The sequence below is a fragment of the Strix aluco genome, chromosome 7 (genome assembly GCF_031877795.1).
Source record: "Strix aluco isolate bStrAlu1 chromosome 7, bStrAlu1.hap1, whole genome shotgun sequence".
In the NCBI taxonomy this organism is placed as follows: Eukaryota; Metazoa; Chordata; class Aves; order Strigiformes; family Strigidae; genus Strix; species Strix aluco.
Genome location: NC_133937.1, coordinates 28923711 through 29067501, shown reverse-complemented (window position 1 = coordinate 29067501; position 143791 = coordinate 28923711). Strand labels below are relative to the sequence as shown.

The 143791-nt window shown below is 39.1% G+C and overlaps 1 long non-coding RNA gene across 1 annotated transcript; it reads left to right on the top strand.

The window, feature by feature from the left end:
- The first annotated feature begins 75347 nt into the window (after positions 1-75347).
- On the top strand, positions 75348-142204 carry LOC141925663 (uncharacterized). Its single transcript, XR_012623901.1, has 3 exons — positions 75348-75439; positions 79061-79197; positions 141229-142204. It is a non-coding gene; the product is annotated as an uncharacterized LOC141925663 (long non-coding RNA).
- The last annotated feature ends 1587 nt before the right edge of the window (positions 142205-143791 follow it).

The window sequence follows — 143791 nt, the reverse complement described above, 5'->3', positions numbered from 1 at the left end:
TGCCCCAACCTTTTGTTCATAAGCACCAGCTTGAAGATTTGAAATAACCAGTGATAGAAATGAATTGAATAATTGAATGTAACCTGGTTCTGCCTGTCCCCTCTCTCCTTTATCAAAGCTGACTTCTAACAGGGATCCAAAGCTCATGTCCACTATGACCTTCAGTCCACAACTTCCTTCTACAGAATTATTATTTCACATCTCTCTGTCTCTCTCTCCAGAATTTGAGCAAGTGACATTTTTCAGTGATAGCTGTCTACTGATAGAAAATCATGTTTTTTGAGGAAAGACTATGTCAGCAGGAATGCCCAGTTTTTATGGAGAATTTCACTTTAAAAAGAAACTACACACAATCACCGCTATATACTTGAAAAAATCGATTTTTCCACTTTTCCCTGAAAATGAGTGACATACTTCTCCTTGGGATAATGCCATGATGAATCATGGGAATTATGATTAGATTCTATAGATCTCTGTCCTGCTTCACAGACCAGCTTCTAATGCCAGAACACCTTCTAGAAATCCTTCTTTTCACCTAGACAGAGATAAAGACCAAAAAAATAGACATCTATGAAGAAAATAAAGGAAATTAAAGCTTTAAAAGGGCTCAATATTAAAAAAAAAAAAAAAGCCCTCTAGCATGAGGCTTTATCTTAAATAAACAGAAACATAAGATGTATGGATCAGTAGTTAATCCTTCTCAACAGCTTCTATCCAGCATCTTAATTATGGCATAAGGTTGCATTATACATGGGCATACCAAATGACCCCAATCCTCCTCCATGCACAATCTGCCACATTACATTATCTCACTTCCTGTCATACTGCGTGTAAAAGGCCTTGGCCTCCATTTGTGAAATCACCCCTGAGTTGAACATTAGCTGATCAAGCATCTGAGAGGATTTGTTATTTCTCACTATAACGGTGCGGTTCACTGAGCCACGCTACTCACCATTGTCTGGATCAGACCCCAGTGGTAAACAAAGCTGCTGAAGTCAGTGGAAGTTTTCCTATGGCCTCATCAGACACGATCCACTGCGCTGCAATGGGACCGCTGCAGCTGGTTTCAATGCATATAGAATTTGATCTATGGAAATGGAGAAGAAGTGCTGCTTGTAGTAAGCAGGTCTGCAGACTTCTGAACACTGTGCTTACCTCTAAAATCACCAGCTTGGAAATCAGACCCTTAGCAAAGACAGCTGACAGTTAAATCTTTGTCATTTATTTATTCTGGGAATAACTAATCATATTGATCAAAATATTCCCAGGTCTGTTACTCAGTTTACTAGATTAAAGCTCTTCTGATTATATCTGTGTGTTTTCAGAGAGGTTGTAAGATTTAAGCAGAACAAAGATAAAGGCTGAATTCTGGAATGGCTGTCACTGCTATAACATGACACAATAACCCTAAAAAAGATAAAATAATAACATGACTGAAAGAGATAGTTCACTAAGCTATAAACAGTGTTCCATATATCTATTAGCTTTTTTATTATTATTATTTTTTTTCCCAAATAAACTCAGGAATTATATTTATGTAACAGATTTGCCTAATTCCAAGCACATAGATAATGTAAGCATATCTCTGAAAATGCTCTAAAAACCACAAAGGAGATTTGTAAACCATGCAAAAAGACTAAGAAAAAAGTCCAAAATTAAACACTGGCAGTGCAAAATTATAAACTTGTTAGAATGAACATGTTTGTATAGCAATCTGGAGGTCCAAGGCACAGAAAACTTCTAAAAGTTTCACATAAAATCATACTTTTCTCTTAAACTGCTTGATGTTATATATACAAACAAACACACAGTTGGATTATGCATAGGCAAATCCTTTGGCTTCAAAAGTTAGATTTCAGCTGTTGACTCTATGGGATTTCCAGCTCAGAATTTTAATTTACAGATGTGAAAACTTGGGTTAAGTATAGTATTTCAGAACTTCATTGGTATTGAGGAAAAAAAAAAAAGCCACCAACCAAAACATCAAAAGTCTGCATGCTTGTGAATTTTGAGGACTGCTGAATTTGTTAGTGAAACCACGGTGCAAAGGTGTTCCTGTGCCCTACACGGAAACAGAGGTAGTTACTTGATAATCTATAAACCTGATCTAAATGCACTAAGCCCCCAAATATACTATTCCCCTTTTCTAAATCAGGCCACAATATTATCTTTTCGCTACTGTTAATCAGCCTAACAGTCATATTCCCCCAGTAATTATTTATTTACTTTTGCAAATTGTGTGTTCCCTCCTTACACAATCAAAATCTTTAGAGCTGATCCCACTTGCAGTGCTGCAGCAACCAGGGTTTTGGAAAATGAATGAATCACAGAGTAAAGTTGGGAACTACCGTAATTCCTTGACAGCCCTTGGCATTCAAATTTCATCAAGTCTCCAAAAGCTCATTATAACAGAAATTGGACTTGATTGGTTGAGTGGGCAGTCAGACAGAGTCAACATGCATGAGAGAAAGTGAAGAATTTTTAAAACTGATCATCAAGCAGCCCTAGCAATTGGATTTATAAACCAGGGACTTACTGCATAAGAAGAGATCGATGCTGTTGAAGAAGAGCTGCAATTATCTAAATTAATGAAATCAGGAAGCCACACCTGCTCCACATGACTGACTCACTCCTCTGGCTCCAGACCCAGCTTGAAAAGGTGGATTTAGGAATTGATGGATTTAACATGGGATGAGCACGGTAAATTATGTGCATCTAACAAGCTCCTTCAAAGTGTTGTGAGAAGCACAGCATGGGTGAGAGATTGTGGCAGTTAATTACTTCCCTACCTTGGAAGAAGAGAGCCACACATCCCTGGAGTGAGTTCTTGCATTTCAACAAAAGCCTCTTCTACAGAGAGAGAAGTTTTACAAGCATAAGTTGGTTAAAGTACTGGGATGATCAGAGCCACTTCTACCTTTAAAGGCACAGTCAGTCCTTGCAAGGCATTATGGTACAAATTCTCATTCTGCCAACTGGTAAATGTGGTTTTAGAAATATCCAAACCCAAAGCTATAATGGCTGCAACATGCATTTTTCGATAGAGTTGGGTCATATGCAGGGCCACCTCTAGCCATGGGAAGACGTTAAGGCTGATGGAAACAGCCTTTGCTTTGCTGCCTCCTACTCAGCTCTGGAAAGGCAGACAGGCCATCCCTCTAAGGGGAAGATTTAGGGAATGTAGGGGACATGTAGCCAACATGTGTCCTTTAGGGTGTTTACTATCACTGTCTCAGGTCTGCGGATTCTCCCTCTCTTTTCTGGAGCAGTGCAGCAGTGCCTCTGCAGCTGTAGATACCACACTTCTGTGGCCCCTGCTGCACTGCTCTGGTAGGAACAAGTCCTTGGGGTACCACCTCACCTCAGGAGCTAGCAAGAGTTTTGATAACAAGACATACAAGCATGAAGGGTGGTGGCAGTGAGACAGCTTCCCCAGTGATGTTATCCAGTTTCATTCACATATGGCAAACGAGAATGATATTCTCACCATTTCTTAGAAGAATGCAGCTAACACTCAAACTTGAAGTTGAGTGGTGACAAGAAGGCTAAAACAAAAATTAAAAGGCATTGAGACCAGAATATCCAACCTGACATAGAGGGTTGACTTCAGGAACAGAATTTAGGTTTGCTGAGACACATAGTATGTTTACAAGCTTCCTGAGTCTGATTGCAATTCATTTGCAAGAACCTCAAAACCACTAAGGCTCATGGGGGTATGTGATTCCATGTAAACTGGACATAATTTTCTTTTTTAGTCCTCTGATGTCTTATTTGTCAGAGCCAAACAAGATCATTCTGTCTGTAACAAAAGCCACAGCAGAATTACACTGAGAAAGAAATATTGACTTTAAAAGAGCAATGTTTCTTTCTACCCTCAGCGTTTCAGAAAGTTACCAATCTTCAAAAATCAAGTTCACTTGAGAATAAGAGTCATTTAGCAAAAAGATGGAGACAAGTTCAAGTACATGGAAACATACTGACAGCAAGGAAGGATGGTTATTAACATTATGGTAACCCCCAACCAAGCCTGGGCCCTGCACCAATACATAAAATAAAAAATTAAAAAAAAAAATCATTTCTGCTGGTAAAAGCTCAGAAAGAAAAAAAAAAGGAAAAAAGGAAAAGCACAAAACCAATGCGAGATCTTAAAAAAGAAAACCAATTGTGATCAGATTTCCAGAGTGAAGTCTCTAACTCTCTTTCCTTGGTTGGCTTGAGATGATGTAGACAGGTGAAATAGATCCTAAGCAGTCCAGAGTTTCTTAGTGAAGAGAAGCAGAAGTCATCAGTGTTTGGACTATAAAGGAAAGGGCTGTTTCAGATTCCCTGTTCTTTTAGGTGTTGACTGTCACTGTGCCACCTGTGTTTTATCAGGTTAGTGCATACACTAAATTCACATAATTAATTCATATAATCAGCACTGGGGGGGTGGAAATTATTCCTCTAATCATCTAGTAATCATTCAATTGCCAAGTTAAGTTTGTTAATGTACATTGCCTAACTTTTTTTCCTACCATCATTGTCCTTCAGTTTATATAGTTCTTCTTCCTCCCTCATGCTTAATTCTGATACATTTATTCAGAATAATCCTATTTCCTCTCAGCCTTCAATTTGCAGGCTAAACCACCTAAGATCTTTTCATCTTCTCCTGAAAACATGCACTCCATTCTTTGGTAGTATTTCTTTGCCCTTCTCCCCATTTCAGCTTCTTGAACTTAAGTGACAGAATTATAGCATATATTCATGTATCCTTGGACAACAGCTAATTACCTTATACATGCTGGTAACCTCTCCCCAATACACTGCTGGAGTTGCATTTGTCTTTTTTCATGTCAGCTGCACAGCAGCAGGTTCAGGTTCATCCAGAGACTTCCCCCCTTCAAAACCAAGGTATTTCTCCTCTGCTTCCAGAGGATGTGTTCTCCAAGTACAGCAACAACTTATGCATTACTCTGTAACAAATGACTTCACATTATTGGGATTAAACTGCTGGTGGGCCATGTTCTTATCTGAAATGCAGAACGAATCTTGACTCATTTCATTAGCTAAAACGAAGTGACCTCAGATTTCCAGCCATGTAACAGATTCATCTTTAAACAGCCTCCTGGATGAGCTATCTACAGCTACTCTGGAGGCCATTAAAAAGTAGTGTTTATAACATATTGTGTTGTGCATAATGTTCTACAAAGAGAGGGTGCTTTTGCCATGACATATGGTGTGCAATGTAAATGAACTCTGGTGTAACAAATTAAAAAGCTTTTACAGCAACCTCTAAATACTATTTATGGCTCCCAAGTGCTACCTAGGCTGGCCACCAGTCAAATAATTACAGTCTCTACACCAAGTGCCAGAGTGCATTTTGTTGACTAACTGCTTCTACAGCGAGCTATGCAATCTATTTCCATGAGATATACTATCCATAAACTACCATCCATTTTGACAGCAAAATTGCAAAAGCACAATGTGTTACCAGGTGTCATTCAAAGAATGGAGGCTGTAATGAAGTGGCTATTTTAAAAATCTCTCTGATGATCTTTCCTCAACACTTGCAGCTTTTGTTACAGCAGGAGAAACTCATCATGACATAAGGCTTCTCCAAAGCTTGCTGAAGTCTCTCACTGGCACATGAGCACTCTCCTGTCGATGCATGATGGAAATATTGGTGAGTAGGGCTGGGTGAAATACAGCAACTGAAAACATGAAGGGGTCCAGTTCTGTGGGGAGGGAGAACCTGCCAGAAAACACCCAATTTCCTGAAATCTGATTTTATGTTTAAGAGAAAATTCTATTCACTTGCATTAAAAAAACCTTCCAGAAACAAAACCAACCAAACTAACACAAATCATCATCAGCTTTCAATTCTGTTTCTGTGAGTTTACCAAAACAATCTTAAGATGACCTCTTTTCATCATTTAAAGAGATTTATCTGTTAAATCATCTAAAGGTTGGGGTTTTTTTTGTGTTGTTGGGGTTTGTTTTTCAAATCAATGCAATAGGGTATGTGGTAAAATCTCCTTTTTATCCCACCTGAGTACAGCAAAAAGTAGGGTGAGTGATGGTTATTCCACAGCTCAAAGTACTTCATTTATCACAAGAAAATTACTTCTTGTTTTTCTGGCCTATGTATATTGAAATAGTTATACTAGTATTGCTATATATCTCCATGCTGATTCCAAAGTGGAAAGCAAGCAACAGGCATAGCCCCAATTTTTGGGATCATGTCTTGTTTTGAGGCACATCCTAGAATGATGGCTGCATTGCTTTATTACTGGACTATCCCCCTTAAGCTGTGTACAAGCCAGGCTTAAACCTACGCTACAGCTTTTCACTGTCAAAGGTTTACTGTCAAATGAGCTGTACTGGTTTGACAAAATTGCTATGACATTATGACTTCACATTATTAGGCACTGGCAATACATTCATCAATCATGGATACTATATTTAAGCTGGAAAGCACTTGTCCTACTGTCTGGCTTAGAACGGAGTAACAACATTAAATACCTACATGGCAAGTTTGTAGTCTTTTGGTGTACAGAAGTTTTGAAAGCAGTCATTTTCTGGTAAAGACTAGTGAGGGGATGCATGCAGAATTTTAAGCAAGGAAGAAGATGAATGGCAAAGAACAGGGGGTGCTGGACTTTTTCTGCATTCTGTATTTATTAACCATTTTATGACCTTGTGAAAAAGATGGGTTTAGAAACATCTGTACAAAGGACAGTGTTCTGCAATAATGTAGGAAATGCTCTTTCCTCGGGTATACATATGCCTGTCTTCCAGACATTGCAATTCCAGACATCCTTTCTAAAAAAAAAAAAATTAAAAATTATGAAATTATACTATCAAAAAAATCAATGTTTTATAAGGAATAAAGGAGACAGCAGATTTCTGAAATCCCATTTCGGAACCCTAGCTCCAAGGGAATTAAAAAAAAAAAGGCAATAGTTATACCCTGTTATTTGTGACTAGCAGGTTTCTGTCAAAGCAAATTGATGCTCCAGGCCAATATTGAAGTGTACTTGGGGCCGTGTCTATCACTTAGAACAAAATACTGTTTACAAAGGGGAAAGGTTCCCACAAATCACAGTCCAGACACACTAGATTTTGTAAGTGTCTAGACAAATAGGACCATCCCCTTGCCAATGTTAATAAACCTTCACACATTCCAGTAAACACTTGGTAGCTCCATCTCTCAGTCAATCATTTTTAGCTCCCTAATGAGAATGCTTTTAACTGTTGGTATTTGACTGTTAACACCCATTCGCTTAACTTAATGTCGCTCTGCCAAGCACACAGCTTCAGTCTGGCTGTTAGGCATGGTGGAAATCTACATTTTCCATTATCAGTGACTGCATGTATATTTGAAGTACTAAAGGATTTAAAAAGCTTAAGGAGAAAATATTCTTGGTAGCTGACTTGAACAGAAAAATAAAAGCGTTAACCCTGGCAAGCAGAGATTGAGTTGAAAATATAATTAGAAACTAAAATTTCTCAGAACACAAGTTTAACAGAATTAAGTCTACACCACTTCAGATATCAACAACATACTTGCATTTGCAAAGTAACAATAAAAAAAGAGGAGACTTTAACATCAGGCTTTAATTCCTCTAATATGTTGCTAATGACAGTGAATGTGTCTAAATATCAGTGGTCTCATACCTGCAAAGTTACAGTTGTGCATTCAGATAGTTTCATAAAGTAATATTTGTACAATGAATCTATTATATACCTCCTTTCTCTAAAAATGACGTTATGCTTTTAGATATAATTAGATAATAATATTTAAATAGCTTCCCAAATGTTTGTTTGGGTTTAAATATGCTGATTTTTAATCTGATTAAGGAACTATGAACAGTTTTGTTATTCTGACCAGTCTATTAGCCATCTAATTTAGATTCTGAGGGTAATAGATAAAAAACAACTAAGGCTATTTCAGCTCCATAACTGGGATACATCAGCAGATTACCAATTACACTCAGAAGACAAATTACTAGTAGATTTTGTCTTCCTTAAATAAACACCAATTTAAATCAAATAGGTCTGAAAATCACTGCATGCTGAGAAGTAGTTGTACTGCTACCTTTAAGGAAAATTAGCTACGGGCTAAAAGATCTGTGAAGTACCTGAGGACATTCTCTGTTTTCACTGGATTGGGGCACAGCTGCTTCAAGCATAGTACAGGTATACTGAGAGGAGCTGAGAAAATCTGGAGCAGGAGTCCAAAAGCTGCTGCACCGTCACTGGGAATAGGACATTATTTAACATTCACATTCATTTCTGTCAGACCTGGCTAACAAACTTTTCAAAGTCCCTAAAAATTAAGAGCATAACAATAAAATGATAATGTATTAAAATTACGTTTTCCTCAGTATCCAAAAAAATCTGTTTATAGAGTAACTGTTGCCTGTTTAATTGTAGGACTATTTCTATTGTAAATTGCATATTGTTATAGGTTAAATACACAGTTGCTTTGGATTTAACTTTATGATTTAAATGCAATTACATAATAGACTCAGTTATGAGAAACATGGGCTGGGAAGCTGGATTAACATTGTAGTGTAAATGAAACAGCCTTTACTGCTCCTGATATTAACACTGAGCAAACACTTAATTTGCTGACAAGTTTTTACTTGTTCCTTTGGTCATTATCTGAATGGTTTGTGGGCTTTGTCTTCAGTATGGAAAAATGAAGATTTCATGTCACAAAAGCTGCAAATAGCCAGGTAGTGGGAAGACATTAGCACCAGGCTCATCCAATAAATTCAGCCTGCATTGATACCATGCTTTCCACCTTACAGATCACTGTTCATACCTTTTTCTTCACAAAACCCATGTTTCCTTGGGTGCCTCTCCTTCTCTCCTAGTGATTAAAGTCTGGTAGGATTTGGTGGCTACTGGCTTCTAAGTGGACTAGAAATTGCTCTTGGTCCCTGCTGGCAGCATCCTGGTTCAATATTGCCCCCAAGGTGAAGCAGCCACTTCCCCAATACATCTTCCTGCTCCAGCCTAAAATGCTCATGAAGACACAGTCTGAAGGTCGCTGAGCTGATCCCTGTTCCTCCTCTGGAATAGCAGTTCCTACCCCAGTGAGCCTTGTTCTCCAGGATAACAGCCCATTAAACCTCAATCACTGGTTATTTAAGTGAATACCATTGGGCTGTGAATACGAGTAGCTAAAAACACATATAATCAATCACCAGTTCCCCAGTAAGGGATTAATTAAATTAATATCTCCCACTTGTTTCATGACTGCCCATTGACTTTGACAAAATAAAACTGGATGTAGCAAGCTCACTTCAGCTCCCATGTCACATATTCTGGTTTCCTTTATTAAATTAGCTATCTTATTAATTTATCATGAAAATAAAGATCCCTTGAATATAACTGACTGAAACTGCTGGGTTCAGCTAGAAGTAAACATCAGCCATACCTAGCACACTGGCAAAGAAAAAAAAAAATCCAGCAGCAGAACAGCAGCTTGTCAAGTTTTGTTTGTAGTTAAGTGAAACAGGTGTAATAAACGTGAATTTTGACAAAAAGGGATTCTGTGAGAACAAGTATCATTAGTTCTGAAAAATGTTTTACAGTTGTCTATTCTTGCTGGCTACTGTGAGCTAATTTATAACTGTTTGAGTTTTGGTAACCACACCCCTTGTGTAATTTGTAATTGTTTGAGTTTTGGCAACCACACCCCTTGGCTTTTCTAATCTCAATATCCTAGGACAGCTAAATATAGAGATTTTGTGGAAAAACACATTTTGTATTGTTTAGACTTGGTAGGGGGAGGGGCAGGCTGATGTGTCATACCTGGAAATAAATAAGAACAGTCAAAATTTGAAGCAACCTTAACATATATTTCAGGAAAACAATGATTGCAGCAAATATTTGCAATTCAAATCTCAGCAATTTCCTTCTCTTATGAAAAGACCTTCCAGCACTTCGAAGGATTAGTTATATATTAAAAGAGAGACTTTCTCTACTGGGGTAAACTGTCTTTCAAATATTTCTGACTCAAGCATAAATCCATTTACCTTTCACAGGCTGTTTTGTAGTTCTTTTTGTGGTGCTCATTAATTAATAAATTAAAACTGCTGCATTTAAGACAGTCTGTTTTTCACTCAGACTTATCTTCTTTCATTTACTGCACTGAGAATTCACCATCTTAGTAAGAGTAGGTCTGTGCAAAAAGGTACAAAAAGAGTTCTGAAAAAATAATCAGGAAAGCCAAAATGTTTAGGAGAAGTTCATGAAAAGCGCCAGGTAGCCCAAATTATGACAGTTTTGAGATGTTAGTTTGCTTTTGTCTCATACTGGAACAGTTGTCCTTCAAACTCTCATTCAAATGTCTCCATGAGAGTTAATTATGTCAGAAACACCTGTTTTCTTGCTAAAAAGCACAGAAGATTTTTGCAATTGGGAAAATCTCTTAATAGGCAGAAGTGAGCACCAAACCCTCAGCCTCTCAAATCTCATTGACAAAAATGTCTCTCAAAATGATGAATTCACACACACAGAGTTCCAAGATTTGACTCAAGCAGCATGTTCTTGAAATCCAATCACACCTAGCTTTCATGTTTCTGGTTGCTGTTTTCAGTAACAACCTCTCAACCTCAGAGAAAAATAAAAAAGAGACCATGAAATTTTAAAACTCTGAGAAAAATATATGCCCCTTTTGTTTTGATCTCAGACACCTGTATGAACAACATTATATGTGGAAATGTTAAAGATCATTTCTAGCATTTTAAATGTTAAAAAAATCAAGGGAAAAAAAGGAAAATATGAGCAGAACACAGGAAAAGTCCTTTTTAATTCTCATTTCAGTTGAATTTTCATTTTATGCAGAATAAGATCAGCATCCCAATTCTCTCTTTTTAGAGGTGAAGCTGTTTTAACTCATAAAAAAAGATAATTTCTTCCTGATTTCCACTTGGAGAAGGTATCAGTTAGGATCCTGAAGGCTTGCCCTGTTGCAAGATGGCAGCATCTTCTTGTATGGAGAAATTACCTTTTCTTTTTCAAAAGCAAAACTAAACAAGAAAGGGTACATTTGCAACCTAATCTTCCACAAAATGCATGTACTTAGAAACATGCGATAAAAAATTCTGTTAAAAATGAGGAAATAAGTATCCCAAAGGTAAGTAGAAAGATTGGCTGGGGTGCACTGCAGAGGCTTGCAGTGCTACACAGAGCAGTCTCTACTGCTCCGGCATTAAATCAGCAGGAAATTGCTCTCTCTTTCTGCAGCCAAAAAAGGTTTGGAAGTTAACAATGGAAATTGAATATGAATGCAAGACGTAAGGAGGAGAAACGGCATTTATAAGAATGACCCCTGGCTTAGACATGTGTATGTGGCACACCTGCTGCTGACAGCTCACCAACTTACATTTATTTTTCAAATGCCCAGTCTTTTTCTATCTACTTTTCCCCAATGAGCTCAGAAAGAAAGAACCTGGAAAGAATGTCTTTAGAGGACTCATTTTTGTAAGGGAGACCATAGCTGTCTTTCTGGATACAGAGATTCACAAACAAATGGGGGCAACAGCAGAGAAAGACAAAGGTGCAGCCCAGCAGCCACTCTAGGAAAATGTGTTTTCACAAACAGTCTCACTTGCAAATTACCCTCGATAAGGGGAAAGTGGCATGCAAGGATATTTCAAAAAGGTGGGAGGAGGGGCAGGGAATATGTCTATATAAAAAGCATTGCTTGTAGTTTTGATAGATTTGGAACTAGAAGGGAAAATCTACAACAGTACAAGAGAGACGTAACATTTTCAGCTCTCCTTTGACCCAACAATGAATTGCTGGGGATGTAGAGGGAAAAACAGGACAGCAAAGTATCATATCATTTTAATATGGTGTGTGTCAGCCCTCTTGCTCTCTGAGGCAGGGACACTGGTCTGTCAATGGATAACACATCTTCCCAATATGCTGAAACTACTTTGAATATCAGAGTGGGTAAGCAAAGACTGAAGGACATATCTATGCCTTACCTCACCTGAGCAGTCACAAACAAAGCTGCAATAGGATTTTAGTTTTAGAGGCAGCATCCTGGGCAGAGGTGGCGACTAATATCTTAGGAAGCAACATTTTCACACAATTGACTCCTTTTGTATTAATTGATAAACCAGGTTTTGCCAAGGTTGAAAGTTAAGCTCCTCAAAAACCTTTATCCCAAAAGATTAGACTATGGAAAAAAAAAATTAGGAGCAACTCGAACAGGAAACAGGTGTTTGAGTAAAGAGAGAATGACTGACACAATTTTCTGAGCAAAGCTGGACACAGATATTTCCAGAGGAGGTAGGAAGCATTCAGTGGTATTGGTCCCTGCTCATCACCTTCTGACCACTTTCACAGAATCATTCAGGTTGGAAAAGACCCTTGGGATCATCGAGTCCAACCATCAGCCCTACTCTACAAAGTTCTCCCCTACACCATATCCCCCAGCATCTCATCTAAACGACCCTTAAACACACCCAGGGATGGTGACTTCACCACCTCCCTGGGCAGCCTATTCTGCTGTCTGACCATTCTTTTTGTGAAAATTTTTTTTTTCAACAGGTGGGAGGACTGCTTTCACTTTTGAGCAAACCAGTTGAACAGGTGTGCTCAGAGACACGGTACACTGCCTCCCTGTATTTACCCTAAACAGGAGGGAAGCAGTGCAGAGCAAATAAATAAACCAGATGCAGTAGAGAGGAAGAGACAAGATTTTCCTACCCCTGCTACGGTCTCTTTCATTGACACAGAGGTAACAGGTAGGGCAGAGAAGGAAATTAACACCTCTTCCACATCATCTTGAAGACAACTTAAGGCAAAACTACAAAATCTTCTGGAGTGCTTTCTAATATCATGCTTGTTGTCTCTTTCCACTACAAAGAACATAATCGTCAACATTTTGAAAGGATGGGAAGAGTCTTTCCTGTGCTAGAGGACCAAAACAGGAGCAACATTCCCAAGCACCTATCATGTGATCATCTCATTTTATGAGTTCTTTCCCCAAAATATGTACTGTAAAGAAAATGTGAATATTTATACAGCATGTTTTTGTCTCCTATGAATAAAATTTCCAAAAAAAAGGGGCACAGCTTACCTGTTAAATTAACCAGGTAGTCACATTTCAGACCTAAAAAGTCTTGCCAAAATCCTATCTATTGATTTAAGGAATGCTCACTGGTTTCACATTATTATTTTTTCCTAGCTGTAAGTACTGTGGGTCTGTAAACAAAGCAAAGAAAGGTTAATCCAGTTTCTCACAAACTCTCTATCATACATTTGGACAGGCAAGTCAGAATTAGGTACCGCATTATAAACTAGCCATGCATTCAAATCTTCATTACCCCAGCATGGAAAATTTTACTGTTAATAGGGAAAAAAAGCTGTTGAAAAGGACCAGTATGGCTGCCAGAATTGCTTTTGTACCTTTTTAGTGGGTTCTCTACATGTGATTTTTGCTTCAGGCAAATAAGTGGAGCAGGTAGTGAGTGCATAGGGCTTCCCAGGTACCCCAGGCAGTGGGAGAAAGGTATATAGTAGAAACAACAGTTCTTCTTAATGGAACTCGTAAAGAAAGTTGGAACGTGTTCTTTCACTATTTGCTGAATATGAAAAGGTTGTGTTTAATACCTGCTGCCCTTTTCTGAGCAGAGCTATGGACCTCCTCTGAGCTGATAATGACTTTGGTACTCTCATAGCTGCTTCCTTCTCAGTCATTTAAGATAGAAAGTCCCATTTTCAACAATTTCAGAAACAGTGATCTGAGTACAGCAATGAGGAATGACTCAATTAGTCAGACCTGTTGGTGACACATGCAAAACAAATGTATCATATAAAAAAACACCTTAAAGTTCAATGAAAAAAGAAGAAATTACATTATCTTCCTTGGAAATTTGCACTTTATTGAATATATGTATATATCAATTAATGATAATGGGAATTATGTGTACACAAAGTGGAAAAACAGGACAATAAATATTTTACTAATTCATTGGACCTTTTCCAGAACAAATATAATATATATATACACTTCGCAATTAATTTTGTGTGGCAAGACAAGCTATCTATTGCTTTTTCTTTGACTAAAATTGCAGTCTTGTGTTTAAAAAGACAGTAATTAGTCTGCTAACTAGAATATTAGTAAGGTATTAGTAAGGGGCTCTTTTTTTTTCCCTCGCATTTTAACTGCCTGGATAACATCTTCCTACTACATTCCATGGTTAAAACAGAGGTCTAATCACTATAGTGCCTTTTTTAAGAATATGCTAGCTCCTGTAGCAGCATGAACCCAGGAAACACCAAAAAGACAAAACAGAATCTTTCCACCTGATAATCAGTGATATCAAAGTCACACAAATTTCAAGTTTCCTGCTCACTGTGAAATGACAGCAACAGTTCTGAGGAAGGAAAAATAGTCCTTGGTCATAACACAAGAGTTTTCTAGCAGCCACAATCTGACTCAGAATCATAAAGGTCTATGGAGAATTGGTTGGAAGATAAAACAGTATTTTGCAAAAATTTCCCAGCACATTTGTTTGCCTCTAAATCTTTTTTCTTGAAGAGACATCAGCAGGGTTTATTCTCAAAAAAATTATTTGGATGCTAAACAGTTCTGCAAACTGTCACTTTTTTATTTGACTTGGTGATGAACTGAGCTGAAATCCACCATGACTAAAGGGAATGCAAGTCTCTGCAGAGAAGAAAAAAGTGTGGAATGAATTGTCAAACTGATTCCCCAAAGGCATCCAGTCTTGTAATACTGAAATTATTACCTGGTCCTGAAACAGACCTTCTAGCTCATGTACACCTAGCTGTCTCCTAGGTCTGCAGGAGGGGTTACAGCTCTTGCTCTTTCTCTACTTTGTCTCAAGGGGGACCCATTTAGAAGCTAATTATATTCTTGACACCCAAAATCACAGTAGAAGTGAAAAGAATAAACCCCCTTTATTCCATCAGTCAGCAACAGATATGATGACATATCCCCTTTCCTTTAGATTGTCTATGCCATCCATGCAAGCCAAATAAATAAGAACCAGAGGGTGAAGACTACTAGGAACACATGAGAGTGAAACTGTAAGTTAAAAATGCGTCTGGATGGGGACAATTACTGTGTTTGAAAGAGTCCTCCATATGGAAGAAAAACAAAGATCTTTTGCTAAAATAAAAATGGATTTACCCTGTTCATACAGTATTTTTCTGTAACCAAGACTGAATACTCTACAGTGGTTTAGAACAATTCGTTTTACAGTTGAATCCTGCTGTACCTAACTCAGTGCTATTTGCTTCTCAGACACCACACAACATTGATCCTGGGAGAATTTTCTACCTGCAAGGTCATTTCTGAGTGACATACTGAGTCACTTCTGGATGGACTGCAGCCTTTGGCCTATCTGGTTTCCAGCAGTCATTTGGAAAAGCTTTTATCAAGTATTAACCACTGAGTAGAAACTCATTTAATTCCTAGACCTTAGGCAAGAAGTCCTGGTGTGCAGAAACAATGTAAAAGAGCAACAGGTTTCACAAATCCAGAGCAAATTTTGTTTATTCTCTGTGAAAGGGACACCAAGGTAGCAGCAGCTCATCAGAACAGTTTTTTTTCCCCCCAAAGACAGTAAGATGCTGTTTCCTAAGGGCAGCAGCTCTGCATGGCTCCACTGCAGCTGGAGTCAAGCACCAATTATGTTCACCTAGAATTAGTCTCTGTCATACCTAAAGGGATTCCCAGAGAGATAAGTAGCATATACAAGTCTGCAAAGATAATATATGTCAAAGGCATGAAAGATGGCTCAAAGGCAAAATGGAGATCACTGCAAAGATCTGGGAGTTACAAAGTGATTTTTACAATCTGTAGTGAATATCTTAAAAAGCAAGGGAAACAACAACAGGAGAGGGTCCCTGCTCACGGTTCCATGGCACGAGCAAGAAGGTCACACTCAGCAGGATCAAAAGGCAGAAAAATAATCAAGAAATCTTTCCCACCAACAAAAGTGGGGCTAGCTCACTTCAACCCTCTGTTCAGGAAAAAAAAAAAAAAAGAAAAAAAGACAAAAAAAGGCATTCTTTAGGAAAGAGAAGCAAGTAATTCCTGGCATGGTTCCCCACACTGCTCTTTGCATTAGAGCACTTTGAGGAAGACACTTTTATTTGCTCTTCTAAACAAGGCAATGAAAACACATTCTCAGTGTTGGTCAAAAATTCTGGGAGGTGTAAAACATTTCTAAATCATGTGCAATTCTCAGCCTTTGGAAAGTGAATATTATTTTGAAATAAAAAGGCAGTGTTTCGCCGGAAAATCTTCACTTTTTCCTCAGCTTCCTTATGGTTTTTCTTTCTAAGCAGGAAATAGGGAAAAATGAGAGTAAAAATATTTTGAGAAAGTATTTCCATCCCAATCAATCCCACTCCAGTTTGTAAAACACAGAGTATTTTACAAGGGGATAACATCATTATTTTTCCTTAGCCGGTATTCTCCCACCATCACATGCCAGCTTATACTTACATGGGCCAGCTACCACAGAAGATGAGATTGATTTTGATCAGTGCAGTGAGCTTTTGAAGTCAGAATTAAAATTTGGTTTTGCAATGAAGGAGAGAAGTCACTGACAACTCAGTGGAAAAAATACACAGTAGATTTCAATAAGCATAAGGATGACCTTTGGTAAAGGCTCCCAGATGCGTACAAATTTGAGATTATTACAAAGATAAGCACAACAGCTGAAACTCAAACTGAGTCAATGACCCAACAAAAGTTATTTTCCCAGTTAAATGTGACTGGAAATAACTGCTATAGGAAAATCCAGAATAGCTGAGTTTGACAATTAGTTGTCAGGAAAAAAAACATGTATTAAACACACTGCAAGGTTCCAGACAGTTCAAGGGGACCATGCTTTCCTTCAGAGACACCCACTAGTAAAATAGATTCAGGTACCTTCTCTTGGCATGTTTTCTACATGTGAATCTGTCTATAACAACTGACATTGCACCATTGCAGAACACAAAAACTTGTAAGTGGTGACAACTCCCACATTTTTTATCTGTTGGGGATCTACACAACGAATATTTAAGAGAATGCTGTATAAAAAAAGAAAGCAGAAGCTATTCATTATAAAGACAATCCTAATACGATGGGAACATTTAGTTGCTATGCACTGGGGGGAAAAAAAACAAAAACCAAAAAACAAAAAACAAACCCCAACAAAACGCATAGTTACCTTGCAAAAGACTTTGCAACTTTCCTACATTGTTCAGCATAAACTACCAGCAGCCCATATCTGCAAGATTGGGGTGACCAGAGAAATCCTCACTAAGGACTAGTGCACAAGGACAGGAATACGCCATTGCTCTACAGTGTGTTTAAGCATTAGTAAAAAAAGAGTATACCTGGGAAAATGAGTTAAGTGTTGCAGTTTGTAACATACAGCAAACCCTCACAGAGACCTCCATGGTATGAAGGGTGAAACCATGGCAAAATCCAGGCAGCTCCTGGCCGCTCTGGGCCAGCCCATAACTGCAGTGAGCCAGCTCGGCCACCAGCTAATGCAAACACTTGCTTTCGTTCCCACACCCCCTCAACTAGCAGAACTCATGAAAGGTCTTCTGGTGCTCAGCCCTGTCCTGTCATGCTCTCTGACACGAGGAGTTGAAACATGGCCACAGTCACACCACTTGGTATGCACTGGAAAACACACCACCAAAGGCAGCTAAACTGGTATTTCAGGCATGATCAGAAGTCTGTACTTGTCAGTAGGATAAAAATACTGCTGCAAAATAACTTACTCCTACTGTTACTTAAAGTATTGAAGCCTTTATATTCAAAGCAAAAGGCACTGATCTCATAAAAGAGAATTGTTCCCAGAACTTGGTGGGGGTTTATGCTTAACAAACGATATGGAATTCACTGTGTAACAAGTTGTGCATCTACACAGCCTTGCCCAAACCAGGCTGAGGAAGTCTGTCTTTCAAATTTTAGGTACATGCAACCTTAGTGACTTTCTAAGAACTTATTCATGATTTGACTAAAATCTGTCACCTCTGAAGAGTGACCTAAGCATCAGACAATCTTTCATATTGAGGCAGAGCTTATTTTTTAATATGTGGGTTTTTTTAAGGAGACTGTCATGCATTTTCATTCTGCATCTAAATGGAATATCTGAAACCTCTATATTTTCCATGGAGTTCAGTCAGTATTTTTGGTCCACTTCTAAAGCAGTCCTGATCTCCATTCAGTTCCAACATAACATAATTTCATTTCTTGAGTCTTACCTAACCAGAGAAGTGGAACTTATTTACATCAGTAGAAAACATACTCATCTGTCCAACTAAAATACGGAGCATTGTTATGCTTCCAGTAAATAGACAAGGTCCATTTTGCTTCAATATTAAAAGAATGTTCTTTTCACTGGAAGGAAGATGTTGATAATTGGCCCAGCATATTTCCTTCAGGCATCTGTTAAGCTAATTACTGCTTAAGCTTACAGTCCCACATTTTTTTTCCTCTACTTTGTGAGGGATGCTGGAAAAAAAAAGCTGCTAAACAGAACTTCTTGTTTGTTTGTTTGAACATAATGATGGTCATGACAAACTCTTTATTGTTTGATTATTTTCTGGTTGAATTATCCACAGAATTAGGATTGCTAAATTTTAATTTTGCAGCAGTTTATAGTGGAATGGAAATTTTAATTGGCTGCTTGGTGTTTTAAAGCAATAGATTAATCTTTGTGAACCATCCTAACTGGCAGGTTTTAGTGATCCAAGTAATTTACTTACATAATTTATGTCTTTGTGTTTGAAGGAAAAGTCCATATAAATGCCATTATGTGAAATTTCCATGTAGCACAATAATTGCAGGCAAACTTATACCTTCAGAAATTGATCTTCTAGAAGATTTGGGATCACAACAGAATATTTTTTTAAAGTATGTATTTCTTTCCTCATCAATAAAATTGACTTTAACTTAAATCACAGTATTTAAAACATTACAAGCTGACTATTGAACACAACAGGAATTTTTATCTGAAGAAAGAACAACATAAAAACTGAGGTCAGAACTGAGTTTGCTCTGAAGTCTCTTTCTTGTGCCACTGCTGTTTTCTCAGGGGGCAGCCCATCGCACCCTGGTTGCACATCACAGACGCCCACAGCCCCCAGGCTTAGCCTGGTTGAAAGACTAAGCTAATATCAGCAGAGCATTACCAATTCTATGCCACGGGCACTCCAAGTGCGTAACCAACAAAGTTTGCCGTAATTATGAGTTGCCATTGTGGGAATTGTACTCTGCCTCTGTATTTCCCACTACCCCTCCCAAACTCAAAGGCAATGAAAACCTCATGAACTCAAGTGTCAGGAATGCTTAGCTGATTATTTTATTGGCAACATATTGCAACTACCTCTGTTCTCTCTCCTTAGGTTTTTAGTGTAAGAGCTTTCAGAGTGCATTGCTGAGCCCTTGGAAAAAGAGGAGTCATGAGGGATACTTTTCTCCTGATACAGGCAACTGAGAAGTAAGCTACATATGACAAATGCTGATTTGGCTAAACATTAATCCTTTATTACATATATCAACTTCATGTTGTTTATTCAGTCAGTATAAAAATTCACTTACAGCTTTTATTTATTTAACTGCACATTTTATTCTGCTTAGTGAATGGCAATCTGCCTGACCTTACATGTACTCTGCAAATGCAGGCCAGGGAGTGGTCTTGTTAACAGGAAAAAAGAACATCTTTCTCTCTCCACTCCTTGAAAATATATTCAACTAGAGCATCCTCATCACTTGTAGATTTCATTATTACTGGGGAGGATATATTAACTGCTGATACATCTCTGCATCCCACCTAAGGAACCAGTTTTCCAGATCTCATAATCCCAGAATTTTAAAAACTGACAGAATCAAAACATAGATTTCCAAAGCTGAAAAATTTAGTCATAGAGCTCCCATTCATTTAAAGGGCTAATCTATTCCATATACTAAAATCTAAACTTTTTTAATTGCATCCAGTCCTGGAGCTGAAGTGTACAACAAACAACTGATTTCAATTATTTTCTCAGTAATGTTTAGCCTTCCTTTTAAATGAGTATTTCAAAATGTTTTTCATCTTTCAAAACAAAATGCTCAGGAAATTTGTTTTCTTTGCTACACCAAAAAGCAGTATTCATGTGACGATTTTATTTCTGAGTTTTCTGCACTACTTTAAGTCTCAGCTATCATCGAGGTAAGTGATAAACAAAGCCCATGAAAAGAAAAAAAAACAAAAACCACACAACCTTGGCAGGTAGAAGTGAGCAAAGAAACAGTTGTCAAATTATACCAGAGCAGATTTTCAAAATGCCCAGCAGCCATCAGCTTCCAGCATTTACAAATGCAATATCTGGTCACCTATTTCCAGGCCTAACTGGGAGTCACTTGGGGTACTGAGACCTGGATATAAAGATCTCTTTGAAGTTTGGTCTGTACTTCTGCTTAAAAACAGCTATGTTGACTTGCAAAGTCACCATTTGCATATTGTTGAGTATGTGGAATGCCACTCTTTCCAGCTCATCTTGCAGAGTCCTAGGGACAAATCCTATGTGAATTTTAAGACTGCACTTTCTGCCACTGTTTACGAGGCAGGAGGCTGTCACTGCGGTTTATACCGCATCTAATCAATGCTCAGGGAAGAATTAAAGTGGTTATAGTTTGCTATTAAAAAGACATGGGTGGCTAGATAACTTTGATCTTGAAGTCTGCTTAGCCCTGGCAAGGAACGTCATTAAAAGCATCCTGCTTTGGAATTTCAAACTATATATTTTAAAAAGTGACTGCTATCTCCCTCCTCTTCTCCCCTCCTGATCAGAAAAGCAAGAACCAGCACTGTCAAGCACTGGAGATAAAAGAGCATGGTTTCCTAGCAAAGCTTGCAGCTATGGAAGCAAATGTTTGTGGGATAGCTTCATTTAAACAAGTTTCAAACCACTTGTGTAATGCACATGCGCAGCACTGCAGTAGGCAACACTAAATACAGATTGACCCTTCTTCCTTAAAAATACCAAAACCAACTGCTGCACCTTTTCCTACAGGCAGGTGGGAGGGAACTGCTGGAGTAAACACAGTTCATCACAGTCTTACTGACTTCATTTGTGCAATGGCTTTTGGTTCACAGCAGCAGGGTCTGCCCTTATGACAGCACTCATCAGTCAAGTCAGGGAATTATGCATGCAGTCAAGCCAAGGCGGGGCACAGACAGACCAAATCAAGCATTTTCTGTCTGAGCTTCATAGCACTCTTGCATGTTGTCAAGCCTATTCAGCAAGAACTCCTCTGATCTCCCATACCTGAGCAAAATTTGCCTTTTGATCACACAAAACTGACCCAGTTTTCTGAGCGGGCTCAATGAAACGTAGGAGATATTGGGGAGATGGAAGGAGGGAAGGACCAGAGAGGAAAGAAGTGGCTAAAGCCAGAAGGTAATTCCTTGTGACATGCTTTATATTCGGCTTTTCCCATCCTTCCTACTACCTTCAGCTTCTGCAACCAGAATTCAGTTAAGCTTTGCGGAACAGTTATTATTAACTTTCTAGGTTAAGATTTTCAAATACCAAGCACAGCATATGAAACTAGTTGGTGCTTATAAAAGGACACAGTCAAAAACTTGCATTGGTAGAACAAACAGCACTTTAAAGATACATCAGTTCTTTTTGTGGAGGGTAAGTTACCTGGAATAGGCGTACAAGCCAAACCATTCTTTTTAATCCCCAACCCCTAAATTTGCAATTGCATTTTCATATTATATACAGACTCAAGGGGCATCCTGTTTCATATGCAATGTATAAATTATCTGAGGTATGGGCAATTTCCTTTGGTCTCCTTCTACTGCAGTCAGCACAACAAAGTGCAGGTTCAGAGCTACAGCTCTTAACAATACCATGACAAAATAACAGACCATTGAACGCCTTGCTTGAAAGTGTGTTAACACATCCGGTCAGGAATCAGACCAAGTACTCAATTAAGAAAAATTGGTCAGGGCAGCTACATGCAAGAGTGGGTTTCAGCCAGCAGCTCCCAAATTGGACAACATGTGGACTCATCAGCACAGCAGCAGCCATCTGGCCACCTAGTGACTGGCCAGACACTGCCACAGCCCAACAGTTTTTGACACACAGCTCTGCGCATCCCACATCACCATGTCCCTGCTCTGGCAGTAACAGGTAACCCATCCGTGCATAAATAGCAGCTTGCAAATCTACAAAGTAATAAGCAGCTGTGAATATTTTCTTTGACTAATCCTGTGATATGATAGCAGCATTTGCTGATCTGAGCATAACGTGGCAGTACAGATCTACACCCATAAGCAGAACAGAAGGCTGACATGTCAGAGTCACCCAGTAAACATCTGAATAACTAGAGACACATATCATAACTGCATAGATAATTGTTTGGAAACAAACAAACAAACAAACCAGTTGTCTTTGTTTAGTCCATGCTATTTCCTAAACTAAGTGACAATGACAAGCAAATTAAACATCAAAGTAGTAAAGTAGCCACTAATAATACTAAATAAGGTCCAAGTTCAGTCAGGTGCTATAGTCAAGTGCATCGCTACTGGGTGTGCATCTCCTGAAAGAAGTATTAACAAATATCGTGGGCTTTTTCCATTGCAGTGGTATAACTATGTTTCCACAGCATTTTATCACCTCAGTGTTTAGTAGGTTGCTAGCACTTCTGCTCATTCTGAGGGATTTAATCCACAATTGCACTTTAGCCTCCAATGCAGAATTGTACCTATAAGCCAGTACAGGTTGTTATATTCTTTTACTATGAGCTGGGATGGTGTTAAGACCTGTCTAGGGTTTTACCTTTTCACACACCTGGAAATGAGGGACAGGTTTTTCCTGGGACTGAGAAAGCCTGAGTGGGAGAACCAGTAGCAGCATAAAAGAAGCTGACACAGCTCCAGAGGATCAGTCAAAGCAGCAAGCATACTGCATGCAGCAAGAAACATTTAAAAGGCTTTTGAGAAAATAGCTGCAGTTTCAGCTACCACATCAACTGAATGGCCCCCCACACAGCCCTAAAACACATGAAATAAAATACTTTTCTTACAACGTGCCAGGAAAAGAATTGAAACAACTATCAGAATGAGGGTGCATCTTCCTTAGCAATTTATTGTGTAGTGTCAGTGCTTTTCCAGTGCAAAGCTCCTTGGTGTCTACTTTTGAAGTGCTTCAGATTGTGTTTTGCAGATCCCCCAGCTGGACCTTCCCCAGAGAAACCCATGTGGAAGCTACACACCAGCAAACCTACCAGTCAGGCAAAGATCATGAATGCAATATCCCAAATGCCAGTTTGTAAAATCAGACTTTGAAATAAGATTACCAGTCTAGCCCTAAGAGACACAAACAGTCACTACGGATGACAGGTCCTTGAACTGTATTGCTTCGCTTCACAACACCTCTTGTGGTGCTAAACTGTTTGCTATTGCAGATACACCCTAGGGATCTACATATTTCATGGCAATTATCTGATGCTGTAAAAATTACTCCTGATGTCTAGTCTCAGAGCTGTTATGTCCAGTGCATCCCTCCAACATTGGCCCTGCTATTCTAATCCCCTGCGTTAACATTTCTGTTAAACCCTCTACTGTTTCACTGAAGTTTCTGGGAAATGGCTTCTAGCTTTGTCTGTCAAGCAAGACAGTAAAGATTTGCATTCTAAGATGTTAAAAATGCAGTGTAACTGTAGACATGGAGATCTACATTATATACCAGAGCCTTGTTCTTACACCAAGTGAACCCAGCAATCTCTGCATTCAGGTACTGTTACTCAGAAAATGGATCTTAGGGACAAATGTCTGAATCCAAGAGTTTCTCAGGGAAGTCGTGATTTTGCTTCAGATCAGGGCAGATGGAGTGATAAAATACATCTCTCCTCTTCAGTCAGTTTCTTTTATAACCTTGGTTTTTATCCTTAGAATAAAGTCAGAAAATTTTGTGGGGTTTTGTTTTTGCTTCCCCCCCCCCCCCCCCCAGTCTAAAACAAAACCAGATTTCCAAAGGTTAACTGATTCTTTTCTATGGCCTTAAAGAAACTAAAATTTCATTTCCCCATGCACAATAAACTCTGCATGTCATCTCTCAATACCTGTAGCTAAATTTTGAAAGAAAGTGGAATATACAGCAGGTTAAATTTTTAAAGAAACAGATCTTAAGTTTAGAGCTTATATAATAATGGGTTTATCAAATAAATCAGATATTGAAGACAACAGCCAAATCATATACTCTTATTTTAGCAAAAGAAAGTGGATGAGAAAAGAGGAACTAGATCCTTCACAAAGACAATGGAGAAAAACCTGATTTGAGAGAGTTCTGAGAGTCCTGCTCTGTTGCTTACTGGGAGTGGGATTTTGGGACACATCAATCCTTCCCTTCAGTTGTACTTCCAGAAATTCTCTCAGCCCCTCCATTCACACTACAGCTCATTCACCTTTGTTCCTGTCTGAAAATCAATATATTTGCACGTAATTATTGTTCCGTCAGAGTCATCAGATAGTACTGCTAACTCTGAATTCAGTCACATATCCAAAAAGAAAACAGGCCAAGTATTTATATATAACTGCATTTCTGCAGCACCTGTGACTCTTAATTAAAGACTAGACCTCCTTGTACTAGCTGGGACAAACACCAAAAAACAGAGTGGGTTCTTGTCTGCAAGGGTTTTCAATCCAAATGTCAGAGAAGAGAGGGTAGGTGGGAAATACAATGGAAAGTATATGAGCACCACAGAAAGGTCTTTCTTAAGCCACAGAGAACATGTCTGCATAAACATTTTCTGAGCAGCAGGTAGTTTCTGGTAACCAGATTAGATTGCTCCTTTCCAGGACACTAGGAAATGGCTCTTTCCTGCAGAAGACCATTTTTCACCTTTACTGAGGATAGCCACCTAGAATCGTGATAATGGAAAGGTCATATAGATACAGATAGTAATAAACTACTACAGAAATACATTGCTTCAGGGCTAGAAATGACCACCACCACTTACAAATTGGCAGATTTTTACTGTCACATGAGGCTTCCCTTTTCATCTCACACCCTATCATCCTGTTGTACCTCCAAGCTCTGTCCCCATCACAAGGCTAAGCAGGTAGTTAACAAGGGAGGTTTAGATTCAGGACAGCTTGTTAAGACAGAAATTACAGTAGCTTGCATGACAGAATAAAAGAGCATTTTAGAGTTTGTTGATTGTTGCATTTAAAAGGTATTGATCATGGGTTGTGGAACATGAAATCATGCTTCAAGTGCAATGGGTGTAATATCAAGTGCAATTATCCCAAAGAAAATATGAGGGATTGTGTATTAAAGCTATTTTCTTGTAGCCTTTTCTTCTTGTCTTTTAACTCTTCTGCAGCATCAATTGTTATGCTAGGAATACAGTGAACTTTGTTTCTCTGACCCCTCAACGGGAGAGTTTGCTTTTTTCATTTTAACTCTTCCCAATTCTTTTGTAGGCTTGCCTGCTGAAAAGGTTGTTAAAGGTGAATTTACAGGGAGCTTGATCAAATCAGCCTTCTAAAGGAAACATATTGCCTGGCAAATTTTTTCTTATTACAATAATATTAAGTAACCATTTCCACACAGGAAAGAAAGGCTCCCGTTTCAAGCCGAGTTGTGGCAAGCATACCCACATCTTATGCAGTTGACCTGTATGTATAATGTATGTGCATAACTATCTATTTTAAAGAAAGAAAATAGTCCAGTCAACACATCATTGTGCATGAGCTTTTCTTCCTGCTTAGAATACAACACCCCAAAACATATGTTTTAGGTGGAGCAATCACCAGGCACCTGAGCTGGTCCTCAGAGAGAAACATATTGTTTCCTACAATGTATAGAGAGGAAAGTTAAGGTATAAAAGTGTATAAATGAGAAAGTGAAGAACCAAACTCAGCCTTTAGCTATAGGTTAGAGTAAAGCAAATAGAAATAACACTCCATAAGACCGCTTCCTCAATATTTGTTATAGTAAAACCTTTTTTGAGAGGAGAACTATTCTAGATTCTTTGAGCTATGACTGAGGATGTATAAGTGACATCACTATGCATTTCTTTTATAGCCCTAGTTCTTAAGATAACCTATCCATTTTCAAAGATTTAACAGTATTGGTAAGACCAGTCATAAATCTCTGAAGTAAATTGAAACACAAGCTTGTGAAGAACAATGTGATCAAACAGTCCCCTGACATTGCACAAAACCACACATATCCCTTTTCATAACTATTTCTTACCTATTAAATCCACTTGCTTACCCTTACTTATTTCCCCTATTTTAAAACCTCAAATCTCTGACATAATCCCTCTCCCAATCTAGATTTACCAGCAGCTTTCTTATACCTACTTTGCACACATGCACCCTCCTTCCTTCCTTCCTTTCCTCTCTCAGCTGTAGCCAAGTCCAAAAGACCTTAACAAGCAACACCTGAAACTTATTGCCTCCCAGTTCCCATAATGCACTAGAACACAAGGTTAAGGAATTTATATAAGGCTCCTTTATTAAGTGCTTTTCTATTTTTAATGAGAAAGGCATTTTTAAGGAAAGTGTATGTGTTATTTTGGAGTTAAGACTAGAGCAAATTTTGTAGGTTCTTTTGAAGTTCATCATTTCAGACAAGTGAGGTATTACAGGAAATACTGAAGGGAGGGAGCTAAGGGATGGTGGAAAGGAAAAGGACTAGTAGCTATTTAGTTCAGCTGTAAGATGTTGAGAGATGAACAGCTCAGAAAAGCTCAATCTTGATTTTAGGATACCAAGTGATTTCATAAATACATATCAATTTATTTTGAAATCTCCTGTTTTAGGCTAAAATCTACCTACATATTGGTTACTACTAGAAAGGAGTTTTACTTAGTAGCAGGATAATCTATAGCCTTATCCTTAGAGCCTACTGATGCTGCCTATTCTTCTTAAAGGTAGCAGTGTATTGCTGCAAGAATGGTGGTTGATCCAGGTTTCTTGCAGCTTGCTATAAAGTGTTGATACTTGTGGTGAGGTTGCAGCTGTGATTGTTTAAGAATTGGTATTTTATAGCTTAGAAAAAGTCTCTATGTTTAGGGAATTGAAATGTTCATCACTAATTATTTCTACTGGTACTTCTTATTAGGCTTGTTCTCTTCTTGCAGTTTTTTTTTTTTTCACAAAAGGAGCCTCAGGGATCTTTGTCAGGAATATTGCTCCCTGTGGAGGGGTTAAAGACTGGTTCTCAAGCCATAGCAAGTACATTTCTAGTACATGAGGCAAAATGCTTTGTAGAGCCCTTGTATTCTTGTTGGTATCTTGTTGCATCTGGCAGAACTTTGAGAATCTTCAGTCTATTTATTACATAGCTTCAAGAGCGTGAGGGTATGTGCTGAAAGAGAGAGACTGGGTAGTACCCAGTTTGTAAGTACATAGTCATACTCATTTCCTCTGTTTTTGAACTCAAGGGTTTCTGGGGTTTATGTGGTGTGTCTAGGTTTGGCAGATGTCCATGTAATCAGGTTCTCTATTTTCATGACTTCTTCACAGCCCAAATTTCATGTGGGAGGGAAACATAATGAGACAAGTGACAGCAATCTGTATCATACATAGGTCACTTGGCAGTGCTGGATTGCTTATGACCAGGAGGAATAGGAGGGAAGACTGATAAACACAAATCCACAGCCTAGTGTACTTGAGGTAAGCGACTTTGTACGGACAGCAGGATAAACTACACTTGTATCCTGCTTAACAATAATAGTCTAAGCATCCTCAGCAAGCATTCATTGGGATGTAGTGAATTAGCCAGAAGGAATATAAAATACTGTACCTGCCTCCCACACATGGTGTAAGGCTTTTGCAAGATGTTTGAAGGTTCTAGCAGGAAAGGGGCTATTACAAATGTGAAGAGCTGTTATCAATCTAATGTGCTAAAAATATTCATTTCTTTGCTTCCGATAAAGCGTATTGTTAATGAGCTATTTCACAAATGTCTAAATGAATTCAGTGTAAAATGATTTATTGCCATGCCTGCAATAAAGAAAATATACACACGTTCTCAAAGAAACAAACTCTCACTCAAGGAGCACGTTTTGGCAAGGTTCATAAATTCTGCTGTTACTTTAACAATTCTTTTTTTGTTTCTGCCAAAGCAACTTGCCAAAATAAAATAAGACATGGCCTGTATTTTCTTAAAGTATTTTATTTCTGTGTGTATTGACTGTTTGAGGTAAGGTAAGTTCAATTGTCCTGCAGTTTTAATGCAATTAAAATTAATATGAAGGTCTAACATGAAGGAACTTATCTTGAAAGTCTGATATGCTGAGTTGACTACCCAAAATATGGCTATATTTGCCTTATTTTTTTTTAGTTTGTATATTTAAATCTGGAACCAAACCCCTTTAACTGGAAATAAGCATGTAAAATCTGAGCCTCAAAGGCCACATTACTGTCTCCCAAAACATATTGCAAACATGTAGATCTAGGCTTCAGAGGGCCTTACACAAGTGTTTGGTAAGATAAAGCCCTCCTTCATCTAAGTTATTAATTGTAATTTGAAAGAAAATCTTGAAAATAGTTGATGCTGTAGATGACTGCACATGCGTCAATCCACACCTAAAACAAGTCAGCACTGGGAGGGACCATCTGAGTTAACTCAGATTCAACAAACTAGTGATGAAATTATGCTGTTATTTGTTAGTCATAAAATTTTATCAGCTTACCAGTTACAGAATCTATTCAGAGAAAGCAGATTGTCTCTCCTCATGTGTGTAACTTAGAGGCTTTGTATTTTCCACTACTTTTTGCTTATGGAAATTTATGAAACCAGGGAGATATAAAGCTATGGAAAGACTGAGTTGGTAAGTAAAATATAGGGTAAAATCTAGTTTCTTAATTTTACATTATTTGGAACACATTTTGGTTCTGAAAGTATTAGAAAAGTCATTGGATACTGCCTTTAAATTCTTTGATGGGACTTTTGTGGTAAAAAAGCCCTATGTAATTTAGGGTCATAAGTGTGTTTAAAAAAAAAAACAAAACCAAACATTACCTAGATTTTTTTTTTTTGTTTGTAACAGAGCAAAACACTTCTAACACTCAAACTTCAGTTACCCAGATTTGCAGCAGAACTCTAGCTTTCTCAGCTCTGGCTGCCATGTAGGTGCAAGGTTGATACTGAGGTGTGGAATCTGCAGAGTTTATGAGAAGGAAAGAGTTGAAGATGCAGCGATTGTAAAGGATAGATAGCCCACGGCTCTTCTGAGGAAGACTCTGATAGTCTCATATAACATAAATGAGAAGCTCACCAATTTACATTAACTGGTTGATATTTTTACTAGTGCTATATGAGAATAAATGTCAGTTGTCACAGCTGGTATTTTTCCCAACACTTTTCTTCAGCATTAGTGTCAATTTCATTGATCATTTATGCTGAAAAACACACTGGAAATATTTGCATTGTTCTGAGTCTCAGCTGGTAAAAATGGCAGCAGTTCCACTGATGTTAATAGAGATATGATGAGCAAAACTAGCTAGGGACTGAGTTTCTTAATGCTATATCCCACTGCACTGCTGTAGTTTGCTAAACCATGTTTAATGTCCTGCCACAGCCTATTGCAATAACTGTGAATATTGGCCAGTTCCAGAATACTGCAAATGTATTATTTATATCATCAAATGTCTTTTATAAAATACAAAGCAAATTGTACAGACAAGCTCCATTATTTGCTTGTGGCTAGAAGGCAAATGTCTCACTTCCTTTTAACAGAATATAACTTCCAGTGATTTATAGCTTTGCAGATCATTCCTTGTGTGATTGTTGAATTCACTGTCCAACAGGGACTAGAGAAGCTGTGGTTTTTGGCAAGTGCTATTCATCTTCTGTGCTTCAGTCCCCCCTGTTACGTTATTCTGATGTCTATGTACTACAGTAGCAATGATCACTGTAGCTGAACAGGAGGCTGAGATTAGCAGTCCTTCCTCACACGTGGCAAAACATTGGTTTCCAGAGCCTCTGGAAATCTGTAAACCCCATGAACAAAATGCTCAGCCTTCCTGCCTGAGATGTGAGATAACATCATTGTTTCAAGACCTTGGGGACGGAGGTGGACTTTCAGTCTAGCTTCTGTGGTAGTTCTACAACCAGATAGCAGCTTTTTCTTCTTGCAAACAGTTCATCTCTCTTTGGAATAAGCTAGGAATATAAAATCTGAGAGCAGCAGTGGTGGATATCCAAACAGCTTATCAAGGCTATTCTGGGCAGCCTGAAGTACAGTGAGTTGCACTCAGCTTTCCATATTTTGCACATGGAAAATACTAAGAAGCTGTTGGTCCCCTGTGAGGGTGGTAGTAGAAAGGTAAATGTGGAGACATGCCATCAGTAAACAAATATATGAACTTTAGGGAATTGCATTCTCCTTGAATGAACACTGAAATAAGGTTTGAGAAGTTTGGTGTATATATTCAGGGGAATGCTCAAAGACCCTACAGACCTCTATGTATACCTCAAAATTCTTCTTGCTATAAGTTTACATCTGAAAAAATGCTGAAATCAACCCTTGGGATGGACAGTCATTGTTTACAACATAAAGCACAAAGAAATCAAAATACAAACCAGGGTGTTGGGGAGTTGGGGGAGAAGCACAGCACAGAGGAAAATACCAAAATATTTTAAAACAATTTTCTGTGCTTGGCTGGTTGTTCAAAAAAGATTTGCTCCAAATGGTTGCCTTTCTAACATAGCCAAAGATAACATTGGAGTAGTTTAGATCCCACGACATTTGAACTGAAACATGACTTGGAAAATATGGAGAGCGTGTTCTGAGATGTGGTATAAAAATGCAAAGAATAAAACACAGTATATTTCCATGATGGCATTACTTTGCCACAAATAGGTGGTTGTTACTAATCCTTTGAATGGCTTCTTAGTGCATGGGTCACTGAAATTAAAGAATATCTTGTAAATATGCATATTCTGCATATTTTGTTCAATAGTTAAACCATTATTTATCAATTCAGGAAAGAGGGTCTTTTTGTTGATTGTATGGCAGATAAATACTTGTATTTCACACTGGGGAGGAATTAGATGTTAAAGTCTTCCTAGGATTAGAGTAATTTTAGAGAAAATGGTGTGAATTATACTAGAATACTAATATTTTAAACTTGAAATCCCTTTGCTTTGCATTATGGTATGATCATGAAATACGATGTGAACAGTTTAACTCATTTATGTGGGTTAATGCATTTACTTGCACTTCTCAGCTGTGACGGCTTCAGCCAAAGACTTTGAACTTCAGAACTGGAAAAGAGTGGCACTAAAACTCATAGTTAACCACCCACGAACAAAACAGAATTGCTTCTTTAATACATCATATTTGATTTCAGTGTTCCTGTTTTCGGTGGGAGAACATCACTCTATTTTTTTCTTGCTCACTGTAAAGTTTCATTTTGGATATATTGCAACAGGAGAGCTTGTGATCCTGAGCTGGCTTGCCTGGACATTGCTACAGTACCTCCGTTTGACAAGCGAAAGAAATCAGTAAATCTGTTCAACATGTTTCTTTTGTTTTGGGGGGAGGTGTTGCTTCTATTTTGCACAGGAACATCTTTATGGTTTGAAAAAATAATGTGGATAAAATACTCACTTGAGGAGGGTTTCCATCTTGCAAGAGAAAGATCACATGTTCCTGTAGCCATTACTTAATATGCGAGCAAAGTGTCAGGGCTGTTCTTTTCTCCATACAGGATTACTAGGGACCTTACAGACAAATGGAGAATAGTCCAGAGGGGAACAGCAGAAAAATGATAAAAGACTTGGAAAATGGAAATTGCAAGGGTGATAAAGAGGATTGACCATCTAGCACTTAGAGGAGACGTAACTGTCTATACATACATAAAGGGATATTACAGAGAGAACAAGGACCAATTATTCTCTCAAGACATCAAGGGCAGAACAAGACTAATGGATTTAGGATGTTGCAGGGAAAATGTCAGTTTAACATTAGGAAATACTTTGGGTAGAAGAACAATCGGGACAATGTATGATGCTCTCAAGAGGAGCTAGGTAGGATTTCTATCACTGAACTTGTTCAAGTGTAAGGCTAGATATCAGTCTGAGGTAATGGATCTTATCGTGCCCTAAAGTTTACCAAAACTAAAAGGCCTTGGTCCTGCAAACCTTCATGTAAGAAGGTAATCCTCATAAAGCCAGAAGTCTTTGCTTGATTAAGAGCTGCCTGGATGGTGCTATATACTTTCATAAATCTTTAAGGGGTGGTAAGATGTACTAACCCTTTTCTCAAAGAAGCAAATTCACAGGTAGTAGTTACTTAAACAAATTGCAAGACAAGGTAAATCTTGTGGGTTTTTCCCTGTCAAAATCCAGAAATGTTTGTCTCTTGCTCATGAAAAAGTTGATTCGATAAAGTAATTTTGTTGTCCATGTGCACTTTATGAATTGGTTTAAATGTTTAAACTCCACAGAAATCCACCTTTCTGACATTTATATTCAAATGAAATATCTACTTATCATTTGTCTGAATTTAGTTCTCTATTGTGATTTTTTTTTTTTATTCAAATATAGAGCTATTTTTAACCTAGGTATATGGTTTTTAAGCCGAACTCCAAAAATGTCTCTCACAAAAGACTGTTTCCACAACAATAGTTATGGAAAGAATTTCAGTAAGTGGGCAGAATAGATTATTTGTATGTCGTGCCATTATAGAACCCATGCGATTGGTTTGTTCTCTGCATCAGTATTTCAGGAGAATTTTGGTCAAGGACAGTCATTCTGCTTTTATTAGTAATTGCTCAGGCTCAACAGAAACTCGAAAAAATGCTAATGAGTTTAATGAATCAAAACTTTCATTGCCTGCCTGCTGCTGCTTTGTCAAACTCCAGGGAAATTAAGGTGCTGACAGTGTTTGATGAACAGGATAAAATCACAATCCTCTCAAGAAACCAGACTTACAGCTGCAAATGTATCGAATGACATAGCTTTCTTTCCTTGAGGGAAAAGTAGTGGCTAGCCACCATGATGAAAAGACACCATACAAATTGCCGAAAAGGATCATCCTCAGTGTATTACATAGTTCTATGAAATACACAGGGTTGGTGGTCATAACTCTATGGCAGACAATAGTCGTAACAATTATGACAGACCTGGAAATTTTACATTCTCCTAATTGTCATTGTGTGATCTACCTTCAGAACTGGTTATGGTTTTTCATAAGAGATAGAAAAGTTGTGGATGTCTTTGAGCCTGCTTAAGCTTCAGGATAACCACCTTCTTATTTTGAAATCAGATATTTCTTTCTGGAAATTGTATAATTTCCTAGAGTGACACAGTCAGTTGGCCTCCTGGCTTTATTTATTTACATTGTTATTTACATCTCATTCTTCTTGCTACTTGGATCCAGGGTGTATTTCTAACTTTAAATTATCTACCTATAATGGTGTTCTGCTTTACGTTGTGCCAGAGGGCAACTTTAAGCAATATTTTTACTAAAAATTATTTTCTTAGAATTCTAAGTATCTTATTTGGGCTTCTATAAAGAGTAGAAGAGAGTGTGTGCTTCTGTGATAATGATGAAAGGGTTAATGAGATACCAGGGAAATCTTCTGATGGTGTTCTAAATAGACGAAAATATGCAAGTGTCAATATCCAAAGTCAGATCTTATTTCATATATAGGCAGGTTGCCACTTCTAAGATTTTTGCATCGGTTTCTAGGTATGATGCAAGAATTGGTATTGTGGGTTTTCTTAAGGAAGTGCATTACCATGTTGAATTTCGGTTCCTAAAGTCCATCTCTACAAATACAAATATCAGTGTCTACATTTCAACAAGGTATGTAAACACGAGTTTGTCTTTTCTCTTCAAGAGCCCTCTTTGTCAGAATAAAAGAATTTGCTGTTTCTGTTCCACTGTTTCATCTGCCAGTCTCTGACCTTTGTAAACTACCTGGAGTACAAATTGTCTCTTTCAACATGAATGCAACAAGATGTAGAATAAGAGGGCAAAAAGTAAGTGTGCCTGCCTTCCTACCATGTGACAGTAAGTTCAAATATGGGTTTTTTTCAGTTCATTTAACATCCAGATGCATATTTTCTTGCCTTCAGCCATGACTTCTCAGCTTTATGCAGAGTACAGGAACAAAATCTACCACCCAAGAATTGCAGAGGACTGGAACTATATTGCATTTAGGGGACAAATCAGGCACATTAGAATGCCCATAAAGCTGTTACAACAATACCAATACTAAATAAAAAAAAATACTTCTGTTCTCCTGTTAATCAACTCAGTGCTGTTCCTTAAGAAGCCCTCTAGCCAGACTTTCCTTCTACATATAGGAAGACATTACCACCCAAGGACTTGTCAATGGGCCTCAATATAATTCTTTCTGTGTGTTGTTCCTGGATAACCATACTAGACATGTTTATTCTCATGCCATTATTTACCATGGAAATAAGTGGAAGTGTATGATTGTTTTCTTTTTTGTTGCTCAGATGTGTAAATGTTCATCTAACCTGCCTACATTCATGCTTCCCCTATTTTCTCTGGCCAGACAGTTCAGCTGATTTTGTATAACCTATGAAAAGGAGACACAGGGAACCTTTGCCATATGAGTGGAAATTTTGTCAGACACAGCTACAGTCAGTCACTACTTCATGATGGCTATACGTCCTTCTGAACCAAGGCAATGAGAGTCATGTAGTAACTTTAAGCATAGGTAAAAGCAGTCCATGGGAGATACCTGCAACAAAAACTCTGGGATATATGAGCTACTTATGTATTTTCGAGTTTGTCAAAAATCCACTAACAACCTCTAGGTATCTTTTTGCATAAAAACTTATTCTTCCTAGGTCTAAACAGAAATCTGCTCATGGGGAGCTCTTAAGTGTCCTGCTTCTGGTCTGGATAAAATAATTTGTAAGTAGAAAAATTCACAGTCCCTATAAACATTATATTGGTTTTTTATCATCTATTCCTCAAAATAATTGTAGACTGAAGGCATAGCTTGTCCTAATCCATATTTCTGTGGAGGTGACTGGGACTTGGAATAATATTATGAGTTGACAGTGGAAGGAGCTGGTAACTCATCCAAGAGCTACACTGAAAGTTGTAGCATTCCAAGAACCATTTTCCCCCTGAAATAACTTTTGCTGCCCTTATTAACAATTTTGAGAAAATATAATAAAACAAGGAGATGTCAGAAATAGTGCTAAGATAGAGTTAAAGCTGTCCCAACTGAAAAAAAGAAAAAAAAAAATCTAACCCTAGTTTGACTGCACAGCAAGGAGATTTGTGAGTATAAATCACCATTAAGCAAAGAATATTTTCAAAGGTATTCTGGAGGAAAACCACAGAAACAGCTTTTCTTAAAAGCTTTATATCCAGTCACCTCAGCTGAAAGTTTAAGCTTTGAGGCATGGGTGAAAAACAGTACTCCAAAGACTTCTTACTGATAAGTAAAACTCAAAAGGGCTAAAGCAGTTATTTGCTGATTCCATAAAATGCTTCTCCTTAACTTTCATGGACAACTACACCTTTGCCTGTGGGTTAACCATTTCTTTCTGATTTGTTTTCCTATTACCTGTAGGATTTGGAGACAGGAACTTGATGACTTCTGCTACTTCTCAGCTCAGGTCTTGGATAGGACACGAATAAGAGCAACTCCTGAGCCTCTATTGGAAATGTGTCCAAAAAATACATACATGGGTAAAGCTTTTTCTTGGCTTATCAGAACTTCCTCACTGTGATTGAAGTAGCTCTTGAAAACTTTATTCGCCAAAATGTCTGAAGTGTGAACGCTTTGGAATCTCGGCTCCTTGGCCTGATCTTTAAAGAGAGCTGTGAATTATTTATCTAGAAAACAGGTATTCTGAGAGGAAACTTGATTTTAAAAACAGCACCCATGACATGAAGAGGGTATGTTCAAAACAAAAAAGAGGGACAAACAGCTACTTCCTTCACCAGACATTCTCACACAGGAAGAAGGCTATCGGCAACAATGCTGGATGTCCTGTCAGCCACTGAGTTTGGTCTACATGGAGAGGAGCAGGAAACTCTTGACCAGTGCTTGATACAAACCTGACTAATTCCAGGAACATATTCTCTGTACAAAAAGACAGCATAATCTAATTCTTTTTCTGGCAGTTATTAATGAGTCTGTACATATACATGGATAAAGTACTGATGAGATATGCTAATCTCAATAGAGATAAGAAAGAATTTGCAGGCTGGGTTCGTTTATAAGTCTATCAGCAGTACGCATTTGTCATTGATACATATCTAATAAACTGTGTATGGAAGACATCTTGATAACTCACTTCCAACAAAGTTTTTGCAGTGTTGGCATAATACTTTAACTCATTCCCTTTGTACCTTTCATAATTTACAGCTGAGTGGATCTAACCTGGGAAGCTCTCAGTATTCAGCCTAAGTAATAAATAGAAGCTGGCTTTTTCTTTGATATAAATACAACAGTGCAGACTTTGTAGCTATATTCTGCATAGACAGCACATTCACAAATCAATGTGTGCCAAGTATATCCAGTTCTTTTGCATTGTGTCCTGCTCTGTACAGTGTAAATAAAATACATGGTTAAAGATCTGATCAAAGTCTGAGCTAGTCATGTCAGGAATGTACTATCAAATGTCAGCTCCTCAGATGGCAGGGTCCAGAGGAGGCTTTTCCTACCCTTTCAGAAATACTTCCCTGACTTCTACAATGAATTGTAACATGTGTTAGCAATGTGTTATGTTATCCATTTATAGTGTAGGTGCCTTTTTTGACAAAATTACATCATGGGATCCAGTTGCTGATAGTTGATTCTGTCTGATTAAGTGTGTCCTTCTGCATAGCTTGTCTGAAGGTATATAGTTCTTGACTCACAGATTTAATTTACTTTTGTCACAAACTTCATTTTATAATAGTGAATTCTTAATCAGAAAAGTCAGGTCATGTTTAGAAGACATAAGGAAATTTTCTTCACCTTAAAGAGTTTTCCTATTTTGTTCATGCAATCTATATTTTGTGGTTCACTGAAGGCCTGTCTTCTTCAGAATTGGCTATCCATGGCCAAAATTGATGCATCTGTTTTCCTGAACACACAGTTGGGAGTGAAGATTGTTCCAAGTGTAAAAGAACTGATCACTCCTGATTTAATCCAAAAAATGTCCAGGTTAACTCTGAATGAAACTAGACAGGCTGCCATAAACTTTATAGGTAGGCTGCCATGCCTAGGAGACATGTGCTTAGGGCAACTTCCAAACTTCAGTGAAAGACAATAAGAAGATTCATCGTGATACTATGGAACTTTGAGCAGGTTCCTGGTCTTCAGATCTGACGAATATGAATTTGTTCTCACAGAGTCCTCAAAATAATTCTTGAAGGACCACCAGTTACTTTGAAAAGGTACATATAGTCTTTATTAGAAAATGTGTTTGGCAAAAAAAAGCATTTTCACAGCACACAGGAGTGGTTCTAGCCTTATTAACTAACAGAAAGGCATTTCACTTTCTCATACTACTTAGAATGTAGGAGGGAGAAAAGAGGGAAGGGTGAGTGTTTGGATGATCTTATACTCATTCTACTTCTCAAAGGGTTTTAGTGTATCACTTCCATCTCTGATCAAGGGGGATTATCAGGATTTCTTTTCAGTGGATGCACAGTTCTGAAATGATACTCACAAGCATGTGAACACAGAAGAATTTCACCTTCAAAGCCCTGAAGAAGATGCGAGAGAAGGTGCATTTACATTTTAAATTTTTATTCTAAATCCAGCACAAGGTACCTGAAGGAGTGAGGGCTATTTAAAAATTCATATGAAGTTTTGGATCTGGAATCCTAGTATATTTCCTGTTGAGGAAGTGCATACATCACAAAATGCCATCATCACTTGCCACATTTATTATGCAGGTCATTCTCTTGAAATATGGCAATAGATGATTTCTGCCTCTCAGGATGTTCAGGACTTAGACCATGTTGAATGATAATGGTTTGTGCAGAACCTTGCACTGCTACTCTTCTTACAGCATTGATTTGTGGATAAAGACAAGACCTTTCTCTTTTTTTTTCCTATAAAAGCTGACAATCAACACTTCCAGAGCATTTAAATAAATACAGAAGGAAAATAAAAGTTCGGATGAGTTTGTAGCAAAGTTCTACCAATGCATTATGCATCTCTCTTTTCTTTTGAATCTTTCTTACACACCTTCCCCCATACTCCTAAACAGAAATAGCTCCTTTCATCATGCTATTGGCATAAATAGCAGCAGGACCAGTTTAGTGAAACTGTTATATTAATTTACATATAAAGGCCATTTTACTTTGTGGAAAAGGAAAAGATCACCACAAGTAGACTGCTGTGAATCCTGGATTCTCTACGGCAAGCCATTATTTTGTAGATCATATTGAATATAAACATGAATCTATGATACCAGTAGCACTGTATGGGTAGCGTGTTATTCACCTTTCTCAGCAGCCAATTCATTTATTTAAACAATTGATTTGATATTAAATTTGTGCTGAGATCTCAAAGCCTTTCCAACAATTAAGGTACAGCCAGACTTAATTATTAAATGTTAGCCTGGCTGTAATGATTTGGATCTTTAAAAAAAGAAGATAGATTATTGGCTTAATCAGATGGCGGTTCTGCAAAGAAAGCTTTTAAACTAGGGCCTTTAAATCCTAGATAGGTATCTAGAGCATGCAGTGACACAGTGAGCACTCTGAACTCTGCTCCCAGAGTGCTGTTATTACTGTTACTTGAGAGAGCCATCAATTGAACTGTTACTGTACGCTGTTCATACCTCCATTCCCAGAGCAGGAATAATTGGGTATATATGCAAAGATATTTGTCTACCTGAGTCTAAAAAATTTTCAGACAGAGACTCCACAGTTCCTCTGGGTGGTCTGTCCCTGAGCTGCAGCAGTCCTCTAGCCAAGAAATTTTTTGTAATTTTTAATCTGAACATCTCCAGCTGCATCAGCTGATAGAAAATTCCTGTAACTTGTCATCTGATTCATAAGCAGCAAAACCTGAAGTGTGTTACCATCTCTTAAACCAGGTGCAGAGTATGTTTAAAGAGATTTAAGAAGTTATATGATTGTTGATTATATTGTAAGAACAATTTAGAAGAAACATCCAACACTAAAACCCTGAATTTGGATTCCTTAGATGAACTGTGGATTTCTTGTGTAGCCTTGGGAAAGGCCCTTCACCTTTAAAGTGACTGATTTCCTATCAAAAAAGCACAAAGCCTTTACTGTAGCAGTCTCTATGTTTGGTGAGGAAAGATCACAATATATCCAGACAGATAGTTGTACATCCTTCTTTAAATCTCAGCACATAGGTTTCAGTAGCTCATCACTGCCAAGGACTGAGCAGCTGTCCTTGAATCTTTTTTCCCCCTTTTCCTTCCACACTTTTTTTTCTCCTCCTGATGTATGTATTTACATTGTAAAGCAACAAGGGTATTGAAAGTAACAGTCAGTTCAAGATGAAATCCCTGGCTGCTAGATCAGCAATTACCTTGTTTTCAGAAGTTCTACATTAGCTTGAAATGTTATTTGAGGTTCAGTGTCTTTCAGATTAAATTGACATTTTAAAAAAGAAGAAATATTCATTCTCTTCTAACCTTTGGAAATAACATTGGGTTCAGACAGTACTATCTGCCTCTCTGCTACTTGTTTCTTATCATTTTCTACAGTGCCCAGGCTATTATTTTCTTTAACCTCTGATATGTGTTGATGAGCTGGTCTAGGTGCCAAACACCAGAAGCACTTTGGTAAAAAAGCAGTAGTGACCCACAATACATTTCATCTTGTTTCTTGGCATTTCTGTCATCATTATTTTACTGCATGAAAATGGTAAAAAAAAACAAAAAAAAACAAAAAACCAAACCTCTCGGCCCCTGTGAACATGAAGCCCTTCAAACAGAAATAGCCTGTACAGTACTGGCAGAGAGCCCGTAAAGGACATTCATCCCAGGATCCTGCATAAATGTCAACCAGTTAATTGCATGTTCCTTGCCTGGCTTCCATGCAGTTTGAGGGTTTTTTTCCCCTCAAATTGTGTGGGGCGAAGTTTGATCGCTCTTTCAACTGTTTTTTCAGTCTGATTTTGATTCATTTTATTTCTTATCAGAAAAGACTTTTACCATTTCATACAGACTATTCACTATTCAGATTTTGGGCTGCTCTAGAAGTCTTGTTCTTCAGTGAAGAGAAGCTTGACCCTCAATCCAGGCAAAATGAATGCTTGAGAGCAAATTAATTTTGCACTGAGAGTGTACAACCCACTCTGTTGAAGAGGGGAAAAAGCCTTCAAAACATGGCAGATCCCTTACTTACATGTCTCCTAAACACCTTTGTTTCCCCACTACCTGGGAAATGTCTTTTCACTGTTATCATTGAAAGTCTGGACTATATTTCCTCCATAGTGAATGTCTTCCTCTGGAGTGAAGGATGAAGTGATCCACTGTATCTGAAAATGCCTATGAAGACAATGATCAGTTAAATAGAAAAATAAGTTCCTGATGTTATTACAACCTTTTCTTACAGCACCAGAACGACAGCAAGTTACCAAGTACCATCTGCAGTCTCTTCTTCCATTTTTGATGTCTAAGACTGAGTGATCAACCTTCAGTGATTTTTTTTTTGAACCATTACAACCAATGCTGTCCTGGGGGACAAGACAGTTTGGAAGTCCAAGGATGAAGCTCACTAGGGATGTGGGTAAACCTTTCATGCAATTCAAAGGCCTCTTATTACCAGCCCTCTATTTATTCAATATTTTTTGCCAAAAATATCCTAGCCCAGTTTAAGTATTGACACTATAAATGGAAAGGGACTAAAGTATCTTTAAAATCCATTAGGAGTCTACAATCATCTTATGATCTAAATGTCTTCAAAATCATATCAATGGCAGGCTTCATTTTAAAACCATAGATGTAGATTGTAAGTACCTTGGAACAGGGAGTCCAAAAGCAGTAGGAATTGCAATGGGCCAGGTGCCCTGTTTTCTGACAGGGTACAATGTCGGCAACGTTATTGGCTAAATACCTGAACTCATGATACCTTTTCCATTAGGCTGCTACTGTAAATTGTGAGATTGGTGTGTTCTAGCAACTTCTTCAGGAAGGATCTAATTTCTCTATTAACTGTGTTTTGACCAGGTATTAATGTGCCATTCGGTGTTGAATATTCTTGATGTTGGAACTGCTATTGCCCTGTAGAACCAAGGAAACGTTTAAACCTGAATGTGAGAAGCAAGAGATAAAAAGAACATGCCTGAGAAACAGCAGAAATCTACCACATTGCTGTGGAATGAGGCAGTAGGCAAAATATTCTCTGCACAGGGATGGTAGTAGCTTACTTATATCTCCATAATCTTGTCACTTGGAAAGAATTTGCAAATGCAGATACTCCCCATTTAGTACATTCTCTTTGGCTCAACTCACTGAAATCAGAAAATAAGTCCAGGTCACTACGTGGCTGAGGATGAAAGACTCAGGTTTTTCTTCTCCTTGGCATACAATTTGTTATCTTGTTGCTGTGCAACAAGTGACAACTCAGTATAGAAATGTTGTTTACTTTGGTTTTTTGTTTTTTACCCTAATTAATTTGCTTATTTTTCACTTACCTTGGAATAAAACATACAAATATGAAGGACAATTCCCCATATAGATAGCTATGTGTATTAGAGTGGTTGCCTTGTAGTTGTAGCTGACTGCTGGAAGTGTTGAACCTGAACTAGTGGTCCCCATGAGCAGTGACAAATATAGGAGATGGTTCAGTATAAAATGGAGTGCTTTTCACTATTTTGCTGTGACTGACTGAAAAGACTGGACAGCTGGGAGCCAAACCAGGTTTGTTCTTAGTGGTTTACAAGTTTGCAGTGATGAAATAAATAACACTTTCTAGCTGTAGCTTTTGTCATATGTATTCATTGGAATAGCACAGCTTTGTAATAGTAAAAACAACAGCAACAAAAGCAGCACTGTAGTTGGAGCTAAACATATTTTATGACTTTTCTGGTCTTTAAAATCTTGAGTTTCCCCAGGAAATTTTACCAGGCTAAATATTTACTTTCACAGACTCTTTTCTAATGAGCTATTTTCATTCTTTATGCCATTTTCTATGAAAATGATTAAATTCATTAATCAGTGTTTGAATACTTTTTTTTGACATGCTTGCATTACTAATAGAGACATAGATATATTTAATTTATGTCCTATTATTTTTAAAAATGATTGATCTATAAGCAAAGAATAGTTTAATTCACCAAGAAGTTCTTCCTAAGAAAGGCTGTGGAGTTTCAGGGAAGAACAGATTCAAATTAAGACACCCCAGTATAGAATATAATGGGACCAAAAGACTAACAGAGTATGAGCAAGAGAAGAAAATGGTCAAGGGAAGAAAAGAATCTTACATCATCTAATGTCAATTACTGCACTTCACACTGCCTTTTACCCAGTTATTTTTATCTTCAGCTTAGCTTGCATGGATGCTCATGGAATGGCACATGGCCTGGATCAGAGAGAGTTTTAAGGGTCATTGTCTATTACAATATGTTAATTTCTGTCTTCAAAATGGCCCACAAGGTGAAGTACATTAAGGTATCACTAATGCTTTAGACTAACCTGTAGGAGAACCCATTAGTTAACTTTGGACATTAGCACTGGAGCATGAAGACCCCACTCCAATTTTTGCTGTGTAACATGTAGGCAAATCATGTGGCCTCGCAACCGTTGCATATATTCCTGGTGTTGTCTACACCAGGATCCCAGGCCTTATCAATATTTTTTACACACTTTTTTTTTTTTTTATAATGCAGCCCAACCCCTGGAGGAGAAGGTTCTCCACACACTCAATACATTCATCTGAGTCCAAGCTCTTGTTCATGGCCTATGGCACTGCTGGGGCAGAGATCTGAGGCTTTCTGCTCCAGACTCCACATCACCACAACCCTCTGCAAGGTAGGTGGGTATGCATCTTCTCCTTCCAATGCTGAGCTTATAGAAAAGCATGCTTTTCTTTCCACCAGCGATCCAGTGTCCCAGGGATAGTATTAAATTGCTGGCAATCAAATCCTAGCTACCAACACTGAGCTGCTGTAGATGCCGCTCTCACATCTCAGTTGCCAAGGGGGCTTGTTGACTGTCCCAGTGTGAGTCTCCTGTAAGAACATGACAGAGCACCCAAACTCCCCAGAGATACCTCCATTTCCTGATCATACCCTGTCCATGCCATCACTACCACAATGTGATTTATACTCCCTGCTGAAAGCAAGGAGAGAGCTATAGAAAGCATCAGCCTGGTTTTCACAATGCAACCTTTTGTGTCCATTTTTCACTTAACATAAGGTCCTTGGATACCAGTGGAATGAGTCCTTCTCTCTATATTTCTTCAGGTGTTGTTGCACCATTGAGACTTTCAAGGCTTTTTCATGAAGCTTACTGGGGTCTGAGATGCCCATCACAGTAGAAGACCCCACTACCTGTGCAAAGCAGCAACTAGTCAACACTGACTCCCCATCAGAGTGAGAAAGGGGCCCTGCTTACCATGAACGGGGGGGGAGGAAGCAGTGTGAGATATGGTGTTGGTAGTAGGAGGCCAAGGAACAGCTGAAACTTTTAGTCTTAAAAACTATTGTCTAGGAACAAGTTGCCCAGAGAAGTTGTGGATGCCTCGCCATTGCAAACATTCAAGGTTAAGCTGGATGGGGCTTTGAGCAACTTGATCTAATGAAAGATGTCCCTGCCCATGGCAGGGGTGATGGACTAGATGATTTTTAAAGGTTCCTTCCAACCCAAACCACTCGATGTTTTTATATTTCAGTTTCTTGACTGGTTATTCAGCTTAGTTTAGTTAAAATAGTTCCATTAGGTAACTTTTTTTTTCCCTGTTTTGTTATATCAGTACTAATAACCTAAGCAGCCTGAGATCCTCCCAGAGTCACATTATTCATTGTATCATTTGACTTCCAGGAGAACTCAGACACCTCGGCAATGCTATGCAAGATGTTCTCGCTTGCACCATGGAAGTTGGACGTCCCAGAAAATTGTGGCCAAAGGTTTTTGACCTGGGTGACCAATGAAATGTTCCCATGTACTGTACTGGCACAGATTTTTCTTTGGCTTTCCCTGAAAGATGTATGCTATTAAGAACTGCAAGTATTTGCTCAATATCCTACTTGTTTTGACAATTCTGAACTACTTCTGAGAGCTGTAAGAACAGCCATTAGTTTTCTTGGGTTTTATCCCATTGGAACGGATGATCTTTTTCATAAACATTTCTTTATAATAGCTCTTTTTTTATTCAGTTTCATCTATTTGAAGAGTGAATCAAAACTAAGCACTGAGTTGGGTTTTTTATTATATGCCTTTGTTTAACACACAAGCAATATCAAAGAGGGAATTTTTCTTAGAAAGTGCAGGCTCAGCCCAGAGCACAAAAGATCTGTGACCTTGGACATGAGGCCTGGAAGAGGCTTTGTTGTGATATAGATAACTACTGTTTCTATTGCAAAGAGAAGCCAAGAAAAGAACAGAGAAACAGACAGCTGATGTTGAACAGGATAGCTGATAACAAATAGCATCATTCTATTTCCCTAAGGTACCTTGTTTGACTGAAATGGAGCATCCCTTGCCTTAAAACTGAAGTAAATTTCAGTAGAAGTTTGAAAATCAAACTTTCTAAACACTGTCAATAACTTTTTTAATCTATTAATTGGGCACTGCATATAATCCCAAGAGGAAAAGTAGTTTGTGATTATTTTAATAGACTGCTATTCTATTCCAGCTCCAAACAGAACAGACATTTATACGGAAATGAATGGTGTAAGATATTCTTGGTCTCGTATTGTTCCCATAGTCATAATAACATCCCATTTCAGAGTGCATTAGGATGTGTCTAGCATTGCTTATGAGGTAATAATTTCTTAGCAATAATTCAAACCATGTCCTTCATTATCCAGAGGTGTTCTGAAAACAATAAACTACTCATTTTTTAAAGCAAAGCAAGTCAGGAGTGCTATCAACATTTTAAGAAACATATCCATCTACTGCTGCTGAGTGAAGCAGTCACGTAAAAGGAAACTAGCCAAGTGAATTAAGATGTCCCTGTCTTTGGAATTTGCTAGGAGGGTGGTGAGATACAGTAATTACTGTGGCAATATTATATTGTGCAAGAGATAGGAAAACGAGGGAAGTGTTAGAGGTGGTGTTTATTTTTTGATCCTGTCATAAAAGTAATTGACTTTAATTATCATAATAAATGTTCTAGTTGCTTCAGATAATTACATGCAGTGCCTTCCATATAGTCTAAATTTATGAGGGTGTTTGGGTCAGTACATCAGCACGGCTTACAGCTATACATGAAAAGTGGATTCTGCTGAGAGTGCTCTCTTGGAGGTGTTGCTTTCTGAAAATCATAGAATCATAGAACGGTTTGGGTTAGAAGGAATCTTAAAGATCATCTAGTTCCAAACCCCCTGCCATGGGCAGGGACACCTTCGACTAGACCAGGTTGCTCAAAGCCCCATCCAGTCTGGCCTTGAACACTGCCAGGGAGGGGGCAGCCACAACCTCTCTGGGCAACCTGTGCCAGTGTCTCACCACCCTCACAGGAAAGAATTTCTTCCCTATACTTAATCTAAATCTACCCTCTTTCAGTTTAAAACCATTACCCCTCATCCTACTCCTATACTCCCTGATAATCTTTCCTGTAGCCCCCTTTAAGTACTGGAAGGCCGCTATAAGGTCTCCCTGGAGCCTTCTCTTCTCCAGGCTGAACAACCCCAATTCTCTCAGCCTGTCCTCATAAGGGAGGTGCTTCAGCCCCCTGATCATCTTTGTGGCTTCCTCAGGACCCACTGAAGCAGGTCTACATCCTTCTTATTCTGGGGGCCCCAGTACTGGACACAGTACTCCAAGTGGGATCTCACAAGAGCAGAGAGAGGAGGAGAATCCCTTCCCTCGACCTGCTGGCCACACTCGTCTTGATGCAGCCCAGGATACGGTTGGCTTTCTGGGCTGCACGCGCACATTGCTGGCTCATAGTCAGTTTTCCATCCACTAATACCCTCAAATCCTTCTCCACAGGGTTGCTCTCAATCCACACATCACCCAGCCTGTAGTTGTGCATGGGATTGCTTCCCTTTTTAAGTAAAACATAACTTGAAATTGTTGCTATTGCACCACAGGAAACAAAGATGTTTCCTCTCTATGTATATCCTATATAGGACTATGTGTTCTGCAGATATAACTTAACTAGGTTTAGAGTACTCAATGGATGAGAACTTAGTGTATTTGTTGCTCAAAAGGCTGCTGTGAATTGCACCAAAGTTTTTCTTTGGCTTGCTTATGTGCAGGTAGTCAGATGAAAAGGATTCAGACAGGACAGGCATGATCAGGGCATGCCATTACTGAGACTTGAAAGCCAGGATTTCATAAATGTTGATTTAACATCCATTTTATTAGCTGGAATGTACAAAAGCTGGAGTTTTCACAGTTCTTTTAGAGCTACGTGCAGTCTCTTCACAGAGTGATATTAAAACTATGCCAGGAGAGCCCTGCACCCTCAGATCCACTGACTTCAGTTTCTTCTACTACATTCTCTCTTGCACAGTACAAAGAGAGACACCTCTGTAGACACCACCTGGAAAATTTCCATCTGCACCCAGCCCTGTGGCATGAGAGCTGGCAGAACTTGGAGACTTGGATAGATTGGATCGGTGGGCCAACGTTAACAGGATGAGCTTCAACAAGGCCAAGTGCCAGGTCCTGCGCTTGAGCCACAACAACCCCATGCATCACTACAGGCTTGGGGAGGTGTGGCTGGAGAGCTGTGTGGAAGAGAAGGATCTGGGGGTTCTAATTGACATGCAACCGAACATGAGCCAGCAGTGTGCTGAGGTGGCCAAGAGAGCCAACGGCATCCTGGCTTGTATTAGAAATAGTGTGACCAGCAGAAGTAGGGAGGTGATAGTCCCCCTGTACTCTGCACTGGTGAGGCCACACCTGGAGTATTTTGGGCACCTCAATATGAGAGAGACATCGAGGTGCTGGAGCGAGTGCAGAGGAGGGCAACGAAGCTGGTGAAGGGCCTGGAGAACAAATCCTATGAGGAGTGATTAAAGGAGCTGGGACTGTTCAGTTTGAGGAAGAGAAGGCTGAGGGGAGACCTCATCACTCTCTACAACTACCTGAAAGGAGGTTGCAGAGAGTTTGGTGCTGGTCTCTTCTCACAGGTGATTAGTGACAGAACAAGGGGGAACAGCTTTAAACTCCAACAGGGGAGGTTTAGACTGGATATTAGGAAAAAATTTTTCACAGAAAGAGTGGTTAGACAGTGGAATAGGCTGCCCAGGGAGGTGGTGGAGTCACCATCCCTGGATATCTTTAAGGGTCGTTTAGATGAGATTAGATGTTGGGGGATATGGTGTAGGGGAGAACTTTGTAGAGTAGGGCTGATGGTTGGACTCGATGATCCCAAGGGTCTTTTCCAAACTGAATGATTCTATGATTCTAACTGCCCGGCTCTGCGCAATCCCCCTGCCCTTTCAGCACCTCTAGGGGACCCTGCACAGCTCAGAAACCACAGTCTTACAAGCTCTTCCTAGCCCTAATCCCCTTCAGAGCTGGGCTGGTGATAGCCTGGTTCAAGGTAATCACAGTTGATTCCTAAACTGTTTTACAGGCTGAGCCCAGAAGCATGTCCTTCTGTGCACCATTGGTGCCTTGATTCCTGGGAATTAAGACAGCTCTGACCAGCTTGCCAAATGTCTCCTCTCCCCACCTATTCAGCTCTACTGGCTTGCCAGTCACTGATCTCTCCCCTTACCAGATGATACTGAAAATCAAATGCACAACCGAATCCCCAGGCAATATGTGTGTGCCATATGCAGATTAACTAACCCAACATTTATCCATCATAAAATATTTGTAGGCGGGAAATTGCTCAAGTATTACAAGCTTCCTTTTTTTTCTTTTTTTTTTTTTTTTGTTTGTTTGTTTTGTTTTTATGCTTTTCTTGTATTAATATCTCCTCTGCAATTGTACTTTTCCTAGCATGATGTTACCTTGCTTTTTGGGTTCAGCTTCAAGATGGGAATAAAAAAATTATTTCCATGCAAAAGAGATGCAAACTTGAGTAGAGCTGTTTTCTTCTGCTGTGGGGGCAGAGAGCTCAGAATTTTTGTTTGGGAAGGTTTGAGCTGGAAGAACTTTGGAAGCAGTCTAACACTAACCTCTGTAATTATTTGGTTTTGGATTTAACTTCATACAGTCTGATACTTTTTCTTTCATTGTACAATCAACCTAGCAGTTTGATGGTAGCTTCTGGTATTCTCCCCAGCAGAGATTGCCCTGGACAGTTTGATTTCCTGCTGCATTCTTTCTCTGTCTCATACTCGTGTGCAGCTGTCTGCTAGTTACACCCTCCAAGGGATCAGCTTTAATCCACCCAGATAAATCATTCCTTAAGTAGGCATGGTCTTTTTTTTTAGTTTTCTCTTTTGCTAGACGTGTGAATTTTAGTAGGTTTTTTTTCTGTTATGACAAAAAGTCCTGTTACCTGCAAAGCTTGTAGTATGAAGAATATTTAAAAAGGTAGCTGAAGACATAGCAAAGGACCTGCCCTAGGGAATGCCTTCCACAACCCCATGTCTATCCTTTTCTCATTTCAGCGACACTTCCTATCATTGATTCCATAGAATCATTAAAGCTAGAGTAATACTACAGTGGGGTGCAAATGCCTTGGTTTTTAATAAAAGTGTTCTGTGTTTATATATAATAAACCACAGTCTTCTCCATCTAGTCCTCAACTCATTAGTCAAAGAGGACTTTTTCAAGTGGAGATTTGATTTAAGTACTCTGTACCATGAAGAACACAGAAATTGGATGGTCTCTATTCACTATACTGTCTTGTGACACAAGAAAGGTGTCACATATTGCAATAAAAGCAATTGATCTACTCCAAAAAAACCCCAAACTAGTTAAGAACAAGTAGAAGATTTATATATTACTTAAAACAGTATAGAGTTGTCTATAGCTATCAGTGTGTTAGGTTACCATCTAATCAGAAATGTATGGCTAGATTTATTGACGTACTGAACAATTTCATGAAATCATTGTGTTTTTTCAGTACCTTAGATCAAATAACCTGTTATCAGCCTTCAGGAGGTTATATCAGCATTAGCAGTCAGGAAAGAGTCTTTCCTACAACTGGAGATAAAAAAACCTTTTTGCTGTTTGTTACTCTGGCACATCCTACATAATGGAGTAGAATGATCTGACTGGGCTGCGTCAAATGGTTCAAACTCAGCAATTTAATATCAACTTACTTGAAAAAAGTTACAAAATAGTATAAACCATTGAAAGTAAAATCAAGGATCCATTTATGATTTACATCTTCTCCACAGATCCATGTTATAGCTCATGATTTAAAACAACATATTTAGTTAATCTCTGAACCTAGGTTGTAGAAAATGTGCTTCTCTGAAATACCATCCATCATCTTTTGTTTCTTTTCAGAATTGTATATTCAATAAAGAGCCATTTCAAGACAACCAAAACTATTCTTTAATTTGTGCAGAATTTACAACAGTTTCAGCCCATGTCAATATATTCCTCATTCATATTTTCACTGTTTTTTTTAATAAAAACAGAAATTACTTTGAAATTTATCCTTGTTTAGAAATCACCCTACATTTTTAAATGCATCAGCCTTCCCTATTAGAATGACAATGTGGTCACAGGGGGTTTATTATACATAAATAAGGAACATATTTGTTAAAAACCCCAATGTTTTTATTTTAAATTTAAATTGACACAAAACTGATTCACTTAGGTGGAGCAAGAGAGCAAACAGAATACTAATTGTTCAGAAAGATTTAAACTAAATTTTAATTCTTTGAGAGCAGTTCACATGACATTATCATCATTGTGGTAGGAGATGGAGATATGTTTTCTAAACATGAATATGGTGCGTTCTCCAGCACTCCAGCACTCTAGCTTAAATGCCAAATTTCCCACCTAGGTGGGACTTGAATTTTGGAGATACTCAAGTTTCAAAATAAAGCTGTTGGATGGTTTTGGTTTGGGAAAGATAGACATCATTGAAAACAGAACCAGGAAAAGGGGCTCCAGATGAAAAGAGCTAGGGAGCTTCTGCTCAACATCCAACACGAAACATGTTGAGAGAATAGCATATCCTATCACTTAGCAATTCATTCACATATTCTCTGGTGACCTTCCATTTTAACTGACTTGTACTGCTTCCCAAGGCAGACTATAGGTCACTTTTTGCTAAAATTGTGATGTAGTCTATAACATGATCAAATCCGAGCTGACATGAAGTGTTAGGTTTTTTTCTGAAAGGTGAGAGAAAAAAGAACAGATCAGTTGGATGCTAAAGCTTCAGGTATCATCTGCATTCATCAAACAGTTGCAGAAAGGAACTAAGATGGAAATACACTTTTCAAAGTTAGGGGGAGATTCTTCCTCCCTTGTATAGGCTCCATTGGGGAGATATTGTCCTATGTAAGTATTTGTAGTAAACTTGGGTGATCCCTTTGGAGAATGAATATATGTCAGCCATGGTATATCTCTCTGAGATAGTAGGAACAAGCCTGATCATAGTCAAATCAGATTCCACTTTCCTCCTTCAGTACCAGCTGGGAATAGCAGCCCTTAACCCCTCCATGCTCACAGGCATTGCCCTCATTTCTTACCTTACAAGAGACCTGAGATATATGTCCCTTCAGAAAAATCCACCTCCATTATTAATAACAATTCTCCGTTTATGATTTGAGTAAAAGCACCATTCCTCAAGAGGCTCAGGCTTCATATTCATTCCATCACCTGAATTACATTACTACCTGAAAATACATAAAAATGGGAAAAACTTAACAAGAGAGCCAAAAAGTGACAAAAAAAAACCCCTACGAGAAAAGAGGGATTTCACAGCCTTTTTAAAGTTTAACAAAAGTTTGTCTCTGGTTCTCCTCTCCTCCATGAGATTTTTGCATAACAAGCTTTAGGAGCAGTCTCATTATCTCATGTGGCAGCCAGTACAAGCCATCTCTGCTGACACCTGCCTGACCATTTGAATGTATCTGAATTAGTTAAGGTTTATCTCTGAGCAAGGTGATACTTTTATAATGATGCCATGTGCTCAGTGGCTTTAGCAAATGTAAAAAACTCAGGAATTTTCTTGGCACCTCACTGACTGTATTTTTAGGATTACAATCTCTCTTCCATTAAGATTGATAGGGTGATTAGCATAATTAAGTCAGTTGGCCCTGGAGCTTTCCTTTGCAAAGCAGCAATTACCAATGTTTTTTTTCATCCTTTCCTATGTCTTCTCAGAGACATCTATTTTGCGTTAAAGAGAAAGGCGATTTTTTACCCCTGAGCAATTTGGTTTTAGATCAGGCTTTTCACGGCTTTGTCTCAGGACTCAGTATAACATCACAGTAACCAGAGATGGAAAAGAACAAATACATGATCTGGGCCCAAGGCACAGCTAGAGACAATGCAGAATTGTTTTAGACAACAGATTTGCTTATAGTTCTTACCCAGGTTGGTTTTAATTGACCTTTTATTTAAAGAATCATCCCAGAGTCCTCTGGCATGCTGAAAACCAAGCCTGCACATTCTTTCACTTTTTTACCCCTATATTTCTGCCATTTCTTAACAAAGGTAAAAGAAGAAATATAATGTTGGTTTTAATATGGCATGCTGAATCTCACTGAAATAAAAACAGCAGTACAGTTTCCCTCTGAAACAGATTTTAATTTTTTTTTATAAGATGCTCTGTTCAACAGATACTCATAGTGCTGCATCCAAGCAAGATCCTTGCTTTGATCCCCACTTCAAAATCTTGGTGCAGATTCACCTTGGAGAAATGGTATCTTAGATATTACAGAAAGACCACAACCTTCTTAAAATCTTACAAGTGGTCTGTAGGGGAGCAGGAAATTGGACCTATGTTTCCAGTGACCTGAAAGGGCACATTTGACTGTTAGACCACATTTTGCCCCTGAGATGATAATATTGGAAAAGCAAAGTGTCTCAAGATGCAGATAAGCCAGCAAAGTTTTTATCCTTTACAGTACAGGAGAGACAAATGAATTTCTTCAACCTTCCTCTTACCTTGCTGTGTATTCACAAGAGGATAAAACAGTAACATCATTGAAGCTATTGGAGAAGTGAGGAGAAACATGTAGTTTACCAGGTGTTATTTAATGCTGAATCCCTTTAAGTCTATCCCATTTATAATACATATTGTTATGAACATGTCAGATATTCAATTAGTATTTGTTACTAATGTTTCCATGCCATGATTGCTTAATCTTATTACTGAAGTACAATCACTTATTAAAACCTTGCTCAGTCATTTGTCTGCTCTTTATGAACAATTTATCAATGGAACCTGACTGTAAACTGACCTGCTCTCACATCCGATAATACCGCTCCTCTGATTTCTAGATGGATACCTCTTTCTCGCAGACTGACAACCTATGGTTTGCTCACTAAAAATAGTCCCACTCCCATATCTTCCTTCTGCAGGGCTAGCCCTATATGACCACATTTAAGCAGCAGGGAGCTCTCAGGAGCACAGCAGGGAAGAGAAGCCCACAGCTGTTCTGCAGGGCAAACATGAGGCACAGCTTGGCTCTTTGAGCTTTTCTTATCAAAGAATGTTCTGGGATCAATGGGAACCAAGTTCACTGTTTACATGGGCACAACTTGAAACTAATTCTGTCTGTCTTCATTTCCATGCAACAGAAATAAGATCACTTTTTTGGTGAGGCTTGGTGTATCCTTTCTGTCTATTTGAAATTGTCCTCTTGCCATTTGAGCCAAAATGTTCTGGGTACTGATGTGCTCTTTCTATTCAAGAACTTAAAGACTGCCTGTGTCTAACTTTCCCCTTCTATGCATTTGTTTTCAGCACACTTCTGAACAGATCAAACCTCTGAGTTTCTTTCTTACCTGAGCAGACCTTATAGATGAATCTATTTTCCCCTCAGTCTGGCCAAGACCAGGGCACCATCAACAGGCATGATGGTGGCCATTGACAAAGGTTTTGGAGATCATGAGCAAATATTGCTCTTCATTTAAGTTGTGGAAATTGTATCTGGACACGATGAAGAGGCAGCTCCTGTGCAGCCCAATGTACCTGAGGATCTGAGCTCATACCACACTTATATTGGTGCTGAATGTGAGATGAAAATATTAACATGGCATACAAGGGTAAAAGAATTATAGAAACAGAAATGGTGTAAAGAGAGAAAAGATTAAAGTTGTCCATTAAGGGTAATGCCAGAATAATATAGGATGAACAAAAAAGTAAGTAAGGAAGAAAGTAAGGAAGGTTGAGGACAAAAGGCTGGGATGTCACAGAATCAGAGAGTGAAAAATCTGCAGGGAGATGGCATTTTAGGGACATATGTACTCAGCCTTTTATAAAGCATGTGTCCTGAAGGTGTGGGAAATCTCAACCAACATTTTTGAAGGTGGATGTGTGTTAGGTACTTGTGGTGTGTCTGCCACATAGTTTGGGGAATATCCTAGTAGGTATGGAACACATTTGCATCAGTGTTTCCTCACAGTTTTTTTCTCAGGGAAATTAGTTTGCATGCATGAAGCCAGTGTAGAGATCTGAACCAACACAAAGTGGAGACCTGTGAACTTATATTACATGTATATATATGTCTATATATACAGTGTATATATATAAATACAAATATGAATATAAATGCAAATATGAATGTAAAATTTATAATTATATGTATAAGTATGTATATTTTTTTTTTCTAGCCAAATTGCTAATAAAAACATAGCTTCTGTGTTAAAGGTCTAGAATCATCTCCTTAATTATTCTGGATGTCAAAGACATTTAATTAAACTCATGATTAGAGCCAGAAATGCACATGGGCCAGAACAAAGAGGGAGGGAATAGGAGAAGCTACGAAATTACTTGGCTTCTCCAAGAAGCCATTACTCGGCTTAAGAGACCTGAGAGATGATAGGATTTAATCAAGTCCTAATTGTCTTGAATTTGAGGGTTATAAAGGATGGTGAAGGCCTCCGTATAGATTGGAAAAGTAAAGTCAAATGGTTTATCCATCTATCATTACGAGAGAGGAGACTGGAGTTGATTGCTAGGAATTATAGAAGTGCTGGCAGTCAATATTGCTTTCATTCCAAACTTATATTGATGGCTTGACTTCTGGGATGTTGGGGTCATTGCAATTGGGTTTTTTGGCTAAGCAAAAGCAAAATCATATAATGATCAGCATGTGGATAAAAAATGAAGCAAAAGATGACCACTCAAATCACAAAAAGGGAGAGAGGGTGCAGCAGATGGAATCCACTAAGGAGATGGTGAGATGAAATAATAGAAAGATGAAATGCACCCCCAGTGAGCTAAATTTTCTCTGAAATGCCAGCATCTTCAGTGCACAAAAAAAGAAGCTCAGTTCAGCCAGGGAGCTGTCAGCAAAGGTTCTTCTTAAAACACAAGACTTTTTAAAGCTAGAGTAAGAGTGAGATTAACATTCTACTTTTTGCTACATAAGCAATATCAACAGTTTCTATGGCAGAATATGAGACAGAGGGGTGCACCAAGGTTTTTTTCCCTATTGAATTAATTTCTGACTGAGAAAAGCAGAGGTTTTGGGCTGTCTTAACCCTTCTTGATTTTGATTATTGCTCACTTTGATTATAAAGTTTCTAAATCTAATAGAAAACATGCAACCTATAATTCTCTCTTTCCCTCCCTCCTTTTTAAACAGAAATAAACATTAAAGAGAAACATGATGTTTCTTGCCCTAACTACACACTGCACCTCCATGCAGGTCCCTGGGAAGCAGAAGTCATGGCAAATTCTGCCCCTGCATCACCTCGGAGCTGTCCACTGGACCTCTCCATGTGGACTCTCAGACAGTGTCTGTCTGCTTCCACTCCTTAATTTTTTTTGCCTGGCTGAAACAAAATTATACCCCTAGAATATGTGCTAGTAATTGCCCCTAAAAGTGAGCTCTTCTATCTGGTTTAAAAAAACATGTCTAACTAGTTTGTTAATAAAGCTAGTTAATACAAACTAGTTCAGAAGCAGTTTTCAAACTGAATGTCGCCCTAAATCCACAAGTGCTGCCAGCTCACTGACAGGAGTGAAGAAGGGTGAGTTTATTTCACCTCAATGTCCAGATTATGAAAGAGCTGAAACTGTCTCCAGCTGTCTCTTGTGGCATACTTCACTCCTAAATTGTCCATGATGACAGTTTGCATGTATACAGCCCCTAGCACCATGGATTCCTCTTGGCTGTTTAATACGAATCCTCTGGAAGCTGATCTGATAAGAAATAAAAAGGGGGAACAATGTTTTCTGAATCCTCAAAATGGGATGTGATGTGATGTTTGCAAATGCCCAGATAGTGGGGCTTTGTTAGCTGATAAAAATTGTGGAGGAGGATTTTGTTCTTTCTCCTCTTTGGATGAATGTTGGTGGATTTTTAGAATGATGGAGAATGAATTTGAACATGAAGGGACGGAGCCAGATTGAATATCTCAGCCAGATTTATCAGCCTGGGAGTCCTAGAGTATCTGGAAATACAAAAGTCGAAGCACCTGAAAAGGCAAAGTTGAAGCCTTATAAACACCAACTATGGTATCCCACTAAGAAATATGGGGAAAATTCTCTAGCTAACCTGAACCCCTACTTCATATAATTATATCATGCACAGGACAAAGAGTCTGTATTCCCATACTGTTCCTGCATAGGATAAATCTAATATTTATGTAATGAGTGCCCTGACTCTTTAACCTAAACATTTGAGGTGATGAGACCTCAGAAAGATGAAAGTGAAAGACTTAGACCTGGCACTTTTCATAGCAGTTTCAAATCATAGACTCTATTTTGCATGTAGGGTAGTGAAGTTCCCATAAAAGCCTGTGCTGGATTTGGCTGGGATAGAGTTAATTTTATTCATAGGAGCTAGTATGGGGTTAGGTTTGGATTTGTGCTGAAAACGATGTTCATAATATGGAGATGTTTTCACTGTTCCTGAGCAGTGCTCACACAGAGTCAAGGCCTTTTCTGCTCCTCACACCACCCCACCAGGGAGTAGGCTGGGGGTGCACAAGGCGTTGGGAGGGGACACAGCTGGGACAGCTGACCCCAACTGACCCCAGGGATATCCCAGACCATATGGCATCATGCTCAGCATATAAAGCTGGGGGAAGAAGAAGGAGGGGGGGACATTCAGAATGATGGTGTGTGTCTTGCCAAGTAACTGTATGTGTGATGGAGCCTGGCTTCTCTGGAGATGGCTGAACACCTGCCTGCCAATGGTAAGCGGTGAATGAATTCCTTCTTTTGCTTTGCTTGTGAACATGACTTTTACTTTGCCTATTAAACTGTCTTTATCTCAACCCATGAATTTTCTCACTTTTACTCTTCTGATTCTCTTGCCCATCCCACCAGGGTGGAGTGAATCGGGCTGGGTGGTGCTTTGTTGCCAGATGGGGTTAAACCATGACAAGGCCAAAAGGCTTTCTTAGGATTTTTATGCTTGGTTTAGCAATTAGAATACAGAGGGAGGTGCGGGAAAGAAGGGGGAGGCAGGGAGAGAGACTTTTTCTTAATGAGTGTTAAATGACTGCCTTCCCCATCTTCCTCTCTAGAACACAGCCATTTACCTTAATGCTTATTTAACTGATGCCATTACTGAATAGCAGTAGCCGTCTTACTAAAGCCCACAAATCTCTAACCCATCTGTTTGCACAGAATAAATCCTGTTCTCCAACCAGCAGGACTGAGAGAGCAGCGCAGTGTTGTCTGCAGCAGCATCACAAATGTGAAGTGTTAAATGAGATCTCTAGCCCAGGGCTGACCTATAGCAGAGAGAACTGGAAATGTTAAGATGAATTAGCAGATGGTTAGTTAGCAACTTTAAAATAATTCATGTTTACATTTTCCCCTTTCCCAGTGAATATTCCCTTTTACAGGTTCCTTTCTTTGTTAGGGATGTGTCTGTGATTTTAGCCAAAGTTGACTCCTCTCTGTGTTCAAACTATCCAAACCAAAGGCACCTCTATCTCAGTATCCTGTTTCTGTCAATGATCAAAAGTGGAATCTGAAGGAAGGTTTACTGTGATCAAGTTTAGTTATTGTGACATAACATCTTACTTTCATGTTATCCTCGGTTGAGCATCAGCAAACCAACACTTGTGCTTATTATAGTACAGTTAAATTCTTAAAAGTATAAGCAACCTCCATGAAACTAGTGCATTTTATGAGAGCCCAGGGGCAAGTTAAGGTATCTGAAGTCAGCTGATGGGTGGTAACTTGCTGTGCTGTCATAAAATGAACGTCAGGGCTGCAGCTAGATACTACTTTAAATACTGACTCTCAAGACTGGAGCTGGAATACAATACTATGGAATAAAAATCTTCCCCTAATCTATTCACTTTTTATTACAGCTCCTGCAATAACACAGCTGGGACCAGAATAGAAGCCAGATGAAGATGAAAAATGTTTTACTGGAAGAGTCCCATTACCTGCAGTTGTCAGGAAGGGGTGACTGCATTCATGGATCCTCTCCTACCACAGAAAGGCTTTTTAATGTACCACACTAAAGACTGCCAAACCATCTGAAATTCACGTCTTTTTTTAGGGGAGACCCTGAGTTCAGGATGGTTCAGATCCAAAATTTTGCTTTGGTGCAAGACAGACATACATTATTCAGAAGTAATTTTAAATTCAGGACCTTACCATTGTGAAACTTTGAAATTATTAGATATCCTGGCTTTGTTTTCTATCCTCAGTTTTATTTATATTGCTAGTTACTGCATTGGTAGCTGGATTTTTTTCATTTCTGTGCGCAATAAAATCCTTACAGGTGAACAGAAACTCCTTGATAGTGCCAAATACTCTTTTGCATGATAGACTTTGGACAGAGATTTCAGTCTGAATGAAAACTTACAGTGAGCTGATTGTAAGTTTGTGCGCCAACAGATTTCTAAACCAAGGAGACAAACACAGACCTCCCACTGTCTTTATTTCTGCATAATGCCTTTCAGAATATGCTGCAGTTTCTTTACATATGGTTGCCAACACACATTCATCTAGAAAACTTGGCTTACTGAGGCAACTTGTAACAATTCATAACAATTAAATGGCCATGGGGTGAGTGAGAAAGATCAAGCTGCCTTTAAACTACATTGATAGAGATGAGAAATGATATTGCCAAGCAGGGATGTCCTTTCTTCTTTTCAGGAATTGTCTGCTAATGGGTTTGTTGCTGCAGACCTATTGGGCCAGATTTTGAATTTTCTTTCAATGGCAAAGGAAAAAAGTCAGTGTGAGAGAGATCAGAAACTCATGATGTGCACAGTTTATTTGGAAATATTTATTCCTTTATTTCCTCCACTGTAGGTAGCAAGTTCATTTAGCCTGGAACTTTTTAATAGGCTTTGGGAAACTGGACACTGAAATCCAACTGAACATCAGGGGATGTGAGTTTCTAAAAGCCTTGTAGACTGGGCTAGAGCTTTGTATTTACCAACAGCAGCACACTAGCCTAGGCAAAAGAGGGCTCCACATGCACCATTCTAATGTTGAAATATATAGTTTAAGGGCGGTCCAAATATCCCCTCTGCTGAATGAGGGCCTGCAGTAAGATTCCTCTTAAACATTTGTATATTTTAAAATCATAAAGGACTACTAGAGCTACTATATGTAAAACAGGCATTTTAATTTTATTTGGGAAACCCTTTGTTGATTCTAGTTCTTACGATTGTAGCATTTTCTAGCCACTTAGTTTTGATTTAAAGGCTTCTAGCTCTGGAAAAGTTGCTATATTTCCTCTGTCAGTTGATCTACTGGTTAACCACCCTCATTGCAAAAATCAGTAACTTAGTCCTAGTCTAAACTGCTGTTAGCTGGATCTACCAGCTGGTTCTTATCATGTTTTTCTGCAATAGATGATTCTGATCTAGTTCGTTCAGATACTAGAAAACCTTCTCCATGTGTGTGTGAAAGAATATGTCATATCACAGTTGTGCTGCTCAAAAAGTTAGGGGCTTAGCTGGAGCCAGGCTGATGCTGTATGAGGTGAGTGACAACTCAGATCTCCTATTATAAATACCAACCCTACCAAAAACTAATTTAATTTTGTTTAGCAAGGAAACAAAACCCCTAGTACATGTCCAGTGCAACTCTGGGACATTCAGACTAGAACCCAACTTTTGCAAAGTTATTTTTGCTGCACTTTGCACTTTCATAGAGAAAATCAAAGCAAATGTATAAAGCATCATTGGTATTATGACGCTTTTCCTCAAGAGATCATTCTCTCTAGGATTTGTCCTCACAAGGCTTGTTGGTCTGTGTGTAAAGCTTCCCTTCCTTACTGAGGTACTTAAAGGTCTGTGGTACTAAAGGAGATCTTTTCTAGTTAATGCAGAAAAGTTCTGCTGGTTTTAGCTTTTACTCAAGAATTTAGAGTGGGGCAGGCACTTATTTCAAAGTTTTATTCAGTTAAAAGAAAAAAAATGTCACTTAGACAGGATTATCAGTTGCTGGACAGTTCAGTAGTAGAGAAGTAGATATCTTAATATCTGCAAGTCCCAGAAACAGAGACACTTTAATTGGCTGATGCTGTACCAAGTTTCCTAGGTGGCATTTTGCAAGTGCTAGTCCAGCAGAAGAGTAACATTTTTTTTGTTTGTTGCACACAGTTATAAGGGAAATGGATGTACTCACTTTTACACCTAAGCTCTTTCCTGAAGAACTGCTCTGAGAAAAAAAGAAACAACTGCCAAGAAAGCCATTACTGTAATGTATTAAATGTACTTTTCTGAGTCAACTGCTGAAGTTGTAGAGGTTCTCATGCCTCTACCACCAAAAGGTCTGAAAGATAGCTAAATCTGGCAAATAAAAGCACTGAGAGAGCTCACTTGTTTCAAGGAATCAAAGCTTCTGACATAAGATGCAGTGTTCAGTTCTGGCAGATATCTGGGGCATTCCCCTCATTGTTCAGTCTTGACAGATATATGAAGCATTCTACTCCAACTTTGAAAAGAAATAAAAAAATGTAAAAACCAGTATGGGCTCTTCCCAGTTTCTGAAATTATCTTTTATGTAAGCCATGCTTGGCTCAGACACCTCCTAGCTTTCACAGGAGCTTCACAGCTCTGGACAAGAGTCTGCTGTGCTGGCTTTTCGATGAATTTTCTGGCTTAATGCATGGATATGTGAAAATCTCACTGGAATTGCCAGACGAGACTTCAATCCTGGGAAGCTTTAAGGCATATTCTTAAACACGAACCCAAGCTGATTTCAGTGAAAATATTCAGGCTTATTCAACTTAAATATGAACATGTAAAACTGTGGCATGGTGTTCAGGAAAGCAAATTTCAGAGCTGTTGCAGTTTTCATGTTTTAATATACTTACTTTTATTCTGAGCTTGAAGTAAAGCTGTCCCTCCTCTGGCAGATGGATCCATTCACCTACAGAGCTCTGTAAAACTTCAGCCACTGACTTGAATTTCACAGCTTTATTCTACATTTAAAAGAAGATGCCAAAATTCAGATTCATACTTCAAGCCAAATTCTTGCCTGAGCTGGCCAACTGAATGTGTAGGTCTAGTTCTGCACTTCATGACCCCACTCTTTATGTCTATTTCCTAACTTAAAACAAGAACTTCACCATGTCACAATCTACATTGATAGAAAACGATGAGTGGTTTTGTAGTTAATTACCTGTCAACTCTTGTAGAAGGGAAACAGAGGATCCATGTTTAAAATATGTTAAATGATTCAGTCACCTCTGTTAATTGGATGACCCAACTGGAAAATCTTTCACCCTGTGGTGTAGATTCCCTTTTAAACCAAGGCACCTGCACCATTCATTTTGTTGACAAGAGGAAAGAGCTCATCTCTCATGATGACCTGCTGCTGTGGTAGCCATTTTCAGCAGGACACTCCCATTTTTCTTGAGACATTTCTCTTCTATCTTTAGCAGCACAACCAAGGCCCAGGACCATTTACCTTGTCGAGCTGCTTGCCTCCCTGGTAGGAGAACATCAATAATCCACCAACCCTGGAATTATTTATCTCCAAACTTGCTGAGCCCTTGGTTACTAAATGGAGAGTTATGAAAAATGTCTACCTACTGACACCATGTAATTCACCATGCTGTTCATGTCAGACACTTTCCATATGAGGGAAGGAGAGGCTGCTTCTAGAGTGTATGCCAAAGCAATGATAAAAGAGGAAACACTGTGCAACACACTGTAGCTATTCCTAATAGAATATATTCCCTTATGCAGAATGGCACAAGCCTATGTAGGCAAAAAAACCATTGTTTTTTTCCATATCATGATAATGGACTATTATCAGGGGACTGAACTTGTGACTTTAGGATAAGACAGACGCACTTACATGAGTTGAGGTAGTATACAAGTTTTCATAAGGTGTTCCTGTTTATAGCTGTTCATAGCTCATTTTTAAGTCACTATGAAGGGAAAGAGAGGTAGAGTGTGTTGGTGTGGGTCACACATGAGTTTCTCCCATCTACCTATCCTTTCTTTTCACTTCTAGTCTCCACCCTTCAACTCAATTCATCCTCCCCTTTGCCTCTCAACCATCCTTGATACTTTCTCTCTTTTTGAAACCATCTCCTAGGCTCACTCAGACCCTTTCCCTTCCTGTAGCCCTGTCTCTGATGTAGTGCATTTGCTTTTCAGTTCTGCAAGAGATTTAGGTTGAAATCTACTCAAGATGGTTTAGGTTTAGTGGTTGCAATTCCAGCTGTTACCCCACCCCCTTCATGGTCCTGGAACTGGAAGAACTTTTTGACTTGATGAACATCTGGATAAGGTTAGTCCAGAGTAGGTTCAAAGTACTGAAGTCAACCTAGTCTTTTTGGGAATCCTTTAATGTTGGTCTGTCAAGGAAAGAATATTTAACTGTCACACAGACATTTAACTAGATGAGTAAATAAAATTCTAGGGGATCCACATTACAAAATGAGTTGTCAAGACTTTTAGAAAGACAAAGCTGATCGGGGTAAATAAAGGAAACAAGAGGGACTGGTTTGAAGGGTCATGGCAGATCTCTGCAAAGGATGGGGGAACAATATGTTAGAGGCCTAGCCTCTCACCCAGCAGACTGACTTTCTTACTGTTTCAACTTCTTCCCAAAATTCCTTCCATCACATGGATATGTTCAATGCATGCACGCAGGTATCTATCTGACCTGGATAAGACAGCTCTGGAAACAAGCAAAATGGCTACAAAGATGAAGCATTCCAGCCTTGCTGCTGGCAATCAGTATTCAGGGGAGCCATGTCCACTTCTGCCAGACCCGAACCTGCTTAATTTACACAGCTACAAAAATCTAATGAGACTTTTCAGAAAGTCACTAATACTACAGGGCATTCATGTTGTCACAAGGCATTTTGATTTGTTAACATGATACAAGAGTGCAGATTAGTGTCCTGCACATCCCATTAACTTCTGAATGGGATAAGAGAGTGGGTTCAGGTGGCCACAAGAGGCTTGCTGTCCTGGCCCTGACTCTGCTGTCCTAGTTAATCGCTACAGACAGGCTTGAAACCCAAGAGCATGTTTTGAATTCTCTAATAAACTACTTCAGGGTTGAACCAATGGTTAAAAAGAAATTCAAGTTAAAAAAAAAAAAAAAAACAAAAACCAACAGGGGCACTGGATAAATGTTGAGTTTCAATGCTTAGACTGTGATGGTTCGTATTCTTCATCAAGGACTTTCTGTCTATTTTTCTTCTGCTTTCTGCATTCACAGCTAATCTCCAACACACATCCCATCCTATCCTGTCTCCCCTTATGCCAGCTCCCATGGATAACACAAGCATCTCCACTTTTTTCTCTAAGTCTAACTCAGATTGTTGTGGTCTTATGAGAAAACAACTTTGGGATAAATGATTAAAGCTAGGAAAGGAGAGGGAGAAAATGGCTTCAGTAACGCAAGCATGTGTTGGGGGACAGAGGCAGTTCAGGATTGGATCCAGCCAAGAAGCTTAGTCTGATCCCAGTCCCTTTCCTCTACAAGCTGCCACTTTGGGAGCATTCTCATTCCATCAGATAGATACCCAGAAATTTGACACATGAAACTCAATTATCAGGCCACATAATATGTATTATTAGAAAATAGTAATGAATGTAAATGGAACTTTAATGTACGGTCATGTGATGGCTACACTGTTATGTAAAGGATGTCATGACAGCCAAGCCAAGCACCTAGGTGCCAAAGATCTCATGGCAGAGGGTTGAGAGACAGCTACATCAGGGGAAGGTGCCCTCTAACAGCATATTCATCCTGCAATAACAAGGTATCAAAGTCTTTTTTCCAGAAACTCTCCAAAAGGGTTGTGCAGCTGACAGTTGAAATCCCAGAAGATAGAAAAATTAGCATTAGAGCTCTGCAAAGGTGTGATGGGAGAAACAAATACAAGAGGGCCCATTCATAGCTGTGGTTCTCAGGACAGGTCTGATGTAAGGAGGAAGAGCCTGATCTGAACAAAGCACCACTTTGCAAACTTCCCTTCATGAAGTGAAAAGTGCTGACTTCTTGCATGATGCACTTTGTGGTCTCTTTCTTCCCTTGAGACTTGCTGGGAATGAGACAACCTTCAGACCTGATGCCAAGACACACATATATAGGACTGCTTCATTACAGCTGCTAAGCATACCAAGATGGAGCTCACACTCTCATGCTAGTTACAGCTGCCATTGTTACAATAAACTTTGCAACTCATGTATGTGTGATATAAACACACCTAAGTGTATGATGTGAGATATAAATAACTGTTGAATTTTCAGTTGGTTTTTTTTTCCTAGTATAGAGAACTGTTAAGGGAGAGGGAGTGATAGCCACAAAATGAAAGTTCTGAATATACATTTTTTTATTTCAGTGAAAAAAAGTTGAACTATTTGCCTTCCTTCCTCACCCTTCACCAAATTTGAACAGCCAAAGAAACACAGCATATAGTAGATCTATTATAGAGAGCAAATCTTTACATAAATACACAAATTTAAGTTTTTGAACAAAACAAAAATACGTTTCTCATTTTGGAATGATCTGTTCAGTTCCAGAACATGCACTGACATAGGCCAGCCATACTCTTGTGTCTGGACAGAAAACAACAAAGTAATAAATAAAAAAACCATTGTTATTCTGAAAAAAAAAAAAAATCTCAATTTTGTGTGAAAATACAGGAGAAATATCTAGGGAATTACGCTGTATTGGGTCCTGTAACTTTGTTCAGAAAACAAGACCTCACTTTTTTTTTTTTTAAATGTCCATTACCTCTCTAAAAAGGAGGATGTCTACTTTACCATTTTTCTGAGCAAGGTAATAAGACCTATGGGGGACCACAGATTTTAGCTAAAGCCTGTCCTTCTACCATACACACATGGGGAATACACACGGGTATTTCTTTTATCCTAGTGGCTGCTTCCTGTGGTCTGCTATGTAAAAATATTTCCCTGACCAATGTCTGATGAGACGATTTAAATGGAAAAGTGAGAAGTTATTATGTCACCAAATTTCCCATCGTCTTAGTTATGCTCTGGACTTACTGTCACACTGATGACTCATTCAAGGAGAGAGTGATCTGGAAGTTAAGATTTAAGGAGATGCATTGTGCAGTTTCTGGCTTAATTAAGCCATTACGATTTTTTTAGGGGTTTAAGCACACACAATTTGAATGCATAATTCAGCATGCACACTGGCTAGCCTTGCACTTCTCTTGTTCTGAGGTGAAACAGATTGTGAAGGGGGAGACAGCTGTGAGAACATCCTGAGCCAGTCCCTCATTTACATTGTGGTCTCAGAGATGAATTAATTATATTTTCCTAGCTTGAAGTTGGCAATAAGCTCTTAGACCCATGCTGGGCATACACACCCTGTTTGGCGTGGAGCTGGCACTGTGGAGCAGGAGATATTGATTTGACAGCTCAGAGAGATTATCTGTAGTCTCGCGAAAATGAAGGGAACTGGGGGAGTATTGGCTGTTATTAACTGCTCTGCTGGGAAGTGCTGCAGTGACCTTTGTGCCTTTGGGATTGTAGTATATCAGCTGCTTTCATACCATTGGTAAAACAATTGATGAAGTTGTAGCTTTCTCTATCCTTAAGGTACAGGTCACATTGGATAATGTGCAAAACTGGGTGAGAGGTAGAAGCTGTATCCTTTTACCTGGCTAAGGACAAAACAGGAAAAATCTGAGTGCATGCGTGTGTTAACACCTATTCATTATGAACTTTAAAAATTCCCTTCACTTTTTTTTCTCACTTGTTTTCTGTGCCAGTCCGAAAACTAAAAGACATCTACTAAAGTATCATATAGCTCCTATGTTGGGTAGTATACAAAGAAACTGAATGTAATTCTACTATGTAGGAAGACTATAGTTGATACATTTGTGACATCTTAAATCATGAATGACTTCCACAAAGAACAGGCTTATGCTATCTTCTGATTTTATTTTCTTTCCTCTTCCTTCCTCATTCCTCCTTGATGTTCCAGCCAAATTAGAAAACCAATGTTTCAGTTCTGAACTGGAAAAAAAAAAAAATTAAATCAGCTAATGACAATATTTTTTTCTTTTCAGCTACTTTATACTTCTGGGTTTCAAATTGGCAGGAGCACTTAAGTTCCCAGTCCCCTTCCCATTACTAGGATCAGAGAAGCTTGCAGTGAAAATGCAGACAGGGCAGCAATTGTTCTGCTAATGGTTACTGTACTGATGAACAATCTCTACCTATTCATGTCAAATTGAATCACCAATCCTCCTAATACCCTTGGAAATTGGTGTTTCTCCATGTTCCTCTTCTGAGAATAAATAAATCAGTCTCTGACAAAACTGCTGCTATGGCACATGCATGATACAATCGTGTGCCATCTCTGTAGTCTTGGGGATTTCTGTTACATGGTTCTGTCCAAGTTTCCCTTTATTTTTACACACATGGCATAAAACTACTCAACTTTCTCCCAAATGTTTGTTCCCTGGCAACAGCTGAGTTTTCATCAGCAGTTTTAATGCAGAAGATTAGCTAAAACCAATGAGCTCAGTGATGGATAACAGAAGCAACTGGTTGTTCTGGCAAGTCCATCCAAGCAGCTTTATTAGCAACTGTTGAGATTCCCGAAATCAATTTTTCTACAACAAAAGATCTTTTGAACAGAGCTGGGTGGGTGGGTGGTGTTGTGACGGGGGAAGCATTAAAGGAGAAGGGACTCTGGTATCAGGAGCACTGAGTGTTTGGACTTCCAAGACCTTTATGAATGCCGGTTACCAGTGTGGGAAGATCACACAGCCAATTGTAACTAGCTCATGGGATTATCTAGGTGTTTGGGGGATCATTGAAGCTTTTCAAGCACGATGTTATTGCTTGTCAGAGAGCAGCCAGCAAAGCAACAGGAGATGAAAAGAATATTTCCTCCTGCTAGTCTATTTCCTCCTGATAGTCTTTTTCAGAAGTCATGAATATTTATATACAATCAGTAGACACAAGAGCAGACCTCTCATTTTAGGATGATGGTTTGAGACATCTGAAACTTGGAAGCAAGTAGATGGGTGATCCTTTTGGTTAAACTGCTTACCATTTTAGCTCTAAGCACAGTTCTGCAAAGCTTTTGAGTCTAAGTCCAAATCTGATGCAATCATTTCAATCAAGATACGTCACTTAAGTAGTATAGTTGGTAAGAAAATAGTGTTCTGCTCTTATAAGACAAGATAAGTATTCAACAAATCTGGCTTCAGTTTTCCACATATTTCTTGCACCTGCAAAATACACCAAATATTTTTTTTCATCCTTTTTCTTGCACATTCAAACAGTAAACTATCTGGGAAAGAGACTGACTCTTTTTCTACGTTTGTCAACAAACATTTCTGAGTTTTAGTTTGGACTTAGAGATGGTGCTACACGGCAAATAGCTTTAAAAATTGTTCCATATTTCTTCTAATTCCAGCCAGTTAAAAGACAGTGTTCTTGGATGAAGAGTTGGTCATCTGCATCACTAGATTAGACTGCTGCTGAACACCTACCTGGGAAGATAAGAGACTGCCCACTCAGAAGCTTTCCTTTATGCAGCCCATGACAACCTTTCTCATACACCACACTGAGTAAATGTGTATTGCACTGATAGTGCCAGGATTTCACCCCTGCTGCTTAGCCTACTAAGCCAGTTATGCTTGGAAGTAGCAGTTATTTGTTAAGATAATAATATCTTTTTTCTTTAACAAGAAAATTATCCCATTGATGAAGTCTGAGCATGAAATACCACCTGTTAAACAGAACAGATTACACATGGAAGGCCATTCATTATCGTCAAGGCTGCCAATGTTTGTTTATGCATAAAGAAACTCTAGCCTTTGTGGTTTTATGTTTCTATACCCATTAAATTTTATTTTTTTAATAATCAAGTTACAGCTGTTCCAATCAACTCTCCCTCATGGGTATTCTGAAGTTCTTTGCCTGATTCCCACTTACTGTACATAAATACTTTCTCTGAATGATCTGTCATGAAAACGTGATTGTTATTTTGAGCTATATTATAATTGATGTGTTCTCTTACATGCAAAAGTGGCAGGTTAATGAGGCAAGGTTTTAAGGGGGAGGAGTGATGGAATCTTGGATAGGATAAAGTAGCCAAAAGACCGATTCAGGCAAATATGGTTAACTCCCAGTATATTTTTTTTTAAAAAAAAGCTTTACTAAGCAAAGTCATGCACTCTGGGATATTATACACTTGCTTTATTAGACACTTTCTCGGGCAAATGCAAGGTGATTGTTTTACAAAATCAGAATAATATTAAAGACTAATGATGGAATGTAATAAATTATGCAAAAGACCTTTTTTTTATCTAACACTTGCACTTTTCAACACATGTTGAAAAGGACCTTAGTCTCATTCTTTACTATAAAGAAAAACATGTCTACTAGTGTAAGGCTCAAAGCTGTTGCTTTTTTTGTCTGGTTTTCCTTTTAGGTAAATCTCAGCATCCTGTTTTGAATATATAATAACTAGAGTTTTTCATCAAAAGCCACATAATAGTTTTCACAGTCTCATTTGATTGACTAACATTTCTTTATTTTGAGAAATAAACCTTTCCTTAGGAAATAACATTCTCCAATAAGTAATCAAAGACACATCCTGACTGGCTTCCTGTTGCCATCTTGTTGCTACCTCACACATCTATCCACCTTCAATTTTGTTTAGTGTCCAAACAGAATTTTGGCATAAACTTGATCCAAAGCCTGCAGAAGGTGCTGCTGGTACACCTAGGTCAGTGTTATGGATCATTTATCACCACATAAATTCTAATTTGTAGCTATACTAAATGGCTCTAAAGTCATGCAGATTGTGATTTTTTTCTGGAAAATGAATATTTTTGAATGATCACGCCAGTTTCCTGTCCAAATGTTCAACAAGGTTTCCAGAAGCATAAAGCTGACCAGTAGATTTCAGGTTAAGAGGGTAGGGGTGATCTACTAGTTGAGCCAATCTGTAGATCATGCAGAAGCTGGTAAAATTTCCAGAAAAAAAATATAGCAAATATTCCTTTCTTTGACTTGGAGAGGCTTCTGCAATACACTGAGGCCCATTTGCAATAATAGGAATGGACAGAGCTTGCCAAAATCTTGTAGCCTAATTAGGCTGACATTCAAATGAGAGAAGTCCAGCTGCTAAAAGGAAAACTGTAAAGCTGAAGAGCTAGAAACAGTCACAGGTAAGTTAGAGATCCCTGCACATACTGATGAAAGCAAATCTGTCTGGCAAACCTTGAAAAGTATTGCTCAGTGATTGTTCATCCTACTGGAAGATTTTACCCCAGGCTGTAACGTTTCCAAAATCTGCAGCAACACAAGTGTCTGTCTCACAAATAGAGAGGCCTGGGGCAAGTGTGTCTTATACGCTTGATAGGACAAAAAGTTTGAAGTTTACCCCAGACTTTTGGTCAGCTTAATTTCATTTTTTCATGTTTGCAAATTTTCTTTCCATCCTTTGTTCTTCATTCTCACTCTAAAATAGATTGGGTGTTTATGCTCTAACAGACTCAAACTGATTCAGAGCTGCAGGGGAAAATCTTCCCATCAGCCATGAAATCTGTCTGTCTGTTGTCTGTCTCATGTGTTTTACCCAACTTCTCCAAATTTAATGTCCGTTCATATACACATGCGTCTGTGTATATATATATACACACACATATTAAGTACACATCATAAATATCATTAAATGTATCTTTTTTTCTATTTTTTACTACTTAAAATTCATGATGCTTTAATATACTTGAACACTTTTCGCTTTCATATCCGGACAAATGAGTGTAGAAAGATCAAGTTTACTTTATATTAGACCATCAGTTACATTACATATCTGCACATCTTGGTTCTTATTCTTTTCCTAATCCTGGCATGCTCTCATGTGGCTATTATTTATAGCCACACTTATTTTAATCATCCACCTTTGGATGAGTTAATATTGTCAACCCTGGCTTTCAACAATCATGTTGTAGGTCCCTAAAGTACAAATATCTTAAAAATCAGCAGTTTTAGAGACGTTTTGTGTTTCTTCTTCATTTAACTTTTAATGTTCAAAAGGCATTGTAATAGGAGAGTAATAATGGCAGAAAACTAACCTGGTTCCCTAAGTGTTGCTGTTCTGGTTAGGAGAAAGTTTGTTGGAGATTTTTGGCAGACTGTAGTACCACCCGCAAAAAAGTGATTTACAAGGCACAAGCCTCTTAGAAATAAAAGTAACCTCTGTCATGATCATTTAGGAGGAAAACATTGAGCTTGGGAAAACTGTGGGAAAGTTTATTAAGAGCATAAAGCAAGTAAATCTTTGCCAAAGTCTCCATGTGTACATTAATTTAGTAGTTTTAATATGTGACTGATAGAAACCTTTCACTGTGTTAAATAGCAATAAATTATGAATGGATTATCTGATTTTTGGGATGACATCCACAAATCTTGCATTCAAGTCCTGCAGAAATGCAGCATAGATTTACTGTTTCTGCACAGAACTGCTTGCTAGAGAGTTCTGCTAAATGGAGGTTTTTTTGTTTGTTTGATGGGGGTTTTTTGTGGTTTTGTTTTGTTTTGTTTTGTTTTACTGCAGTTACTGCTCCAAAATACTATTAAATCCTGGCAAGAGGTTATGAACTCAGTAAATTGATTAGCAATTTAGGAATTAGGCACTCAGGCACTTCTGTCCCAGATCAAGCTGTGCCAGCTGATTCTTCCCATTTTCAATCTACACATACATTAGTTCATGAAAAAAATCAGTAACAGACGTAAATGTAAAGAGAATCTGGTCTAGTTTTATACCTATGCACTGCAGCTGAAGAGAAATGGTGGATAGCTGACAACAGAGCTAACTTTCATAAACTGATTCATGTTATTGCTATAACTTGACTAAGACCAGAAGAGTCGTCCCTGACTTTTGCTATGTCCTTTGCTATGGGCATCAGAAGCAAATTTTAGCTGTTCAGTGTAACTACAGGCACCCTGCACAAATCCTATTATCACATCTTAGCTTTGACTTCTCAGTTCTAGACACAACTCAATAGCAGTCAGATTGGCTTTTAAAGAGCACCCTTGCGTCCCTCCAGGTGCATTGCTGGCCACCACCTTGCTTAAAACTCTCTTTTCTGCCTTACATTTTTATTGGTTGTTTGTTAATTGCTTCCCTTTCCACATTGTCTCTGATCATAAAATATTGACCATGAAGTTGCTTTTTCCCCAGTGTATGTGAAATACATAGTGCTTTTTTTTTGTATTGCAACTTACACCTTTTAAAACTTACTCCAATGTGCAGCAGGCACCTTTTTGTTCCTTCTGGAGGTAAAGGTTTGACTGCCTTTGCAGCCTGCCGTGTTAATCTACTTATCTCTCAGCTCTTGAGACAGCATTTCTCTTGGACTGGTGACCTCTCACCATGCTTGGTTTACCCGTGCCTGCCTGGGTACAGAATTTCATTTCAATTAGACTAAATCTATAAGCCAGCAAGAAGTAGCACTGCTCTCACTAACTAAGAATTACTTCAAAATTTGATTTGCATCTCTTGAAGCTATCGGCAGGGCAAATTCAGGTCCCATATTCAGAGAAAACTTAACTTTTGAGGAAAGCTTGGTTTGGGATCCCAACTCTTACTTGCTGTGTAAAGGGGATTACTTAGTTTCCAAATTAATTAAGAAATATGGTTTTTAGTAATGAAACCCCTTTGGTGGGCAAAGACTAAACAACTTGTCCAGCGAGTGCAAACGGAGAGGAAGGGTGCAGAACAGAGAGTGAATAGCTGAAAAACTTCCCACCTAAAAAAACCAAAACACTGAATGCATTTGTTGATACTGATGATCACAAGCATCTGTTTGGATTAGTTCTTTCAGCTTTTTAGCAGGATAGAACCCATCCACTTGTACTTCCAGTTTCACCCCCGAGAGTTACTCAGGAATGAGAAACTCTGTGTTTTCTGTCACCTTGTCATGCTCCAAAATCATGAATGAATCAACCTTTTCACCAAGAAGTGTAACACTACCACTATTGTATTCACCATATAGATAAAACATAGTGCACTTAAGAGAAAATTTCCCTAGAAATAAAATACCAAGTCTTTTATTTTTTTAGTTATAAAGTTTCTCGGGCAAGCATGTATATATAACATTTGTTTCAGTGATGTGACACAGCATGGATTTTTGTAAAAGCTGATAGTGGTAAAGCAGGGACGTGGGTCACCATCCTATCTCACTTTGTGGTGTGAAGCTGATTGTGAAGGTAGAAAATCAATATACAATAAAGGTGGTGCATGTTGAAACTAAATTGAAATGATTGATTTTTTCCCAGGACCATTAGATTCTCCCCAAAAATCTTTGTTTCTGGTTGTGGAGAAATATTTGCTCTTCACTTAAAGTTCATGGTGCAGTTCATTTGTTTGTGTGGGTTTTTTTAGAAAGAGAGTAAGACATTACTTGTGCAGGAAACAAATGCTGGAAATCACTGTATTTCAGAAGCATTCCCAGAAGTCCCTGTAGACACAGGTCTTAATCCATGAACATCTTTATCTGTTGTAAATCCCCCTTCTGCCCCCTGGAAAGTAAATAATGCAGTGTATTTGTGCAGTGTCATTTGCCATCAGAAGACTTTGGGTATCATTCTGACTGCAGGCAGAGTTGGTCTGGGGCTTATTATGAGCTTAATTGCAGGATGAGAAAAGCACCTTATTCATATTATATCACCTTGCCCCGCTCAGATACTTCTCACCTGCTACGTATATACGCACCAAGTACAAGTTTCTTAATAAATCAGTTTCTGTGGTCACACCCCAGGTTAGACTGCAGGAAAACCACTGACTGCTAAAGAATAATTCAAAGAAAAGTCTTGCTGATCTTTGGGAGACTAACACCTAACCTCTCCCCATGTTTCAGGAATCTAATGATTGGCAATTGAAAACATCCTGCTATCCATACAAAGTAATCAATGCCTTTCTGCTATCTTGCACTTAACATATGTTTATGTATCAGCTGTGATGTGTAAATGATTGGAACTGCCTACATATTGCTACTTAAAGGAAATGGGATGTTGAGTGAACCTGAGTAGTGTTGGTATAAATATGCTATTGATATCGAACTCTGCATAAATTTTCACCCCTAAAAGAAAAACTGGTTCTTCAGGAGTAATAAAGCAAACCATAGCTGGCCATGAAAGATCCCCCAGCAGAAATCTGTGATGTTTGGTTCAGTCCTATGTTCAGTGAACTTTGCTATGAGGTTCCTATAAATTCCCCAAGTTCATATTTCACTTTCTAATTAATTTCACCATCTGGATGTGTTTCCTTCTATTTATTACATGTAGTCCTTTCTTAATACTTTCCCATTACTGACAATCATATTTCTGAGGCTAACCAACTCCAACCTCAATTTTTTAAGAACCTGTGGAATGTGATCACCAAGCAAAGCAACGGGTGCACTCAAGAACAGAAGCATTCACATCCCTCGGTCTGTCCTCATACTGATTTCCCTTATGTTTTTCTCACTGGATTTCACAAAATCTTTTCTTTTTCATCTATTTAGTTTCTTATTTTGCCGCTTTCTATAGTTCCAGGCTGAAAAGATCTTTCTCTCCCATTGACCTCACAGTGATTGTTTTATTAATTTAATGTCCTACAAACTGCCTTAACTCTGACCTCCACCTTCACTAAGCAAGTTATAACCTTTTTACAGTCAAAACCTGATAATAAATCTCTGTGCCTAAATTTTCATGTGTAGGTCACGGTATTATTATAACCTAAAAATCAAATCTTCACCATTTCAATAGTCTCTAACACTTCTATTTAAATCTATACATGACCTTTTTATCTTGCTAATTTAAGATTTATGCTTGACAAAAGTTTCCAAAGCATTATCTATTGAGTGTTTACCCTACAGCAACAGACATAAAAGTCTGAAATGTCAAATTGTGAAACAGTTATTTAACATTTTTTAGAGCTTCCCCCCTCAAAATAGCCTTTTTTCCCTAGATTGATAACTTCCACGGAACACTTTTTTTCTCTCAATGCTACCTCTGCATATCCTCTATCTCTTTTTCACTGTTTTCAGTGGCAAGATGCAAGATGACAGATGAAGTAGAAGAATCATGGGAGAAAAATGCATACCATATTGCTCTTCCTTCTCCTTAACACCATTAAAAAAATATATATATACATATATTCATAGGGAAATAATCAAGAGAATATCTGAATGAATTTATGTCTATTACATTTCCCAGTTTCCATACTGGAGCATCTTTTAAAATCACAAGCACTCTTTGTGAAAAAATATCCTGTTTTTCAACCTGCTCTAGAGAAAACATAAATGGTTATGGATGAAAATATGGAAGTTCTGTAATTCCTCTCTGGTGTTACTGGAGTTACAAACCTATAACACATCACAGTTTTCTGACCATGGCAAAGATTAATATTTACATTTTAAATATTTTCTACTCTTTGTTTATATGGGTTTCTTAACAACAAACAAGATGTCTTCATCTGTTTGATCACAGAATGAATGGAAATGAGATCAGAGAGAATATATCAAAACAGCAGTGCTGTATTTCAGGTCAGTCCCCATTCAACTCATGAATGTCTGTGTGTGCAGCACAGGACAGATTCACCCCATGGACTGTTCCAGCCTCGATCATCTCCTTGCAGTTCAAGTGCAGCTAACAAGGCTGTCAAGACTAGTGTGAGAGTAGGTCCTTTTAAATCATAAGTCAAAAGTCTTCCATTTTTTAACAAGGAAAAAATATATGTGCAAAAATCTGTAGGAGGAATGTTAGTAGATGGAGGGTCGTTTTTCTTCTTGTCCCAGATGCAAAGTAAAACATACTACCTTAGAGGCTTTGCACTAGCATGTGTGTGATACCTCATTGAGCCGTGCTTCTCCAATAATGCATCTGAGTCACGCTGTTGTGCAAACAGGGAATTGTTCTCTTGGTAAGTGTCGTGGATTGAACTCGGCCAGCAGTCAACCACCACTGGTTGCTCACCCTTCCCCTGCCTGGTGAATGGGGGTCGAGACTGAAGGAACACAAGGAAAACTCATGGGCTGAGATAAAAAAAAAGCAGTTTAGTGAGTGTAATAAACCAAAACAATAACAATAATGGAAAGTACAAATGGGTAATGCACAATGCGATTGCTCACCACCCACTGACCGATACCCAGCTAGGCCAGCGACCCTGACAGAATGAAGATCCTGCTGTTGCAGACTGGAAGTGAGAGAGAACCCGTCTCCTTTATATACGAGCATGATATGGAATACTCCAATAGCCAATCCATGCCCGGCACTCTGGCTGTGGCCCCTCTCAGCTCAAGAAAATTAACTCTATCCCAGCCAAAACCAGGACAGTAAGTTCCTAACTGTTCTTAGTGTATGCATTTCACTTTGAGAAGATTGAACATCTTTAAAGCTACCAGTTTATAGCTGAGCAATCATCTTCTCAAGTAGGATTAACCTGCAATGGGGGTCATTCCTGCTTCTGCCCTTTATATGACCAATATCAAGTTTTCAGAGGCACTCAGTTCCCTTTTCTCCGGGATGGCTGTGATCTGCAGCTAGTTATCATTTGTAAAGCACTTTCCAGTCCCCAGAAGAAAAGGTCTTGACGCTGCCCGGCAGAGAGCTATAGGCCCATGCTGGGACACAGCTGGCGGAGTGCCCTGCTCCACAGAGTTTTCCTCATGGTTATTTTAGGATAATTAGCTAATCCAATACTTAGTGTGCTTCATAATTCTTATCTAACATGACCAATTTGCAAATGCACATACTTCTGTTCATGCACAGCTCTAATTGAAGCATATTTGGAGGGCAGACTGCTGAAGCCACAGAGACAGCAGCTGTACCACTACTGCCACAAAATAAGCAGTAGCTGGTGAGTAACAAAACCTTCTTAAAAAGCAGACTGCCTAGGTGCAGGACCCAGACAAGGGAAGGGAAAGCTGTCAGTAATTTTTCTAAAATGTGATCTTGGGTATACAAATGTGTGTGAATGCACTAGACAAACTTGTCCTGGTTTCAGCTGGGATAGAGTTAATTTTCTTCCTAGTAGTTGGTATAGTATCATGTTTTGGATTTAGGATGAGCGTAATGTTGATAACACACTTTAGATGTTGCTGAGCAGTGGTTACACTAAGTCAAGGACTTTTCAGCTTCTCGTGTTGCCCTGCCAGCAAGGAGGCTGGGGGTGCACAAGAAGCTGGGAGGGGACACAGCCAGGACATCTGTCCCCAACTGACCAAAGGGATATTCCATACCATATGATGTCATGCTCAGCATATAAACTAGGAGGAAAGCTGTTGCGGGGGGTGGCACTGCTCAGGAACAGGCTGGGCACTGGTTGTTTGGTGGTGAGCAATTGTTTTTCATTTGCAACATTTGTTTTTTCTTAGGTTTTATTTCTCTTTGTTATTTTCCTTTTCATTACAATCTATTATTACTATTATATTACAATTATTAAACTGTTCTTATCTCAACCCATGAGTTTTCTTCTACCCTTCTGATTCTCTTCGCCATCCCACCCGGGGGGGAGTGAGCGAGAAGCTGTGTGGGGCTTAGTTGCCAACTGGGGTTAAACCATTACAAAACTGCCAGGCTCTCACTGGAGAAGACAGTCACCCCTTCACACCTGGCAATGCAGCACTGTGGAGTGAGACACAATTCAGCTGAAATTTAGAAGCAGCTGTTGCATCAGGGTTTGTTTAAAGCTGTTTTTCTCCAGGAAGTCATTATTTGAAATAAATCTTGTCCATTAAAGAGACACTCTTGAGCAGTTACATAATGCAGCATAGGGTTTGTTAAACTAGAAAAACATAGGATATTCAAAAGCCTAATCTGGATAGAAAAGTTAATATGTGATTTAAGATGGAGCATCTATGTATCTGAAAAATACCTATGTTTTTCTAAATCCAAGCTTTAACATCTCAGAAGCTATTTTTCACTGTTGGGCACTCTTAGAAAAAACCACAGAAAAACCCAAACAAAAACCCTTGCCTCTTTCACTATCTCAAACTGAGCCTGTCAAAATAGATACATCTCTGATTAATAGGGATATATTTTCTTTTAAAACACAGGGTCCACTTTCTACATGTTTTTAACTTGCATTTTCAGAACCATCTGCCCTGTGCATGAGGACATGAATTTGAAGATAATGCTATCTAAGCTCAAAGACAGTGAATGAATGAAAACCAGTCTGAAAAAAAATCCAAAAATCTATGGGATTTATTTGAGTAAAAGAGAAATGTTTAAATATTAACAGCATCTCTATACATAAAATAAACACTTGAAAACCCCTAGTTTGATGTACTATTACAAGTCCTTACTTGGAACAAATCCTCAGCAGTAACAGACAATTGAAAACCAATTGTTGCTTATGGGCAAGCTTCAGGGGTTTTTTACTTGGGGATTGGTATAATCAAACATATCCATCAAAAACTGATTCACAGGCAAAAAGGAAATGAAACTAAAAAACTGTATTTATAATACTGCTTCGGTTTTGAAGCTGTTATGGTTCATATGTTCTTGACCCAAGGATTTAAATACTTATTTATAATTAAAAGCAGAGTCTTGTATTTATGAACTTTCAGCAACCCAGACTTTGTGATGCAAATACTCAGAGCAGTGGAGTTTGATCCAGCCAGATAACACGAATTTGGATTACAAAGACTATTTCACCTCCTTTACACTGAAGCTGTTCTGCAGTTACTACTGCTGTTACAGCAGGGTGAATCAGAGTGTCTCACACTCTTGTCTTCTCACCACAGTGGATGGTCAGGGCTATATTTTTAGGTGGAACAGAGCAAATTTAAGTGACACGCCCGGGATCACAGGAGAATTCTGTTGCAGTAGAGGAATTCAATGAAGAACTATCAAACTCCCTTCTAAGTCTCCTCTTGGTTGAATTCCCCATCCCCCTGAAACTACCTTCTATTAGTTGCCACAACATGTTACATCTCATGCAATGCACTCACAATTGTGTACTCCAGCAAAGTGTGAATATTATCTGACAGATAGCTTATGATCAGTGCACATAAGCAGAGCTCAGGCGGCTTGCTTCTATTTTCAGCTGTACTACCATGACCTCTGATCCATGACAAGGTCACCTGAGTCAATGAAATCCCTGGCTGCTTGTCTCCAGTAATTAAGCAGTAAAACTTTTAAATGCACACCCCAAATTAGGAGGTCACTGTGTTGATTGTCTCTGTAACTACCTTTGTAGGGAAAAAAATACCAGGTCCTAAAGGGCTCTTTAGGCTATACAAAAAAGTCTAATGAGAACCGAGAGCTGGTAGTTAAAGCTGGACATGTCTGAATGAGATGCAAGACAAAGATTTTGAGTGCTGAAACTGAGTAGCCATTTGTAGAAATTATGAAGGTGATAGATTCTGCAGTTCTGGAAATCCTTTGTCTGAAGACCTCAACACTTTTCCAGACAAGATTACCTCAACTGAGAGCTGGTTAATGGGTTCAGCTCAGAAAACTCCATATAGTTGTCATGCCTATGATATGTTTGTGGTGGTCTAATAGCCCCTTCTACTTTAGCCACTTCAACTGCCAACTGCATTGTCCAAGAAAGTAGAAAATATATAATTCAATAGGTCTGTGAAATCTACTGGGTTAGAATAACATATTTTAATAAGATGAAATCTACATATATTAAAAATCTTATGAAAATTTTTAGTGGTTTCAATATAATTGTGGATGACAGCTAATATAAGAAAGATCATTATTTAAACTGAAACTCTGCAATAGTAGCAGGCTGCAAGCAAGATTCTTCTGGAAGAGCAATTCTGGATGATTTTCTAGGAATAAATTTGTTGCCTTTAGAGAGGTGGAGTAAAGAGCAGCCTCCTCCTAAAGAACTCCAGAGGGATGGAATTGAAGAAATGCTCGGCTGATATTAGCCAGAAACTAGACTACAGGCCTCAAAGAATTATGAAATGTGTCCTCTTCTTGTAGAAAGGCCTAGACTGACCTAATGAGGCCCAGTGTGTCCCAGGTGTATGGTCACTCAAAAACTACCCCAGTAGATTTTAACTTTTGGATAAAAGTATTTTAGGTGAAGAAAGAAAAGATCTTTTAATTAGGAGTGCTCTCCTCTATGGCAGTGGCTCTGCATGATTTCTACTGTTTACTAGCAAATAAGACATGGGGGCATACCCTTTGGGGAAATTAATGTCTGTTTTAGCTTTGATGGTGGCCAACAACCACAGCCAAGGAATCTGTCCCTATAGACCAACATAACAGTGGGTTGTCGTTACTACAGAGGAGTAAAATTCAGCTATTACAGAAATTCCTTCTAAAGAAGTTGACTCAAGCTATCAGTCACCTGTGGTTGAGAGACAAGAGAATGTGGAAACAGATTTTCTAAATGTGATTTTAGTTCCCCCAACACCTTCACCAATAACAACTGAACCAGATGGTTTAATTCATTAATAATGCATTTAGAAAGTCTAGTTTATATAGGTGATTTGGGTTGATTTTCTGACTTCTGTAGGAGGCCTAAACTGTGATGTAATGAAGAACCTTGAAATCATCTTTGTTATTGCTAATGAAAGCCAGGAGGAAGAGCTACGACCATCAAAAAACATCAAAACCATCAAAAAATCTATCTGCCATTTGGCCATCTGTCAGGTAACCATAGAATAATCTACCTAATCAATGTTGAGAAAAGGATATTTCTGACATTTCTAAAAATTTCTATGTTCTGTCCTTTTATTCCTTTTTTTTTTTTTTTTTTTTTAATATTGGGACCATTTGCAAATGGCTGACATTTTTGCACCATGCTGACTTTGGCATAGGGTTTACTCTTACTTCAAATGTTTCTCTTTGTATAATGCACGGGCTCTGAAGAAAAACATGATTGCCTTTGATGAAGGGTTTCTTGGAATAACTGTCGTGACTGGTAGAATATGAGTTACTACTATTGATCCCAACAAGCTGTAATACTTCTATGAAGTACAAAATGAGTAGGATCAATGGAGTCAGATTTCTTCTGAACTGTAAAGTGACAGTGTTTTTCTCATATCAAATCACTAATTGTCAGGGATTTCTTTTTTTCCTGTTAGATGTTTTTTTTTCCTTGAATAATCCCTGTATAATGTCTTTTCAAGACACTCACTGATCTTATGTCTTCTCTAATCATTCAATATAAACAGTCTGTGTATAGGAAAGTATGCAATTTTCACTTATAGGCCTCCTCAAGGAAGAATTTCAAAGAATTTTAAATCAGGAAAGTGAAGGATTCATAAAGGTTTGGTCAGAGGCTTCCCTTATTTTTATAAAGAAACAGCACGAAATGACTCAGAAGAACCAGACCTCATTTGCAAAGTGGTGAACTGATGAGAATCACCTAGAGAAAACCTGGACATGTAGAAATAGTGACTGCAAAAAGGCAGGCTGAATTAGGAAAGATAACACTTTGGCTGTGTTCACTTGGAAACTTGGTAAACAATTATTTCTGTGATTACTTGATCTTTTAATTTAATAGTTTGGGGCAATCATCCTTCACTGGTAATGGTTTTTGTCATTCTTAGCTATTTGCCACTCAGCAATATGACACCTTTTATAAATGTTCCGACATCTCATGAAATATTAGCTAACGGGAAAAGACATGTCTTTTGAGGGTAATATGGGAATTAAACAGCTCCTGGAAAAGAACTAACATAATTTATCACTTTTTGAGACAGCTGAAGATCTCAATCAGCCACCTGTTATTTTGGAAATGATCATTAAGCATTAACAAGGCCAATTTGCAGCTTTTAAAGTTCATTTTCAAGCTTTTACTCATGGTTAATATTAATTCACTGTCAGTAACTCATGAATATCAAGAAGCTCTGAAAGGATCTGATCTCCGGTCTCTTAAGTTTCTTCTTCCAAAGCTCAGAGAACACTCCCCATGAGAATGGTTTAATTGAATTAAGGCTGGGGAAGGTTGATGTAGCTGGGCTTTCATCCTGTCTGTAGAAATAACTGAGAAGTCTTACTTCAGCTTCTTTTGAACTTTGCAGACAAACCTATTGCTTCAGGTAGACCAGGAGAAGCAACATAGCTAAAGTACAGAAAAGAGCAGACAGGGTCTTCCCCGCACTCTCCAAATATTGGACCTTAGGAATTGCTTAGATTTCATGAAATCTGCGAAAAGACTAAGGGATTTGCTTAAAATATGGCAACATTGTATTAGGACTGTTCTGTTTCAAGTCTTCTCTCATGCAAGACATCTTCCTGAGCCAGGCACAAGTTTAGAAAGATCAAGCAAGTTTACGAACCCAAGAAGACAGTAAATAATTATTAGGAGTATAGTAAGAGGAAAAGAATCAGTACAGGGCACTAGGAAAAGATTTTAGCTTTGAGGGTGTTTGGTATAACTTACTATACATGTTTCTATTTCTTAAGGAGCAACATGGGGTTTTTTTTAACTGAAGGGGTGAGAGAAGGAAGAGGTTAGACATTCATGCAGTATTGGAATTGCATATAAAACTCGAACTATACACAGAATCTGCATCGATTACTAGGTTTCTTTGTAACTAGTCAGACATGTAAATAACAGTTTTGCCATGATTCCTTTCTGATGGGTCTTTTTGTGGGAGGAGATTGTATGAGGACCAAAAAATCACAGACACACACACCTACTGGAAGTAAAAAGAAGCAGCAGCTTCTTATGAAATAAAGGTCTGACAAAAAAATCTAGCTAAACATTAAATTCCATGTTCCAAATTATGTCTTTAAAAATCTCTAATAGGAAATAAAATTAAAATATATAAAGTAATTTTAAAAACAAAATGTTCTAATACAGAAATATCTGAATGGAATTGTGTGAAATGATCATGACTCTCTATTATAGATCAGATTTTGTTAGCATTGCCAAGTCTTTTTACAACCCTTTTGCTGCTTAGTAATAACTTTTTTTTTAAGGGCAATTAAGGAACTGAAAAATGGGGATTTTTAAAGGGCAATAGTCATTGCAGGAAATTCCTGGCCTGATATAAATAATAATCAGTCAGCACAGAAAACAAATGAGCGAGCAGCACTGGTGGGGTAAAAAGAAATAGTGTAGTATAAAGCAGATGGATTGAAAATCATATGTATTCTGTGAAGAGTTATTCTACAGAAGTCAACAGTTACACAATTAAGTGTTAAAGAATCCAGGTCTGGAGGATACAGGATGTACTAAAGAAGCAGTCTTCCCTTTAACAACAGAATTAAAAAAAAAAAAAAAAAAAAAAGAAAATCCAACCTAAGAAATAATTGGTTCCAAGGGAGAAAAATTTGTAAACTCAGGCTGATTTTGTAAAATGCAGCAAACTCACAAGGTTCTCAGAAATCACTCACTGACCTGACTTTTACTACACATGTAAATAAAACAATTTGGATCTCTTTACAAAGGAGGAGTTCCCATGGGATAAGAAGAGTAGGGTCATACTATGTCATTTTGGAGGTATAATAGCCTTGTTAATATGCAAAGCCACAGGATTCGAGACATACTGGTTTATCAGTAACACCAAAGGGACTGCTCCAGGGACAGCTCTAGCCTTAAGCAAAGCAAGTAGCGACCTGGTGTAACAGACAGCTGAGATGATAGCAAAATGGCAGTTCCCCCTATTGCATACATTAAAACCCTAAAGCCCAAGTTAGAGGTACCAAAGGAAGAGTTAGGTTGTGCTGATAGCCTCCTCTTCTGAGAAACAAGCAACGTAAAAGACAGACAATATTCCTTTGAACTATAAGTGGCCATCTTCATTCCTGGACAGCAGCAGCAAGTTGGTCCAGTTCCTTACTTCTACCCTGTGGCAGAAGCAGTCCAGTCCTGGCTCTTCATTCCCAGCAGGACAGTTTTTGCCCTGAGAAACACTGAGAAACAGAGATGGGATCTCCTGCATGTTTAATTTTAGTAGCTATTTCCTGCACCATTTCTGCTTCCACAGCTGAATCTAACCTCCCTCTCTCAGGGCTCCTCCACCAATCCTCAGACAACGATGGCAAAGCAGTCACAAAGCTAAAGGGGGTGCAGCTTCTCAATCCACATGACACAGCTGAGTATTCACCTTGTGAACCTGTATTGTCTCTGTTGCAGTAGTGGCTTATCTAGCAGCGAGAGTGTGACCATGCAGAGTCTCAGCTGGTGCTGGTTGGGATGCTGCTACCTTGAGCTCCCTCTGCTCTTCTCTACTGCCATTTCCAAAATCAGTAGGGATGGGGACAGTTTAGTCCTGTCCATCTCTTCTGTTACAGATACGTCATTAGGGAAGGATACAGTCCTGAATAAAGTCTTTGACTCAGATAATCCATCACAGCCTTTACTGTTTCATCTTCCACAGGGCTGTAAACTAGATTATTTGATTTAAGCACTGGTGCAGGCATGGAAAACAAAACCAGTTTGTACGCATGTTTACAGCTAAGTGTCATAACCCCACATCCCATTAGATATTACAGGCATCTTCCTCATGACACACTACAGACAAAAAAAGAAACTGGAAATGGAAGTGCTGGTAGTTCTAATGAAGTGTCACTGAGGATGAAAGTGAGGCCAGATAGTCATTTTGTTGCAATTTCAGTATAGACTTCTGAAGTGACAAGCAATGCCAATTTATGTTAGGCAATATCAGTTTACACCAGGTGGCAAATTGGTTTTATCCATATCTCAGGGAAAGCCCTGCTTTGGTTATTTTGTTCATTTGTTTTTTTGTTTGGCCACAGACTTCACCAGTTCCAGGTGGTACATGCAATGGAAAAGCAGAAAATAAGACAATAAAGGAATGATGACCTGCATAACGTGTTGGCTACCCCTCATACTCTTGGAGATATGCAATATACTTCATTGCCCGCTTTGCTTCACATTCATTGCTGCTGCCTGCTCCTAACATTCAGCACTTTGTTCTTCTTTTGCAACACAAAAAGTTGAGGTTTTCCCTTTCATTTCTCACGTGCACCACTTACCTCTCAGAACAAACCTTCCTGACCTTTTCTCACAAGAATTTCAGGGAGTCTTGTACTACAACAGGTTTACAAGCCCTATTGCTTTTAATGATTTATTGGGGAGGAGCGAAGGAAATGAGGAGGGTGAGCAAACTGCAGGTGAAGTTTTGTAGACAAGAATATAGCCATAAAATGTGGGCATGCATATTTTATCTTTCTGTATATTCTAGAAAATAGTAAGTCAGGAATGGATAATGCTTTTATAAAAGAGAAATGCCAGTTTTCCCTTAATATTTATGTGGGCATAGTACTATTTCCTTTTATATTACCTTTTATATCTGGAAGGCTCATAAGGTGCTTTATGTACTTTCTCGAAGGCTATATGAGGAATATTTCACTCATCATTGAGATGCAACTACGTCTGGTGTAAGAGATGTGGCTGTTGTTTCATAGTTCACAGTGAAGCAATGATAAAGCTCAAGATAAGAGGTGAAAGGGAATACTCTGTAAGCTATGTCAGTACATATTACTGTAGGGCTACTGATGGCTGTGTTGATTTATGCTTGGCTATATTTACCCACTGGATCTGGTTGAATTTATATGGCAAGGTAATGTAAGCAGGTTGAAATCAGAGGACAAATAATTTGATATGTTGGTTCGAAGGAGGAGGGGAATTGAGCCACACTTTTATATTACACTCTTGTGTATTTTAGAAAGTAGTTTAGAATTTGTAATACTGGTGCCCTGGAGAATCCAGTCTCCATTACAGTCTTACATGGTGAAGAGGTTGCCTGCTAAATTTTAATTCAGAAGAAGTGTGGTACCCTTCTAGCACCAGGAAAGGTTATGGGAATTTAATAGTAGTACTCAAATGGTCATTGTTGCTATTCTAATGGAGCAGCACTATCTCTCTCCCAAGCAATGTGACTCCTCCGTATGTGTGTTGCAGAATTTCAGATAATCACAGAGCTAGAGGGTTTTCCAAGGATCACCTTGCTGAAAGGAGGGTTGGCTCCTAAACCAGTCCTGAATGGTATTAAACTAATCTTTTCCTAAAGATTCCCAAGCACTGGGGGTTTCTCCCCTGCTTTCTTTGGCAGACAGTTCAGTTTCTACATAATAGGGGTATCTGCAGGCAAGTGGAGTCAGGAAGCAAAGGGGTGTTTGGCACCAGCATGCCAGTGCAGGAAAAATGAACTTGTAAACTGCAAAGTTCATATACCCTGCTTTCCTCTGGCTTTAACAATCCTGTTTTTCTCTAGCACTGACTTCCCCAGGGCACCACTTTGCTAAATCCTCCCCATCAAAATTCTGGGCATTCTCAGGCGCATGTGGTAACTTTTTATAATTCATAATGTGGATTTATCTCTACTCTCCTGTTTAATTTAACCTTTTGAAATAAACATAAAGGAAAACAATGATGTGCCAGGAAGAGGACATTATTAAGAGATACTGTGTGTAATTGACTCAGCGGGATCTTTCAAGCACTTTGGAAAGAAAAAAAAGGAAGACATAGTGGGCACTAAAAGCTCTCAGGGATATAATCTTCATGAGATAATAATCCAGCCAAACACCCAAGATTAGCACTGATAGGAGGTATTTTAAAAATAAATGTGTATGGTTTGGATATATTAAGTTACTCTGAAACTTGTAACTATTATGTGGGCACTACTTTTTTTCAGTTCTGATGATTCAGGAATCTCACCTGTGCCAATGTAAACCTGGAATAACTCTGGGGGGACAGTGTGTATAGTGGCAGAATAAGAGTAAAATTAAGTCCTGGGCATTTTTTTAGCTCAAGGGTCAAATACCCAGGTGTCATAAATTAGGGTATTTTCCTGTAATTTGAAGGCTATGATGGTCTGACTTACATTACTTGACAACCAAGTCAACTAAGGTAACTCCTGATTCACACAGATTCAGAAGAGCTGCGTCAATTTTACACCTTTAAAAGGCAAAAAGCTCAAATAAATTTTTCTCTTGTTTACATTGAAGAAACCCTGCAAATAAATGGTGCCTGCCAATCTAAATGAGGAATTATTTTGGTGAGGGGTCAAAAGTTGCACTTTGGTGTAAATCAGAGTAGGGCTTAACCCCTTTAGACAGCTTTAAAAATAATTGAAGAAACCTTTCATCTAAAGCTGCGCAGCAAATCCCCTTTTTTCATTTTTCGGTCTCCTCTTACAAAAAAAAAAAAACAAACAAAAAAAACCACAAAAAAACAAAAAACCCCCCCAAAACCCAAACAGAAGCATTAATGAGCTATTCAAATATTCAAACCTTGCCAAGGGAGAAAAGATCCTTCAGACATCATGAGCTCAACCTGATAAATCCTTTTTAATTAGTGTATATGCAAACATATTATAAAGCAGTCATGAAGTGGAAACCCCACAATGCAAAAGTAAAGAGGAAATATAGTATGAGTAAGAGAAACTAGAGCCCAAAATATGCCTGCTCTGGCTTTCAGAGAGCACAAAAAGCATGCTTATTAATTGGTTAAGTCCCCCATTAATAAGCTCTCAGCTATGTTCAGTCTGTTCCCTAGCACTTCACACAATGTCTGAGCAGTAATATGCTGATAGAAAGGGCATTTTCTGGTAGCTGATAATGGGGCAGCAAAATGAGAAAGTTGAAAATGAGAAGTGTAATAAATGCACTTTCCTTCTTATTCCAGGTGGTGATTCTCAACTACTCAGTTAAGGGGTTGACTTTATTGGGAGATTTCTCCACTGGGATGTTGTTTGCTCCCCTTTAAGAAGGCATTAATGCCTTTAGGACTATCAGTCACTGAGGCAGTGGGCTGCCATGGGAGTGGCTGGTTGCTGTCTCTGGATAATCCCAGGTTTCTCATGACAGCACTGAGTGTACTGACATCCTTGAAACCTTTTGGCTATTTGCTCTGTCTTTGACTCAGTTTCCCAGTCAGCCCAGGACACCTCAATTGGAAACAGCAGTGCCAAACAGTGATTGAAAATTAAGAGCATTCACAAACAAGGCTTGAACTTTTTATCTTAAAGAGTGAGAACTGTATGTTTTAGATGGAATTGACTGCTAATTTGGGGCCTTTTGCAATCAGACTTTCCCCTGTATTAATGCTGTTAAGGTGAATCATTTGATGAAAAGCAGTGTCTCATAAAATAGAAGAATTCAAACAATTAAATTCTATGCCAAAGACAGTCATGAAAACAAGATTCATAATAAAACTGTGAGCTGGCAATGATGCAGACCCTTCTATATGTCTTTGTGAGGGACAACCTGGCAAATGGGACAGATTTCTGGCTGTTGTAAATTGATGTAGCTCTTCTGCTTTTGCAGGACATACACAGCTTAAACCAATGTCCTCAGCTGACATGTGAAGCTCTGAGGGATCATAAGAAGTGATGAGACAGACCACGGTGACTAGAAAGGTTGTTTTCTTTAAAAAAAAAAAAAAATCCCCTCTCAAGCAGTGAAACATCAGCTCATTTGATCCAGCCTATCTCTCACTGAAGTTGAAAATCATCATTACATCTTTTCCCTAATAATTAATGTGCTTGGCAGCTCTTGTTTCTCTCCTTAAGAAATCCATCTGTATCATAAAGCGCTTATTACTTTACACATATGTGGTACCTTCTATCAGAGGTGGCCAAAGCAGTTTGCAACATTTAATTTTCTGAGCTTCACTAATGTTCTTGCTGAGCTGGTACACAGTATTTTGCTGTTAGGCCTGGATGAATATGTGAAATGAGATTTGGATGTGCATTTGCCATATTTTAAAATAGCTTCCTTAGGATATAATCAAATTCCTTTGGTGTCTTGCTCCCTGCCATCTGTTACATCATCATAATACTGTAACATGTTTAGCAGCCCTGAGTATGACAAGCTTGACTGACAAGGTATGTGATCTTAGAGGCTGAAACTGAGAAGAGGGGTCTTTATAATTCCTCACCACTGACATGTTAGGAAAGCCAGATAAGACTGATTATGCTTTCATAGCTTTCTCTCACTTATTCATCACTCTTTTTCACCAGGACTGTGAAGAAGTCAGTGCATGACAGACACTAAACACACTTGGATTTTTCTGTATAAGATGGGGAATTGTTTGAACACAGCAGAAAGCTGATATTTTCCAAACTTGAGAAGAAACCACACAGAAAATCAGTGATATGGACTCTTTTGGAGTTAAAACCATGCACGTGAATTTGTACCCAACTTCAAATAATTCAAGAGAAAGCATGAGCCAAACCCCTCCAGGCAGACATCTCATAGAACACATTTCTGAACAAGGGTAGCACATGGACCACCTTCTGTCTGTGAGGAATAGTTAACTGGTTGGACTTGACAAAGCAGCACTTCAAATAGTACTCTAGGCAGAAGTTTCTCTTTAAAAAACTGAGGAGTTTTGCATAGGACTTGCTTTACAGGACAGGAGATACAAATCTATGCTGACTATCAGAGCCAGCTGTGATGAGGTGGTTGTGAGTGCCAAGACCATGCCAGAACAGGCAGTCAAAGCAAAGCATGTAGGTTACATACCTGGGTTTCTATTTACTTCCATAGTCAGCTGTGCACACAGAGAAAGAATGGAAAAAGCAAACTGAAGCTTGGAGACAGGCAAGAAAAGAAGATGGAGCCACATGAGTGGAGACAAGACATGAGTTTGTTAGATAGACTGTAAAGGAAATGACTCAGAGATTTGAGACATGGAGGGGCAGTTTGTGCAGGGAGTCCTGAACCAGCTTTTCTGATGTTGTGAAAGTGAGGAGCAAACAAGGGGCGCAGATGAGAGGTTTACACTGATACCATGGGTATCACCATGCAAAGTGGTACTGGGCCTTGGAGCCTTCAGAACAGTGCAGCTGAGCACCAGGAGGAGGATCCAGAGAATGGGAACAGTGGATCTGAAGGAGTGATTGGCAAGTGGTCCTCCTGGGGTGCAGAGATGGAATAGGAAGAAATTTTAGATTATGTCAATGAAAATGTATGATAACACCAAAGTCAGAGAGAGAGGGGTATCTCAACCAGAGTACTAGGAAATAGCACACATTTTAACTCACATTCACAGCACTGCTTCTAATCTCTCTCTGTCCCACTCAGCTCATGTTTAAAAAATAAAATAAAATAAAGGAGGTGAAGAGTGTTTTTCCCTGGAATCTAAATTCTCTGGGATAATCTGTGTTAGAAGGGCATGAGATGGCTCATAAAAGGAAAGTATAACAGATCTGGCTCAGTTAGTGAATTATACAGTGCTTCCAGGTCGTTGCTTGCAATATAGAAAATTCATAAAGAGGGTTGATTAGGGGCACTGGACAGAAATCAGAGGAGGTATTAGCTCTCATACTACAGAAACCTGACATACTTCTCACAGATGGATTTGTCATCCTTTATTTGGATACTCTGGTAAACTCCAAACTCCTTAAGAAAAAAATCAAGTTGGTCCATGTTTTGAAAACTGGATAAGAAATGTGGGTCTGCTCTCATTTATTCTAAGGCTCTTTTCCATGATGGCACTGAATTGGGCTATAAAGCGAGCATAAATGCAATTTATGTCCATTACATGTAAAGAGGGATGAGTTCAAATGGTAATCCAGCCATGTATCATCACGCTGCAGACTGCGAAATGGAATCCATTACGGGACCGTGACTCTGTCCAAGGTACTGAAACCTCACCATGTCTAGATACCCCTGAGAGAAGGTCATTTTATGTGGGTTTGGGTTTTTTTTAAACCTTCCCATTGACTAAGAAATCTTTTTCTTTTTTTCTTTCTTTTTTTTCCCTCACTGGGTTATGTTCTATTATATTCCTGCAGTAACACTTTAGATTAACAGCCCAGTTAATTAATATGGAATCCAAGTGGAAATGCTATAGAAGCACTTGTGACATTCACATTAATAACGGAGGGGGTTCATCAAAATTAATGTTATTACAGTAAATACCAAGAAAATTAACTGTGATTAGCTCATTATTTTAAATTGTCTTCCCATCTGCATTTGGCTCTTCCAGACAGTTGTACAGAATAGGTATGGTGATGATTCAGGACTTGGAATCAGAAAGAAAACAGAAAGCACAATGAGCTGTGATCAGTATTAGAGAAAGACTTTAATCATGGCTCAGGTTTACTTTCTTATAAGGCACTTAAATCTTGGAAGCCTCCTGTCCTCATGTTCCTATTCAACATATCTAGGAAGTTTTGATAGTACCATATTAGAAATTTTTATTTATTGGTGATTGAGAAAAGACTCCAATGTAGGAAAAGTCTCTCTGTGTGTGGTGTCATAGTGGTATTAGGAGATGATTCCTGCATCACCCATCTCTGAGGCTAAATTCATGTGATGATAATAGATAAGAAAATTAAGGTATAGAATGATGATCACGTGAAGTGACTTGACAACTGCCAATTGGAAAAACAGACCTTATATTCAAGTCTTTTGGGTCTTTATCCAGTATACTGTTAATTTGTTCCACCACTATCACAAATATACAGATAATATCTTTCTGGATAGAAGTACTATTCCATATCATCCTTGTTGAATATCTAACACAGAAAGCAAATAGGACAAATCAAAACATTTGGGTGCCCTACAATATTCAAGAAAATGAGAGGGGAAAAAAGAGTTTCAGATCAGAAAGCATATGGAATATGAGGACATGCAGAAAGATATCTATGTGTTCTGCTCTGCAGCAGCAACACGAGTGTGCGGAATCAGGAATACACAGATTTGCATTTTGAAAAATTGTCTGTTTGTTGTTTTCCACCTCTCATTTTCAAGTTGAATAAAAGACCACATAAAATAAACAGTCACCTGATGTAAATATTTGTAACTTAGTTTAACAGGAGCTATTTTGGTATGCTACAGAAAAGAAACTGGGCCTTAGAACTCTGCATAAATAAGAAATATAATAATAACATGTAGGATATTAAACACTTAGTGTAGATAAAAGTAATGGTAATTAAATAAAAATTATGTAAAAAATGGAGGAAATCAGTTATCTGATACACCCAGTTTATTAATATCATCATCAACTTCAGTGGAGTTTTTCTGATTTATGCCATTTTGAGATCTCATTGAGAAGCTGTGGTGCCAAAACCAGAGTTTGAATGAACTGAAAATCCACAGCTGTTTGGTTCAGTGATGTCTGTGTTTTTTCCTAGGTGTGATTTTATTTCCTAAAACCCCTGTGATGTCCTTAGTGCTCTCATCATTGATACTTGCTGAGAAGTGCCTTCAATATGCATATAACTGATTCAGTAAAAATAAATAATAGAAGGAAATCATAGTAATTCCTGAATTAACTTTGGCTTTCATTTTAACATTCAGATTTAACAAAATGCCTCTTTTTGTAAGGAGAATTGCTTTTTTTTTCTTGCTTTAAATTAAATTTCTTCAAACAGAGAAATGAGTTTTCTGCTTCTGTTGAAGTTGAAGCAGAGATGACAAAATGAACTGCCTATCTTCTTAACAGGAAACCTTACATTTGAAAATACCATTCTGAATAGAATCTGGGAATTTGTACACACTCGTTTGTCACAGAGGCCATGAAAGCAGTACCCTCCATTCCTCTCTGGAGAGAAGGAATGAGCTATCCCAGCAGTGATACTACTGCAAACTGCAACTAAACATAGGAGATTTCTGAAGTCTACTACCATGGTCCATTTCAAAGACAAGCAATTTTTTCCCCTCTAAGGCCTGCTCTGGAACAGGAGGGTATATGTCTTTGAACTCACAGAGGGATCCTTCATTTTGTCTGTTGTCACTAAATTTGTTTTGCATCTTTAATGGAACCAACAAAAACAAACTAAGAAAATCATTAAGGTTAAATCTGCTCTGCTCAAATCGTTGTTCTGCTAGAATATATTTAGGAGTCAGAATAGGGAAGTTGAAGGTGAGGTAGATGGGGCTATTGACTGATGCAGCGGGTAACACACAGGTTGGATAAATCAGCCTGTGGTAGGTGTTGCAGTCCCAGCCTTTCCACTGTCTCAGGGTGTGACAGTGACAACTCAGTTTGTCCATGCCTTAGTTCACCCAGCTGTGATAATGATTGTCTTTCTATTAGAGGCTGCTGAATGGTTCTGGTTAGTTCATTAATGCACATAAAGACTTTTTAGCATCTCCTGAAAACATTACTGTCATTTACAAGGCACACCATTCTTGATGTCAAATTAATCTACAGCAATAAAGGACTGGGCTGCACACCTCTGACATACTACATCTGTAAAAGTATGTGCAGAGACTGCACATGTTTTGTGAAGAAAAAACAAAAACAAACCTCTCTTTAGCCTCATCTATTAATTAATCTATTTTTAAAAATGATTCAGAGACAATGTAACAGGGAAAGCAGTCAATTTGCAGTTCTTCAATTTGATTAAATGCTGCCTCTGTCTCTGATAATTCAGGGTTAAAAAAGAGGGAGTAATGGTAAACATGTGAACTATTATTTCATATATAAAATATGTTTTACAGAAAAAAGAAATTTTATGAAACAACTTCTCAATATATGGATAACCATCTTCCACACCCGTGCATATGGACATGTGTACACATACCTTTGTAAAAATTAAAAGGTGAAAAGGGATAGGCAAAAGACATCTCAGGTGGCCAGGAGGATTACTAATATGAAAACTCTCTTTATTGATTAGTATCATGCTAATTGAGATGCTTGCAGCATTGTAAATCATCTTGCTGCATCAAGCTGAACGAAAGACTTACAAAAAAAACAGAGACAGAAGAGATGGGACATGTTGATTTAAAACAAAAAAAATTCAAAGAAGCATAAGGACAATCTGCTACACTGCTAAATTTATTCTGAATCAGCTGAGCTATTCTGATTTCCAGCAGGTGAATCTGGTCCTTAAAATGAGGAAAGTGGGATTTTGACAGCCTTTTCCTTTTACAAAGCCCAAATTGTCAGTGAGCCTAAAGTTTGCTCCTATGAGTCCACCCTCAGCAACTTCAGTCGTAGGCTTAGCATCTTGCTGGATTGAGCCCATAAACAGTAGGCCAGATCTGGCAGAGTTCCCCGCAAAGGTACAAAGCTGATCCATTTGAAAAGCACATCAACATTTTTTACAGCTGGCCATGGGCTCAAAATGCTCCTTTCAGGGACGGGGACAGGACAGTCACATCCTGTCTTGCTGCTGCAGTGAACAGCATGATCTGTAACTGATGGAGGCCACACCTGTGAAGGGGAAACAACCCAGAAATACTGAGACATAATTCATGTATCATGGATAACTGTGCCTCCATAAAAATACCCGAGGAGGTCAGAATGAGAACCCATGTCCTTTTCTTCCAAACATACTATATTTCATCTGAAGGAGAATTGGCCCTTTCAGAAGTAAAGTCTCTATCACCTTTGTGAGCCCAAATATAAGTAGCACAGCCATTTATGGTTTGCCTTAGCAGGATCACATATAACAGAAACAAAATAATTACATATTTTTTCTCATTTGTACAGCAAAACATCAAGGAGAAAAATCTCATCTTTCTTTATTCCATCCTTTTCAGGTCCAGAGATGATGGGGATGAAGTATCAATTTATCAAAATCCCTGAACTACTGTGTAATTAACTTGAACCAAGCAAGAGAGAGATTTTCCTGTGATTTTGTATTACAGTCAACCTAAGTATGAAAGGAAACAGTGTAAGGACAATATGCAGTATGATAAAAGTTAATATTCTAGAAGATAATGAGATGTAAATTGCCAGTTGGAACAATGCCTACAGGCCCAACTCTTCAAATTTTTTTGCCAAAGATAGGGGTATTTTTATGTATTAATAATAATTTTCAGTTCTTGAGCTCTTTATAAAGGAGATCAGTAACAAAATGCCTTTTCTTTCCAGAGAAAGAAATTAAAGCAAAAAGAGGTATGATATACAGAGCTCCTTAGCTGACCAGGTACTCATCACCATACCACAGACTTCCTGAGTTTCCTTTTAAATTCTGAAGTATGATGGCTTTTACATACTGTACAGTTTGTCAAGCATTAAATAATGACCATGTGGTTGGGGCAATAGTTTGAATTCAGAAATCAGCTTTCAGACAAAATTAAATAGTCAAGAACTTCTGCTGTTCAAAGTGTGTCCCAACACACATTGTATCACTCTTGCCATGCACATTAACCTAGTGTTTAGCAAATCACACTAAGTACTCAGATTCCTGTTTTAAATGAGCAGGGGTTGGTTATGGGCAAGAGATGTGATTTAGGCATTTTCTGCATTCCAAAAGGGATTTAGACATCTGAGCTAGACATAGACCTCCCTCTGGCCTAGAAGTGTGGTCTAGGGACTAAAGCACTGGATTTCAAGTCAGAAGACTTGCATCCTGCTCCTGGCTCAGCCATGTGGCAGCTGATGACCTTGGATTTAATAGCTCTTTCCTAGGACAACCTTACCTCATCCTCTGGTTTGTCTCAAGACAGCTACTTCCACAGTCCTATATTCCTCCTAGATCTAGCCCTACACACATATAGGTCTCTCTTCTCTAACTGTCTGGAAGATCACATTTCTATCAAAGTCCTACAATGCAGTAATTTTCATTTCAAACATTTTTGAAGACTGACTACTTATGTTGCACCAACAGCTGTGTCTTCCCGAATACTCTTGATCCTGTGCAGGGAGAATTATAATAGTCCAGCTGGGCAGTCTGCCACAGCCATAGGCGAATGTGTCACTACTCCTTGGCCTCAAAGCAATTCAGTGACAATCATTGGTTCTCTGCTGTTAAAGGCTAAAAAAGATCTTCCCCGATTCTTTGGCTGGGGTCCTGTCATTCAGAAGCAACAAGTCTAACTTTACTGCAAATTGCTTTGATGAGCTCTAGTACATAGTTACAAACACATTAGACATGGGCTCACTGGCTCCCTAATTTGTGCTCTGAGAAAGCTGAGACAAAACAGTCTGCACTTGCATGTTTTGTGATTTAGTGTTTGCAAAGTGCTTTACGATCTGTGGTGCTGTGTCACTGCTGTTCTGGAAAAGTGCTGCCACAAACAGACAATGGCACTTTTCTGTTCCAGTCACTCAGGGACAAGATAATAGCTGCAACTCTGTCTTTTTGTGTGCAGAGCATCATGCAACAACCCTCCCATCTGGGATGCTCTCATCATTAATATAAGTAAGTTGTTGCTTCAAGAGAGCCTTGCTTTCCTGTTTCTTTAGCCTGGCTTCTCTTACCTGTTTGAAAATATGTCCTAACTGCCAGTCTAAAACATGTATCTCCACAAAGGGTTGTTTCTCTAAGCAAATATAATAATCACCAATGTCACAATGACCCAAGCCAGATGTTCAGCTCGATATTGTGCTGAAATGCCTTTTTCTGGTATGCACACTATGGATGAAAGGGTTCATTTCCGTAGGATTGAGAGATTTTTTAATCTTTCAAAGGAAGAGATGAACTTATTTTAAAATAAATGCTATGCAGCATTGTCCTCTGGACAACTGCCATTCTCTCTACTACATACAGATGGTTAACTACGTGAAAGAAAATATTCATTTTCCTTGCTGGTCCAGACACTGGGCTGGTAGGAAAACTAACATGGATATGTGGAAAATAGAAAAACTAAAAGGTTACTCTGTCCTGAAGTCTGATTAAAAAGGGGGGCAAAAAAAACAGTCACCCATTTCAGGTCCAAGATCTGGTGATTATTGTTATGAAACTTTTTTTTTTAATTAATTTAGGGTGAATCTTAAAGGTTTAAATTTACAAACCCAAAACATAGTAAAAGTCTTCCCACTTAAATCATGATGGAAAAATCTAGAGGTGGGAGACATTCTTTTTGACATGGGTCAGACTTTTCATTCAGATTTGGTTTATGTTTTTTTATAAATAAATAGATAAATAGAAAACAAAAGGAATGAAAGATCAAATCATTCTGGTTTAAATGCCACAATTAGAATGTTTTAACTCCATTTTCACATTTTATTTCAGTTTTTGAAACTTTTTCAGTTCTGAAGTTAGAAGCAACATGTTTCGGTGAATATATAACAAATCGGTGTATATAACAAATTAGCATTTTCCAACTGGAGTAAAGTCTCTATTACTTCTCTTTAGAGATGAATCATCATCATAAGATGACTGCCATCTTAGCCAGCACTGGGGACAGAGACAAATGTCTCTAGTTGAAGTCATAAGTCTCTACAGTAATAATCTCAGTGCTGGGCACTGTGAGCTCTAGCTATAATAGCTTTCCTATATCTTATTTTGGGTGTGTCAAGAACTGACCAGTGATTTAATGACCTCAGAACAATGCAGTGGTGTTATTCCAAGCTGGTGAATGGAAAGAGTTTTTTTGATCACAAGGGTTGGTTGAGAGATCTTTGTGGCTGAAATAGGGTTTGCTTCATCTCAGAGTAACTCAGTAAAAAGCATCTTACCAGGATGCATTAATGGTTCCGCTGCTCACTGACAAAGAAAAACAGTATCAAGGTTTTTCATCTCCTTTCAGAGGTTAAGAAATAACAATTCCTTTACCAATCAAACAGAAACCACTGAGAACTCAACTTGTGAGACCCAGTTCTTGGTAGTAACTTCTAATCCTGTAATGATAGGTTAGGACAAAAATTTGGTGGTCATGGTGATGCTGTCCACACAGATAGATGAATATCATACTCTTGTTGCTAATTTAAATCCCTTAAAGCAGTCTTTGCTTGGAACAGGGTGCTGGGAATAAACAAATCTAGCTGACAAATGCACGAGGGAAATCAATCAGCCACAATAACTCTTTAGTGTCCTTTGCCAAATGGTGCAGCAAAAATAAATGTTTGTTGTAAGAACAGCTCTTTTGCAAAGTTAAGTTGTTCTGAAGGAAGCTGATCAAAGTTTTCTTGGCATCAGTTAGTATTGCAGAACACTATTGTCCAACTGTAGATAAGTGTTTCTCCAGAAGTGCAAATTATCACTGCACCTGCAAGCATGGACTAAGATTTTAATTCTGTCCCTGTGATTTTCCCTATTCATCACCTTTCGGACACACCATTTCATTAGGATTTAACCAGGAGATTAGAAGATTGGGTGAAGAGGAAGAAGCTTTGGGATTGCTACCTCGAGATGTTCTCTACCTGTGGCTCTCTACTGCTGTGCCAGCTGTGTGATAGGGTAGTCAAGAGTTTTAATTCTGGCAATGGAGAGATAAGCAAAGAGTAATTTGCAACTCAGGCTGGAATAAGGATATAGTTCAGTTCATGGATTGTTTGTTTATTTGTTTGTTAATGTGGTCTGGGAGAGCATTTATAATCTGATTTTCTTTGAGCATGCCCTGTGTTTGTGCTCAACAGGCCTGTCACCAAGAGGTAAATAAAAAACCCAATCTCCTGTCTAGGAGCTTGATTTTAAAATAATTGAGAGAAAAGAAGTATATCAACTCTTAGTTCAGATTTCTTAAGTTCTTCTCCTTGAAGGATGAGTTTCTAGTGAGGAAAGACTCCTGGGTTTTGTTCCTGGTCATGCCTATTCACAATTTGTCCCTCAAATGGCCATCCCACTATCAGATGGCTTTAGAGCAGCTGACCTTTGTTGCTACATGAACTTTCTGCTCACAGTTACACCATGTTCCACTCCCACTGCCTGTAACAGTTAAAGAGAATGCAGGTTTCTAAGATCACCCCCGGACAGGGATACCAGAGACAGTTCTGGCATATTTTATTGCATGCTTATCCTGTATAGCTCTGTAACTGTGTTGCCCTGTTATGTGTACTATGCAATGGATATAGGTTATCCTTGGAGAAACCATCATAATTCATAAACAGCTGGGTTTTACTGGCACTACTTATGTGTATATACATACATATATGTGTGTGTTTCTTAAAGAGAAACAAATAGTTCTTCCTTGTGATGTAAGCATAGCTTTATAGCTACACATGAATGACTAGGGATGCCAGTAATTTTCTGGGAGGAGCTTCACCTTCTTGAGAGCTGTATTATGAGGGTTTTCCCCATAAAAGTATGGGAAAGGATAAAAAGGATATGCTTTATCATCTTTCCTTGAAATTCCCTTTTTTCCTCCCCAATAGCAGCCATAAACCACACTGCCGAAGGACCCATTGCACATTCATCACTTCTTTCTTCTGCATCACAAAGCTTCGCAGCCTTCAACTGCCAATGCAACTCCAGCCTCCAAGATGCTGTTAGTCACAGATGACAGGAACAAGACCCTTGGGAAGAGGAGTTGTTGGGTCAGCGCTAGCATGGGTGCGTGGGTCAGTGCTAGGTTTAGACTCCACGAGCACTGGCTTCCAATCTCGGCTCTGCTGACACTTTGTATGTTAATGCCTTGACTTCCTGGCTGAAGCATGTTAATGATGACATTTACTCCTGTCTGTTTTGACAGAGAGATGTTGCAGCAGAGCTGTTACAGGGACTTCCTGTGAATTTTGAGGGCACAAGGTAAAGCTAAGCTGTGGCCTTGAGATGTAGCCGATCTTTTTCTCCTCTCCTCTTCCCTCATCCAGCCAGCCAGCCATTTGGGCTCTGGAGAGGAGGGTAGGACACGGGGATGCTGGCTAGAGAAACTGCAGGCCATCTCTAGGCAAAGCTTCTTATATTTCAACTTTTTTTTTTTTTTTAAGTTATCTTTCAGATGTGTCTTTTGATAATATTTGTTTTACTGTCTGTTTGGACAGCACCTTGACCTTAGCTGTGGCCTGTTATCAGAATTCAGAAACAGAGCCAGAGACCAGTCCCTTGCTCCCACCAGAGCCCTGGTGTTCTCACAGTGCCTCTCCATCTGCATTGATTCATGGTCTGCCCATCTCTTCTAGTCCAGACTAGCTGGAGCTGTAGCAAACCTCTGTTTCTGCCTGTGTCTGTATGTCTGCAGGCTGTGATCCTCTCAGATCACACACACACAAAGATCAGGCAGCGGAGCACCAAACCCTCCCAAAGCCCAAGGGTGCTACACGTGTCAGTAGTGACAGGCCAACATGCTGCAGGATGGCCCTGGTGCCACAGCAGGGCCCAGAGGAGAGTTGTACTGTTAGATATCTCTCTGATGAGAGTGAAAAGCCAGGTTCTTGCTGCTACTGAACATTGCAAATCCCACATGTTTTCTTTCTTTAAAGAAGAGATGTAGAAATTCATATGTTTCATCTGTATTTACTATCCTGTTTTTTCTAGGTGAGTTTATGAAGGGGAAAGACCTTATACGAAGTGACTATGGTTCAGAGAGGGAGGCTGGAGCCCTCTGTTCTACCCCACATCTCAGCTCAGGCAACTAAACACCCTGTTCTAAAGCATTAGAGCATAAAACTCCACCTTTTTCCAGATTGGTTCCGAAGTTACAACTCCAAACCTCTGGATATAAATGCTTAGGCAGCTGATTCGGAGGCTAAAAAGAGCAGTCACTGGAAGGTTTGCCCATGGTAGAAATGGAGCAGGGGTGTTACCCCCAGCTGTAAACTCTGACATTAATTAGCCATTAGAGGGAGACAAAGAGCTGTGTTGCTTGCACTTCACCACGGTTCTGCAGAGGCAGTTACTCAGTATTGCCCAGCTGCTCAATCCAGATGTTGTTTTATTTAGCAATGGGTAAAGCAACTTCTAAGCAACTCCTGCCACCATGAGGATGGGATAGCTGCAGGGCTGCTCCCCATTTCAGGGGCCACTTCTAGATACACAGGGCTAGCTTTTGCTCTCTACAGTGATTCAGATAAACATGAAAGGCTCAAGCTACAGACACTGCAGCCTGCCTTCCCTACTTGCCATACCAGTTCAGCTAAAGCTTCTAGGTCATCTAGCCAAACAGAAGCTGACACCCCCTCCTTCCCCCAATACATTTCAGCTTTCTTTTGCACAAGGAGAATGAGGAAAGGGTTTACTAATAAACTCCTAACTCCTACATTCCTAATAAACTTGGACCAAAGAACATGCATTCAGCCCATAGTACACAGAGTTATCCTTTAAGCACTATTATCTCATAATGTTCTAAAATTATTTTCCCAAGGATTCATTTGACTAGTGACATGCAGTGTAAGGCAAGGGACCCATGCAGGCTTATCATAATTCTTTCTATCACATCTGTGAAACTGCCTGAGGGAGAAGTGTGGGACAGGGGGGAATGAACAAAACTTGCCAAAATTTGAGACCAGACATGCTAACATTAAACTCCAAATCTTTCTGTCACTGTATTTTAGTGGTTTAATTCACCATGGAGAAAAATGTTAAGAAGGGGAAGATATCAGAAGCTGAGCATATTGGAAGGTAATATAGAAGGGAAGGCGGTAATACAACTCTTCATATTCTTGACAAGGTTACTTGGGAAGTTTGCAAAGTGTCCCTCTCTTTCAGTCTGTGCTCTCCCATAAATCTTGCTTTTTGTATCAACATGAAATGGGGCACAGCATTCAAACAAGTTCCAGCTTGGGGGGATTCATGGGGGTAGCCTCATTGCTGGAAGAGTAGCAAGCATTGCATTTCAGAATGCCCTCAGCAGTACACCCCTTCATTAATTACACAGGACTTGAGCTAAACAAAATGAAGAGGAAAAGCAGTATATCATTTTTATATGAAGGCTTTACATGATGATAAACAATATTGTACACAAGATTTTAATGAGAAAAATTATGTTTCTGTTGTAAAACAGTAACACAAAATATTCAAGCAAGTAAGGAAAGGAGTTTTCCACCTCTAGGATTGGTTTCTGCCGAACAAACATGCCTGAAAATGTTTCAAGTTGCTTTTTCCACTTGTGGAATGCAGGCAAGGTGTCTTGGGGACAGATTCTGAACTGGCAGAAATCAGGACAACTCTGCTGTCTCTGGGGAAGTTCAATTTTCACCAACTGAAACTGTTACAGGTAAAATAATAGTTTGAACCATGAATGCAAACAGGTGGCAGATAATTGGGTGTACACGTGTGAGGAGGTGAATGACCAAAGCTGAACTTTTTGGCTATTCATGCATTGTAGTCTACTGCTCTGCATGTAGGTAATTTAGGTTGGGAAAACAGGGGACCTGGGGAATTGGAGAAAGAGGAGGTAGTTTGAAAAGATTTCCCAAAAATAAATGGTTTTAGAAGGAAGGAATGGGGCCAGAAAGAAGAAGTTGAAGATCCTGCTGGAGGAAAGAAGTGGGGAAGATCATAGAGATCAGGAAGATGAATGCTTGAGGACAGTCAGTGACCTTGGCTGGTAATGCCATCTCTTTGTGGGGAAGGGAAATTGAGACCTGGCAAATGCCTAAGGCTGGGGGAGAGTGAGCATGTGAGTGTATTTTTGAGATAATCAAGTAAGCTAAAAGCTCTAATCTCACTTGTTCTTAAATAAATGCCAGTATCCAGATTCACTGTGGGCTGTGGTTTACTCTGTCTCGCCCTTGCCAAAGACCCAATCCCAATCAGTCATTGTAATTTCATTGTCCTGTATATAGTTTAGCGAAAGCTGCTTTCCCTCCAGAGTTGTCCCAGTCCCTGTGAAAGGGGTGAGCTTAATTGATAATGCAGCTCACAGCACAATATTGAACTACACAGTCAATCAGAAACACAGAAGTTAAATCTTTTTCTTTCCTTATGTGTCCTCTTTGGGCAGTTTCACACTTATGCAATTCATTGAAAATCAAAATAAGTACAACCCTACACAGGGAAAATTGCATTTGAAGGTTTCCCAGAGACTCAGTGCTGACCAGCACTAAGAGATTACTTTATCAGCCTTGAAAGAAATATTCATCACCATTTTGGCAGCTTTGTCATTCAAGTGGCAAGAAGAATTCAGTTTTCCATTCAGCAGGTGCTAATAGAGTTATATCAAATCCTAAGCATGGGAGAAAATAACCCACACATACATATACATGCACAGTGCTCCTGCCCTTCCCCCACCACCTCTTCAAAGCTCAGCAGTGGAAGGGATCTGACCCGACATGTTACAGCCAAGTTGTTATTTCATGCCCTGTAAACATGTGCCAGATGATTGCTTCATCCCCTCAGGTGGAAGGATGGAAAAATATCAGGTCCTCACTTGCTAACAAACCTTGGGACTCAATCTGCTTCTCCCTTTAAACACCAAATCTGTTGCTTTGTATCTGGGAGGCTTTTCACGGCTTCCCTTCAGTCCCGCTAAAGATTTGACTTTAGACCCTGAGTGTTGGCACTGCTGAAGAACTCAAGATTTATCTAGGAGGGACAAGAACTGAATTGAGTAGGGCCCACCAGAAGAAATGTCACTTAAATGAGGGACACTTGCTATTTCCAGCGGCCTAGCTCTTGATTTGTGAAGAAAATGGGACCTTGTTGAGGAAGAAAAAGGTTTCCTTGCAGACAAAGGGATGTCTTTGTAAATGACATACCAACACACACTTAATATTATGAGGTCAAGCCATTTGGTGTTTTGATTTGTGAGTGGGAAAGTGTATAGACATCTGGTCCCTTCAAATTTCCTCTACCTTGGCTCTGATACTGTAGGAACATTGCTGTTTATGTATGATTATTTTAAAGTGAATTAAGAGAGATTTTAGCTTTAGTTTGTAGGGTTACCTAGGCAGCTGAACCTAGGCACCTAGCAGTGAGAAGCAGAAGATCCAGTGGAGTAGTTGGAATGGCCAGATGAGAGCAGGAAAAATTGTAGTCTTCCCAAGATAAGTTGTTCCTGTCTGTGAACCAGGGAAAAATGTCTTTTAGCTGCAGAGGAGGAAAAAAGAAAGGTATTTCTCACATACTGGAAAGTAATAGAAAGGACCTGATTTCTTACAGCAAACTGAAGTAATCTCTGTTTAACTATATCAGCTGCAGGGCTAGGTCCTGCTATGAGGGTTACCTGATAGTCTCAAAGTTTCGGTGTTGATTACAGAAATAACAGAGGGCAAAGGAACCCTTCAGCTGAGAGACACAAAGCAATGCTCGAGCTTAAACCCCGCTATTTCTCACATAAAGTTTTGATAGACTGCACACAACTCCCCCGTTACATTTTCTCATTGTTGACATATTTCTGAAGGAACCACTTGACACTGTGTGTATTCATGCTGCTTTTCCCGTTAAAAATATCAACCTCATTGATACCTTGAGTGGGAAGTTGAGTCCCTGAAACTCTGAAAGACCCTTCCCCCTTGGGTGACAGAAACTCAAGCAAGGCCAGAAATCAATATAATAGAGTTGAAGAAATGAAAAATGGAGGATTCATATACCTCATACAGTGGTTTTTCTACTCAAGTGTATCTTTCCTTCAGATGACCCCAGTCCACTTACCTTCATACCTTCTTGAAAATGTTACCCATAGGCAGGAAAAGCAGGAGGTCAGTTTTCCTGCCCCCTTTGTATTGTACTCATAATTGATATTTTTGCCATTTGTGTCTCCTTGCAAAATTGTCCATGGAGCTAATTTATAATGCTTGACTTTATTTCATCCAAAATTGAACTGTAAATCTATTCTATCAAAAATACCTGTGCATGTGACTGCAATGTTACAAATTTTCATTGAACCCGTTAGCTATAACAATCATTTCTTATTATTGTACATAGTTAAAACATAGAAATCTAAGCTGCAGGTTAAGGAATAAAGCTGAAAATACCCACGCTTTCTATATTAGTGAAATTTTACTAAGACTGTTTCTTAGTAGAGTTTTTAATAAAATATTTTTAATAATGTTGGGGGGAGAGGGAAACAAAATGAAGAAAATGTCAGTTATCTCTAAAATATACAAAGACGTAACACTCTTTTTAAAATCACATTCAGGCAAAACATGCATTTCAGGAAAAATTACATCTTCTAGATGTACTAGCATGTCTCTGCTCTTCTGTATTGTTCTTTCACCTTTCTGAAAGAGAGATGCTTTCTGCATTTCTGATTGTATTTTACCACAACAGACAGGAATAATACGATCTGACAAGTTGTCCCTGAGCTGACTTCTGTACACGCTAAATGATCTTTGCAGTGGATGACATTCGACAGCACAGATAACCTTAGCACAATAAAGATGTAGCCAGATCCTCAAAAAATATAAATTAGTATAGCCCCACTGAAGAAAAAAGAGCTAAGCCAATTTATACCAGCAAAGAAGTTGTGTGATACAAAGTCAAGTTTGTTAAATTACAATTTTTTTTAATTATTTGCTGTAGGTTAAGAAAAGGAATTTATTTGTGTTCACTGTGAATACCTTTTCAGTAATGACTCTGTGCCTTACATAAAATATTTATAAAAGGTCCAGGAGACTCTCATCATATTGTGGTTGGACAGCGCATAGAGTGTTTAGACACTGTGAGCCAGGCAGTAATACTGGAACAGAATTTGTGTTTGCCTCCTGAGGTGACTAATATCACTAGCAAAGCTTAAGTGTAGTGATGGGAGAAGCTTTTGTTTTAGCAGCCACACTGTGACAGGGGGCAGCACGCATGAACTTAATTCTGTCACTTTTTCCACACGCTGTTTAGAAAGGTTTAGCAGAATACTCAGTGTGATGTGTTAAAGCATTGCCCTAAAATTCAATGAGAGATGACTTAGTCATGCTTCTTTTCTAAAGTCTTACACTCTGAAGGATAGGTGGTACAACAGAAAAGCACAGTTTGCGTGATATGCAGGTGGTAAAGCACATGTAGCAAGGAGTGCCTTGCAATCAGGGTTAAACACATCCAAGAGACATTTAGTGTCAGGGATTGTGGCTATCAACATATTATTATGTACCAATAGATGTAGTCCACTTGATTATCTTTTATTGGGTAAAACTATGCATCCAACACTGTGACAGTCTGGAGAGTCCTCGCACGGAGACAGTGGCACATGATTACAAAAATGGCTTTGTTATATGCTTATTGCCTTTCAAAAGGTCAAAAAGTGTGCTCACTGTGTAAGACAGACAAATGTTCAACCATTTTGATCACTGGGAAGACTCTGTTTCATTTCATGTCATACAAATCCAAAAAAGGTCAATCCAGAGCTGAAGAAATACATAAGGCACCTAAGTTACTGTGGTGTCTATAACAAAAATCACTTCAGAGAATGCTATAAGCATCATAATGTTAAGCACCATGATGGATTTAGTGGAAAAGGGATGGGCTCTGGAAGAAATCGGGCGTGCAACTTGACAATAAACCCATGTTGGAGCAACTCAGATACTCTACCTCTGCATTGAAGAGTCCTTTCTTCCTTTTATCACCTTTTGTTTTAGCCCTGGATCCCATTCTAACTCTGAAGCTCTGAAGAGACTCTGGGATATGAACAGTGTTATGGAGTTTACATGAAAATCAGTCTTCTTTAACAGAGAAAAGGAAGAATGTTTAAAAAAATCTCTAAAGTATCTGATAAAAACAACTGCTATAAAACTTTAAAGCAGGATCTAAGCTCTGGGCAGATGAATGTTTAGACAGATAAGAAGTCTGTGAAATGACAAGTTCAGCCAGGGAATTCCCTTTAACTTGATATTGATAGTATTGTTGTCAGGAAAATAAGAAATAACAAAAAAAAAAGTCAAAAGCACAGAGCTAAGAAGCACATCCCCCAAAGCTAGAAGGCTGCTTCCTTTCAAACTTCTCTAAATAGCCTCTGAGATCAGAATATGATTTGAATTCTAAAAAACTATTAACTAGATAGAGAAATTCAAACCACCTCTTGCAGCAAATGAGCAGGATGCAGTCAGATGTGGAACATTGGCCTGGGTCAGAAGGCAGTTAGACAAAATCATTAGGTTTAACCCACAGAAGTCAAATCTCGTGGTCAATTGAGTCCACTGGCTTTGTTTCTGCAAAGTATTTTCAGCTGATTAGACCAGGCCAAGAAATGCCTTGCAGTATTATCTTGGTCTTCAAGCTACAAAACCCTGAGAGTAAAAGGATGAAATTTTAACTGTGCTTACTGAAACAGGAACTGTGAAGAAAGGTAAATAATATCACTGAGAATAAAAGTTTGAAAGCCAGATGGTTATGCAAGAGAAAAAGTAGAGAGAGAAAAGCTGCCACACAGCTCTTCTGAAGCTAACTGAAGCTGTACAGACTGGCTTCATTCCAGGTGGGAAGAACATCTGAAAATTTTGAAATTTTCCAGGAAGAAGAGCTCTACCTGATGACCAAGAATCATAGAATCATTTAGGTTGGAAAAGAACTTTAAGATCATCCAGTCCAACCATGAACCTAACACTACCAAGTCCACCCCTAAACCATGTCCCTAAATGCCACACCTACATGTCTTTAGGTGTTTAAAAGATGCCCAGGGATGGTGACTCAACCACATCCCTGGGGCAGCCTGTTCCAATGCTTGACAACCCTTCCAGTGAAGAAATTTTTCCTAATATCCAATCTAAACCTCCCCTGGCACAACTTGAGGCCATTTCCTCTTGTTCTATCACTTGTTACTTGGGAAAAGAGACTGACACCCACCTCACTACAGCCTCTTTTCAGGTAGTTGTAGAGAACAGTAAGGTCTCTCCAAAGAAACAGAAGGGTGGATTGTTTGGGTTCTTCAGAATGTTTCATTCCAATAAACCACAAATCTTTCATTTCTATTTCTATTTGAAATATTTAATATTTCCCCATAGGAAAAAAACAGTAAAGTGGGCAAGTGGTGACTTCGAAATCAATAAATAAAGATTCATAAATTTTCAAAAGAAACATTGTCACATTCTTAGAATTTTACTCTTTCTTCTTTAAAAAAGAAATTAAACTGAGTCAAAGTACCTCAGTTTCAGTAGAATCAAAATGGACTGACTGTAGTTCTATCACATTTCCTATAACTAGCTTTACAGTAATACACATTAGATCCAGAAGTTGTCATATACATTGACAGCTTTCAGAAGTGTTATCTTTAAAGGAGATAAAGAACATTTAGCTATTTTTGGAAGGCACCGGATACAGCTGTATTTCTGTAACTAAATTTATATCCTTTGCATTGCATGCCATTGATACCTATGCTAAACAGGAATCTAGTTATATGCATAATGACATATATGCAAAAATACTGCAAAATATTAATAAAGCCTTTGAATTTTGCATTGTGAGTGGAATATTCCAGTATCCTTGATATAAGCTCAGCATACTGCTGATTCTCAGGCAGAAATACTTTGAATCACAAGTTAAAATATAGTCAACACAGAACAAGAATGAAATATGCAATCTCAATGAAAGATGAAATACAGAGGATAAGACTGCCTAATTGTACCAAAGATTCTGTAATTCAGCAGTGTGGCTTAATATTGTCAGTGGTACACATATCTGAGGAAGATATTCACTGAAAGAGCCACTACTTTATAGTGAAAATGTTTTTCCACTTTTTAAAGTGCTCCTTGCTATCCTTCAGGCCCAGGTCAAGCTCTACTTTATCACTAGCTCTTACAAGTCATTAAAGACAGCTTTATTAAAAAAATCTGGTTACACTTCTTTTCAGTGAGAGTCAGAGAAAACAGACATTTCATTTCAGGGAGTCCATTTCTTTTCTGGAAAACTACGTACTTATACATAGACGTTAGGAGGCCAAATGAGTTTCATTGCATGCTCACATACTGTAGGCAAAATTTTACCATGAGCTAAAACAATAATAAAAATATATATTTTGAGGAAATCAGCAGAAAGAAATTCCTAGGAAATGCACAGTGTATCGTGTTACATTCTGAGAGAACAGCCTAAAACAAGGGCAGAAATAAGATGAATTAACATTCCCTTTAGTCTCACTCCATTTCAACATACTTTGAGCGGCAAAAAGGCCCTGAGGTATAAATTAGAGCAACAGCTGGTTTTAGCTTGCAACACCTCATGTTAAGCTGCCTGCAGACTTCCATGAAACTTAGGATACCTGAACAACTATTTCAGAAATGTTTAAATTCATATTTTGCCTGGGAATATTCATCCAAATCCCATACAATCTTGCAGGTGCCAACTTTGCCCCACTGAGCCATTACTAGTTATGCAGTTCTCCCCTCCTCTCCAGCCTTCACTGTTTTTTGGAGAAGCTTTTTCATTTTGTCAAGAGCAACTTCTGCTTTGGGACTCTTTCGTTTACTTCATAGCCTTTCACAGGTGGTATGGTGCTTGACTGTAGCCTATTTTTACCTCCAACAGGGGATGCTGTCCTTCTTTCTTCCTTTGTGCTGCTCCCCTTCGAAAGGTTATCTAGGTGAAGACAGCTTTCACTGCTCAGCAAGGGACAGAATGGTTTTTGTTAATTGTTCTCCTGACGACTCTCACCTAGGACAGAGTTAAATGTCTCTCTCCTAACAATAGTACTCAAAGGGAGATTTGAACTGAATGCAAGCCTGTTTTAGCTTCATTGACTGCAAAGTATCTACTAGTTTTATATCAATAGCCCTTATTATGGAAGACCTGGATCACAAACATCAGATAAACAGTGAAATTAAGTAGCACAATTGCCACACCTTATCTCTGTTTGGTTTGCTTTTGATCAGTCACACAAAGATTATTAGAGAAAGTAGCAGGCTTGCTTAAGCAGAAATCAGGAAGCAGAGTTAAAATTTCTGCGTATTTCCAACTTCAAAGCAGTTCTGTGCTTTATTTATCTGAACACAACCTGCCAGATATGGGGTGCTATGACACCTGGAAATATTGTCCTGTGGAAACTCCATACAGCCACCTCCTCAGGCTTGCCTTTCATACTTTATTGCAGCTTTTTTACATATTCACTTCCTAAGCATCTCTTAAGGGTGCTGACTACCACATTAGTATATAACTCTTACTGGTTATGCAGAAGACTTCTGTTATGCTTACCTCAGCAGTTATGCTCCTTGGTCTTGTGGTAACTACAACCTGACTTCACAGTTCTCTGTACATAATGATAAAAAACAACCTACACTTTCTAACTGAGCAAAAAATACTGTGTTGTTGTTTTCCTTTTCTAAACCAACAGATACTCACTATAGGCTGTCAAGCTAATGTTTATGTCAAGAAAACAACATAGATCTAAATTTTGCCTGCTTATGTTTTGCTAAACAAGAACAGCTTGGGAAGATCAACAAGACCTCAGCTCTTGCCCCATGGTGTAGTCCACACTTTGATGAGTGATTTGAAAGATATGTGCAAGAGGAAATGTCTGTGCATCTTCCCTGGGATGATATAGATAGTGTGGGGTAATCCATCATATTGCTAAGGTCCATACTAGCCCTGTCAACTGCAGCCCCTTTAAGTATTGTTTCACTTCAGGGTGGACCATGTTTTCCTTTTTCCCCTGTTCTCAGGAACTCTCAGTCCATGTCTTAAGACAGAGAAAAGAAAGGAAATTTTTCCCCTTTGAAACCTGTTGCAAGGTTGATGCTCTGACTGGTCTGAGACCGTGTGGCCTGCTCAGACTGAGAACATGTGGCTAAACATGATTTAGCTCACATTTGCAACAACAAGACTCTCTTTTTGAGTTGTAGTGGTTTTTAGGATGGGATATTGTCAAGACAGTAGATTCTGAGGTGCTATAGCAATACCACAAGCAGAGGGGAGAGAAGGAGCAGATCTGGAATGACAGCAGATGATGCACTTCAGGATCAGCAGTAATTCAGTGGGAGTCACATATATATCATTCCAGAAGTGAGATTACAGTACTGAGCTCCCCTGAAGTTCAAAACTGGAGCAGAAAGGGTGCATCGCAGCTTTAATTATGCTATTAAGGTTTCTTTTCAGGGGAATTACCATCCATTTTCAGGTACTCACAGAAATAGTAAAATCAAGGAATATTTAGGGAGTGGGAGAGTTTTAATACTGGGTGGCAGAGCTCTCACAGGCTCTAATTTTATTCTGAATATTAGAAATTGTTCCCAGGAGACACTTGCTCAACACCTGAGAAGCATAATATTAATCACTTCTCCCCAGTTCTAGTTTTCAGGGTACTCTTGAGTAAAGCAAGCGACCAGGAAGAGTATTTTATAGTGGCAAAAAATTAAACATACCTGATTTAGTTTCTGGTTGCTCTCTAAATCACCACCATTAGCAGAAGCTATTACTATCTGTGCTGATTCTCCCAGCTTTATTTTTCCTAAAGCCTGAGGCTTTATCAATATATTGTTTAAAACAACATGTACAGAATTCAGACACCTCAATCTCATGCACGTGCACATTCACACACATGCACAAAGCATGCCTGAGCAGCCCCAAAAGTCACTGACAAAAGAAAAGACTAGCAAAGATAATGTAATCAGTCTCTGACATCCTGAAGCAATTGGCAAAAATCAAGGGGAAAATTAAGCATGCCACTTAATGATTAGGCTCCACCATGTCTTGTGGACTTTAAAATCTCAGAGTGCTTTTAGACATGAAATTTATGTCTGCATTAGTCCTTCCTTTCTCCATCCATCTTGACAGCTCTGAGTGGATGAAAATCTCATTAGTTTAATAGGAGGGGACATGCCATGGAGGGCTCATGGTTGACGTATTGGGCTGTGTTCTTTGAAAGCCCCTCTTCACCAAACATTTTGTTTGTGCCCTCTGAAAGTAGGACAGAGATGAGGAACATAATTTGCTACTTCCTCCATCCTTCTTGCTCCTCTGAGGCCATTCAGCTGAGTGTTTCTCCCTGGCTGGCTTCTAGAAGACTAGCCCCACTGTCACTCAGGATATGTCAACAGCTTTCAGCACAGCTCTGATGTGTTGCCCCTCCTGCACCTTTTTGAGGTAAATCAGTGCTAACTCATGAACGATGAACCAAGGGACAGTGGAAATATCTGGACTAGAGTCGTTAATTTAAACTACCTGTCCTCCACCCACTTTCCTACTTCTCAGCTATTTCCAGTCCTGACATTGTCCTTCTCTAGCCGGTTAACTCTGTCTGATCCCCGTGCTCAAGTGTTTCAGCTGCTTGTTCACAGCTGTGAACCTCAGAGCATCCTGGAGAACACAGGGAAGCTGCCAGGGAGCTGAGTGCACTAATGCTTTAACACATTATCTTCCCTTCATTGAGCAGCAGACCTTGACCTCATCTCTATTCGCAGCACTTTCGAGATAGGATCTGTTCCCAAGACCGTGGAAACCAAAAAAAGGTGCTGAAACGAAGAAATTACCTCAACAGTCAGAATCCAATATAACTGTTAAGCAAGTAATCTATATTAGCAGTGCTGGGGCCGCCCTGGGGATTCTCCACCATAAGGGCTCCCAAGAACTAGCAAGGGACATCAGTTTACGCACACACAAATCATACATATTCATTAGATTTCCTGGAAAGGGGTGTCTTGAGTTCCCGGAATTCATTTACATAGTCTGAGCATGCGTAGTAGAAATAGGGTGAGGGTCTTCAGTGGTCGAGGGAAGAAGTACGTGGTCTTCTTCACGGTGTCCGCTCTTTCAAGAGCATGTGCTGTGAAGTCCAGGTGTCTTCTTCCTAAATCGGCGAGATCATCCTCCCTAGATGGTATCTCTGTGTCCTTTTGTTCAAGTTCCCCTTATCTTAGTTTGCCCAAGTGCCCATTGAAGGCTTTGAGTCTGCTATCAGTGAGTTATATCGGGAGCGTTTTACTTTTGCCTAGACAAAGAGGCCTGGGGAAAACAGTTGAGGAGTCCTTGGGAAACAAACACAAGCAAAACTTTCATGCATCAGTTTAGTCTTAAATCAGAAATTCATTAGTTTGAGCCCTTTCAGTGCTCAGGCTCAGATTCTTAAAGAGGGGAATGTAACTCTTCCCTACTGATTTTCACTTGTAACTGGATGCCTGTGCACCTGTAAGGGTCTGAGTTTCTACAGCATAATGAATTCTCACAGAAAACAAACCTCACCTCTTCATCACAAATAAGTGAGCACTAATCTTTCCATTAACTGTCTGTATCAATTTACAGAGTCAGAAATTAAATACTCTGGGCTTTTTTCTGTCTAAAAAGGGACAGTTCTCATCCACTTATTTTTCATTTTTTTATATGAATTCTGCTTTTTTTTAGTATGCAAATGAATATGTATGCATATATAAACACATGTGCACATCTACATGTATGTGCAAATACCCAAGCCCTTAGCATTGGTGCACACATCTTTTTCTGAATCGCAGACATGCTAAACAAAATCCCTCCAGGGCTTTTCTCGCCAGTCCTTTTTACATGTTTGACAGTTTCCCAGGGAATTAGTGCATTATTGGATAAGTGTTCTAAATAATTAAATTTGACAATTATGTGGGAGAAATCTCAGACAAAAAACACTGAAATCTCCAAATGCAAAAAAGTAGTGGAAGGTTCTTTTTCTTTCTCTCTAAGCTATTCTATCCCTCCCTTTGTCTGTATCTCCTATCCCATTAAATGCCATTGCTCACCATGTTGATATGCAGAATCTCATCTCAGCAGGTACATTTAATTTATTGAAACATTATTTGAGAACAACTTTATTAAAGATTCAAGATGCCAATACAAGATGACACAGTGCATAGCAGCTTGTAACTTGGAAAGCTTTACAGAATTAAACAACATTCAACAGCAGGCAGGATACAGTGTGAATTACAGAAGGGAGTGGTGTCAAACTGATCCATGGTGAATAATTTAAAAGTGTTCAGTCCTATGATCAGTAATGAAGATAAGCAGGAGCAGGGATACATAGACAAAAGAAGAAAGTGTGTTTGGGAAGAGGTGGGGAGGGGCAGAGAAAGAGGCAAGAACACTTACTTTAGGTTACAGGATATGCAGAGAAGGCTGTGGGATTCAGGAGAAAGTGATACCTGGAAAGGCAAGGGAGTTCAGCTGCTGTACAGTTTTCTGGCTGACTGAAGGTTATTCTAAAAGGTGAAACATACTCTGTTTAGATTTGGGTATTGGCATCTACTAGCAATGATTGTCAACTCTGCCTTTGGGGCCCAGAGTTCCCAACACTCTCATGTGTTTCTCTGGTGAAGGACCTGGCCCCCACAAATTGCAAGACCTTCGCTCAACTAAAGCTCTTAAGTTCGTTCATTGCATATTTCAACAAAATGTGAACACCACAACTGAGTATCAGCAAAGAAAACATATGAAGAATAGCTGGGGGTAAACATCATGAATAATATTATTTGTAAAGAATATCATTTAGCTGGAGCCAGAGCTGAGTACTGGATAAACAGATTTGCAAATAACACATTTGAAATACACTGAGAACAAATTTATCCAAAGTATTAGTAAACCAAGCTGAAACTTTATGTCCATATAATTTTTTTTAAAAAAAATGCTCTTTAAAAAAAAAATAGGGATGTCCACAAGAACTATTTAATTGCCAATTAGGGATTTCTTGGTTTTGTTTACAGCAGAAAAACAGTCTTCAAAGGATGCTCAGCAAAGCAAACCTGACTAATACCACTTTCTGACCTTTTTAAAATCATCCTTGTGAAGTATTTTTAAAAAGTCTGTTAACTTTGAAAAATACTGAATAAAAATAAAAATATTTCCACATTCTTCCAGAAACAGGGAAACATCCACAGTTGCCTAAGTTACTGACATTTTTGTTTTCCTTTTCTGCTAGTGAAGACCCTTCTGTGTCCCTTGAAGTTTCTAGGATAGATGTTCACACTTCTCTAGAATCAAAGAAAAAGTGACAGCATACTTTGTGTAGTAAACAAAGTTCTGGCATGCTCAAACATCACCTCCTTCCACCACAACAAGCCACCTTATAAATCCAGATTCCCTGCTGCCATATGATCTTCCAGTGTGTGCACTTCTAGTGTTTCTATCAACTTTTCCACCATAAATTACAGGTTTTACCTTTTCTTTTCCATCCATTTCTGTTACAGAGCCACCATCTTTTGCAGATAGGGAAAGAACACCCAATAGGACAGAAAAAGCATAGGTTAAAGGAGAGGCAAGGAAGTGAGTGTGGCCCAATGTGTGAAGCATGACTTTGTAAGCCAAAACATCTGGATCCTTTCCCCAGTTCTGTTTATGAACTTCATCTTCTTGTTTTCATTGATCTTGTGCTCAACCTGAAGATTCTTAGGCCAGACACTTTCCCTCAAGTCTTACTTGTAGCATGCATAGTATAGTAGAGTCTGACATCCTTTAGATGTATCCAGTAGGAAAAAATATTAATAATAAGTTTGATACTTATCCAGCTGATGTGTATAGGAAGTGATGGCTGTTGTATTCACCACAAAATATTTCTGCAGAAAGTATTTAAGATTATCTTCTTAGGAATAGATGTCTTAATGTAGGAGTACTTTTTCCATGGCAGGTCTGTGTCCCTTTTGTTAGTTCACTAATAAGTTGCCATTCAATTTCATGATGCAAATGCCACCTGTAAGGAACTGATCTGAGAACACAAAGAAGCCACATGGCAGAGGCTGCTAACCAGTGACCTGTGGCCACAGCCATGACAAACACAGGTCTCCACAGGAGGTGAAGGATTCTGGCCAGCTCTTTACTGCACCCTCAGCTCACATTTAGGCAGAAGTGAGCCACCACAGACTCACAGCTGAGCTAGAAATATAAATGGGCAAGATGGTTGATTGATCTCTTTTCAAGGGAGGTTCTTTTTGAGGACACCTGGATGAACTCAGGTAATCTACAAGTTTTGGCCCAAGTTCATAACGAGACATCTGACTTGACTGAAGTTTCAAATAAACTTATGAGTATGCAAAAACTTTGCACCTTTTCTGTACTCATTTTACTTAATTGTTATATGCAAAGGTAACAAAATGACGTGAAAGAACGTGTTCTCCATGTATAAATGCTCATTAACAGAGATGAGAAAGCAAGAGAAGGCTCAGGAGAAAACTTTGTAATGATTTCCAATCTTTTTTTTGAGACCTAAAGCACACTCTTCCAGAGGTAAGCTGTACTCAGACAAATCCATCTTTGTGTCTGGAAAGTCCCCAATCATGAAACCTCAGAACTTGGTGGTATTTAGGAACGTAATTCTCATTGCAAAGTTCAACTCCTGTTGGAATCAGTTCAGTGTGCCAAAAACTCTTAAAGAGCTGGATCTTTGCTAGAAAAAAAGGTGAGTGCAGCTCTGATCTTGTGTTGGGTTTGCGTGGCAAGGTTCTAGTATTGGGTCGGCTACAGGAGTGGCTTCTGTGAGAAGCTGATAGAAGCTTCCCCTATGTCCAACAGAGCCAATGCCAGCTGGATCCAAGATGGACCCGTCACTGGCCAGGGTCAAGCCCGTCAGTGATGATGGTAGCACCTCTGGGATAACGTATTTAAGAAGGGGAAAAAAAACCCCAGCACAACAACTTCAGTGGTAGAGAAGAATGAGAATATGTGAGAGCAACAACTCTGCAGACACCAAGGTCAGTGAAGAAGGAGGGGGAGGAGGTGCTCCAGGTGCTGGAGCAGAGATTCCCCTGCAGCCTGTGGTGCAGCCCATGGTGAGACAGCTGTGCCCTGCACCCATGGAGGTCCATGGTGGAGCAGAGACCCACCTGCAGCCCATAGAGGACCCCACACTGGATCAGGTGGATGTCTGAAGGAGGCTGTGACCCTGTGGGAAGCCCATACTGGAGCAGACTCCTGGCAGGACCTGTAGACCCATGGAGAGAGGAGCCCACACTGGAGCAGGTTTGCTGTCAGTACTTGTGACCCCATGGGGGACCCACGCTGGAGCAGTCTGTTCCTGAAGGACTGTGCCCCATGGAAGGGACCCACACTGGAGCAATTCTTCATGAACTGCAGCCCATGGGAAGGACTCACGCTGGAGAAGTTTGTAAAGGGCTGTCTCCTGTGGGAGGGACCCCATGCTGAAGCAGGAGAAAAGTGTGAGCAGTCCTTCCCCTGAGGAGGAAGGAGCAGCAGAGACAACATGTAATGAACAGATCACAGCCCCCATTCCCTATCTCACGGTGCTGCTTGGGGGGAGGAGGTAGAGAAAATTGGGAGTGAAGTTGATCCCAGGAAGAAGGGAGGGGTGGGGGAAAGGTGTTTCAAGATTTAGGTTTATTTCTCATTATCCTACTCTGATTTGATTGGTAGTAAATTAAACTAATTTCCCCAAGTCCGGTCTGTTTTGCCCATGATGATATTGGTGAGTGATCTCTCCCTGTCTTTATCTTGACACACGAGCCTTTCATTATATTTTCTCTCCCTCATCCAGTTGAGGAAGGAAACAACAGAGTGGCTTTGGTGGGCACCTGGTGTCCAGCCAGGGTCAATCCATCACAGATCTCTTTCACACAGTCCCATAGATATGACTAACACATTCTTAGCTGCAAGTTCTTTGATCCTGTTCATTCAGCATTCAACATTCAGTAGATGATTTGGGGTGTGTTTACAGAAGGAAATCCTAGGATAGGTGACCTGGTCACAAATAAGAGATTTCTACATTGCACTCCTGCAGTTCTGGGACTGTGAAGATCCCAAAATAGCAGTTGGTCACTGACTGACAGTTTTCTTTCTGCCTGCAGCTAGTTGAGTGGGGTCACTGTTCTGGAATATGAAATTACCTGGAGAAACATCTACTTTGATAGCTGGATTGAGTACAAGGGAGAGCTGGAGAAATTATCCTTAACAAGAGAGCAACCAGCAGTCAGTTTGCCCCAGATCACAGCAAACTCCCAAATTAAACAAACAAACACCAAAAAAGCTCAGTGTCACTTCAGGTCCTTTCTAGACTCAGGCCCATCCCTGTCTTCCCAGCACAAAGGGGTCCTTTTCTGTGGGAAAGGGAAAAGTCAATTACACGATTCCTCCTGTTCTCTTCTGGATTAGACTAGTGCGGTCTAGACTTGTAATTTAGAAAGCTGTTTATAGGCAGCTGCTTGGCAAAGAACAGACATCTTTCTTGTAGTCCAATACATTTAAATATTTAAAGGCCAGCTGCACAGAGCAATGTCCCAGAACATTGTCACTGGGACATGGTGACTCATGCACAGCCGGAGGAACATGAATTGGACTTTCTGCCACAAGATGGGGCTCTGCCTGTCCTATTTCCCCATATACCCTATTTTATGCTTTGCTTCCACTCCTGCATGAAAAATCATTGTTTCCTTGGTTATAATGTGTCTTCTTTTCCTTCTTGTTTTGCTGTACTGAAGCACATTTATTTTCCATGGCAAGAAAACTACTTTTCTGTCTTGCCCCCAAACAGACACACAAAACTGACAAAGCCTCTAGGATCCCCTTGGCTGAAATAGATGAGCTGTAGTTACAGAATTAAAGTAAAACCTTTATTGCAGAGGGAAACGATGCTATAACCAAGCCATCTGTTTCATAGCCTCCTGAAACGGAGAGCATTTGTGCAGGTTTCCTGCTTCTTATTATTTGAGTGTTTTGGTCCTAACAAGCAGAGGACCAGTGACAAGATTCTGATGTTTGGTGCTCACTGGAGAAATAGGAAGAGGCTGAAGTTCACAGAACTGTGCTGGATTTTTGTCCAGGAATGAATAGCAACCTCGGTTTATAGCAAAGAAATTATTAGTACTGTGGTTGTGCCCAGGGGCTTTCATCAGATCTTCACAAGGACTGGTAGTTAACACATACGTATAAAGGCAATTTTATGCAGGGTCAGTTGGCTGAAAACTCAGCACCATTTCTTTCGTATGGGATGGGATAGCTTTGAATAGGATTGGTGGTTTCTATCTATCAGGTACCAAAAGCCTTAACTGAATTCCATCACTTGTACTTACTGGTGTGTGAAGATGGTCGTACCAGAGCTGCCCATCAGCCTCTATCCATATACTGTTGCAAACAGTAAAAGTCACTACAATCACTTTAGGAGGTGGTCACCCAGACCCAGCAGACAGGAAGGGGACCTTCCCTCTCCCTGCAGTGTGAGATGTTCCTAGGTGGTGGATCTCTGGATGAGCACATCTGAGGATGATCACATGTAGCTCTGGCACTGCAGGGTGATCACCTCTCAGGGCAGGGAACCACCACGCATGAACCTTCCTGTCCAAGTGTCCAGAAATGTATGCTGAACATCTGAACTTCTCCAGCTAGCAGACTTGGTTCCTGCTAAGAGAGACACTTTTTTTTTTCTTTTTTTTTTTTTACTTTTGTGTCACCCCTCTCTTGTTGCTGCTCGTAATCTCAGGACTCCCCTTCCTGCACTAAATCTTCTTGCATCTTCTACACTTCACTGTCCACCCCACCCACATACGTCCTCTAACTTCTTCCAAGCAGTAACAGAAAAAAATGGCAATCATCAACATGGCCCTTGGAAGATACCTAGCCAAACCAGTCCTCTGAAAGTCTGGCAGCCATGCCTGCCATGACTTCCTACACATTATCAAACACTTCAGTGTGGACGAGCTGGTTCTTTTCTTGATTTTGCTGTTTCACTCTTGTGTGTCCTTTACATACCCCATTGTTCATCCTAATTGTAAAACAGAAATGGCCATATTCACGAAGGCAATTTAACCAAGTTACAAGCTGTTGGAATCGCAGACCCCTGGCAACCCTCTACCTTTCTCATAGTCTGTTATGCACAGTTACTGCTAAATTTTAGCTATGAAGGTGACACTGTTTCTTTGAGCAGTTGTGAACCATTTAGAATGGTTTTGCAGACCACTAGCAGCCTGTGAATCACTGGTCAATGCACGTTACCCTTAACATAAAAAATAGAGGCCTCAGAATGATCCCAAATCTCACTTCGATTCCTCATAACTTTTATTTCTGCTTCTTCTGCTGTTACATACTTGTACATTTTCTCAGTAAGTACAGGATGCTGCTCAACTTTTAAAAACACCGAAACACCAAAAGAAAAGGTATTCACATCTTCCTAAATTTCAGTGAAACAGTCTTCAGCACATTTAAAAGTTGGAACCAAAACAAATTTTTTGGATCAAGTCCAGTCCTCTGTGACCTGAGGTTGCCTACTCATACTAGCTCATTATAAACTTGTCAAGGTTATTTTAAATGAGTTAGATCTTTCTCCCCACTAGCCCAGTTGGAAGATTGTCCAGAACCTTTCTGTGCTTTGCTGATACAGGAATCTTCTCATTTTAAAGTTTAAACTTCTCCATAGCCCTGAGAAGAGGGATTTCATGTGCCATTCTTTGCAGAACAGGGCAAGGGAGAATGTCAGAGGCTTTCCTTCATTTGGATACAAGTTGTTTTTACAAAAGGGCTATGAAGTTAGTGTAAAGTGATTATTTAAGCAATGGGCCCAGGGAGTGAATGTGCATTTTTAGGACTAGGACTGTATGCTGGTTAGAAATGATGAAGAATCCTCTCTGTACAGACTGTACAAAAACCATCAACAATTCCCATCAATATTTTTTAAAATTAATGGTCAATTCTCAAGTCTTTATGTGAATTAGCATAATACAAGAGTAAATGGAAAACACTTTCACTCTTATCTTAAAACACAGTTTTTACAAATCATCTTTCTTTCTACGGTCACTGGGTGTTTTAGGGCAGACTGTAAAAGAGGCCTGTGATGCAGAGGGAAGCTGGGTATCAGGCTTCCTCTGGTTGTGCTTCTTGATTGCACTGATTTTTTAAAGTGTGTTTTAAAGACTGCTGTCACTTCCTTGTCCTTCTCAGATGGAAGCTGTTAACCTTGTCTTACTGAAGATTTCTTCCTGGAAAACTTGTAGCAATGATCTCAAGGCTGAGCCTTGTATGCTTTCTTCACAAAGACTGAATACCAAGTTATCTGGGAAGCAGTACCTTGCTTAGAGGAATAACAAAAATTTAATTCAGGTAGCTCAGGAAAGTGGACAGAATCAGTAAAGCAAGGCTGGGCTGAAATGTAGGACCGGATGCAAAGAAATACTCAGAAAAAAAGACGTAGTCCTTGTCTGCACTTCACATGAAGACCCACCTCCCATTTCTCTTGTAGATTACATAAATCCCAGCCATGGTTCTGCTACTTATTGCCAATAACAATGGACAGGCAGCAAGAGATCAGTGCATCCCATGCCTGGGGTGCCAGGAAAGCTGCTGAGCTTGCCCTCTGCCAGCTGTGTCCACCTGCACACATTCAGACATCTTCACACATCCAGTGGTCTTGCTTACTTGGGTCACGAAATACGAGTGGTTCAGTCTGCATTGAAACATCCTCACAGGATCACAAATGCTTTCAAAGAAAATATTTTCATGTCTCTTTTCCTCCATCCTGCACTTTTCCTCTTCTCAGAATTTGTTAATTCCCTTAGTACTTCCTTTTCTTCACAGTCATTTCCAGACTAGTTGTCATTAATTATTGGTTTGAGGAACTGTGCCTTAATGAAGATAAATGATCCTGCGGTCTCTGAAATATAAAGCCATTTGCACAGTAGCAAATGGTGGGTCAGGCTGGTGGGTCTGCATCCAGTTCAGAACAACCAGCCAGATGTTTCTACCATAAGTACTGTCACCAGAATTGTCACTAATCATCAGTCTCGTTAGTAGCTTCTCTAAATCCAGGCCAAGGACCGATGGGCCACAGAAGGCAAATTTCCCTTAGAGCTTACTTTTACCAACAGTGTTTAAAAATGCATTTAGCAAGGGGCGGTGTAAGAAACAGCTGCCTGTACTGTTCAGTGGGTTAAAAGATGGCATTTCTTCAGGGCAGTCAGTATGGCACTACTCACTAGCAGCAGTCAGTGCTGGAGGACATTATCAGTGGTTGCACTTTCAGAAAGAAGTTGCTTATGCACCTCAGTATGGCAGAAAGGAGGTTGGGGAAAAGGGCTTCTTTTTTTCAGGTGACAGTGGTGGCCCAACCACCATGAGGGCATGCTCTTTCTGAGTAAGTAGGTGCTGCCTTTGGAACAAAGTTCTCTTGATGTTTAAAGATTGAAAGGAAAAACAAAACCAAACCAAAGAAACGAAAACCCCTTAGGAAATTCACAGAGGAACAACAGCAAGATTTTTTTTTAAATGAACATTTTTCAGGTAGTTGGAAAAGCTATGGCAAAATGCCGCACAAACACTTTATTTCCCACTCTTTCTAAGTCTGATAAACAGTGTAACCGGTTTTGATGAAATTTTATAGAATAAATAAAACCAATACCCTCAGCCAAAGGAGGAGTCCAACACTGCAATTTCATCACAAAGAATTAGCGAAACAGTTGCAAGCAAGCTCATAAAGGTGAAGTTTCAAGGAATCTTATCTCCAGACAGTCCTGTCAACTTAGTTTGTACGTCCTCTCCTTCTCACATATTCTCACTATTCTGCTTTGTTCTACCAAACTCTTTTTTCTCTATTATTCTCTTTTTGAATAATACTGAAATGAGATCTTTTTCTTCTTTCTCTTCCTATCTCTTCTAAATAGAAGCAAACCTTATAATCAATGAAGTGCAAATCCAGTTTTCCACCCAATGATGTCTGAGTGGATTTGAAACTCAGAATATAACCATTTGTTCCATTCTGGCTAAATGTTCTGATAAGAAAAGAATGTTGTTCCTTCCCTTGGGTAGCTGGTCTTTTGTATGAAAGGTACAAATGAAAACCTGTAAATCTGAATATATTATATGGACTGCTGTATGATTCTGTATGACTTCCTGCACTTTCTCATCTGCTAAAACATTAGTAAAATGGAGGATTAGAGATGTTCATTGCATTTCTAGGTAATTAAGAAAAGTACACAAATTATCATCATTAGTAGTTCATAATACAGCAATGAAAACATGATTGCAGCTTCACCCTAACTCTTAGCTGATAGAGCAGGGCCACTACAGCAGGGCTGTGGAGAAATGCTGTATGACAAGAGGTTTGTAATGATTTACAGGGTTTTCCTTAATTGCACAATCAGTTGTTTGTTCCAGTTAATTGAGTTCCCCTTCCAGTAATTACTCTTTGCAGTTCTTTATGTCACTGTATCACAAGCTTAAATTTTCATACAGCTACCTTAGCTCAGTTACCTCCCAGGACTTTTCTGCCTCCTTCAACAGAATTATTATTGCCTCTGGAGTGGTTCACCAGGAATGATGGATTTACTTCCTATATAATTTCCCTATATATTGTGCATGACTCTTTGGAGGGTGTGGAGGGGTGCAAAGGGGGATATAGCTGTTTTCTTCCAGGTGCACTACATGTGGAGTCTTGATCTTTACTCCAGAAGTCACTGCTACACCCATGGCCAGAATACAGTTTAAACAATCACCCACCACATCCTTGACTTCTAAATGTCTATTTCTGTCACAGAGGAAAAAATAGCCCACATTTAATGGAATCAGAAACTAAGAAAAGCCTGTATTTATATATGTTACTATAAAACTAGGGAACTAATATTTCATGAGAATATAAGAATGAATATGCAAGATTGAAAAGGCTGTGATACCAGGATGAATGGAAGGGGTGACAGCTCTGGAGGCTGTCTCACCAGCTACTGAAATTTGCAGACAATCTTGTATTTCTTCCATCACTCATGAAATGTTAACTGCTCCTGGCTGTCTGCTGCTGTTTATTTTTAAACTGTTTTACTGTTGTTTTATGTTAACCAATGTTATATATACATAAGTAACTGTTTTAATTTACATTTTTATGAAAGTCTTTGCTGTGCTATAAGATGTTGTAAACCTCTCCTCTGTGTTTGTTTGCACATATACCAAGAGACACCTACTTAAACTTTCCATGATCCTTTCAGTGTGAAAAAAAAAAAAAAATTGCCTTTAGAACTTGTTTATGAAGTACTTTTCCTTCACACCCTTTTGTATTAGCTGTAAATGATTCATGTGCACATTTTTTTTAAAGTTTCTATTTTTAGGATTGCCAGATACATATTAGTAATGCTGATTTGTATGTTTCATACACATTGATATTTCTGGTACTTCTGCTCTTAAGATACACGGATGGAGGTTAGCTAAATTTCACCAAGCTATCTATTGTAATCAGGTAGGATATAATTAAGGTAGTATGAAACAATGTGCTGAGCTGACCCTTATTTTCAGCTCCTCTGTTACTACCACAGACCAAATATCGATAACATATGTTTTATGTCAATGCTTGCTTGTCCTTTATAGTTTTCAACAATAAAGCAGCAGGCAGTGGAATCTCATTACTCTGCTGGGGTTTTACGCTGTTAGACACAGCTGATACTCAGCATCTCTTCTCTTCTGTACTGTTTTACTTTCTGTTGAAATCTGGTAAGGATTAGAAATTATTCTCTCCACAAATTCACCCATTCAAGATATGGATCATCTGGATTAAACTGACATGCAGAACAGCTGCCATTTTGATGTGGCATCCAACTGGAAAATTGGGCAGCAATAACTGCTTATAGTTAAGCTAAAACAAACTGTGTGTGTATGAGAGAGAAAACCACTTTTTTTATGCCAACCTGAGAGCTTTCTTTCAAATAGCACAACTATGTCATGTTTCATTTCAACTATGTCATGATTTTCAACTTTGATTTAGCCTCTTAATTTTGATGTAGTTCAGCTTTAACTTCTCAAAAATATATGTCATTCTGAAGCAAAACATTAAAAACATAAAAAATAAATCTTATTCTGAAAGTTAAAAAAAATCTTTTTAACAAATGTCAACTTTAAGATTCAAAATCCTTGTAACAATTTCTTTTCTTCTTAACTACAGAACTTATTTGTCAAGTGTAACCTCACTTCATAAATGGTTGTAAACTTCTTAAACTGCTCCACCCCTCCAAAACAAAATTCATTATAAAAAAAGGAAAAAAAGGTAGACACTTGTATTTTAAGAGATTTTTAAAATAAACTCTTCTTCATAGGACATTCAGTTTGGTAGTCTGAGGGAACTTAGAAAAGATGGCGGATGTCCTGTATCAGACAAATGAGTCCTAGCCCTGACACTTCTAGAAAGGAAAATAGCAAATACCAAATAAGACAAATATCATTGCCCAGAGTGCTGTGTAGTTCCTTGAGTGCATAACTGTGTGGTTTTGGCGTTCTTTTGGGTGGGTGTGGCAGGTGCACCCGCCCAATGAAAGCAGAGCTTCTTGGCTGCTGAAGTGCAGCAGCTCCTGACTGCCTTTGTTCTCAGGGCTTTGCAGTAATTGGGGCCTTTGGCCAATGGGAGCCGCTATTGACTACAGGTCAGATTCGGCCTGGGTATAAATGGAGTCCTCTGGGGGAGCCATTTTGAGCTTGTCCCCTGGAGCAGCATGCTGTGGTTGAGGACTTTCCCATTGGGTCAGGACACTGCCCAAGGAAACCCCTTGAAGGGCCTTGGGTCCTGACGCTGCCCTGAGCAGGTCCTCGAGGTTGAGAGTCCTCACTTATCAGGTGAGTGATAAAGTTTTGGATTGTTGTTAAACCCTAGAGAGTGGGGCTTTGTTCTGTGTTTTGGGTTGCCTAAACCCTGACAGTTCTTTGTTATGCGTTTTGGGTTGCTGTTAAACCCTAGAAAGTTGTTCTGTTCTCCTCTCACAGACATTTGAACCTGTAATTTACAGAGAGCTAGTTCATTCTGTTAATAATAAATTTTTTATTTTTGGTGGTTGGTTATTTGAGAGCCTATGTAACAGTGGGTAGTTTGGTTGCTGTTGAAAAACTTGAATTTGAAAGAAGAAAAATAAAAATTGACTCTGAACCAGATTCTCTTCCAGTAAGTTTAATTTCCTAATTATTTGTAGGGTCATTCCTGAGAGCTGCCAAGGTGTGACTCATTTTTATTAAGCACTGTGCTATCCAACACTGTTCATCAATATCTTTCAGCCATTCATTCCTCTCAGCCAGTGTCCCTTTTAAGCAGAACTCAGAGCACTGGATTCAATTGCTTTAGCTCTAGTGAAAAGCAAGCTCACATCAAATATGCTGAAAAGTATGTAACCATTATCAAAGAGCTAGTTAGGGGACTAGGATGGAGTCCCTCGCTATAGAAGTAAGTGGTCCTGTTGAGCCTTGGAGGATAGTTTAATCTACAGATCCATACTGAGTCAACATCCAAAGACTGCTATTAGGGACACCTCTTTTTAGCCTATTACCTTTCACAGAAGCCTTTAAAAAAGGCATTTTTTATTTGTGTCATTAAAAAGCTCATGTCAGTTTTTTTCAAGAATAAAGATTTATGCTACCTGTCTGACCAAATTCTGTTTTGCAGTTCTGGTTGTGACCCAGAATATTTTACATCATAGTCTACTCTGCTGTAATATCTGCAGTCAAAAATAAATAAATACAGATAAGTCCTTCTGCAGAAATTGCTCCAATTCCTGTTATGGTTGATGTTTTCTTTTTCTAAGCTGAGGGTCTGAGGACTGAGTAGAGGGCTGTTAATCCTTTTGGTTAATTCTGGATTAAAAGGAATTTTCTATATATAAAACGATTTATTGTTATTTCCATAAAGGCAATGGACAGAGAGAGAGAGGGACTAAGCAATGAGTGGTTCAAGAATACTAAGACCGATTTGGCACTGTTCATTAAGGCAGTTGCATTATAAATGATCATGAAATGCACTATTTAGAATTCTAACGACCCCAGTAAAGGCAGCACATTTATTTTTAGAGAATTGTTAGAAACAATTGCTTGGTTCTTCTTATAAACAGCAGCAGCCGCAAGTAGAAATTAGCTGCTGTGTAAACACAGTTGGGAGGTATACGTGTCTGTGTTAGAGTAAATGAGCTGTATTGCACAGCAAATAAATATCAGCCAACTACTTTTTTCTCTGCTTCAACAAATGCTACAGGAAATGCTCTGCTAGCTAGTGTGATCTGAGGACAGCCCTCGAGGACACACTGCAGAAGCCCTGAACACTAAATCCAGGTTGTGGCTACCTTGTGGCTGTACCTTCACAGGCCATCAAAACCACAGTAACCACTAGAACCACTCTGCCTAACAGCAGCACTTGTTGAAACAGTCTTCAGATGAAAAAGCGTAAGTCTAAAGGCTTCATTTCAGTAGACAACATCACCCGGGAGGTCTTCAAGAACACCTACTGCTGCTGATGTGATGGGGAAATTCAAGGGCTTACATTAGAAGAACTGCTTACTGAGTACCAAAAAGTTGTGGGTAAATTACATGCTTAAATTATGCAGACTAGAATTCTCATTTTGAATTGTTATCACTTAATCATTTATAAAGTTAGCTTGGAATCATTTCCAGTGTCTTCCCTAAATTCACCCCATTGTTCAAACTGGGAAAGAGTACGTACTTTGTTTCAGCACAGACGTGTCCTGGATCAGCACACATTTTCATAACAACCTCTTTCCAGTTTCAAGGACACTTTTTTCCAGGTGCTATCACTTGTATATGGTATTTCTAGAGACTTCTTACCCTTAAAGGAGAGGATGTTTTTCCTATTAATTTTTTTGAATCTGTGCTGCCTTTGAATTCATAAAAACCCCAAAGTCAGTAGATACATGCCTTGTTCAATACAAAAGGGTCTTCCAAGATTATTTGCAAATTTGGACTCTATGGTCCACAAAGCCGTTTGCCACTGAGACCACTGCTTTTTCCTCAAGGTTTTCTGAAGTATATTCTACCTTGAAAAAGAAACTGCCCAAACAGGGATTTAAATGTATATCTGAATATGAAAATTATTCTCAGTCTTGCATAGTTGTGAGGCTGTGCTGAGTGGAGGTCATTTAAAAAAACTTGCATCGATCATCAGGAGAAGTTTTGTAATAGTAAAGGTTTGTTGTTTATTTAATCATCTCCCAAATGAACAGGGCAGGGAAACTTGAGTCAGGAAAAGAAAATCTCACCTCTGAAAAAAACACACTCAAGATGCTATTTTAAAAATTCCACCTTAAACCTGAAAAATGCAAACCACAAATCTTCCCCCAAACTGGTCATGCTGAAATGTGTTCTGTCAGGGCCCACTGAAAAGGTTCACACTGAAAATCATGAAATAATTCATTTAGATGTTGACTTAAAAAAAGAACAAAACACTTGATTAAAACTAGCTTAATGTTTAAATATAAAGGCAATTCAAATTGGAACACTTTTCTTCCTTTTCTGAGTGTCAAAGCAATTTTTTTGACAACATTGGCCCATTTTTAGCTTAAAAATTAATGTAGACTAACTTTCTTTGCCAAAAGTACAGTTTCAATAAAGCTGCATTTTAAAACAAAAAAAATCTTCTGAGAAAATAATCTTAACCATGTCATGTTGTGTCACCTCTTAACACTGAAGCAATGTGGACAAAGACATTTTAGTGACCAAAGCCATGGAAAGTATACTCAAGATGAGAAAGTGATTTGTGACGATGAGAAATAACTAGTCTGAAATATGGGTTGAAGTATCATTTTGCCTTATAGGAATGTTGGAAGGATAAACATACTGGAGACATGTTCAGATGGCCTTTTGATGTCATGACAGATAAACAGATCAGCCAAATGCAAGATCAGTGTTCTGTGGTCTATGAACTGTTTGTGATCTACGGTTACACCTGAGACACCCCTGTTAGGCACCTGAGGAAATGCCAGTTCATACATGTACATGCAATCTATGGAAGTGGCATGTCCACATTGGATCCTGGCTTCTAGAGAGCTTTGTTAGGACTTGAGAGTTCAAAAGCAGTTGAAAATCACTGCATTGAGCTGCTGAGAAGTTTCTAACTGCAGAGTCTCAGAGCACGATTGTTTACCCCCCTAATGCTTTTTGAACCTCCTTCCATTACTGACGTGTGGACTGCTCTTTTCTTTTGTAAATACAAACATTCTGTTCCACAGTGCTGCCAATTAAAGCATTCCCTGTGTGTTTTCGTTTTCCAGTAGCTGAAGATAAATTTTAATTACCTTTGGAAACTTAATTGTCATTTCTGTGCCAGAAGGGTCTGAGGTGAACATCTGCCCCCCTCAGCCCCTTAGCAGGCAGGGACCCACAGGCATCACCAGTTAGGAAGAATAAAACTGTCCCCCACTCCATGGTTTGTTTTCAGAGTATTTGCTTGGCAGAATTCTTCTCTTCTATGCCCCAATTTTTCAAGGAGATACTGTAACTAAAAAAGGGTAGCTTGCAACCTTGTGGATATCGGGAAGACAAGTACTTTCTAAATCTCTCAAACTGATCACAAGATTGTGTTTCAATTTTAGAACCATGCAGCTAAGGAGGGATGCACTTTAAAAAATTCCCTCTGCTCATCCTGCAGTGCAACACATGATTCCTGTGATTAATAAAAAGCACCATAAAACCATAGCTTGCTGTCTGCCCAAATCTATTAACCCTGTGTGAAGGTAGACTACAGAGTCAAGGGCTCTTCATGAAACTTTCTATTCTCCCGGTAGCTATATCTTTTCCCTTATTAAGATTACTCACATCTGCTTTTAATCAGACCTTCTAGAGCTTCATAGGGAAGTCTGATTGTTGATTAGAGAGTGATGTTTGCCCAGATTTCTCTGCTTAGTTTTCCTTAAAGGCTCACTTGGAGGGTGAATGTCTTTTTGTTCAGTCTGCTGTTACAAAGGAAAGTAGAAATTATGAGTTTGCGAGTGTTTTTAGTTATGAAATTTTCAACCAGTCTGGCATGGGTCAACAAAGATGTACTATTTTAGAGTCGTGTGCATTGGAGGTGGCTGCCTGCCACCCAGCTCACGGCTCAGAGGGAAGCACTTTGCCATCTCTCAGGCCAGTAATTCTTCCTACATCTCAGGAGATATGGGGTCCACAGCAGGGCACACTGTATTTCTGCCAGAGAAAGGGACTAGCCAGCTTTTGGAAGGATGGTTTATGGGAGGTTTTGCCACAAGGCACAAGCCTCACATGTGAGACAGAGCTGGAGGCACTGAGTTGGGTTGCTCAGTTTGCTTCTTGGTCTCTGTCCCTTCCCTGTGTGTGGTCAAGTAGAGCTTTCCAACTTTTCTCTAAAGAATTGCTGTTTTACGCTTGGAGAAAATTGATGTTTCTGGTCCAACAAAGGAATCTGAGCTGCTCTATAACTATCAAGAAAGCTGTTGGTGAAGCGTTGTCTGACATCATTCATCCAAGAGAGGTCAGCTGCAGCTATGTTAAGAAAAGCACCTACTAATAGTGAAGAAAGTAAAAAAAGCTGGCCAATGTGTTTGTACAGAAGAAAGAAGAAAAATGTCTTTCTGGTTTAGGTTTCTTGAAGGCTGAGTAGTAAAAGTAAAATTTATAAACCACAGATTTTTCCCTCCTTTGGAGAATTAATTCCTACCTACCAGGAAATTGCCAGCAGGTTTAAGCAGTAGCTGGCAAAGACAGCCGTGTATGCAACAACTCATCGGCAGCCTGTGCAATAATGCACAAATCTTAATGGAAAAGCTGAGCATCTGCCAAAGAAAATAGCCTGAGGGAAGGAGGTACGCATTGATGTTCAGAACACCTGAATCATGGGCTTGGAGAGCAAAACTGCTTTGAAGCTCTTTGTTTTCTGGTTTCAGGCACGGAGTTATGAAGGGGGTTAAGGCAGTCCTTAGCCCTACAGGTACTGGAATTTTTTATTCCTGTGTCATGCCTATGTAGCACATGGTCTTGTTAAATCCAGATCAGGAGTTCCTTTTTTGACCATGGCCTTTTCTTTCTTCCTTCTTCAGTCTTAGTCACCCAATTGCATCTTCTATGATTTCTCTCCCCTTTGCTGGTGGGGTTTTTTTGTGTGTTTTTTTGTTTTTTTTTTTTCACCCAGACCATATTTCTACTTCATTACAGTAATTCTCTTCAAATTGCCTTAACATCTGTTGCAATATTTTTATGAGATCTAGTCATATATAGATGAGGGGCATATACGTCTGTCAATACAACATCTTGAGAATGGGGTCAAGAGCAAAACAGTATTTATGTAGAGTTCCTGCTTTTGCTAGTAAATCTCAATATTTACCAAGAAAATAAAGCATCTTCAGACAAACTCAGATTTCTTTCAGGTGTAAGGCACTGCTATAGAACCTCCTGGAAACTCTTGTTTGGTTGGTTCCTTAGTCTTCAGGGCAAGACTTCCTGTCATGCTTCATCGTCTTAGATGAGTCTCACTTGAAAAAAAGTCTGAATACAACATAGGCAATGTTGTGCCCCTGTTTTAGGGTTCATACAGATATTGGGAAAATGATGCTTTCTATAACACAATTCAAAGGAGTCACTGGAACACAATATTTGCATTCGTCATAATCTGTTAAAAATGGATTTTTGGTAATTTTTATAACTTTAGGAAAACTTCCATTGCCTCTCATTTCACGTCTATACTTTTTCTCAAGTTCACATTTTCCATTTAATTTCTTAGTCTTTCCTTTAAGGTGTCTCTGTATTTCTCATCCTTCTTACAAACACAGACAAAGAAGAAAGTTTTCATTTGTGACTAGAGAAACCTAGTATTCATGGACAAAACAAAGTGTGTCCAGGAGAGCCCTAGCACAGTTCCAGCTTTAATACGTGAGCAGGCTTAAAATAATTAGCCAAGATTATGATCTGTTGTCATGGTAACATGGCTAAAACTCAGGCTTTACTAGCTCTTATACAAGTTCTGGTGAGGAAGGAAGTGTTTAATCCATGCTTCATGCTCTGCAGAAAGGGTACTAATTTTACTCTTTACTACTAGTGCAAAAGATGACTGAGGAGATTAATTTGGGACAATCCAGAATAATATCTTGTTCACAGAAACTGAATGACTCCAGGAGTCTGACTATCTCTGAGACTTTCAGGCATTGCTACAGATCCTTTTCAGCCCACAGAGGGAATTCACCAACCATCACATGGGCAAGCGGGCCTGAAAGAACCAGAAGAAAAATGCTCCACTGGCATTTTGGTGTGTCTGAAGGATCCACATTATTTCCTATGTTAGCAGATAGAACAAGTCAGGCCAAAGGAAACATGGAAACCTTCCAATCATGGTAAGAAGTGAGAAGGACATAAAAAGGCTAACAGGCTGACAAATCTACTGTTGTCATAGTATCAGTGATATGCCGAATGTACCATACAGCCTTGGTAATCTCTGGGAGTGTACTGCTGGGCAGAGCTATACAGAGGAGGTGCTAAAAGGAACATAGTTTCCCTTCTTTTCTGTTGTGCCCGTTGGTCCATAACATGAGCCTCTTGTTGTATAACATGGTCATGGGTGAAGTTTGGTTTCAGTCCTGCTTGAAGATGCATCTCTGGAGTAAATTGTTTTATCCTCAGATCCTCTATTCTGCTTGAGAACTTGTTAGACTTACCATACAGTCACACTCTTTTGCAGGCTATGGTTTTATTCATAAGGCTTCTTATTGTCATGATCTGGACCAAGCAGCTCTTTATTTTTGACCTTTTTCCATTATATACTTTGATTCAGCCAGACTTCTATATTGGTGTTACAAGCAAATAAACAAAAATATCAGGTCTTCACAAACAGTACAGCTCACAGTTCCAGGGGACAGGTGGTGCTGCTGCTGTAAATGTCTGAATACACAAAGGAATATTCCTTACCTTTGCCATTATTACTGAAACAATTGCCTCCTTATGTTAGAATAGTTAACCAGCCTACTGGAAGGCGTTAGTTTTGATTACAGTGTGACATGACTGATCTATTGTGACAGCAGCTAAAACTGTCCAATTAACCTTGAAAGTCAGTCTATGGCTCAGCAGTATTTACTTTTTTCCTACGCAGAGCATTTCCACCTCTCTCACCCATTGTAATGTGATACAGTAGCTTCAGCTTTGTCAAACCTACTCCAGACTAACCTGACTGATGTCAGCAAAATCACGTGTCATCTGTACTAGGGCTGAGGCCTCCTTATACATTCTAGCTTGAGCAGGGAGTATTGGTGTGTCCATGATCTTGAGGTCTGTCCTTACTTTCATTGGAGTTCTTGCTAATTACAACAAGCCATCAGGCTTTAACTTGACATGGTGAAATCTGCAGTCTTTGTCACAAGCAACACACTAGCTGGTTCTGTGGGTGATCCAAAGGGTGTCCTGTCTCCACATAGTGTGGGAGCAGTCCCATAACTAAGCCCCTGCCCCTTGGGATTAACTAGACTTCTCTTTGAACACATCCTAGATCCAGACTTTGGCCAGTATGCAAAATCAAAGATGACCCTGACAAGAAATCCTGGTGATGAGCTTGTATGGCAACTATCTGCAGTGCTTCTGTCTCAAGGTCATAACAAATGCTGCCTTGCTAGGTGAGATCCTAACCCCAAAAATATGTCCTCTGATACAACAAAACCCTTGTCAAGGATTCATATCTAAAAGGGCACTCCTCTGTTTAAGGCAGAGGTTTTTAAAGGGAAAATGATGTTTTGGAAGAGATAATTTTTTTCCACCACAGATTTTATTTAATAAATTACTACAGAGAACTGAGTAATGGGTCATATAACAGCCTTGGATAAATCTTTTTCTCCACCTGAAGTCATCAGTAGATAAATATGTTATACACCCACTCTTTCCACTTTCACATAAAGTCAGAAGGAGGCTTTGCCAAGAGACAACCCAATTCAACACCTTTCATTCAGTCACCATATGCTGAATATCAGCCTTTCAGAAATGACTGAAAGCAGTTGAGCAATCAAGGCTGCCCAGCTTAAAATAATTGACAGAAGGTTTTGGCATAGACATATCCTGAAGTGCCCCAGTTGTTTTTGTATATCAAAGGAGCATCTTGGCATGGCACCATGGTTGGAGTTTTCATCTTGTATAGAGGGACATAGACAAGTGTCATGGGAAAAAGCATAATGTTACGGTCTACAGTGGTGATTTACCTATCAACACTGCAAAATATTGACATTGTCATTTTTAAACCTTGGGGTAGAAATCTTTAGAATCGAGTACATCTTGCCAGGAGAGCATCCTCATTTCTAGCTGCTTTTACACTTTTTTCTTGGTTTTGGACTATTTTGTCAAGAACAAGATCAGAAAAGCAAAGCCTATCAACTGCTTGCTAAATCACCTCTATCATTCAGTCTATTTTAATTCATATACAGGCACTGCACACCCAGACTTACACTTTGAAGAATCTGTTCTCATATTCTGGATGACAGAAAGATACTCCAGAGGTTGCACAAAGGAAAGATCCCAGGGAGCTCATTTCTCCTGTGGCTAAAGTACAAGATTCAATCATCAGTTTTAGATTCTTTTTTCATTAACTTTCTAAATTGTGTAGCACTGCATTTATTGACTATTTTTCATCTAAACCCTCTAAGAAAAATATGATTTTTTTGTTGTGATCCTGCATGAATATGCCTAGATTGCTGTCAACAACACCCTGCTTAAGCAATTTCAGATATATTTGTTAACAATCTTGATGCCTCACTACTGCCTCTCTCAAAGTACTGTGGTACCCATGTTTCCTCTCACTGTCATTGGTAGTTCTGTTATTCAAAGTGATTTCTTTTGCTCTCTGCCTTTAACAGTCTGCCCCAAAGCTTGCTTATGTCTTCACTAAAGACACTTGTAACAGACAATGAGATCAGGTAACCACAAGTGGAAAGGCCAAATGTACCCTGCCATAAAAAGATCCTAGATGGTGCCATCTACTTCTGAAACATTATTCTCTTGAGTTTTGACATTCTCAAGAGTTCAGGTCTTTACAGTCATGTCCAGCAATGGGACTGTTCCTCTCACCTTTTGCATAAACACTTATTGATATATAAGAGATTAATACACTAATATTAGTGATGGGAGAAGATGCAACAGTTCAAAACTGGACGTTCTCGAACTTCATGGCAAATTCTTCTGGTTTAAGAGTCATGATGGCATCACACAAACCTTTCTGAAATGAATGTAAATTATTCTATCCTCTTCTGCCATGAGGATCATCTCTGTTCCCTACTGTCACACTATGGACTTTTGATACTGCAAAGGCTAGATCTTATCAGAGTCTAGGACAGCATCAGTGTAGACACAAGATTGGCCTTATTTATGAAGTTTCAAACCCAGAAAACCATTGAATCTGTAAGCCTATGTCTTGGACATTAAAAGACCTACACATGGAGCAGAAGAATCATTATTTTCTGTAACTATTGGTGCTGTTACATTCTTTCAATCATCCAGATGCTACCCCATAATTGTTTATTGACTCCCATAATTTAGTCCTCCCAAGGCACACCTGCTCTATCATTACCTGAACTTCTTACATGTTTAGCTTGAAAATTGTATAAACCCCTGCACAGATAAGGAGTGGAAAAGATAAGGAAAGTTATTTTTCAGGAAGAATTTTTCTGACTGTTCCTCGCTGTAAGAAATACATGTTCTGTGCTCAAAAAAGGTAACACGCACAGCCAGTAAATCTGATTAAAATGGATAAACCAAACTAAAATATCAAGCTCTTTTCCCCCCAGTTTTGTGAATCATTCAAAAACTCCTCCTTCTCATTCCCCCACTTACCTGTGGAGGAATAATGATCTCACTTGGTATTTATTAGTTTCCCGTAATTATCACTGGTGTGGTTTTGGCCCCCAAAGCTTTGCTTCTTTGTCATGACTGACTGACTTTTTTCCAAAGAAGCCAGTAATGAGTAGAGAATGCAAAGTCGGTGCAAATTCATGAAGCCTGGGAATCACAAGCATGCATTTCCATTACTACCTATCAATTATTTGAATATAATCAGTAAGTAAAGACTGTGCTCTCATGAGGTAGCAGCAAATTACACTTCAGGTGTCGGTTCACAAACGTGATAGTGAATCTGTTTGTTCATTGTTCAGGCAGTTTTATCAAGTCCTGTTTGAGATAAAGAGGTTCAGTATCTTTTGATTTCTCCTTTCCAAAAGGGTGCATGCCATGTAAGGATTAAGGCTTCAGTTTATTGTACACATCCTTCTATGCTCAGGTCTCAACAAAAATAGGGAATGGCTATGCATTTCTTTCTGAAAATCTGTGGCCATAGGTTCAGCTTGCCAAGCCTAGGGTTGTGCCTTCTGTCCACACGTCTGCCTCATGAATCACCAGGCCAAGCAACTGCCTGAAATACCGGATGTGCTCAGAAAAGTCCTGAAGAGACTGTAGTCTGAAGCGACAGAGCTGAAGAGACTACCATGACACTTTATCTCAAGCACAAACAGCAGAAGTCGCTGGTTCTGTAGTCAATATTGTCTAAATAGTAGACATCTCAGAACCCAATTACACCAATTAAGAGATTTGAAGACAGGAAAGATATTTTCCTTAGATTAAGTTAACAATAACAACTTGATTTCTTAGTTTCTTTCACCTTTCTCTGAAATGTGGGATGTAGTCTGCTTCCTAGGGTGATGAGAACGTTGCAAATTAATAAATTTCCTATTAAGGTGGGAATCATACACCCCTTGCAATGCTCTTCATTTCTCTTTCTCACTCCCTGTGATACATGGGATACACTTACATTGCATGCTAAATCCTGATTCAAAACCCAGTTACGTACTACATATTATAAATCTTACCCATGATGTCCCTTTATATAAGATCTATAAAACTTCCATGAAATTTATCTAAGTCTGGCAAGAGTTAGAGACTTGGTCACTAGTTTGGATGAAGGGGATATGGGTGGCTGTTTTCTCCCACCTGGGACCCACTATGCAGACAGGCAAACTAAGATCTGAATGTACAGCTCAGTACCATCTTGTATGTGTGCTTTGAATTCCTTGTATGTATGTGTATGAATGTAATGTGTGTAGAGGAGAGACTTCTTCATGCGAAGTGGCTTCAGATGTCAGAGCCATATTGCCCCTGCTGTAGAGTTATTTCTGCCACCTCATAAGGTCAGTTCAGAAGAACCATAGTTGGCACAGGCTACACATGCCAATCACTACAAGAAATATATTGTAGATATAGTAAATCTAAGTCTTGTTTTATTTTTAAATGTATATATTTCCCCTGCCTTTGGCAAATACAACCCCTTGTGCATAACCAGTCAGATGCTGAAGTCAACAGTGTGGGAGACCCTACTGGTGCCCTCACTTCCAAACCAGCTCCAAAAGTGAAAAATAGATCTGGCTTCAAACTTTATTTCATTTTACATATTCAGGTGCGTCCTCTGAAATTATGCAGGACACCAAATGAGGAAATAGGAAGAGGAGGGGAGATTAGGTTTAATTGTGATGTTCAACTAACAATTAATTCTTGATTATAATTTTTTAGTTACACAGGAGACATTGCTACTTTAAGACAAAAAATAATACATTTGACACCTCTTGCTCACTCCACTGCTCGCAGGAGGTTGCTTAGCAACCCTGGGATGTGGGAGAGGGGAGGTTGCCAGAGCCAGGTGCAGGAAAAGGAGTGGGTCTGGCACTTCTCTGGATACTGAGCAAGCCCAGCCACCACTGATGACAGGAATCCAACTGCATTACGTATCTTGCTGCCCGTGGGGGATCCACGCTACTGTATGTGGTCAACATGAGACCTACCTGTGATGGAGTTATACAGCTCCTTTAAAGATCCAGTAGGACAATTTGTCCTTCTAGCTACTGTAATTATGAACCTCTAATGGGAAAGTGCCTTGAGTGGTAGAAGCAACGAGGTTTAATTCCTAGCTTAAAGGTTTAAAAGTCTTCCTCCTTAAGAGGAAAAGAGAAAGTCCAGTGAAGGCAGCTGCTTCCCTGAGAGTGAGGGAAGAGCTTTGAAGGAGGGGAATGCTACATTTTGCTTAAAGTTAATAGGGTAAATTAAGCCTATTTGAGATGCTGTGTGAGGAAGCCAAAAAAACTCTTATTACCTACTACAGAGCCAAATTTACCCCCAAAGGTGGGGATGGAATGCTGGGGACACCTTGTGTGGTTCAGGTCAATTGGATCTTAAATGGGAACAGAGCTTTACCAGCTAGTTGGAATCTCTCCTTCCTTTGAATTCATTGATCCTTCTCCAGAAACTTCTGTAGTCCATGCTAAAGTCACCTGTCCCCTCCCAATTAGTGATGCATTAGGGTGAATTGCCTATATTTGCCACAACTAACCAGCACAACATGCCAAAACCAGTACTTTGTCCCAGAGAAAGGAGGTCTTGCTCCTCACAAGCTGAAGTGAATCTGGGGCCCAATCAAAAGAAGAATAACATCTGTTTTCTCCATAGGCTTTGTTACCTGATTTCATGATCTTCCAGATGTGTCATTTAGGTCAACCTAGTGCTACAGCTTTGTAAGAAACATTTTTCTTGAAGGTCAGATCTGGTACTTGGAGAGTCTGCAGTCACTTTGTATCTCTGCTATAGGTTTCTCTGAGATCTTGGCCAGGCCAGGCCAGTTAACATCCCTGACCCTGGTCTCATTACCAAAGTAGGGTGCAATTACTTTTCCTCCAAGTTTAGATTAGTCCTTTCTCTGGAAGGGATATGAATATATATGGATATATGAACCAAACACAGAACTGCCTTTTTCCCAGGTCAGAAGGAAGCCCTGCTGCAATGGAGCATCACCTCAGTTTGAAGCCCCTGGATGCAACTGTCATGAAACTGATAGTTATTCTGAAAACTCACTACAATGAGTGGGAAATAAAGAGAAGCCAGGGAAAAAGCATATAGTCTTTTACTGAGGTGTAAGAGCAGGAATAAGAAAGCTTGTAAAGCCCTCCTACACAAGGCCTGACTGCTGTTTCTGTTGCCAGCAAGCAGAGTTTTTCACAAGTAGATTTCAGAGTAGTCCTTACATTTTACCCTTTATGTCATCAGATGGTGCTGGCATTTTCTGTACTGATGATGTTTCTGGTCACTGCAGATCCTATTAACCTTGTTACAACCTTCCACAGACACTCCATGAACTGGGGCACATACTTAGACTCAATGAGAAACTTCTCCCCCAGCTGGGACACTGTCATTTCTTACCCTGGGAAATACCTTCCTCTCTCTCCTGCTCTCTGTGGCTGAGGTATCATCCCCTAATTCACTTAAGGACAAGCTAGGATCTCACATGGTTTTATTTAAATCAAAGCTGAATTCCATCCTGATGAGGATCAGCGTCTGTTTCTATTTTTTCTTTTTCTTGGGCAATGAGCTAGCAGGATAATAGGAAATGCTGCATGGTCTTATGGCTGTATAGGAAGAAACTGAAGGAGAGTTAGCCCTTGCTTTCTGACAGTCCAAGTTCAAGTACTCCTCAACTGCTTTGATATTTACCTTGCTGTGTCTATGGTCTATAAGATCCTTCTTCAGGTCCTCCTAACCTGATGGAGCAACACTACATACCACTACATAGGTCAGGTCATCTATGTCAGATGTTGCTTTCCAGAGTATTCTAAAGCCTTCTTTTCAGTACTGTTACATTGCTGGTGGTCTTGGCATTAAAAAAGGAACAAAAGAGTACATCTAGCATAACTGCAATGCAGTCATCAGGTCCATGCTTGTATCTTCTGCTCTGAGATATCATCAGGCCCATGATAAAGTTTTGAGAGTGTTTAGGGTCCTTCTGAACAGGCCTCAGTATGTATCCAGAGAACAAGCTCAAGGAACCATGTGCTATGGTAACACAGCAGTTTCAAAATCAGTACTTTTGCAGGGGGAAATAAGAAGCTGCCAGTGTGCATATGGCTGTTGGTCTACAGCAGCATGGAATAAAAGAGCTGCTGTAATCCAGCCTGGATTACTCTTCAGTGTGAGGAGCTGAGCGTGCACACATGATCAGTTATTGTGCTTCAGATAAAGGGGGAAATTCAGCTTCTAGCTGGGGACCAGTGGCTTTCTAAAACACACTGACATGACCATGTCCTAAACTAGAGATGCACAGCACATCTGTCATATTTATCATTTCTCCCTCCCCCTTATAAAAACAAACTGTTTTTCAGGCTGATTCCTGTTTCCCTTCACCAAGTCTTGACTTTCTACTGGGTGCCATAAACCACTGAAATGGTTCTCATGTACTGCAGTGCATGAAGGATGGGTTCCACCATGCTACTGCTCAAAGAACAATGCATCACCTGTCTTAGCTGAGATAAACTAGATTATAACTTAGATATCTGTCTCCTCAGCATGTATCTCTAGTGCTGCTGACAGCACTGCTTCACACATAGGAGATAATGTCTACTCATCTTTAGCAACACTCTCTTGTCCTTGACCTTTTGGAATCATATATCACACCGTCTGCATGCCAAAACTTCAGGCAAATGGGGTGAGTCTTGTGCTTCCAAGACCTTCCATCCACAGAAGTGGTGGGTACAGGAGAAGCTGATGGGCACCTCAACCACAACAGAGTAAGGTACTAAACCACATATACTGTCAAAGCATCAATCAGCCCATGCATGAAGTGGACGCTCACCTTATTTTATCAAGGCAGATGCTATTTGCTGAATGCTTCAACAGCCCTAAGGAGCTGACAGTCAAGCATGGTGACTTAGAGGAGAAAGCCAAAGAGAGCGGGGTGACGGCCAAAAGGGTGTATAGCTGCCATACTCTGCAGGAGAATATCAGAGTAGCCTAACTTCATGCTATAAACATTACCAAGTTCCTGTTTAATCGCTACATGTTTTTGGGCCTTCATGTTCTGGATGGACTACCCAAAAGCTAATGCATATGAATAATAATTGCCACAATATTAATGAACTTATGATTAACCCTGGTGGACAGCCTGAAGAGAACCATATTAGATTAATCTGTTACTGTGTTTGGTATAATAACCCTTAACTTAAAAAAAAGCAGGTAGCCATCCATCTAGGCTGTCTGGGAACAGCAAAACTGCTCGCACCTCCCTGTCAAAGCCCTAGAAAGCCATGCTGGCTGTTGCTAGTGTCAAGGGAAGTACTGAGGTCTGTGGGGTGGCAGCTTCTGCTGAGATGCAAAGGTGACCCATTCCAGAAACAGAAGTTGCATCCCCTGATTGCCTCTACCTTTCTGGCAGGAGCAGCAAATATTAATTAATCAATTAAGCATGATTTTCCACAACTCTGTCATTAACTATTTACAGTAATTCTTACATTTTATTTCCCTTTCCTGTAGCAGTCTGGGCCCAGCCTCTTAAGTGTGTTGGCAGCATAATTTAATGTTGTCTCCACTACTGAGAAGCTTTTAACTGGTTCCATCCCTTGTGCAGAACTGCATCTTCCACAATCTAATTGATATAAGTTAGAAGTTTATCCTCTGTGGAGCAAAATATGAAGTCAGAGGGAGATTGTGTGACTTGCCCTAGCTGGTACAATCAGTAGGACCATAAATAGCCCAGATTCCCTTTCTTCTGGCCTTCTTTACTGTGAAGACTGAAAACAACTCAGCAACGTCTTTTGTTTTGTCTGTAGCTCAACTCCACAAAATCGAATTACTCCAAAACAATTTTTTTTTTTAAATAAATTTTGTCACCAATCATTTAACATTATAGAGCTGATCTCTGATACAGCCTAACTAGTCTATCCTAATAACATCCAGCTTTGGCTCCTTCTAGGAAACACTGGTGATCATGGGACCTGCAGTGCTTCTCCTGGCTCTAATGGATTTCTCATACTTAAAGATTTACAAAACTACTGCAGATGTTACTCTTGTTTTTCATGTGCCTTTTAGAGCCTATTCCCAATATCCTGCTGCATAAACTTCTTTTTCTAAAATTGCCTAAGACCATTCGCAATGTCCCTGTTACCCCGGAGTGGTCACTGTTATCAGCTATTAAAGGAGTTCCTTCCCACATTCTCCAAATCCACCTTCTTCCTACATGTTTTCACCATGCAGTATTCCCAGCTGGTTCTCATACACGGAAAACCCATTTGTAGTAATTAGATATAATCACTTACACCTGCTCAGCAATGCACTGCATTTTTATCTGCCATAAATGACATTTTCTCCAAAGACTGCATTTTAAATGAAAAAGGAATCTCAGATGTTTTCCTCTCCTTGCCCTCTTCACATTCCCTCCCAGTTCCACTTACTGTTTGTGGCCTTTTAACAGTCACCCAGTAGTTATTTTTTGGTATTAAATCCAGGAGAGCACTGAGCTGACAGGTCACCAGCTTTTGTGTGAGCACAAGTACGTTAAACTGAGTTTAATGGTGAGTATGGGTGGCACCCACAATGGCAGTAGGCATGGCACAATTTCAACCTTGTAACTGCACACTATGCATAGCTGTATTATTTAGCACTAACAGCAAGTAGAACGATTTGTGCCCAGACTGGGCAAACAGGATTACTCTCCTGCATGAATAGCGTATACTTCCTCAGCGCTAGATTTTTTTTCTTGAGTGTCAGAGCACTAGAAGTTGAAGGATGTTTAAGCAAGCAGTAAAATACCTGAAGTTGCAGGTAGCAAAAAATTAAAAATCAAATAATAATAAACTGAGTTTCCCAGATAAGCCAGATAGAATTAGACCATATAGAGCCCATTAAGTGTTTACATAAATTTAATAACCACTAAATCTTTCACTGCGAGTCATCAGTTTCCATTAAATCCAGTGGCAGCTTCCAGAAGAATGATGCTCATATGGAACCTTTTAAAATAGTCACTGAACTTCTTGTAAACTTTAATTCATTTTTCCCCACAACAACCACTACTAAGTTAGGAAGTACTTTTATCCCCATTTACTAGATGAGGAACGTCACAGAGCAATTCCTTCATTTGCCTAAGATCATATAAGTATCAGGATGCCCAGACAGAAACTAAACTTGGTTTCTCATATCCCAGTCTCCTAACATAATCCTAACTGGATTAGGCAGTGGTTGATATGAACATGTTTTCAGCCTTTTTAAACAAGCAAGACTATCTCTGCAGTATGTCTCCATTGGACTGTATACAATGAAACCTCTGTACCAACAGTCTACATCTCCTTCTCTTTTCTTTTCCCTGTAATCTGTTACAGCTCTTCCTGAGCCAGGAGAACAGGCATGGAAAAACTGTACATGTTCAGGCCTAGGCAGAAATTGAATGTATTTCTGTCCCCAACTTTGCATTTCCCACTGTCTCTGCATCATAACTGACTGCTTCTGGCGTCAGATATGGCATGACTTTGTGCCCAGGTTGTCAAAAACAACATAAAAAAGACTAATCCTTTAGGGATTTTTCTCCTAGCCTCTCTCCAGTCTGATAGATTTCCTATGTGCCACATCCATACAAATTCACGTTACAGCTTTGTTATCCATTTAAAAAATTTTGAACTTGTAAACCTCCTTTCTAAGGTAACAAGGAGTTTCTTTGTGCAGGGGGGGCATCAAATCCTTTACTGAGGTACAAGTATATTACATCCACAATGTATCCCATATCTATTTAAAAAACAAACAAAAAAACAAAACCAGTTCTTACTAAAAACAACAGAAAGATATCAGGTTTTTCTCATTTCAGTTTACTATTGAAAAACACATAACTGCATTTTGTCCCTATTTCCACTAATATGTGTCTCTCTCTATTTCTTCTTTCAAGGTTTGATCCATCTATTTTGTATACTATTATATACCAATCAGCACACAGTCTACTGAGTAATCTGCTCCAGGAAATGACAACCCAGAGATCTCAGCAGCAGAGCAAGTGCCAGGAGATGCCTTTTGGAGAAGATATAAGGCTATTCCAGGCTACAGCGGAAGGCCACCTTTTTGATAAAGCTGGTAATGATTTTCTTTCAAAGCCAGGCCAGCAAGACCTACAGAAAGAACAGATTTTTTCAGAGTGTTTAAAGGATCTGATTTTCTGATATTAATCATAATAAATAGGAACTTCCATAGGGCCTGTTCCATGTTCCTGGTAGAGTGTGGGAAGTTGTTATTGACTCTGGTGGGAAATAATAAGCCTTTTTTAGGCCATCTGAGAAATCTACTCATAAATACCTTTTTCTACCCTTTTTTTGGTATTACTTAAATAGGTTTGGTGTTTCCCCACAGAGGTGATAGGTGCTACAGAGACAAAGTACATGCCATAAACATTCACTACGTAAAACCAATGACAACTCTGTAATATAATCAGCAATAAGGTCCTTAATTATTGTTATTGAGCCTTGAAGCCATAATAGGTTTTCTTTTATTTTCTGCATTCCTTTCAATAGTTTCAACATTTTCCTTTGGTATTTCTTTTCTGTGTAGTATCTAACAACAAATAATTACAAAACTCTTCTTCTGGCTGTCAGAAAAATAAAATAAAATAAATTCTGAGATACTATATTCAGAAACAGAGAAATATAAGGAGCCTACAAATTCATTCTCAAATATTAAGTTCCCTTAGCACAACCCTGACTTGGAAATAGAAGTCAAATTACTGAGGGGTGTTTGTGAGTGTTGAATTTGTTTTTATTTGTGCTTGAATTTGTTTATGTTACTTTTGGGCTCTTTCACTTAATGCCTCTGGGAGCTGAACTGGCATACTGTATATTTAAAAGAAATGCAATAAAAACAATTTAGCACCTTTTCCCTGTGTCTGCATTTGTTATTTCCTTCTCATAAGAGAGAATAAATTGTTAATATATATATTTATATGCATATATACATACATATTTGTTTTGGTTTTTTTACTAACAAAGGCAGGAAGCTAGAAGCAAAAGCTTTGTCTCTAACAGGAGGAATAATTTTCTTAGGAATAGGATTCACTGAAATAAGTTCTGGATGCTACTATATTCAAAAGACAGCAACTATTGCCTATGCAATTTCTCTTTTTCCAGTACCATCACACACTCCAGTCTGCAATATTGTGAGGTTTACAGAAAGTTGAGAGTTACTGAGGGGAGAAGGAACTCACAGATTCTGTGTTAAAAATCAAACCATACCTTATCTGTACTTATTACTGATTTGTATATTTAGTAGATCTAATGTCAGTAAAAGGTCCTCTCCTTCTTTCTCATAAGGGCTGAACAATCATATGACACACTATAATGTTTCACTGTCAGGCCAGAACTTGCCTTACTTCTATAAACACAACACACGAACGTGATCAAAACTAGCTGTACAGTATACAGCAGTGGATCCTTGGCACAGACTTTTAAAATGAGCTGCACAGTGTGCAAAAGAATTAGGAAAGGTGGGTCTCCTAGTGGGTTGATCTTGTGGTTGCATTCTCTGGTATCTAGCAGTGAGGTCCAGATGAAGCTTTCTCTGTGGTTGGGACTCTCACAGCTCTCTCCTACATATATTTTCTGGTTTCTAGTAAAATGCAAAATCATATGTCAGCACTTCCTCAGCTGAGGACACTTTCTGAGCTATTAGGTTTCATAATACTTGTAGTAATTTCATCTTTGAGACTTCTATTATTCGACCTTTTGTCTCATCTCATTGTCTTTGATGAATTAATTAAAAAAAATTATTAGAGAGGATGGTCAAGTAGATGGACAATTCATTGCTAAAGAGTGGATATATAAACCCTGTTTCATTAGGCAACCAATATAAAAGTCCATTTAGGTTCACTGAAACAAAATTCATAGATTTATTCTTCTTACTACAAGACCTTAATTCACAACAACTGCTATTGTTATCTGTTGAGTACTGCAGCTAAGAGCAGTTTATCATAGGTAGGCATTACATAAAACTGATTTGGAAAAGCAAGCAGACATATAGTCCAGACGTGTGATGCACTGAACAACTCTGAATCAATATGTCATATGATAAATTACATATGAGTATTTTCACAGTTGTGTATAAACAGAGAAAGTTATAGTAGTCCTTTATATGAGATTTGAAAGGACAGAACAGTTAGTGAGAGTAGAGAAAGAAAGGGAAAATATTACAGCAGAAAGAGAATAACATAGGTTGGAAGGGACCTCTGGAGGTCTGTAACCCAGTCTTCTGTTCAAATCAGAAATAACTGCAAAGTTAGATACAGGTGCCCATGACCTTGTCCAGTCCAGTTTTACAACTGACCAAAGACAATACAGTGTCTCTGGGCAGTCTGATAAACTGGGCAAAACTGACAGATCCTGTGTACCTATTTCCTGATGAAGCCCAAGTCTGCTTATCTGGTATGCAGGGTCTTTATGTTGTTATTTGCTTTCCTCACTTTCATCACA